Source organism: Tamandua tetradactyla, chromosome 18 (assembly GCF_023851605.1).
Source record: "Tamandua tetradactyla isolate mTamTet1 chromosome 18, mTamTet1.pri, whole genome shotgun sequence".
NCBI classification, from domain to species: domain Eukaryota; kingdom Metazoa; phylum Chordata; class Mammalia; order Pilosa; family Myrmecophagidae; genus Tamandua; species Tamandua tetradactyla.
The window spans coordinates 78,147,034-78,283,574 of NC_135344.1; the positions used below are offsets into that span (position 1 = coordinate 78,147,034).

Here is a 136,541-nt window from a genome sequence, read left to right on the forward strand (position 1 = left end):
TATGGTTTATAATTTTGGAATTTTTGTGGCTAGTGTCTATTTTTTTGCCAACTTTCAAAATGTGGAAATACACATCCGAATTCCCATTTGTTGATACGGATTGAAAAGTTTCTATTACATCACGTATGTGATACACATGCTCAATGTGATATGGTGCTCTGGGTGTATTCCCTTTGCTGGGAGTCCTCTTCTGATATCCCTCCTGCTGCTCTGGCAACTCTACCTTTGACATTTCAGGATTCAAGGTTGGAGTCCTTGTGGTGGACCTCATTTCCTCTTACTCTACAGCCTCACCCAGTGATCTCACCCACTTCTGTAGTTACCATCAACAGAAGTGATGCACATGTACTTTCCCAGACCTATCTTTCATCTCTCCACTTTATACCTTCTCTTAGATGTCTTGAAAGCAGCTCAAATCCAACATGGCGAACTCATGAACATTTTCACAAAACTAGTTTCCTTAGTGTACTCTGCCTCAATGAAAGGTACCACCATCCATGCAGATAGGGAGGCAGAAAGCTGGGAATCACTGCTGGCCCCTGCGTCTCCCTCACTCTGTTCCCTTACTTCAGCTCCCTGAGTTGAATTATATATCCCAATGTATACATCTTGCTGATTTTGATTCCCATTTCTGTGGGTGTGAGCCCATTGTCAATGAGATCTCTTGAAGATGTTATTTTAGTTAAGGTGAGGCCCAACTGAATGAATTTGGGCCTTAATCCTAATGACTACAGTCCTTTATAAGCAGTGGAAATTCAGACAGAATTCAACTCAGGCAGCTCCCATATCCAATTCATCAACCAATCCTATCAATTGCCCCTTAATTTTGCAAATATTTCTTTCACTGTCAACCTAATCTTCCTAAACCCACTTCTGCTCCAACTACATGGCTTGTCTTAGGTTCTTTGTCCATGGCAGAGTCCCTCATAGTGAGGACATTTCCAAATGCAAGTCTGTCTGCATGCAGTGCTCTTCCTTGCTCTGTTTATGGAGCTATACTGCCTCCCCTCCAGCTCCACTGCTACCTTCTCAGGAGGGCCTTCCCCCCTTCTCCGACTGTTACTGTCCTCCTGAGTGTAAGATCTCATTGGTACAATGGCTCCATGCATTAGTGTAACTTTCCAGAAACCTACAACCTCCAGATGGGTCGCTGGTCCAGGCAAGTCCTGAAACCTAGCCCAGCCTCTCCAGAACATCAGATAGTTCCATCTCCCTACCCCATATTAGTGACAGACCCTTCCAAAATGAAAAAGTTAGAATGGCCATAGCCCAAACACCCCTAAAAGAGAGGGACAGAAAGAGCAAAGGTGATGTTGGAGTTACACAGAGCAGATAGGATTTAACAAATGAATATGATGGCTGAATCGTTAAATTGATATCTCTTTTAGTCTCCAGTATCTTAGAGCAGCTAGAATTAAAAGCCTAAGATTGTGGCATTGTAACCCATGTCCAACTCTGAAATGTGTTCTACAACTATTTGTGGTGCTGTGCTTTGAAATTTATGTTTTTGTGTATATGTTATTTTTCACAAAAAAGAAAGAAAAAAGTTGATTTTGGTGATAAAATATTTAAGCCTTCTAGTCTTCTATATTCTGGAGCAGCTGGAAGGAAACATCTGACAGGATCATATGGTAGCTCATGACAAACTGTGGGGATCTGTCCTGTAACTACTTGTTGAAGAGTGCTTTGAAAACTAGTGCTTTCTTATATCTTTACTTTGTATATATGTTATACTATACAGGAAAAAAGTTAAAAAAATAAAAATAAATAAATAGAATGAGAAACACACACACAAAAAGTCTCATTGGTAGCATTACAACAATGGCAATTTTATGTTTAATTCTATTATCATTTGAAATTGTGTATTTCCCTTACTAGACATTAAACTCCATCAAGGCAGAGATATATCTATTTTTTCTACTTTCTATTGTTTCTGCAATCTCTATACCTAGCAGAATGTAGCAGCCAAATAAATGTATATTGAATTAATAAATAAATAAAATGTGATAAATAAGAATACAAAAATGAGAATATGAGTTTTGGAGCTTTTAACATTTTTCTTTAATCACAGTATTTAACCCTGATAATACTGTATTATATGCTTGGGGGATGCATAATACCATTACTTTTCATAGCTGGATGGATTATGATATCCACGTTTTATACTAAATTTGAAACTTGATGACAATGAACTAAAAGCCTTCTCTTATGAAAATAAAAACAATTTAATTCATTTTTAATGAATAATCTTTGTCTGGGTTTCTCAGTTTTCTGAACACAGTGGATTGCGATTGCTTTAATTAATAGTTATTAGTTAATGATTAATAATTGCTTCCATTAATTATTAATTGCTTAATTAGTAATTGAGTAAAGTGAGGAGGTACAGTAAGTTCCAAGAGCATGCAGTGGTCTCATCTCTTGTATGTTTTTGTGGCTTATGTGTCTGCACCTCCACACAGACAAATCGTGTTCCTGTTTCTACTACTACCCATAGCATCTGGATAATGGAAAGAAACAGCTCAATGTTTTAACTTCAGCTCGAGCAAATGTGATTCTTATTCTCATCTAGAAGGGCTTGCCTTAAGTATAATCTGAATTGCTGTTAAGTAAAAGCCTTGGAACAAATATCATCTTCAATGTCCATAACTTCCTAGGATTTTTTAAATTACCCTGGTTCAGCAGTTACTCTGATTAGCCATGTTATATGCTTTTTCTTGCCAATGAGCTAAAATAAATTTATTTTGAATATATGTCAATTCAGTGAAGCCAGAGAATAGGAACATAAGTGAGCTCTTATAGATAAGCTCTAAATAAAATATTGAAATGGGGGAAACACCCATCTAAAGAGAAATAAGGAATCCTTTTACTCTGGGTGGAAGGGAATAGCAAATATCTCTTCCCCAGCACTCCACGGGGCTGGTCCTTTACTCCAGGGCCCTAGATGGATCACTGAAGATTCAAAGACCAGGAGGAACTGGGCATTACAAAGGCAAGTTATGTATTTACAGTGAGGATTAGCTGAGACGACTAAAAATTGGGCAGGGCCTGGCACATAAAGGACACTACGTGTGTATGGCTTTGTTTTGTGAGAGAGGCTGAAGGCACAACTAGAATACCTGCTAACATGGGGAAGGAAGCCCATATGTCCATATGTCCATCTACCCCTCTCCAGTCCAGCATTTCCCCTGTGCCCCATGTTTGTGTGAAGTTAAATTCCTGTGATGAGTCCCTTAATTCAGATCACACTCACACTGGTTCTGCTCCCATGAAACAGCCTGACAGTGACAGACTCTGTGTTACAGAAAGGATGTGAAAATCATGACGATAAAACTAGTGTTTAAAAAATCAAATCAACAAGGCAATTGTATGAAATGCACATTGTTACGTGCCTGACTTCCTCTGATTCACAGGGAGGTCGCCAGCCCTGCCTGTCCTACCCTCCCTCCCTTCATTTGGTAGCCTCTTCCCTCTGGTCTGCAGCAGGTGTCTCCCCCGTTCGACGTTTTCAGGCTGCCCGAGCAGAGTTAGGCTCTCCCTTCTCTTTTAATACTCATCTTGTTGGCATGAGTATATTTTTATCTGCTTTGCTGCAGAAGTAGACCGAAGCAACTGTATTCATTTTTATATCTGCAGAGTCTCAGGCACTGCTGGCACATATAAATGTTGGGAACTATTTGCTGGCTGACGCGCGCTCTGGGTGATTATCACCTGAGTGGATTCCCCAGTCCCTGCTCTACTCTCCCAGATTATTCACTGGGGGTGGTTAACAGTAGCTTCAGTCAAAACGAAGCCTGAGTGCAATGTGTGGCTTACTACATTTGCCCTAGTTTTGGTCCAACTCACATTTATTTCAAAAATAAAAAAAATTTAAGCCTCACAAAGACTTGGAAATCAGTAGTTGTTTAATATTGTCTAACCTTTGTTGTTCTGACCCTTTTTCATTTAAAGAGTTTACTAAATGACTTTGCAAACAAATCGGGTTTATATTGTTAAAGAACATTAACATCAGACATGTTCATTATCTGTTGAGTGGTTTATAGACATACAGAATTGATTAAGTAATAAATACGGAAACTCTTTGCCACTGAGAAGGGAGCCAAGAAGTCATGCAGTGTCAGGTCACTTAATATCTATTGGGGAAAGAGAATGAAAAACAGAATCTACTCCCAACCCATAAAATTTCTCCACAAAGATAGAAGAAAAATAAAAACGATTTTATTATTGAGTAAGCATTAAATCAGAATGTCATGCATCACAGGCAATCTGCTATAGGGACTGCAAAGAGAAAGAAAATTCATTCTTTTTATAAGTGGACATGACCCATTACATGCATGTTCCCAAGATCTTTCTACTGTCTGTGGGTAAGTTCATCTCTTCCCAGGAAATTGAGAGGTAGGGGCAATATCTTCCTTGATTATCAAATAAATAGCTTCCTTCCTTGAGGAAACATTGTTGAATGGTGAAGTTGCAAGAGGCTTATTTAACTTTTTATTTTAATGACATGCATTTCAAAATGACAGAGAAAGAATTACAATTAATTTCAAGTTTCCTAAAGTAAATACTAAAAGAAATGTGAGGAAGGAGGCTGTCTCTTCGTTATCTAAACGGGGAGAATTAAGCCTCTTTTTCTTTGCATTTGTATTTGTCTTTACATGCCACCATGCAATTTAGTTGGGAAAATTGGAAAGGAAATGTTGCATTTTGTGTTTACTGATAACTTTAGGTTCATGTACACGAGAAGATGAAAATTCACTAGAATCCTTAATAAATAATAGACAGTATTTCTTTTGATGGTATAACCTGTGAAAGTCATTAAAAACTTAACTTACAATATACTTTTTGGATTTTTCATGGTGGGTCTTTTTTCCAGTTGCTGAAAAAGACCTTAAGGAAATTGCTAGGGGCTCCAAGCTGTTCTTGTAATGGCCAAGTGTTTATTTGAACAGTCACCAAACAATGCAGCTATGCCTCCAACAGAGATGAAACTATAGTTAACTAACTGTTCTAATGCAAGTTTATCAGGAAGGCTCTCAATAATTTTTCTTTCCTTTTTGTATTCCCCAGAAAGAGAACTTCAGTGTTCCTCTAACTGGATTGAAGATACTAAAATGGTAACAGATTAGTGGAGTCAGTGCTTTTGTTGATATAGTATCTTTCCTGAAAAACACAATGTTAAGCTGTTGCTCAGTCTCACACAGCCTAGATTAGAATTGTGTCAATGGTGAAAGCCAGATGGGTGCTGCTGGCCATCCCTGCTCTGTATTACAGATAGTAAGACAAAGGGTTCATTCTGGAAATAGGAAGCACAACCTCCCAGTCTAATGAGAGCTTTTATTCCCTGCTTCTGTAACAAAAGATGTGTTGGCTGCCTTGCCTCCTATTTCTGCAGCATCTGCACTGCAGAGTTGTCTGATTTCCTTCTCTGTTGGGTCCCATTTCAGCCACTGGTCCAAGGTTCCACTGCAGTGGAGGGCTGGCTCCCGAATTGTGCTGCTTTCCACTTGATGGGAAAGAGAATTTACTAAATTAGTAATACTGCTCATTTAGTCTTCTGATGCGACAAGGTAGAAGGCAAGTGTGTTTATTCCAAAAAGAAGACATAACCAGGCCAAAAAGGAAAAATACAAAAAACAAACAAACAAACAAAAAAAAATCCTGGAAAAGTTTCTTTCCCCTTGTGCTGGTTTGAAATTGTTAGAAAAGCCCTGTTTTTGTAAGCCTGATTCAATATTGTAGGGTGGGACCATTTGATCAGATTGTTCCATGGAGCTATAATCCACTCAATTTGGGGTGTGGCTTTTTGATCAGATGGAGATGTGATTCTGCCCATTTAAAGCGGGTCTTGATTGGTTTACTGGAGTTCTTTAAAAGGGGAAATGTTTTGGAGAAACCTCAGATGTAGACACTTGGAGAACAGTTGCTTCAGAGCTGACAGAGATGCTTGGAGTGCCGACAGAGAGAGCAGATGCTTAGATGGGGATGTTTGGAGCCCAGCGGATATTACCATGTGCCTTCCCAAGAGATGCTAAAAAAGCCAGAACACAAAGTTGTGTCCTGAAGGAGCTAAGTGAACGTCCACAGATGCTTAGAGAGGAAACCACTGGCATCAGAAGCTGGAAGCAATGGAACTGGGAACAAGGACCAGTAGACACCAACCACATGCCTTCCCATGTGACAGATATTGGCCTTTCTTCGGAGTTAAGGCATCTTTCCCTGGATGCCTTAGTTTGGACATTTCTATGGCCTTAGAACTGTAAACCTGGAGCCTAATAAATTTCTTTTTTAAAAGTCATTCCATTTCTGCTATATGGAATTCTGGCAGTTTTAACAAATCAAAACATCTCGTAGATCAAAGGATGTTACATTTTCTAGACTTTCTTAGTGGTAATAACATAAAATTCTGACTCTGATATCCCACCAAGGTTTTCAGAAGGACAATTCTCAGAATGTAGACTGCCACCAATTTTAGTGCCCTGTTGCTCTCTACAAACTTTTCTCTAAACTCATAAATAGCTATTGACATGGCTACCTTAGTTTTGACATTGCATTGTTTTTTTTGTTCATAGCAAACCCCAGAAGCATCTGTCTCTTTCTCTATTATTTTAAAATGCTGTTAAATAAAGTCAGTTGCCAAGATATCTTATTTCATTTGACAAGAGGGGTTTGAAAGAAATAAAAATTACTTGAGCAGAGTAAAGTGCACAGACTAAACTCATCCTACCCATCCACATATCCACCTATTCTACTCTCTGTAGCGTACAGTATACTAGTCAGGTTCCAGGAAAAACATTTTCTACTTAAGTTGCAGAAGCACTGCAGGGCAAGTAGCTTATGTTGATGCCTGAATGAGCAATTTGCTGAGATTAAAGTCTTCTTTTCTTAGAAAATCTTTGCTGGTTAAGATATTAAGGAAAGTATTCCAAGTATTGTTTGGAATAACAGTGATACAGTTTATCTAAAAGCAGACTTGTAAAAAGACTTTTTCTCTCTTATCAGTGCAGGTCAGTGCATGGGATAGGAAACAAATAACAGTTTTCTCAACCCATTATTTTAGGTCTTTCCCCTTAGATACAAATGGAAATTTCTATTAATTCCTCATGGGGCCATGTATGAAATTACAATGGCCATGGGAATATTCCATGAGAAAACCTTCCTGTGGAAATCACAGTCTTCTTGTTGCTGAGTCTAAAAGCAATTGGAAGGATGAATCATTTTACAGCCTTCTTAGGAAATGTCATTTCAGTATATATATGTGTGTTTGTGCATTATTTTTTACTGTGGCTATTATATATATATTCCCATTTTAGCCATTTTTAAGCGTACAATTCAGTGGTATCAATTGTATTCATGTCATTGTGCTCCCATCACACCATCCATTACAAAACTGTTTCATCATCCCAAAACTCTGTACACAGTAGTCAATAACCCCTCATTCCCCCTCAGTCAAGTCCCTAGTAACCTCTAATCTGATTTCTCTCTCTAGGATTTGTTAGATATTTAGATATTTAATATATTTTTAATTATATTATATATTTAATATATATTTAATATAAGCGAATCGTACACTATTTGTCCTTTTGTGTGTGCATTATTTCTGTCAAATTGATGTTTTCAAGGTGCATCCTTTTTGAAGCAAGTTTCAGGACTTCATCACTTTTAAGGCTGAATATTTCTTTGTCTGAATTTACCACTTTTTGGCTACTGTGAATGCTACCACAAACATTAGTATACAAATATTTGTTTGAGCCCTTGTTTTCAATCTGTTTGCCAGGTCATGTGGTAATTGTATGTTTAAATTTTTGAGGAACCACCATTTTGCTTTCCACAGTGGTTTTATTATTTTACATTCCCACCAGCTAGTGCACAAGGATTCCAATTTCTCCACATCCTCCCCAGTAACTTGTCATTTTAATTTTTTGAAAATAACAGCATCATACTAGGTGTGACATGATTTTTCCTTGTGGTTTTGATTTATAGTAAAGAATGGTGTTTCTTACACAAGCAAATTAATTTCTCCTTAAGTTAACTGGTTAACTGAATTTTGTCCTTATATTTTAGCCAATTTAGTTTAATTCTTTCTAATATATATTTCACATTACTTCATAAAGACTCTAGATTGTCATGATGAACAATTATCAGTGTACTCTGCACTAACTTTTATCAGTTCTCCTTTATCTGTGTTCCCCTCTCTTTTGTACTTAGTTCTACTCTGATTATCCTTGGCCTTGAATCTTCTTTTGGTTTAAGGATACACTAAATATGGGCTATCTCAGTAAATGAGGAGGATATAATATGGCTGGAGTTACTAGACGGCTGTTTGCGGTGTTCTTTGTTTGCTCATTTGCTTGTATTACGTTTGATTTCTAGGATACTAATTTGGTAGAAATTCATCCCGTGGTTAAGAATAGGGTTCTTCTGTTATTGGAAGATTCCCTTCATGTACTGTGCTGATAGTTCACAGCTTTCAATCATTTGGAAAAGGACTCTGTGTTTGATAGAATTTTAGTGCCAAAGATGCTGCACGGAGCATTCCTTTGCTAGGATGCAGTGGCCTCTGTGGAACGTTGTTGGCAGAGCGGCTGCCCACTCTCGTGTCCCATTGCCATTTGGCTTGGCAGTTCTCCCTTTAAAGGTGGGCGGAGCCTATCTTCCCGCCATTTATTTCTGCACCAATCTTGGGACTTGCTTTGACTGTCAGAATACAGTGAAGGTGAAGGGGCAGCTATAAGTCTAGCTTCAGGAGGCTTTGGGGACTTTTTCTTCCTCTCTTGTTACCCTGCTCGGCTACTCAAAAGCAAACACGACCAGTCAGTAGATGATGATGCGTATGTGACCCAGCTCCCCGTCACTCCAGCTGACAACCAGACAAACCCCTGACGCAGAGACCCTTGGTGACCTAGGATGATCATTTTTGCATAAGGGAGTCTAGTTGAGGCCAGAATAACTGACCCATGAAGCCCAGCCTAAAGAGCCTACTCAGAATCAGAAATAAATGGTCGTTGCTTTAATCTGCTTGTTTGAGGTGATTTGATGTACAAAAATAATGAACTGATTTAGAAATAGGGTGCTACGATAACAAAAAGCAAAAACATGTGCCATTGGATTTAGGATCAAACTGCAGACTTAATATGGCAAATCATAAGGAAATTACTAGCAAAACTGAAAGACAGTGTGGAAATAGGTATTGAAAGCTGAAAAATGGCAGTACACATTATGAAGTAGTGAATACTAGCAAACTGTTGCGTAAAGTAATTTGGAAGATAAAAGATGTATCTATTACATCTTTGCAGTTTTCTAAGGAGATCTCCAGGTCTCCAGAATGTGAAAATGTCTGAAGGCTGCTTTTAGACACTTTAAGACATGGCGAGGAAAGAGATGAAATAAAGAAAACACTGGCAAGTTTGCCTAGAAAATTTGACCAACTGTTTGCAATATTTCCTTGGCTATTTTCTTTCAGTTTTAATGCCACATTGGCAAAATCATCTCTTCTTGCTTTGAAATAATTTACCACAGATGCATCAAGCTACACTGTATTTTCTCATGCCATTGATGTTGCCTGCCATATGATCTCTTTGACCAACAGATTGAGAGATGTTATACAAGCAAAGGCTGACGTGTGCTCATATGGTTGGGTTCCTCCTGCTTCAGCCATTTCTATGAGAAAAGGTCCTTCTTTTCTCATAGCTGTCGCCCTTTCAGCCTGAGCCCCAAAATGAGTATCTGTGGAGCAGTCTGGAATCCAGCGTACATGGAGCAGCCAAGCCCAAGCAAACACTCAAATGGAAGCAGAACCATCCATTGAGCCCAGCCTAGAACAAGGGCCCCTAGCTGACCTGTAGAAGCACAATTAAAAATAATCATTATTTTAAGCCACTATGTTTTGGCATGGCTTTTTCAGCATTATTGTGGAAATAGCTAATTGCTACACCTAATTCAACATTCAACTTAGTCTTTATTTTCTCTAGGAAGCCTTTTCTGAGATGTGGCTGGGTCAAAGTTCTCTCCTCTGCCCTCCCAAAGAACCTATGGATACCTTCAGCTCTGCACTTAATATATTTTTGTGAATTTGTCGCTTTAAAAACCTGCACTTTCCACCAAACTGTAACCTCCTCAAAAATAAGAGAAGACTGTGACTTTGTTTCTAGATCCTAGCAAAGTATTTTACCTAAAGTAAAAGCTAAATAGATGTTTCTTTAGTTCATTCAAGTCAATATGTGTTGCATGAATAAATGAATAACAATGTTATCACCCCAATAAATATTCATATTTCCATTATCACAGCACCTATCCTAAACAATAAACCACTCATAGAAATTATAGAGAAGCATACATCTAGTTAAGTGCACTACAGATATTTTTAAGGGCTTTAAGACCTTAGTCCTGAAGAGTGTTTTAGATGATAAATCTATATTCATCTCCATATGTCTAGCTTAAATATGATCATATATTTCCAAACATAAATTTTACTTGTTAATGTGCTATTCTTTAACAGACGTTATTGGTGTTTATTGCATTGTTTATTATAACTGCACTGTTTTTCAATAGGGATATTTTAGTTTGACTCCCATCATCATCTTGTCCATTTGCAGAGATAGTGGCCCACAGTTAAATGATACTTTCTGAAGATAATTATAATCCTGATGATTTCATAGTTTGCTTAATGTACTCTATCATACCAGCCACTAATGTATAATTATTTTCAAACAAACCAAAGCTGGGACATTACTAAATGCTTGGTTTAAACTTCCATTTAGCCCACAAATGTAATGGTAATTGTTTGGTTGTTGTTCAGGTTACTTGAATGAAATAGTACATTTTAGCTCAAGAGAATTATTAAAGGAAATTACTAAATCCTGGGCAATATTGTCTACAGTTTTTTATTTGTCTTCATATATAAGGGCCAGTCCACCAGGCATATACATAATTTTTTTTTTTTTTTACTTTTTATTTGAAATGATTTCAAACTTACAGGACAGTTGCAGAAGAAATATAAAATACAAACAGAGAATGCTTAATATACCCTTTGCTCACAGATGACCAGATCAATCAACTTTTAAAATTTTGCTGCATTTGCCATGTCATTCTATCTGTTTGTCTCTGTTTATTTCTCTATTTTCTAAACATTTCAGAGTATGTTAGCTCCTTGAACTCTTTCTTCCTGAATGTACATTTCCTAAGAACAAGGATATTTTCTTATGTAACCACCTTAAGGAAAGTTATCAAGTTCAAGAAATTTAGTATTGATATAAAGCTTACAGTATGTATTCCATTTTTTTCTTATGCCCTAATAATGTCCTTTTTGGCCTTTTGTCCTCCAATCTTCGATCCAGTCTAGGATCATGCATTGTATTTAATTGTCATTGTCTCTATAGTCACTCTTTTTCTTCTTGTGGAGAGATATATAACATGAACTTTCCCATTTCATCCACTCCCAAATGTACAATTCAGTGGGATTAACCACACTCTCAATGCGGTGCTACATCCGTCATTTGAACTTCCCCATCACCCCAAACACAAACCCTGCACCCATTAGGCACTAACTCCTCATTCTTCCACCTCTACCCCACCCTTGGTAACCTGTACTCTGTTTTCTGTCTCTACATGCGTTTGCACATTCTAGTTATTTCCTATATCTGGACTCATACACTGTTTTCCCCTCTGTGTCTGAATTAATTCACTCAAAATGATGTCAAGATTCATTCATATGGTGGTGTGGATCATAACTTTTCTCCTTTTAAAAATGAATAATATCCCATTGTCTGGATATACCACATTAGGTTAATCCATTCACCAGGTGATGGACACCTGGGTTGCTTTCTCCTTTTGGCTATTATGAATAACCTGCTATGAACATTGGTTTACAAATATCTGAGTCTGATTTCAAATTTTTTGGGTATATACCTTCACAAGATATGCTGCCAGGTCATATAATAGTTCTGGGCTTAACTTTTTGAGGAATTACTGCACTGTTTTCCACAGTCCTCGTACATTTGGCATTCCTGCCACCAATGCACTAAGGTTCCTAGCACTTGTCATTTTCTATTTTTTTTCAATAGTAGCCATTCTAGTGGTGTAAGATGGTTTTGTGGTTTTGATTTTCATTTTCCTAATGGTTAATGATGCTCACCATCTTTTCACATGCTCATTGACCTATATGATTATATTTTAATTTATGCACATTTAACATGTTCCCCACCTTTCTGTCATTTCAGAAGCACTTTAGTATATCAGGAATTTTAAAAACAGTGGCATCAAAATGCTTGTCATCTCAAGACTAATCTGATGAATGACTTAAAAGTAGCTAGATTGGGAAGGACTGTTAACCTTTAGTTCCAGTTCAGTCTTTTCAATTGCAAATGTGGTTTTTCTTTATTAAGCAGCATCTAAAGGAACATAATTGGTTTCTTTCTGAATCAAGCCTAACCTTTTTCTGGAGAGACTTTAAAAACTTTTTTTTCTGATGTTTATAGTGTGTAGTCTTTGCTTTTCACATTATTTTAGACATCAAAACAAAGAGTAACAGTTTTCTTCCATCCACACAACGAATATGTCACTACGTCTTGGTGACTTTTTCCTTCAGAACATTTCTCCGGTTTGTCCTGTCATATTTATCCCTGATACAACTGTCACAGTTCAAATTTATCAACTCACACTGCAGTAATTTCTCATCTGATTTTCTGTGACAAATTTTTAATTTATATTCTTTCCTTGAGTCTTCTTCCCTTTAAATTCACCTACTCGAAAGCCCAGCATTCCCACCTGGGCCCCCCTCCTCCACTCTTCCTCTTTTCTGTAAGCTCAGCTCAGTTATCAAATCCCCCAGGGAGCACCCCTGGCACCCCAGACTGCAGTCATTTTTCTGAGTTATCATAAGACCCTTTGTTATCAATATTATCATAGTCACCAAAATATATCATAATGCTCTCCACCTCCACACTGTGAACTCCTTGTAAACAGGGTCTGTCAACCCAATTCTATGTCCCAACATCACTTCTGTATCTCCACTGTAATTCCTGCATATGATAATTCTTCAAGAACAGCAAGTCTTTCCTTACTGAGCAAATGGTTAAGTGAATTAATGAAATTTGGAATGAAAACACTGGAGAGTCTGTGGATCTCAGAAACATGAAAATAAAATAAAACGACAATGTTCTTGAATTCTGCCTAGGATTTCTTTCTAATGGTATTAAGATCATGTCATCTGATTTCTTATCTGCTTTCTCCTAGTGCTGCTATCGCAAAAGTGAGATATATGAATGTGCACAATTATTGGGGATGGTGCTTGAGTGTGATTTGAACACATATTTTTAATTTTTTTTTAAAACTTCTGTAAGGGTGAGTTAGCAGTTGCTTTCTTTTAAAAGGCATTTCAAGATTATACAAGTACAAAATAAATGCTTTATAGTGACCTAAAATTAAACTGTTTTTTTTTTTAAATCAAATATTTATGCTTTAAACCATGCATGTGAATTCCTACAAACATAACATGGGTTATCTTGAGATTTAGTAAATACTGCTGTGTCAATATGCAGTCTGTATGTATGATACACAGGGAAAAATTTGAATGACCCTAGTTGCTCCAAGAAAACATGGCCATGAAACCCTGGCTGAATACTTTTTCTTTTGTTTTTTACATTTACTCCATAGTTAGTTAACTAGGCAAGTCCTACGCTTCAAATTTGGCCTTTTTGAAGTATCACTACTTTATATTTTGTGCTAAATTGAACAACAAAAGGTTTTCTCATTTGATGTGATGCTTCTTTTTGTTTTTGCATGAGCAGCCACTGGAAAACAAACCCCCGTCTTTGGCATAACAGGCAAGAACTCTGCCTACTGAGCCCCTGTGGCCAGCCCTGATATTATGTTTTATCTACCATTTCTGTACTTAAGGCTCATCCAAACACTCAAAATGCCTTCCCATATTGATTCTATTTTTTTTCCATGGAGATTTATTAAAAACATTTATCGAATCATGTTACACCCATACTAAAATACTTTCAAGAAAGAGGCAGAGTTTAAGATTTCCACAGACAAGCAGAAGCTGAGTGAGTTGATTAGCAAGAACACTGCCCACAAGAAATAAAAAAAAGGAGTCCTGCAAGCTGAAAGGAAAGGCAGGAGAGAGAGGCTTGGAGAGGCGTGCAGAAATGAAGACTATATGTAAAGGTAACTAAATGGCTAAACAGATACACATGAATATGAGATATGACAAAGAAGGACATTATATATTAATAAAAGGGGCAATCCAGGGTGCACGAGTGGTTCAGTGGTAGAATGCTCACCTTTCATGTTGGAGACACGGGTTCAATTCCCTGCCCTGCCTCCCCCCCAAAAAGGGATAATCCACCAAGGAGAAATAATTATAAATACATGAGTGCCTAAGCATGGTGCCCCAAAACACATCACACAAACGCTAACAAAACTGAAGGAAGAAGCAGGTGTATGTCCAGTAATAATTGGAGACTTCAGTATACCATTCTCATACAGACGTAGGATCAATAAGGAAATAGAACACTTGAATAATCTGATAGAAGAACTAGACCCAACAGGCACATACAGAACAACGTAACTGAAAACAGCAGGACACCCATTCTTCTCAAGTGCTCATGGACTATTCTTCAGGATAGACCACATTTCATCACAAAATAGGTCTCAATAAATTTAAAAAGACTGAAATTATCCTAGTTTAATTCTCTAATCCCAGTTCTCCGATCTTCATAGAATGATGCTAGAAATCCAACACAAGAAAATGCAGAAATGTTTGGAGGTGAAACACACTTTTAATCCATGGGTCAGAGAAGAAGTTGCAAGACAAAGCAGTAAATAACTTGAGATGAATGAAAATGAGAACACAATATATCAAAACTTATGGGATGCAGCAAAGGTAGGAATGAGAGTGAAATTTATAGTCCTAATCACCTGTATTAAAATGGAATAAAGAGCTATAATTAAAGACCTAACTACACACCTGGAGGAACTAGAAAAAAGAACAGCAAACTAATCACAGAGAAAGCAGAATGAAAGAAACAACAAAGATTAATGAAGAAATAAGTTATATTGAGAACGAAAAACAAGTAAGAGTATAATAACCAAAGTTGGTTCTTTTAGAATATCAACAAAATTGACAAGCTTTTAGCTAGATTAATAAAGAAGACAAGAGAGAAGGCACAAAGAAACAAAATCAGAAATTAGAAGGGAAAAATTACTAATGACCCCACAGAAATTAAAAAAATGATTATAAGAGGATGCTATGAGCAACTGAATGTCAACAAACTAAACAATTTAGACGAAATGGACAATTTTCTAGAAATACACGATCTACACTGACCCCAGGAGAAATAGAAAACCTCAGTTAAGCAATCACATCAAAACATCAAAAAAGCTCACAACAATGAAAAGCCCAGGACCTGATAGCACTGCGGGTGAATACTACCAATCATTCCAGGAGGAATTAATGCCAGTCCTACTCAAACTCCTACAAAACCGAAAAGGAGGGAAAACCATTGAACTGATTCTATGAAGCCAAAAACACCTTAATACCAAACCCAGATAAAGAAACAAGAGGGGTGCAAGGGTAATTCAGTGGTAGAATTCTCGCCTGCCATGCGGAAGGTAGGGGTTGCTTATGGGCCCATGCACTTCCTGAAAAACAAACAAACAAGCAAAGAAAGAAAAAAATAAACAAACAAAAATTCAACAAAATGGTGCTGCAATAACAGGATATTCACATGGAAAAAGAATGAAATGTGACCCCCACCATACAGCATACAAAAAAAAGAAGAAGAAGGAAAAGAAACCTCAAGAAAGGAAAATTATTGTTCAATCTCTCCAATGATTATAAATGCAAAAGGCCTCAACGAAGTACTTGGAGATTGAACTAAACAACACATTAAAAGAATTGAACAACATGATCAAGTGGTTTTTATCTCAGGGATGCAAGAGTGGCTCAGCACCAGAAAATCAGTCACTGTGGTGGACCACATCCACAAATCAAAAGAGAAGAAACACATGGTCATTTTGATTGACGCAGAAGAAGCATGTCAAAATCCAACATTCTTTCTTGATAAAAACACTTTGAAAAATAAGAATAGAAGGGAACTTCCTCAAAATGATAAAGCCATACATGGAAAACCTGCATATAGCATCATATTCAATGATGAAAGACTGAACGCTTTCCCTCTAGGATCTGGAAGAAGACAAAGATGCCCACTCTCACCACTGTTATTCGGCAGTGTTCTAGGAGTTCTAGCTGGAGCAATTAGGAAAGAAAAAGTAATAAAATATATCTAGTGGGGAAAAAAAGGAAAACTTTCACTATTTGGGGTGACATAAGCCCAAGAAAGTCTTGAAATATCTACAGTACAGCTACTAGAGTTAATAAATGAATTCAGCAAAGTGGTGTGATATAAGACCAACACAGAAAAATCAGTAATGTTTCTATATGCTAGTAATGATCAATTTGAGGAGGAAATCTGGAAAAAATTCGATTGACGATAAAACTGAAAAGAATAAAATCCCTAGGAATAAAATTAACCAAAGGTGTAAAGGACCTATATTTGGAAAACTAAAAAGTGCTGTTAAAATAAAAGAAATAAAAAAGACCTAAATAAATGGAAAGATATTTAGTGTTCATGGTTTGGAAAACTAAACAGTGTTAAGAAGTCAATTCTATCCAAATTGATTTACAGATTCAAAGTAATCCGAATTAAATGGGATTTTGGCCCTGAATAGACAAAAACATTTGGAAAATGAAAAAGAAGTTGGAGAACTATCACTCCCTGACTTTAAAGCATATTACAAAACTAACATGGTAAAAGGAGCATGGTATTGGCATAAAGGTAGACATACAGATGATGGGGTTGAATTGAGAGATCAGAAATAGGCCATTCCATCTATGATCATTTGAACAACTGGAACAAAGCAGTTTCTTCAACAAAGAGTGCTGGGAGAACTGGATATCCATATCCAAAAGAATGAGAGAGGACCCTATCTCACACCCTATAGAAAAATTAACTCAACATGAATCAAAGGCCTAAATATAAAAGCCAGAACCATAAAACTCCTAGAAGAAAATGTAGGGAAGCTTCTTTAAAATCTGTTAGTGAGAAACGATTTCTTAGATCTTACACTCAAAGCAAGAGCAATGAAAGAAAAAAAATAGATAACTGGGATCTCCTTAAAACTTAATACTTTTGTGCTTCAAAGAAATCTGTTAATAGGGTGAAAAGGCAACTTACTCAATAGAAGGAAGCATTTGGAAACTACATCTCTGATAAGTGTTTTACATCCAGGATATATAAAAATATTCTGCAACTCAACTACAAAAAGAGAAACACCCAATTTAAAAATGGGCAAAGGACTTAAATAGACATTTCCCCAAAAAGGATATAGAAATGGTTAAAAAATCCTGACAGGATATTTTTTACATCACTAGCTATTAGGGAAATGCAAATCAAAACGACAATGATATGACATTTTTCACCTACAAGAAAAGCACTATTGAAAAAAATGAACAAAATAAATGTTGGAGTGGATGTGGAGAAATAGGGACACTTATTCACTGTTGGCAGGAATATAGAATGGTACAGTAGCTCTGGAAGACAGTTTGGCAGTTCTACAGAAAGCTCAATATAGAAATGTCATAAGATGAGACAATTCCACTATTCCACTATTAAGTAGAGTAGTGAAAGAACTGAAGGCAGGGATCTGAACAGATATTTGCACACCAGTGTTTATAAAAGCATTATTCACAATTGTCAAAATATGGAAACAACTCAGGCATTCATCAGCCAATGAATGGATAAAATACATGGTAAATACATAGGATGGAATATTATTCAGTTGTAGAAAGAAATGAAGTCTTGACACTTGACAACGTGGATGAACTTTCAGGATGTTATCTTGAGTGAAAGAAGTCAAACACAAAAGGACAAATATTGTATGGCCTCATTAATATGATATAACTAGCATCCTCAAGGTATTAATACCTATATCGTAGGTTAACAAAAGATAGAACAAATTCAGAAAATGGGGAACTGATGCTTAATTTGTGCAGAATTTGTAATGAGGTTGATTGTAAATGTTTTGAACTGATTAGAGGTGATTATTGCACATTATTGTAATTAACAGCAATGACATTTGAGTGTAATTGTGGTTGAAAGGGGGAAGCTTTATGATCTTGTATGTCCCCAGAAGGAAAGCCAGAGGATGAAACATAAGGTTGAATAACAGTGAGCTCTCCTGTGGGTGAAAATCTTCTAGAATTGATTGTGGGTATGAGAGCACAACTCTGTGAATATAGTATAAGACATTAATTGTACACCTTAGATGGATTGTATGGTATGTGACTTTATCTCAGTAAAACTGCCTTTTAAAAAAAACTCCCAATGATATAGGATCATTACAATGGAAAACCTTGGGTGGTTTTTGTTGACTGATTCAATCTATTTGCATATAATTGGTGTGTTGAGGTCTTTTATTTCTTTTAGAGTCAGAGATTTGCATGCAGATGTTTATAGCAGCATTATATTCACAATTGTCAAAAGATAAAAGCAACCAAAGTGTCCATAAACTTATGAATGGACAAACAAAATTTGATATATACAGACAATGGAATATTATTGTTGTAAAAAGGAATGAAGGTCTGATGCATGCCACAACATGGATAAACCTTGAAGACATCACGTTGAGTGAAATAATCCAGACAAAAAGGAACAAATATTGTAGGCTCTCACTTATATGAAATAAGTAGAATATGAATATTCATGAAGTCAGAAAATGGAAAATGGGCTCAGGGACTGGGTGTCAGTGGGGAAGAAAGAATTAGCGGTTACTTGGTAAGGTGTTTCTGTTTGGGTTGACGGTGAGGGATGGGCTATCACTAATGGGGCAATTATAATAATGCTATTTATGAACTAAAACAATGTAAATGTTATTCACAGAAACAGCTGGGCATGTTATAGGGGATATAAAGGAGCTTTGCAATTTATGCATGATTTTCTGCAAACCTACAACTACTATTGTAAAAAAAATGAACCTTATTTTTTTCTAAATAAGATACGCAAATGACGAACAAGCACATGAAAAGATGTTCAAAATCATTGGGAATTAGGGAAAAACAAATCAAAACCACCATGAGATACCTCTTCACAACCACTAAGATGGCAATTACAGAGAGAACAGACTACAAGTGTCAGTGAGGATCACAGAAACTCCCACCCTTATATATTGTTTGTGGCATCGTAAATGGTGCAGCTTCTGTAGAAATTTGGTCATTCCTCAGAAAGTTGAAAATTGAAATTTCCACATGATCCAGCAATCCCACTTCTTAGAAGATAGAATTTTCACATGATCCAGCAATCCCCCTTCTTGATATATTCAAAGAATTCAGAGCAGGAATTCAAAGAGATATTTTTATACTAATGTTCATAGCAGCTTTATTCACATTAACAAAAAGGTGAAAGCAACCCAACTATTCTTCAGCAGATGAGTGGACAAACTAAATGTGCTTTCTACACATAATTGACTATTATTCAGCCCATAATAGGAATGAAGATTCAATACTTGTCATGACATAGATGATTACTGAAGACATCATGTTGAATGAAATGTCATACACAAGACGACAAACATTTTATGATCTCACTAATATGAAGTACTAGAATGAGGAAATCCATGGAGACATTGAGTAGCTTATAGGTTACCAGAGAATGATATGTGAGAGGAAGGATAAGTTATTGCTTAAGGGGTACAGAGTTTCTGTTTGAGGGGATAAAAATGCCTTGAAATGGATGTTGGTGATGGGAAGACAATATTGAGACTGTACTCAATATCATTGAATCACACACTTGAAAATGCGTAAAATGGGAAATTTTGAGTCATTCATATATTACCATAATGAAACTTAAAAAGGCAAAAAATATCACTAATAATATTGTAGGTGATGGTATAAACCTATAGTCAGAAATATCTGTTAGGTGCCATATTAATCAGAATGGGTTAATTTCATTAACAAACAATCCAAATCTCACAGCATTTCCATAGATAAACAAAAATATTTTTACAGCTCATATCCAATATGGGGAACTTCTAGCTTCCAGTAATCATGGAACAGCTTACACTGGTTTAAATCTCCAACAGTAATTATTATACTCTCTATAAAAATATATGGAAAAAAAAACACTGTTTGAAGACAGAAGAAAGTGACCAAAATCAGGCAGAAGCTGGAGCATAAAAGGAATGAAGATTCATTTACCTGAGTCATATTCAAGCCATTTTTCTATTCTTTCTTTTTGTTTTTTTTGACATGAGCAGGCACTGGGAATTGAACCTGGGTCTCCAGCATGGCAGGCAGGAACTCTGCCTGCTGAGCCACCATGGCCCACACTCTATCCTTTCTTTTAAGGGCACTCCCCATTATGTGAGACTACAGGGTCTAGTACTCAAGTGAAAATTAACAGTGTTAGTGAGCTAAGTAGTCAGAGATCAGAGTTTGGAGCTCTCTGGACAGCTGAAAATTGAGGGGAATATCTCCGAAAGGAGAGAGCCAGTGATAGTGGAGTTTCAAAATCTGCATGCAAAGTCCCCTCAAGTGCTTGGTTATCTCCTAAACTGTCCATGGTCAAGAAATAATACAAGTAATCTAGTTGAAAGCAATATGTGAAAGACAGAATGAGTTGTGTAAAGACTTCAACAATAGTCCAATACCGGTGAAACTCACAAAGTAGATGATCATGGTAGAAGCATGGCCTTTTCCCTGAAAATAAGAAAGGGTAAATCTTATCACAGGATCAAGGTCTGTATTCTAGTATCAAACAAAATCAAGGTAGACCTACACTAATAAAACCTGAAACCATGCCTTGATATCATGAAGATAAGCTTCCAGTAATTTAACAGTATTCTAGAACAAAACACAACACTTTTCTCTGAAGAATATATAATTCAAAGTCTCAACAACAAAATAATCAAAATGTCCAATACACATCAAAAATTACTAGATACGTAAAGAAGCAAAAATGTAACCCATAGTCAAGAGAAAGAAAAATAACAATCAATAGAACATCTTCAAAGGTGAACTAGAAGTTGGAATTGGCATACCTTAAAATAAGATGAATATTAAAGGATATGCAAGAACAGATAAATATAATGAGAGAAGAGATGGAAAGTTTCAGGAATGAAATGGAAATTTTTAAAGAGAATTATTAGAATTTCTGGAAAGAAGCAAAGGAAATAATAGGGCAGAAAAAAATTAGGAAAAAATATTTGTTTTGAAGCTATGTATGCCAGAAAAACATATTCTTATACCTAATCCATTCATGTGGATGTGAACCCATGTATGCAGAACTTTTTGATGAGGTTACTTCAGTTAAAGTATAGCCCAGTTCAACCAAGATGGCTCTTAATCCTATGACTGGAGTCTTGTATAAACAGAATGAAATCCAGAGAGAGATGAAAAAGCTTTAGTGTCTTGATTCTTGAAGATGATTGCCTAACTGTATAGCTTTCACTGTGTGACTGTGATTGTAGAAACCTTGTGGCCAACACTCCCTTTATTCAGAATATGGACATAAGAGTAAAAAAGACAGGGACAAGAAATAAATATTAATAGGGAGATAAAGAGATGTGTGATGTTTTAGGTGTTCTTTTTTATTTTTATTTTTTATTTTGGAGTAATGAATGCTCAAATATTGATTGTGGTGATGATACTGTGAACCATTGATTGTACATATTTGATAATTACATGGCATGTGGATGTATCTCAGTAAAATTGCATTTTAAAAGCCATGGTGGGTGCAACCAGAAGCTGAGAATCAATGGAACCCAGAAGGACACAGAAAGGCCAGGAGAGGATGTCACGCAAGTTGCCATGTGAGAGAGAAGCCAAGGACCAAGGATCACTGGGTCCCATAGAATGCCAGTCTTTGGGAAGAAAGCCTTACCTTAATGAGCCTTGATTTATACTTCATTTGGAATCTCTTAGATTCAAAACCATGAACCATTAAATTCCGATTGTTTAAGACAACCCATCGCATGATATTTGCTTGAGCAGCCAAAAGAAACTAAAACACCAGTGTTTTCAAATCAGAGCATTATACCAATCAAGAGATCAAAGAAACTCAGCTTTAGTTCAGAGTAGGTATAAAGAAAACCACACATAGGCATATAGTTAGGTTGCTAAAAAACAAAAAACAAAGCAAAAGATTTTAAAAGTTGGATAAAGAAGAAAAGCATATTGCATATAGGGAAACACATAAAGGAAACAATTTGGTGGAAATAAGGAGGTCAGAAGAAAATGGACTGGCATCTTTGAAATGATAAAAGGAAATAAATAAATCTGTCAACAAATATCCAGTAAAAGTGTTCTTCAAAAATGAAGATGAAATAAAGAAATGTTCAGTTAAAGTAAAGCTGAAAAAAAAATTGTTCCTCCAGCAGATCAGCACTGCAGGTGGGTAAAGACACCACTCAGGCTTGAAAGAAGCTACACCAAGTGGTCACCTGATAACCAGGCAGGCGTGAAAAGCGCTGGGAAAGGCAAATGTGTGGGCAAATATAATAGACAAGTCTTACTTTCTGAAAGATTTTTAAATACATATTGAGTATTTAAAACACAAACAAAAAGCAACGTGTTTTATATATTTTAATATATGAAGAAAAATATACATGTACAACATTATATCAAAGGATGGCAGAAGAATAAGTTGAATTATACCATTGTAATCTTCTTAGATGGTCTGTGAAGAGGTGTAATATTAAATCAATTTATACAAAGAAAAAGTAGTTGTGCTGGTTTGAAAGGATGTATGTACCCTAGAAAAGCCATGCTTTAATCCTAATCCCATTTTGTAAAGGCAGCCGCTTCTTCTAATCCCTCCTCAGCATTGTATGTTTGAAATTGTAATCAGATCATCTCCCTGGAGATGTGATTTAATCAAGAGTGGTTGTTGAACTGGATTAGCTGGAGGCGTGTCTACACGCATTTGAGTGGGTCTTGATTAGTTTCTGGAATCCTATAAAAGAGGAAACATTTTGGAGAAAGAGAGATTCAGAGAGAGCAGAGCAGAATGACATAGCCATGAGAAGAAGGGTCCACCAGCCAGCGGCCTTTGGTGATGAAGAAGGAAAATGCCTCCCAGGGAGCTTCATGAAACAGGAAGCCAGGAGAAGAAGCTAGCAGATGATGCCGTGTTCGCCATGTGCCCTTCCACTTGAGAGAGAAACCCTGAACTTCATCAGCCCTCTTGAACCCTGGATGCCTTAGATTGGACATTGCTACAGACTTGCTTTAACTGGGACATTTTCTCAGCCTTAGAACTGTAAACTAGCAACTTATTAAATTCCTCTTTTTAAAAGCTATTCTGTTTCCGATATATTGCATTCTGGCAGCTAGCAAACTAGAATAGTAGTGATGCATATTAACCCTAAAACAAAACTTTAAAATATACTGCCAAGAAGTATAGCAAAAAGCCAACAGAAAAGATAGAAAGGAATACTTAAAAGAAAAATATTTGATAAACGCAATATAAGGCAGGAAAGGAGGAAGACGGTGTTTGCAAGTACACTGGGCAAATAAAAATTAACAAGATAGTAGAATTAAATCCAACTCCATTGATAATTAAATTAATACACATCCCCAATAAATAGGAGATATTGTCATATTGTATTTAAAAATTAGATCCATCAATGATGCATTAAAAAGGCAAAATTAAATATACAAGAATGGATAGTATGAAAATAAATGATGGAAATACATTTATACAAACATGAAATATAAACATCTGTTGTGGCTATATTACTATCAGACAAACTAGATTTCAAGATATGTGTATTGCAAAGACATAAATAAGGTATTTCATAAAGTAAAGGTCTAATTCATGAAAAAATGTAACAACTTTAAAGTGCTCTCATCTAATAATGGAATTTCAAAATAAATGAAGTCAAACTTTACAGGATTAAAGAGAGATAGACAGAAATCCACAATATAGATGGCAGCTTAAAAATCCTTCAGTTGTTCACTACGTATATATGTGATTTCAACATTATCAACTGAATTAACCTAACCGACAACTTTAGAAAACTAAACTCAGCGACTGAAGAATGTTCTCTAGTGAACATGGAGTGTCACTAACATGGTGGGCCATAAAACAAGTTCCAGTAACTTTCAAAAGGTTGAAATCATACTGACTATGTTCCCTGATCACAAATAAATTAAACTAATAAATAGCAATAATCTAGAAAATTCCAAATATTTGAAATTAAGTCATGTTTCTAAACCCCCGGGAGAATAAGTATGTCATAAGGGAAAGTAAATTTGTATAGTAATGGGAATAGAACAAATAAAAATTGTGAATTTCACTTTAACAAAAAGAAAGATTAAAATCAATGATCTATGTTTCTACCTTAAGAAACTAGAAAAATAGAAAATCAAATTAAAGTCAAAGTAAGTAAACAAAGGAAATAATATAAACCAGAGCAGAAATCAATGAATTAAAACAACAGTCAAATAATAGGGAAATCAAGAAAGCCACAAGTGGTTCTTTGAAAGAGTGTAATAACATTTTAAATCTTTAACAAAACTGACCAATAAGGGTGGGCCACGGTGGTTCAGCAGGTAAGAGTGCTTGTCTGCCATGCCGGAGGACCCAGGTTCATTTCCCAGTGCCTGCCCATGTTAAAAAAAAAAAAAAAAAAAAAAAGACTGACCAATAAAACAAAAGAGAAAAAACAAATATCAGGAAGGGAAACCTCACTTTGGATTTTATAAGTTAAATTAAATGGGCAAATTAATTAAAATATGATAATATAATAAAATACAATAGTGCAAAAGAGACACAAAGTAAATTAAACTCTGAATAGCCCTATGTCTATTAAATTAATTAAATTCTTAATTAATAACCTTGTTATGCAAAATGCCCTGGCAACAGAAGGTCTCACAAACAAATTCTATCAAGGATGCTATGAAGAAATAATATCAATCTTACATAAACTCTTTCCTATAGAGTCAAGTATTTTTGCAATCATTAAAGAGGAATGAAATGATCCTGTAAAATTATCTGAAAGGACTTATTAAAACTAGGCTACCGTTGCTAGTTCCATATGAAATAAAATTAAATACCTTGGGAATGATTTCCAAGTGTTCTTTTATCACCATTAATACATATATTGGAGGAACTATCTCTGTTTGCTCTCACAGCCTTTTAAAAATTATATACAAAACCAAGAGAACTCCAACATGACTCCATGCCACCCAGATACCCAGATCCATCAATTTTTAACATTTTACCAAAAGCAGACATTTTTATGTGTGATTCTCAGTCTCTGCAGGAAATGTCAAAAGAGGGCTGTCAAACTTTCAAGTAATTTTAGCTTAGTCTATGGAGTATATTGTTTTAAACTGATTTCTTAAAAGGATGCAAAGGTTCTGGAGTTTTTGTTAAAATAGAAAGAACTTATTTTCTAAAACTGAATCCATTTCAGTGCCCTTATTTTCAAATAAAGAAACAGTTTTGAGATTTCTGATTGCAAAAGAGAAAAGGCGCCATCTAGTGATCTAAACACACGTTAATATTGGGAATGAGGAAATGGTCACCGCTTTCAAACTTGAATAAAAATGTACAGCAAAAATCAGAAATAAAATATTTTGTAATAGTTTTACCTAAATCTGAATAGATATAAGGTTTAATGAAAGTCATTAATGGCAATGAAATCTCCTAACTTTATCTGGTTCTTATGGTTCTTACAGTTTTGTCTCTTTTTCTCTCTTTTTAATTCAGTTATATGCTTTATGTGCCTAATTAGGTATTAACTTCTTGGGAACAGGATCCTTTTCCATTTATTTTTAAACTTTTTTTTATTGTAAAACATAACATATGTCTTAAGCAAAGAGAGAAAAAAAGCAATAATTTTCAAAGCACACTTCAGCAAGTAGTTACAGAATAGATCCCAGAGTTTGTCATGGGCCACCATACCATCTCAGAGCTTTCCTTCTGGCCGCTCCAAAATACTGTAAGCTAGGAGGGATATTAATGCAGTGATTTAGCAGCCATTCTCATTTGTTAAACCCTGTTTTCTCTGTTATACCTCCTCCTCCTTTCGTCCTTCTCCTAGGGATCTTTGGACAATGCCCGTTCTGACCTTCTCATGTTGAGTGAAAGAACCCTAAAGGATGCAGGGATGTGACTAATTGATCATCTTGGGGAGGCTGGTCCCTCTGGGTTTCAGGATTTCTTGGACCTAGGAACTCTCCTGGGATTAAAGGTTCCAGGAGAGCAAACAGTCCATGAGACATTTACAGAGTCTCAGTTCAAGCCCTCAGTGTTCTCAATAGTCAACAGGAGTGATGTTGGCTGGCGTTTAGCAAACCACTTTTTCATGTAATTAATTAATTAAATTTTTTGGGAGGGGGTACATGGTCTGGGAATTGACTTGGGTCTCTTGCCTGAAAGGTGAGCATTCTATCACTGAACCACTTTTTCTTTTATTTTTATATCCTCAAACTACCTTAGTAAGACAGTGGGGTGCACAGATTTTTTTTTTTTTTTTTTTGCATGCAGGCTCTGGGGATCGAACTCGAGTCTCCCACACAGTAGGCGAGAACTCTGCCAGTGAGCCACGAGTGCACCGCCCCACATGAATTTTTGAATTAATAAACAATTCAATACACAAAGTCACACAATTAGCAAGCAGAAGAGAAGAGATAGGAGGCCATGGCTACTGAGTTCTTCTGACTGCCCTTTATGTTAGAGATTGGCACACAGGGACCCAAGGTAAAAACTGAAAAAATCCTGTAATTTTACTCCACTATACTGTTTCTTTTAATATTTTTATGATTCTAAAGGTTGTCTAAGATGTTATTTTTAATCTATAAAAAGTTTCCCTAGCACCTTCAAATGATCCAGACATTCCTTCCTATACTTTACATTTCACATATAATTTAGTGTTTGTGTACCTGTCTGCATTGTGCCCTCCTAAAGCAAGAGGATCCCTTTATTAGAATGGCAAAAGGACAGCTTCTTGGCCTGTCTGTCGTGTGGGCCAGACTCTGTGCTAGGCTCTTTATAGAAGGTATTATTTGATCCTATGACAACTTGAAGAGATTGATAGCATTGCCATATTAGAAGTGAGGAGACTAAACTCAGAAAAGAACAGAGATTATTAAGTGGCTAAACTTGAAACTAAGCTTTGTTCACTCTACTGGTCATAATTTTACCACATTCCATGCTTCCTCCCTCTTATGAGAATCTTCCTGCACCTAGCTCAGTTTCCTACACACAGCAGGTATTCACAAAAGCGTATTGGTTGATTCAATGCATAAAGAAAAACAATGAGCCATGAACACACAAATACAGAAGAGGGAGAGGGTTTTAAGAGTGAGTACTTAAACCAGGCTGTCAACAAAAATAAGACTACTTGGCTTTGCAATCCAATTAATAGAGATAAAGGGACAAGTAATAGGAGTTCAGCCAAAGTCTATAAACTAAATAGCAAACAACACAAAACAAAACAAAAAAAAAACTAATTGCATATTGGAAACAGAAGTGTTATTACATAGAAATGAGAAACTCTGATTTCATTTATAGGTAAGTTAGGTTTCATCTAATTTATGCACCAGACTGTGAAAATAAGGGGGTGGGGAAGGGAATTAAATAAAAACAACACAGCAATAGCTTCTTTACTTCCAGTATATCTTTGATTAGATCATGTCCTCTGGTGGATGAGTTTAAGAAGCAGCCTGCCAATCACACTGTTCAGATGCAGTATGTGCTAACTCCTGAAAAATATCACTTCTGGAGCTACGCCAAATCAATGCTGCATTCTCACATTTCCAGGTTTCCATCCCCTCTGTGGCCTACTATGTAGCTTGCTGTCCTGATATGCTTTAAAGCTAATGGTTTAACATGAAGATATCAAAATTAAGAGCAAGTGTCTATGGTATTGGTGAAAGAAAAAAAAAATTCTACAGAAGCTGCTAAATGTCCATGAAATTTCCATACAAATTCTTAATCTGGGTTTCAGAGATTATTATGGAGAGTATTATGAGAGTATTATGAAGTTCCTGAAGTCACGTGTGTTTGTGTCTGTGTATATGTATGTATGTATATATACATATGTATGTATTTAAGCTGGGGTATGATTGCTACTTTAATTAAGTTCTTAGAAGGATTTGTGAACTAAACAGACATACACATGTACAATATGCATTGCTGCTAGAGACAAAAAAAGACCAGGGATAAAAACTAATAACTATATTCATGACAGAATAATTTACTCTCAATTTGCACTTGTTAATGATAATAAAAATGCCATCTTCATGGCAACGTGGTTTCATCTATATTATCTTTCTTTATGTGGGTTATGTTTGAAGTAAAACAAAGTAGTAAAATACATACCCACCCACACACAGCTCATCCATGTTTGTTTGGGATATTTTATGTTTTAATTAATATATAAAAACTTGATTTTTAATTTAGTTTTCATTTAAATTCCAGTCCGACTTCACTGGGCATTGAGTAATTTAAAAATATGCAAAAGTTAGGCGTTTTGGATTAGAAAGCTTGCATCTTATCATTCACATAAGGATAATTACAAATGTGTAGTAAGAAAAATGATGAAACAGAGGTATTTCATTTCATTGTGCCATTATAAACTGTATGCAGTTGTTCCTATGATTTGAAATGTGTAAATATTGGGAATTTCACTCCCAAAAACCTTTTGGAGTGACTGAGATTTATTCCTTCAAATTAAGCATCATATTTCCAGAAATTCTCAATTAAATAAAAATTACAGAGGAATGTATTCTTGCCAAACCCTTTCTTTAATGATCTCACTATAGGTAGGAATTCAATAGCTTTTTTTAGCATGGGCAGCCATCAGGAATTGAACCCTGGTCTCTGGCATGGCAGGCAAGAACTCTGCCTGCTGAGCCACCATGGCCTGCCCTCAGTAGCCTTTTATTCTATAAACTGTTCCTGTCCTTATAATCAGATACAATTACCTGTTTACCTTCATTGAATCCCAGTGACTTTCTACAGAAAAGTCTTTGTCCTTACTCAGTGTTAACAAATAATATATTCCTCTATTTCTCAATTCCCTCACCAGAGTCAGCCTATCTCATTAATCAAATTAGTGTCTAGTCTTTTCTTTAGGATACTAAATTACATGTAGCTCATATTGCAGCAAGATAGATTAGGACAACTGCAAGTTCCTAGTTTCCTATCCAGCTTTAGAGGAGTAAATGGACAGCTGCAAATCCCTAATTTCCTATCTAACTCCTAAGAAATTAATGCTGACAACAAACTCTTTAAAGCAGGAATTTCTCCTAAAGACCCAAAAACTCCCTAAACCCATAAAGTTTATAAAATCTTGGGCCTGAAATGAATCTTAGTTAATAACAAAATGCCTGGGGTTATAAGCATTGTTAAACATCTGCCCAAAAGCAAATATGTGCTTAAATATATGACAGAGGGCCATGTAAGCTCCTGGTTAACGCAACCATGTGAGCACCTCATTAATACAAACCATCTAAGCCCCCGGTGCTCACAGTTCACTATGGAAAACTGCTACCAACAAAACCTTCCTATAAAACAAGTTAACCCCCTGCCATTTGGCACAAGTCTCCCTTGAGCATGTATGTCCACATTAATTTCTTTCATGTGTCTCTCTTTAATAAACTTGACTATTTATTCCTACTGGCCACTCTTACCTCTGAATTTTTCTGTTTTGAGAGCCCCAAACCTGGAACAGGGGTTAGCTGGCTCTATTGTTGGCAGAGCTCTGGTTATATCTTTTGGAAATCCAGCCAGGAGCTTGCAGAAGCTTATAGGAGCCTGCAGGAGATTGCAGGAGCTTCCAGAAGGAGCATCTTCTACATGGTCTAGCAGCCAGTCCTGTAGGCAAACTCTCATTAGATTAGCCATTGAATTGGTCAATCCAATCACTACTCCCTGAATCTAAAAAAAAGGAGCAGAGTTTTGGCTCAGAGCCACCAGGGTGAGAAATCTAGCTCACCAGCCCCTGGATCCAGCTCAGAGACAGTGGGGTGAGAAGTCTGGCCCACTAGCCTTCTGAGTCCAGCTCAGGTGTCAAAGGGTACAATGAGGCTACTGTCTTCTGAGTCTCAGGTTTTGTCCCCCACAGGGATGCCCAGAGGTGAGAAGGATACACGGGATGCTCGGCCTCAGTGAGTGGGTATCCCTCTCTCTCCTTTCAAAATATAGGCAGTGCATCCAGCAGCATCTAAAGAGGGTGAGATAAGAGCCTCAGCTGCTGCCTGTGTTTAAGTGATGCCTGGTCATAGACTTAGTAAGGTCAAAACCCCTACTCACAGCCTTCTGTCTGCCCCCAAGGTGGCTGGAGCAGCACAGGTGCAGAACCAGGAATTGAGCCCCAGCTCTTTGTGCCAGCTGTGGGCTGCTGTCGCTTTTGTTAAAAACTCCAAATTCCATCACTTAATTTAAAAGTTATTGGGAGAAGCCAAAAAAAATCCCCACTGGTCCCCCTGCTTGGCTCTTCCCACCCCTCCCCTGCTTGGCAACCATCACCCCCACCCCTTTTGCTCCCGCTCCTCTATTCCTTTGCCTTCCCTCACCCCAGCTTTCCTCCCTTACTCCTCACTCTGAGGCTCCTCCTCTTCTCTCCTGCATCCTTCTCCTTCCTGTTTTCTTTAGCTCTCTTCATCTCTCCAGTAGTGCCATTTACACCCCTCCTCTGCTGCGGGGGAGTTCTCTGAGAACTCTTTATTTACCTGGGACCACAGCTTGCAGACCCACCCCCAACCAGTTTCACCACATCCTCTCTGATGCATTCAGCAATTCCTCTCCCTGGGGAAGTGATCTGCAGGATGCATATATCTGCGGTTTTCTGCTTACTTTCCTTTCATTGTCCCCCAAGCCAGTCTGCCAAGTTTCACAAAAAGGGACCATATGGCTATTTGTTTAATAAAACGTATGAAAAATGTATTATCAGGCCTGCAAATTACTCTGAATCAAGCACTGATTTTTACTTCCTACACCTCATACAATTTCATTTTTATGATAAATTTCTGAGGTCGATTTTAGATTCTTTCCACAGAACAATAAAAAAGGCTAGAAATGTAAAGACTATTTATTACTATCATACAGTTTGAGTGGCATGACTAGGAAGGGATTTCAAATCCTAAGCACTTTCAGTTACACATCAAGGTGATGGGCCTGAGATGTGTCAAGGTATATCTTCCGGTACCTACAGCACTGCATCGACAATGTAAATAAAGTGGAGTTCCAGCATAAATGCTTTTGAGCACACTATTAGAGTGGGAATGGAGCAGGTCAGCTGTGAGAGCAAACACTAATCACAAGGCGTTCATCATGCAGTTTGAGGTTGGTTATTTATTGTTCAGTAAATATTCCCTTTCTCCCTTGACACCTAAGTTTTCCACCTCCTCCTTGTCATTTTCAGGATAAATTTCAAACTACTTACCATGACACTCAAGTCTTCATGATCTGACCCCAAGCTCCATCTCACATATGAGCCAGCATATCATTCTCCACTATTTGAAAAATTGATATATTAAAGGTGTCTAAAGGCCTGCAACATCATTATTTCTTCCCATTGATTCACACAAGAGATACATACTCTCCCAACACTCTCTTATTACCCACGACCACATAACTTGCTTTGACCAGTGGGACAATGGTTGGCATGATGTAATCAGACCGTTGAAATGTTTGCTGAGAGGGGCTTGGCCTTATGCATTTCTGTCTTCAGATATGACAAAAACATGCCTTGAGTAGCAGCTGTTCGAAAGAGAATGAGAAAAATGTGTAGCAGACCTGTAGCCAAACTGCAACATAGAACGAAGGCACGTAGATTGAGCCCAGCCTAGAATAGATTTTGAGAGCATGAAACCAGATTCTGTTGAGTCTTTCTAGATGAACCAGCTTCGTAAGTGAGAATTAGGTGCTCATTGTTTTAAGTCAGTAAGATTTAGAGGTGTTCACTATGCAACATTATTGTGGCAGAGCTGACTAATTATAACCATGTGGGAATGTAGGCCAATATAGCCAGATTCTCTAAATTTTTAAGAGAAGCTGATAATCTTGATTTTTATAGAAATAAAATTGACTCAAGAAAATATAGAAACCTTGAATGGTCAAATAATCAGTGCAAAGATTGAATTAGTAATCAATATCATCCAAAAAGAAAAATTTTAGACCCAGATAATTCATCCTAGAGCTCTACCAAATATAAAAGACAATGACTTCAGAGAGCAAGAAATAAGGATATATTTGAATTAATTTCATGAGGTAAAATTTAATACTAAAACAAATAAAAAGATTAGGAGTAAAGAAAATCACAAACTAGTCTCACTTATGAACATAGATATAAAATTGCTAACTAAAATATTTACATATGAACTTGGCAATATATATAGGATGGGACCCCATAACTAAGTTGAGGTTATCTTACAAACATATTTTGTTTGGCACTAGAATAGCATTCACTAGTGCAATGCACCTCCTTAACAAATTAAAGGATTAAAATTCGGTGATTATCTCAACAGTTTTGTCAAACTAAGACTGGAAGATAACTTCCTTAGTTTGATAAAAATATTTCTAAAAAGAACAACAAAATAAATAAAACAAATAAATCTTGTGTGATGATGAAATATTGAAAGTTTTCTCTTTGAAATAATGCCTGATATTATCATTTCCATTATCCATTGTACTAGAGGTCTGAGACAGTGCAATAAAGCAAACCTTCTCAAAAAAGTATACAAATTGCTGGAAATAGTATGATAATTGCCACTCTGAAATTTGGAGAGGCAATAGCCTCCAGAAAAATACAGCTGAGAAATGCATAACTTGGAGAAGAAGTTATTAGAATACTCAAATATTGATTTCAATACATTGTAGCTGTTGAGTGTGGATTACCATACCAATGGACCCAAGATCTTCTCCATGAAAAAGCCTCTTCTCCCAGGGAGTGGACTTTGTCAGAGTCTTAACCCAGTTAGAGGAAGGGAACTCCTCCCACTTGAGCCTCTTTCAAGCTTCCTGTCTTAACTAAGGGGTAAAATCACAGACAACAGGGGTCAAGGTTTCAATGAACTAGACTGAGACTACTGAAGGCAGTAAAGGAAGCAGGGAACAGAGGAGAAAAAAGCTATACCACTGGAGAAACACTTCTGAAGTTCATCATCTAGATACTCAGTCTCACTAAAAGACTGAAACTTACTCAGATTATAAAACACTCCCTCTCCCCTACACTTTGAGGCCACATTCACAGGGCTTTAGCATAAAACAGTGGGTATAGCTGAAAGAGCTGCAGCACACAGACTCTCTAAGGAGGAGTTTTTAGGGAAGTTCAAAATGATGTGGGAAACAAAATGACGGCACCAGTGGAGTCTGAAGCCTCTGGCACCCATTGCAACAAACACCATTTTACATAACCCAACTCCTGGCTAGATAAACACAAACTCTCACAGTAACTGCCTACTTACCTCAGTTCTTATTTCTGACTTTCTACAAAAATGTTGTTATGATAAAAGGGAAGAAAACACATACAGAAACATAGACCAGACAAGACCAAAATAACTATGATTAATATGTTAAGGGTGCTAATGGAAAAGTAGACAGCATGCAAGAGCCGATAGGTAATGAAATTAGAGAGATGGGGACTCTAATAAATAATGATAACATGCAAGGAATAAAACACACAGTAAGATAAATGAAACAGCTTCTCAGGCACACATCAGTAGATTAATACAGCCAAGGAAATTATCAATGAGCTTGAAGATAGGTCAATTAAAAACTTTCCAAAATGAAATTCAAAGAGAAATGTTTTTTTTGCATGGGTAGGCTCTGGGAATCAAATCTGGGTCACTAGCATGGCAAGTAAGAACTCTGCCACTGAGCCACCATTGTACCACCCAAAGAGAAAAAAATCTTTAAGAATATCAGAACATCTAAGAATATGGGATAGTATCAAGGTGACGTGTAAATGGAATACTAAAAAGAGAATAAATATAAGAAATATTTGAATTAATAATAGTTGGGAGCTTTCCAAAATTAATATGAAATGCCAAACTATAAATTCAGAAGCTCAGAATACCAACAGAAAGAAATGCCACAAAACTGCACATGGGCATATCATTTTAAAACTGCAGAAAATAAAAGAGAAAGAGAAAATCTTGCAAAGAAAAATGGAGGGTGAAATCATCTTATCATAGAAAAACAATTATTGTAATTATACTAAACTCCATGTCAGAAATGATGCAAAGAAGAAGAGTGCAGAATATTTTAAATGTCAGAAAAAGCAACAACATCAAAATAAATTTTTTGTCCATTAAAATATCTTTCAAATTAAAGGAAAATAAAAGCTATTTCAGATAGAACTGAGGTAATTCATCTTCAGCAGATATACACTGAAGCTGAAGTGAATGAGTATAGTAGTACTCCATGTCAGCTCTCGAAGTGTTCCCCAGGCTGGCACAGGCCCAAGACCAGCGATGCTGGGCACAGAGCCAGACATGGATTTTATTAGGACTTACTAACTGCCATTTCCACTGGCAGCCATCTGGAAAGTGGAAATAGTGTTCTGCAAAGGTGAGAGTGCAAGAGGCAGCTTCTAAGGGTTTAGGACAAAGATATTCCATTGGGTATGAAAACAGAGCTTTAGCAGGGTCTCATGGTACAGGGGTTTGGAGATTTATTATAAATAGTGATCAGGGGAGAGGAGTTTCTATGCTTTACAAGATAAGTGTTTTAAGATACCATCTGTATATATTTTTTCTCCCTGAGGAAGTCTGTTGACCTCTAACTTCTGTCCTGGTCATGTAGGTTGCTATGTGCCGCAACTTGCTGTCTATATGGAGGGGAAGGCCAGGCCCTGAATCCCCGCAACCCAGCCCCATATAGCAGAATACATTGACCATAGATGGACATTGCACCCATATTCCACAGCAATAGTATAAAAAAAGAAGACAACAGAACAATAGGAGTCCCACACACAGAGATAACAACCCTATGAAGAGATGCTGCCATGACCACAAAAGAAAATTAAACCACTTAGACAAGGGGTCTACTGGTACTTGATAATTGATCAATATTATGTATGTGCTCTTGCATATCATTTGAAACTTGTGAAACATTGCATGAATGATCAGGAATATATATGCAGCACTGCACATTAATTAAGTCCACCTTGTGCTGTAGTGAGGATATCTAAGGTGATTCTATTTTGTAAAACTACTTCTCTAAGCTGTGTGCTTTCTTCATCTAGCAAGGATATAGCTAATTTGGAACCATTAAGTACTTGGAAAGTGTGATTGGCTAAAGCTGCCACATATTTTTCAATAAACATTGCAACTCCACTTGGAGTAAAATGGCTAAAGAATACAGCCAGTGAGTGCATTTTATTCTATATCTAACTCTAACCACTTCCCAATCACTAGGAGTATAAGGTGAAGAGCCATATAAGATAGTGGGGACATAGGGTTGTACCCCAGTTATAGGGTAAATAGAGCCAACAGTACTGCCCACAGGTTCAAAGCTGTTGCTTAGGGAAGGATATGCCATGTTGGTTGGAGATATCTTGCCAGTGGAAAAGACTATTGTTTTGTTGCTTAATAGTAAGATTATACAATTTTGGAGGGTAACTACCCACATCATGAATTCCATTGTTTTTCCATACACACAGGGGCAATATGGGCCACTGTTAGAGTTTCTGCCATCAGCCCCCTTAAATTATCATCTATAGCATACTGTAATACAGTTTGGGGCTTGTTCGCTTGTTCTTGTACAAGGGAGAACATGTAAGCCCTGTTATCATGCAGGACGGTAGTTGGATATGTCTTAAATGAGAGGATTCCCAGATTTTCTGATGTGCTGAATTCTGCCAGGCCAGTAGGCAGTTCATTGCAGGGGTCACAGTCCAAAGGAGGCCAATAGCACCCAAAGATGGAAAGTCTATCCAAACCAAACATTGGGTTCAATTGTGGGAATGAGTTACCACTGAAGCCTACTGTAGAAAGGGGTTTGCTAGCGCATTATGGAAAAAAGATATTTACAGGGAAAAATAAGAGGTAATTCCTGTTAATCAAATAATACACAGGTTGCAGTTCATGTTAGAGTTCCATTTACCTGATAATAAGGTACCAAGAAGAGGAACACTATGGGAAGCTTTAAAAACCAGATATTCTACCCCTGCTTATCCTGAGAGCCCTCTACTATTATATCAATTGCTAATCTGAGCATAAGAAGATGACTTTATGGAAGTCATCCATAAGGTTCCCATGGGAATAAGAGGCCCCCGATTGGTGATGAACATTTAAACAGATATTTTGGCATAAATTGAGGTCTGATTACAATATCTGGGGGGACTCCTAATTCTCAAGGACTTAGGATTCCTAACCAATGTGGCTACAAAGGCTGGCACCAAGCCAATTGATCTCATTTTTCCCATTGTGTATAGTCTGAGGCACAAGGAACAACAAATTATTATCATTGCCCCTTTTTGGCTGCAAAGCAATGGGCCCCTTTGACTTTTAGCCTTTGGGCCTGCATTGGCCCATCACTTCAATGGAGGCAGGGGCAGCAACCCATGGTATTGCATTCAAGTGAGTTAAGGCCTGATAGAGCCTCTTTGTCCACTTCTGCAAGGACCTGTTATAATCTTCTATCTGTTCCTTTAACAAATCATTCATTCTTTCAATAAGACCCACAACTGTGGAGATGGAATAGCCACATGAGTCCTGATCTATATGCCAGGATTGGGTTATTGTCCAACGAAAGGGGACCCTGGCCACTGTCTCTCTGTGTAGATACCCATACGTTGGATGGTGGCCTACTGGTTCACCTGCCCCACCAGGAAAGCAAACAAAAGTTGTGAGGCCATGTCCATAGCAGTAAAAGCATACCTAGCCCCTCCAAGAGTGAAGGGGACTGATGTAATCCACTTGCCACTGGGTCACCAGGATTTGTGGCTGGCTGATATGCTCCATTTGGTGTGGTAGCCTACATTGCCGATGCAAGGAACATGAAGGGCACTCTCTAGTTATGGCCACTAGCCACTGACTTGTGATTGGCAAATGGAACTGCTGGGCCAGATGTCACAGAGTTTGATACTCTTGGTATTCACTTTTCCAATGAAGCCATTCTGCCACTTCCCTGTTTTCTGCTGTGTTGCTTTGAACCCATGCAAGTGCATCTGCTTCCACATTCCTGCCTAATGTGTTAGAAGTGCGGGCAGGGACACGGCAGACCTTTCATCATTGGCAGGTGTCCCAGATGCCTTTCCACAATTGTCCCCAGAGGGGATGACTTATGACGGCCCATTGTTCCTGCTACCAGGTTGCCATCCAGGTCATAGGCTTTTGTAAACAGCCCAGCATGTCTCCTCGTTTGTGCCCTATTACCATCCATACTGCTTTTAACTCAGCCTATTGACTGCTTTACTAGTGCCAATCTGCCATCATATAGCGTCAGCACTGGGCTGTACTGCCACAGCTGTCTATGTGTGATGCTGCCTGCTAGCAGATCCATCAGTTTACCAAGCAAAATAGGGAGTGGTACTGATGCCTTCTATGGTGGGCATTTCAAAAACTATTTCAGGTGCAGTGTCTTTAGTTATTGAATCTTCTATATAGGACACTGGCCCAAGAATCTTAGGCATTTCTGCACTCAGAGGGTTGGTATTGAAAATGCCACACTGTAGCAGGTAGGCTTTCCATTTCACCTGTGTGCTCAGTTGGGCACTGCCAGAGTGTGGCTTAGAAACCATGCTGGTTATCCACCCCTGCTCTCTCATGGGAGGGAGAAGTCACAAGGAGGCCTGCAAATGGAGTCCTGCACATGTTGCCTGTGCCATTTTCCATTATGAGGTGGCTACGTATCTTACTACTTTGCTATAACAAATCTTAGCCAGGAGTGAGTCCCATATGTTGAGTCCCATAAGTCCTTTTAGAGGAACTCCAAATGGAGCTGGTTTGGGGAGCACCCAACAAAGGGTCCTGTATGAGATAATGAAAAGAAACCTTGATGTGTGGTTATTATCGTTGATGTCACGCCACAAGACTGTGATGGTTATAGGAAATCTTTTCCATCCCCAGGACCCATAGTTTCCTTGTGGTACTATATGAAGACAGAACTATATGACTTTCCTAATATTCAGACACACTAATATGACTACTAGAACCAGTCCATACAAAGGCTTTCCATGGTTCCCTTTTCCCTCTATATTTCACTGTCGCTTCCAAATCAAATGTACATACTAAGATTATGAATAACAATCACTGGAGTACGTATCAGGAGAAAAAGAAAGAGAAACTTCACACCTGGCCTTTATTCCCCTTTCTGGAAACTTCACCTTCATCTAACTTAGCCTAATCATCTTTCTCTGGGTACTTGGCCATGTGTGAGTAAAACTGGAAAAGTCTATAACTATATCTGAGGTAACACAGATACAAACATACACTCTTAGACCAAACATCAACTATTTTTCACGTGCAATGTGCATTATTTCCAGAAGAGTGGGTTTGGAGAGCGGTAACTCTGGACTTGAATTGTAGTTCTTCATTTATTAACTGTACACTTGTGGCAATTATTTTTTCTGGTTCTTTCCTCCGTTCTATTTTAAAAATAGACAAATAATTTTTCCTTATAATTTTCCTATAAGGATAATGATAAATAGGTAGTTAGATAGGTAAATATAGATGTATCTATAGATAGATAGATGGATGGTATAGTATGTAAAGTACTGAGGATCATTTTGGATTCACAGCAGATGCGCAAATATTGATATCAATTAATAAAAAAGTATTCTGTTCCTTCTCTACTTTGTAAACCCAAACATTATATCACAACTCGTCCAAAATGTTGCCTTTCAGCTAACTTATTTATTACATACCACTTCTCTGTATAAGTTCGTATTAGCATTTGTATCTTCAATCTCTCCACCCACTCATGAGCCCTGGAGGACAGTGACTCTATTTATTCCAGACTGTGTTGGAGATTGTAGGCAGGGCATTTAGAAAAGGGGGAAGAAGGCATCTTAATTGAAAAGGAAGAAGTAAAACTATTTTTCATTGCAGATGTATGATCTTTTGTATAGAAAATTCAAAAAATTCCTCTTCTCACCACACACACACGCGCGCGCACACACACACACACTTGTCCTTGATGCGGGTGGATCATCTTTATTCTTCCTAGTAACCTCAGTAATGATGCTAGTACCTGCCCCAACCAGTGGTGAGCTAAATAGTTCATTAGAATTAGTACAGTATTCATTTTAGTTAAGGGTCTCATTTATTTAAGATTGAAGTGCTGTATTCAGCATTAAACACAGACACCCATAGACACTGACACATACACAACTATGAACAGAGCCTTCAGATCTGGGTTTAAGATCTAAAATCTTCATTACATCAAGTATTCCTTAATTTTTCCCTCTGTTATTGTATTTCTGGGATGCTTGACTTAAAGGGCATTTATATATTCCAGAATTATTTTTTCAGCTGGAACATGTGATTTATAGTTCTCAGCAGTTTTGTCATAAAGTGTCTAAGTGTTTGCTCATTGTCTTTGCCCTAGAATAAAAGCTTGGTGGAGAATAAGAGTATTAGGACACATTTTCCTCAGAAAGTTTTAAACCTGGATGTGTTGACTTCTGGGCTTTAATGTTGATGGTTGGATTTCTGATTACCTCTGGTAGAAGATTTGCTTCTTTTTTTTTTGCCAGTTGCCTGAAAAGTTCTTTCTTAAATATTAAAGTTCAATAACGAGACGACTTCTGACTCAATGTAATCATTTATTGACAATTTTCCTTATCTACACTGCATCACTTGATCTGAAAGTTAGGCTGTGCTTCTCTTTCAGGAAAATTTCCCACATCATTTTCTCAGTATTTTCTTGATTCATTTTCTGCTTATATAAAATTCATTTTCCTCATGTTGGATAATGTCTCTCTACCTCTAGTGGTGTATCTTCCTTTACTTTGAGTGTATACCTTTCCTGTGATTAGGTGGCTACCTGCCACCATTCGTTTTCAAGTGAACACCTGTTGGGTTCTTGTTCTAAGGTTCATCCAAGGCTCAGTGACTTCCCTCTCTGTCTTCTTGCACAGACTCAGATAATCTAAACTTTGGTGAATAGTGGCACTTTGTTCTATTTCTTTCATTTTGGAAATTGGTCATAATGTCTCACCATTTATTTTTGGTGGGAAATAATGCCTATGTTTTTGACTCTTTTATCTAATTCCCTTCTGTTTTACTTGGGGATTTTAAAACTCTGGCAGTATTGCTGCCAATTTTCAGAATTCATCTTGCATGTTTGCAAGATGATTGTTTTTGTTAAACAATTTTTAACGGAAAAGTTATTTATCATTAACTTTGTTGAAGAGCTCACAATATCTTGTCTTTGGTTTCCATTGTTGCAGCTGCTTTGCTTTCCTGTTCTTTGGTCCCACTATGGTGTGATTAAAATAGATCGTTTAATTCATTGTGTATCTTAAAACTGAATATTGTACTTAAACACTTTTAAAATACTTATTTTGCATACCAATTTTTGTATGTTCAGTATTACATGTTATACCCATCTTCTGCTGCTTTTTGTGGATTCATTTGTCTCTTGCTCAGGGAATACTATTTCCTTATCTATTGTTAAATATAACTATGAGCTATATAATTTAACTTTGTCATTTTAGCAATCTTCTGAAGCCTGCCCTTAGGTGCATTGAATTGGCTTCTTCTAGGTGATGGGGCACTGCAATTTGGATCCCTTTTAATGATATTTCTTACAATGAGATTCTCACCTTGAGAACATGTCATAAATCAAATGTCTGAATTTCATGACTGGTGGGTGACAGATAAAAATTACTAAGGAAGACTATTGATATTAATTATCAAGTTCCCACAGGTTACAACAAAACTGACTGTTTTGTTTTGGTTTACCTGGGCAGACCGCAGATTTTCCAAGTCCCTTTCTGCAACTGAAGGTAAGTCTTTGCTGATATATGTGGCTAAGCGTGGGGTGCAATCAGGTTTAGCCCCCTATTTATCAGGTTGAAAGGCCACTTCTCAGTGGGCGGATATCCAGTGAAATTCTGGGGTTATGGGCTGGGTACACTTCCAGGACAACCCTGGTTTTCATGTGGCCTTTTCATTCTAGTTTCAGTTGTAAGTTTGATGTTGTGATTTTCCTTTTGGTGATGCTTTTGTTGTGTTGATGGTTGTTATTCACTGAGGACTTGCTTTACTTTCCTGAGAGCTCTGCAATGCTTTTTAAATGGGGCTCACTCTAAATAATGGAGCATTGGGATGTTTTCCAGAATGAAAGCATTTGTCAGAGTATCTGGTCTTCTTAAAATGCATTGAAATCATAAGAAGAATTCTTTTTTTAAAATTAGATTTTGTCTTATTTGAACATACAAATTTTCAGATAAAATTCTCATCAAATACTTGTGGGGGCTACTTGTTATTTTTACATTAACTTTTGTATTATTTTTTTCAGCGTATGGTGTTTAAAAGTCAAGTATTTCTAAAAAAAATGATGAATATAAAACAATAACACCCAGTAGTTTTATATCTTCGTTTACTTCATAAGTTCAGCTTCCCAGAGGCAATTTCTTCAAACTTTTAGCTTTTATAGTCATTGACTTCCATATTTTAACATACTATTTGCAATATTTCATTATTTTTTTAAACTTTTCAAAAAGCTTTTAAAAAGTTTCAAAAATAATACAAAAACAATAGATAGAACTCCAGTATATCTTCCACCCAGAAACCCAAGGTTAAGAACATTTAACATTCTTCCCTTTCTCTCTCTCTCTCTCTTTCTTTTATCTAACTATCTGTCTGTCTATCTAGCTAGCTATCTATTTACCTAATCTATCTATCTACCTACCTACCTACCTATCTACTTATAAATTCTCCAAACATTTCAAAGTGGGTTGCATACATCATCCTTTACCACTTTATGCTTGCTTGTGTGTTTCCTAAACAGGGATGTTTGCCAATGTAATTTGGGTTACTGACCAGTTGATTTTGTCCTAATTAGAAAGGAAATTATCAGGGTGGGCCAAATCTCACGAGCCTTTTAAAATAGGAGAATTGACTCTAACAGTAGCAGAAGAGGAAGCCAGAGTCAGGGAAGGGGTGAGACAGACTCAAAAGTCCTTTGCTGTTTGGACTTGGAGGAGCAGGTGTGTTAAGGAGTGTGGGAAACACATGGGAGCACTGAGTGGGCCTGTGCTGACAGCTGGCAAGGAAATGGGGATGAAACCTAGTAGTACAGAGATGGGTTCTGCAAATAATCTGAATGAGTTTAGAAATAGCTGCTAAGAGCCCAGCTAAGAGCCCAGCTGAGCTAACACCTTGATTTTTGACATGTGAGACACTAAACTTAAAGCCTGATCAAGCCTCACCAGATTTTTGACTTACAGAATTATGAGCTAATGGAAAATGAATACGGAGTGATTTTTCTTTCCCAATAGAATCTGAATGAAGTATAAGGATTGAGGAAAGGCAGTACCTTGCTGAAATGAAATGTTTACCTTGAGATATTGAATTGATAGGGAATAAATAATCTTGAAAATACTAATGGATGAATTAAGTGTTAAAAATTAATAAAAGTAGACTATTTAGTTGCCTAGTTTGTGGGCTGGTTAGAAATAATTTCATTAATAGCACCTTAAAGAAGAATATTGTTTAAATGCTTATGCTTTTTATTTTATGAGTCAAAAGTTCATCCTAATAAGTTTACTGAATGAAAGAGGAGATAGGGAGATGAAGGAAAATCCAAAGGCCTTAGAATAGTTGATACATTGACCAGGAATGACTAATTGGTAACAGAGACATGTCTGCAACAGTAAGTGTCATGTAATGGAGACTGCAAACTCTCACCTGAATTCAGGAAAATAGTGTCATGGTCCAAATACCACACATGGTTTGTCATAATGACTACAGTTATAGAAATTGGAAAAGTAAGTTCTCACACATCACATACCTGAAGAATTATCCTAATGTAGGAGGGCACAAGCTTGAGTTCTAGACTGGGACTCTCATATTTTTCAGGGAAAACTGAATAACAAGGTGGGATGAGTTTAAGGAAAGGATTTCCTCAATAATTCACTACAAACAGAAACACAGAATGAGAGCTTTAACGAGAAAGAAACCTCATTTAAGAAGAGTAATCGCATGGTGGCGACTGAACATAGAGCATCCCACAAGACACATACTCACACATTGAGCCTGGCACACAGCAAGTAACAAGAAGCACAAACAGTCCACCATTCTGGGAGGAGTGAGTGCACGGAGAGTGAGCCCCTTGTGTGGTGCAAGCTTCCAGAAACAGCTGAGCACCGAGGGTAGGTAACTTATATCATGAACATCCCCACTGACACACTCACAGGAACTGTGGCAATGAAAATCCCAAATCCAGATTCAACTGCCGGCCAGATTAATTCAATCCCCATATGAACTGCCTGTAAAGAGGCTTACCCATTTCCAATAAATTGGGACTGTGCTTTGGAGGATGCAAGACCTAAATGCATCCTTCATCCCCTCCAAGGAAAACAATAAAAATGGGCTCTTGCTTGAAGCCACTAATTTTTGTGATAATTTGTTATTCATCAAATAACAAAAACACCAAAACAATGGTAGAAAAAAGCCAAAATCAATAGCCCAACATTCTCCATCTCCAACTTCTCAACTGGGATTTTCGTTAATATAACCAGACACTTTGGCTCAATTTCTAATTGCTAATTGGGACTTTTAGAGTGGACAACAAGTCAATTTTCAGTCATTCCTTTAAATCATATCCAATGTGAGCCACATTTGGTAGCAGTTTCTCAAGGTCTTGATAGGTTACTAACATTTTTACATGGTATTTATGAAATCCTTTGTATGTCTTCTCTTTCAATTTTTTTGAGTGGATGATTCAAGTTTTTGATATTGTTTTGTTTTGTTTAAAAATGAGAAGACAAGTAGACAGTGTGTGGAAGGGAGGTTTTTTTATTGGCTAGCCAGAAGAATGTCATTCCTCAGTTCATCCTTATAGTTAGACTTTGGATTACTAGGAATTCACATAATAATATCATGCTAAATGTAGGCAAACAGTTAAACATAAATGCCTCTAATTACTCCTCTGAACACTATAGATACTTTGATTTTGCGCTCCTGAATCTTTCTTCTTGCTTATTGCAAGTGCTTTATAATATTATACACACATTTTCCCTGAGTTTTCTTCCTACTTGGCACTGGGATAATTCATGATCTGAAAAATCCCTTGTTCAAAGCTTTTATTTGGTAAATGTTTCTCAATGTATGTGTGTGTGTGTGTTTGAAGGCAAAACTAGTTTGTGGTATTTGTGATAACAACTCAGGTAAACTAAGACAAACATTCTTCATTTTCCAGGGATGGTATGGAAAATATCATATAGTGCTTAGATTATACAGCAGGAATTTATTTGGTCATAGTTTTGGGCATTAGAAATCCAAATTTATGGCTTCGGATGAGCCATGTTTTCTCCAAGTCTGTCCTGTTCCATTGATAGCTTTCTGTCAATTCTCTGCCACATAAAACTCTCTCTTTCTCTCTGGATTTTCATACTCCTGGTTTCCTCTCATTTCATCTGACCCAGCCTCCAAATGTCCTCTGTGTGTAAGGCACTCGCCGTACTGGATCAAAGCCCACCCTCACTGAGTTTGGTCAAACCTCAACTGATAACATTTTCAAGGGTGCTGTTAACAAGTGGGCTCACGGCCACATGACCAGGGGTTAAGGCTTGACTATGTCATATAATTTTTTTTTCTGCATTTTAATTCCCCTATTTCTTCTTTCAGCATTTTTTTCATATCTGTTTTCATAGTGGTATGTATCCCTTGGGATTACAATTAACATCTTAACTTTGAACAATCTAGTTCAGATAAATGCCATCATTTTCAGTACAAAAACTTTGCTTCAATATTGCTTATTTATCCTTATTTTGTGCTATTATTGCCATACAAATTGCATCATTATGATTTATAATAATTATAGCACAGGTCTATAATTATTTCTTTATGCGGTTGTTCCAATCAAATTGGAAAAGTGTTACAAGTAAAATACGTTTACACCGTTTTTATATTTACCTATGTAGTAAACTGTACTGGTACCTCTTATTTCTTTGTGATTATTTTACTTATTCTCTAGTTTTTTTTTTTTAATTTCTACCTGAAAGATTCCCTTTAGTATTTTTTTAATTATAGAAGTTGTGGGTTGCAGAACAATAATGCATAAAATACGGGATTTCCATCGACCATTTTGTTGTTAACATATTGTATTGGTGTGAGGCACTGGTTAAAATTTATGGTAGTACATTTTTTGTAATTGTACTATTAAATATAGCCCATGGTTTAACTTAGGGTTCACTGCTTGTGTGATGCAGTTCCATAGGTTTCTTTTGTAAATTTTTATTCTATTACCATATAAGGGCAAATCTATTAGCAACATAATCTCTCCACTTTTTTCTTTTATTTTTCTTTTTAATCTGGGAATGCTTAACCTCTTCATGTTGGATGAATAGTTTTGCTGGTGTACTATTCTTGGTTGACAGACTTTATTCTGCACTGTGAGCAGTCACAATAGTTTCTAGTGAGAAATCTGCTGTCAATCATAGTGAGTATGTCACAAGTCATTTTTTCTTGTGTGGCTTTCAACAGTCCATCTCTGTCTTTGTCTTTCAACAGTTTGGATTTTATGTGACTAGATGGATTCTTTAAATTTATCCTAATAGATTTGGTTGAGCTTCTTGTATATATAATTGTTTTTTCATCAAATTTGGGAAATATTTGGCCATTAATATTTCACATATTTTCTCCCTCTTACTCTCTCTCTTCCCTTTCTATTTTTACTATTATGACTATATTGGCATGTTTGATGATGTCCATCTGGTCTTTGAAACTCTGCCCACTTCTTCTTTGCCTCATATTGGGTCATCTCAAACGACCCATATTCAAGTTTCCCAATTCTTTGTTCTGTGTGATCAAGTTAGTGAATTCTGAAAAAAATTATTTATTGTACTTTCAAGCCTAGAATTTTTACTTGGTTCAGATTTTATAGTTTCTTTTTATTGGTATTTTCTACTTTATGAGACATTTGGGTCTTTTCCTGGGTAATCCAACATTGGGGCTTTCCTGATTCTTTGTTGTCTTGTAATTTCTGTTGAAAACTGGATATTTTAAAGAATGTAATTTGACAACTATCAAAATCAGAACCCAATGCCTTCGAGTTTGTTAATGTTGCTGTTTGTTGTTGTTACTATTGTTGTTGTTTGTTTTGTGACTCTCCAGCACTGTTGCTGAATATTTGTATTCTTTTTCATATTTGGCCCTGAAGCCTCTGCTCAGTTAGCTTATTAGTCAGGTAAAGACTAGACAGAGATTCCTTAAATGGTTTGAACAAACGAGTCTCACAACATTTGCCAAAGGTCTGTATGGGTAAATTGGGACATGTCCTTAAAGCTGCCGCAATTTACAACTCTGGCTGAACCTTTATTACTGCTTTTTTAGGTTTCCAAGGTCAACACATCTCTGAATATGTGCCTGCTAGTTCCCAGGAATATGCCAGAGATTTTCAAAGCTCCCTGTGGTCATCTCATACCTTAGATTTTCATTCTAAGTTTTTAGATTATTCTTTGATTCAACTGGTATCAAAACCTCAAGCAATTGTGATGTTAAACAATTGCTGTTGACTTCTTTTCACTATCTTTCTGGGTGCAGGGCATTTATTATCACTGATGAACCCTCCCTTGTGTGAAATAACAACAAGTCCTGTGAACTGAACTTTTTCAGACAACTAACAGGGATGCTCGGGCATGTGAAAACTATTTGCCTCTCCTGTGGCTGTTGTGCTGCTATTTTTCACTGCTGTTTCGATTGTTAGACTACTTACTGGTTTTCAAGGCTGCCAGGGAACTCGGTACAAGAAACTAGGCATAAGGCGAGGTAAAATACCACAAAGTTAGCTCTTCTGAGATTCAGATATTTTTCTGTATAAATGCTCCATATTATAAAGGCTTGGGTTAATTTCCTGAGTTGTGAAGTACTCATTTTGACATTTTCCCCCCTGCTTTGTCATTGCTTTTATGGGGAGTGGATTTCTGGAGGTTCTTACATTGCTATCTCTGAAGTACTTACAATAAATGTTTTTTGAATTAGTTAATTATGGCAATTCATTCTAATGAACTAGTCATTCTAAATGCATTTGTATTTCTTTCTTTGAGTGTTGGATATCAGGAATGTGAATTGACAAATGATAATTAAATATGCCACTAGTATATATTATCTTCTGTAAATTTCTGAAGAAACCTCCTTAGCTCCCCACTTATGTTGTTTATTTCAATTTGTTTGAAATTTCTACAGATATTTATTTTCCAAATAAGTTATAATAACACAGATAACTTTTTGCACAAAATATTATATTAAACTAATGAAAATATTTTTTTAAAAAAAGACTTATTTTGTCATCCCAAATATCTAACTGCACATGACATGTTTCATAAAAATGTCAAAATTCTAAATTTCTCAACTTTTTCATCTCTAATTGTGCATAGCTTAGAATAACAAAGTGAAGGGGACTGTAAGCAAACTTAAAACTTTCTCATCCTTGCTTTACTTTTATTCTCTGTAGGTTTCAGATTTCTAGTCTCATGAATTATAGAGATTATTTTCTTCTTAAAGTGCAGATATTTCCATTATGGAAGCAGAAGTAAAGCAACATTACTTTTTCTTCCCTTTTTATATGTAGGGAACTCACTGCATGGCTAGAGTTGATCTATATCATAAATGCTTCAAACTCATTGAAATAATTCACTTTTTTCCCTAGCATGGTCATTCTGTTTCATTCAGTTTTAGGAGATTTAGTTCTCAGCACACTCTGAGTGGGAGGCGGACCAAGCATCTTTTTATTTTAATGCAGTTGCTTAAACTTACCCAGAGGGTGTGTGGAGGCATGCTGTCTAGGCAGGACACCAAATTTGCTCTGCTGTTGCCACAGCCGCTGCCATAAACCAGAACAGTCAGCAGACAGCTCTTGGTAAAACAGAGACTCATGCTACCCATACACTTGGCTCTAAGGCTGGTACCCATTTGTTTCAATAGTGACATTTGAGAGGACCCCTAATGCCTGTTGTCTGCCATTCAAGGTCCTTAGTCTATGAATCTCTCTTTATTCTTCTGTGATTTATGTATTTTATGTCCACTCCTAGAGAGTTCAGTTTTGGGATCTTTGATTAACTTTTCATTTTACATTTCTTTTGCACATAGTATCTCATTTATTTTATTTCACAAATATTCTGCCATCTGGGAGGTGTTCTTATGCCTGTTATACTGATCACAATGTCTCAGTGTTAGGAGATCCAGTGCCATTTCTGAGGCCACAGAGCTCATTAATTCACTGTTGAAAGATGAGTCTTGTAATTCAAAGTTTAGTGTGTGTGTGTGTGTGTGTGTGTGTGTATGCACCGTGTGTGTGTTTCCTGGTGCAGCAGAGATTTCTGACCCTTCTGTGCTCACAGCACTCCTTGAACACTGGAATGTTAGCCCACATACTTGAAGGGATTTAGAAAAGGACTCAGAACAATAATAAATAAGTCAGTGCAATTGCTAGGCAATAACAACCACTGTAAAACAGTGTTTCACATTGTCTTTAAAAACATTTGCACTTACCACGAACCCTGTGGCCTTTTAAAACCATATTACATTTCAGTGGAACTGTTAATGACACTTATAGATTCACAAGGCATGTGAACTGCCTGCTGTAAGAAAAAGCATGGTTTTTGGAACAGGCTTATTTGTCTCAGCAAACCTACATCTCTTACTAGAAGCACATTATACCCTGTTCAGCTCTGTGCCTGACAGTTGTTTAATGTGTGTGTTTCCTGTTCCATAACACATGCACACACTTACATATTTTCTTCCTACCCAATATTTTGGGCATGGATATAAATTTGGTGGCTAATCTTTGATAGGACTGGGGGACCCCAGATACCGGAAAGACCAGTGGAAAGCCTCTGTGGCTTGGTTCAGTTACATTCCTCTTAGAAACCAATCTGCTTGCAAGACATTAGAATACAGGCTACCAGGGGATGGGCTGAAGGTTGGGAATGGGAGGTTAAGGCTCAAAAATAAGACCTCTTATACAGAATAATGGAAATGTTTTTGTGATGGATGGTGGTGATGATACCATATATTGTGACCATAATTAATTGCTCTGAAATATGTATTTGAATGTGATTAAAAAGGGAAAATGCTCGATTGTATATATGATAACAGAATAAAAATAATTAAAAACCATGGAATTTCATTACACAACCAGTGAACCCTAAATTAAATAATTGATTATAATTAATAATACAGCTATTAAAATGTTATCATCAATTGTAACAAATATTCCACAGCAATGCAAAGTGCTTATAATAGGGTAGTGTGTGGGAATGCTGCATTTTAGGAATGATTGTTCTGTAGACCTACAGCTGCTCTAATAAAGAAAAGTAAGGCAGGGAAGGCAAATTTTGTGTTTCATATATGTTACCCCACAGATATGTTTTTTAAGCAATCTGAAAATTGAGATAGCTATTTCTCTTTAACTGGATAAATATTGGCAATCTATTTAATGTGATAGCCATAGATTTAGGTTAGTCTGATAAGAAATTTGTAATTTATCTAGCTGCTTCTTCTTTAGCCTTGGAAATACTCCTTCTGGAACCTTTGCAGCGCAACCATTTGAGATATTTCTGCTTTATTTTAACAGGTTAAGACCATTTCTTTATATTTCTTCCCAAGCTACCTCCATTGTCAACATTTCATAGGTTCCATCCTATAACTTTTTTCATGATGTGCTGGTTTGAAAGGATGTGTGTCCCCTAGAAAAGCCATGTTTTAATCCTAATCCCATTTTGTAAAGGTGGCCATTTCTTCTAATTCCTATTCAGCATTGTATGTTTGAAACTGTAATTAGATCCTCTCCCCGGAGATGCGATATAATCAAGAGTGGTTGTTAAACTGGATTAGGTGACGATATGTCTCCACCCATTTGGGTGAGTCTTGATTAGTTTCTGAAGTTCTATAAAAGAGGAAACATTTTGGAGACAAGAGATTTGAAGAGAACAGAGAATGCTGCAGCACCATGAAGCAGAGAGTCCATGAGCCAGCGACCTTTGGAGATGAAGAAGGAAAACACCTCCCAGGGAGCTTCATGAAACTGAAAGCCAGGAGAGAAAACTAGCAGATGACAGTGTATAATGTCATGTGGCAGATGACATATAGCAGATGACATGTGCCCTTCCAGCTGAGAGAGAAGCCCTGACTGTGTTTGCCATGTGCCTTTTCACTTAAGAGAGAAACCCTGAACTTCATCAGCCTTCCTGAACCAAGGTATCTTTCGCTGGATGGATGCCTTTGATTGAACATTTCTATAGACTTGTTTTAATTGGGACATTTTCTCGGCCTTAGAACTGTAAACTAGCAACTTACTAAATTCCCCTTTTTAAAAGCTGTTCTGTTTCTGGTATATTGCATTCCAGCAACTAGCAAACTAGAACACATGATTGTTAGATGTGCTGCCTGATGTTGAATAAAAGGAAAGCCACAATTAGAATGACACTGAAAATACAGAATAATAATAATAGTGAGTTTTAATGGACATGTTATGTACCAAGAACTGTTCTGAGTGAATTTAAATATATTAGGTAATTTAAATTCTCACTCCAATTTTGAGGTAGATGTCCTTTTAGTATACATTTTCTATATGGAAAAACTAATATGCAGAGGGATTTTGCAATTGATCAAAGTCAAACAGCTAAAAATAAGTGAAACCAAAGTTTGAGTCCAGGCATTAAGGATCCAGAATCTCAGTATGTAGGCTGTATAAAAAAAGAGAATGGGGATGAGAAAAAATGAAATTCAAGAAAGATGAAAAGGAGTTTTATTTCCAAACTATACAATGGTGATTTTATTTTTCTGTAATTTCTACTAGAACTAAATCCATTCTACTTTCTTTATGAGGGGCTCACCAGAAAACAAACAAAAAAACCATAATTTGGGGATCTGAGTTAGTAGACTTTCTGACAGGGAAAAATGAAGAAATATGCCTGTGATATCTCAAATATTTCTTCAGGATTAAAAGTTAAAAATACAAACATTAAAACATCCTGTTCCTCTTTCTCATGCATAACATAAGGGTTTTGAGTTATTTTGTCACGGGTGAATCGTAACACCTTTCTGGATGATAACGTACCTACTTAATTTGTAGCTGGAGGCTAGGTACTGAGTGTGAAATTCAGAAATGATGGACCTACTACCCATTACTAAGTTAAAGGGGCCATAACTGATGCCACATATGCCCTTGTATAAATCTGCCATTTATTCTAGGAGGCCCTGGAGATGAAACTCATCACTGACATGGACCAGAGCCCATGAACTACATAGATGAGCCATTACTGAAAGAGTTTCATTCTGTAATTTAACAATGAATGGCTTTCATTCTTGCCAAGCTTCCAGGGCTCAAGTGAGCTGTTGAATCTCAGCCAGCAACCTGGGAGGTAGCACTAGCTATAATCTTAACAGTTGTTCAAAGTTCATGTGTAATTAATTGTTTTGAAAACAGAAGTCCAACTCAAAAAGGTATTCAGAAATGCAGAATGTATATGGATTTCTCTTGCATAAGGTGAAGGATAATATTGACAATTATTCAGTGAATTTACAATGGTAGATAGACCAAATCTATCATTGGAACCACAAACATCTTCTTTGGGGCGTGAGCAGTCTTGAGAGGCTGTCTATATTGATTAAATAAAGCAAAATATTTCAACTGCTTGTACCTCCTCACTGTGAGTTATGATGACAGAGTTAAAATATAAGTAATCCTTGTTTCAGTAGACTGCAAAGGCTCTGCTTAATACTGTTATAATTTATGACCTGAATCCATACTTTAAAGTAGTGCCTTCTTTTATTACTAGGATGATAACTGAATTATGTTTAGGAAACCTTTAATTCATATAATGATTATAATTTTTCCATCGAGACTCTTCTTTCCCTAGCTTATATATTGAGTTGCTTTTAAAATGTTACAGTATTTTCATGAAAAAATGGTGACTCTTTTTACAGGAGCCATTTATCATAGTTGAATTTTTCAGCTGTTCCATAGTTTGCCCCCTCAAGTGCCAAAAGAAATGAGAACATGTTTTTATTTTAGACTCTTTATTACCAGCTTCTTCACTGCTTGGACAAATCAGACTTTATTTTAAGTCCTTGTGTCAGTAAGCATGGTCTCTGTGGGTCTAGAATATTTAACCTGAAAGATCAGTTAACATGAGCTCATACATTAAGCAAAAGCAATTCTTCTAAGAATTGTTACAAGCTCTGAGTGGACATTTGTCCTAGTTTGCTAGCTGCCAGAATGCTACACACCAGAGATGGATTGGCTTTTAACAAAAGGGGATTTATTTCACTGGTTCTTCAGAGGAAAGGTGGTTAACTTCAACTGAGGTTCTTTCTTACATGGGAAGGTACAGTATGGTCTCTGCTGCCTTCTATCCAGGCCTCTGGGTTCCAACAACTTTCCCTGGGGTGATTTCTTTCTGCATCTCCAAAGGACTGGGCTGAGCGGTGAGTGCTGAGATGAGGTATGCTGAGCTGCTTGGGCTGTGCTACATTGAGCTCTCTCATTTAAGCACCAGCCAATTAAGTCAAACGTCATTCATTGTAGCAGTCACGCCTCCTAGCTGACTGCAGATGTAATCAGCAACAGATGAGGTTCACGTACCATTAGCTCATGTCTGCAGCAATAGATCTAGGCACCTTCACCTGGCCAAGTGGACAACTGAATCTAACTACCACAATGCTCTTTTTTGAAAAGGCTAATGATTTTGAAATAATTTGGTAAACAACTTTTTAAATATGTATATAGAGTTATCTCTAAATGGGAAAAAGATTTAGACTCCAATTCCCCATACCAAATGGATTAGACTGATATACTCCAAGGGAAAAAAAGCGTCTGCATAAAGCTCTTTTTGTGGGTATTTGATTACCACATTTTCACCATTTTACAAGTAAGTAAAATAAGAGGAATGATTTGAATAGAATAGTGCACAGTCAAAAAATGTATACTTATTAAGGTAATGTTGCTGCACAGACTACACTAAACAGAAATATTAAAAAGAAAGTCGAATTTGAAGTTGTTGTGAAACTAAGCTTATAGCTAAATGCTGTGTGTTCTTCATGTAGACAACATCTTAAAGGGAACATGACCAAATGAATACAATTTGAATGGCAGCTAGTTATATATCCCATAATACACACACATACATGTGTATATGCTATTTGTCATCCTATCTTCTCCAATATTATGTATATTGATAAAATTTGGTGACTTTCCTTATGTAGAGTTTCATTTTTATTATATCCTGTTTTATAAAGGAAATACCTTCAAATTACAGGAAACTTTAAATTGTTTTCTCTCTCTCATATTATAATTTCTTGAAAAGTGTGTTTCATAAATAACTTCATTGGAGAAAAGCAAGATCTTGTTGATATTATTAATTTGATGAGAAAATATATAGATAAAATACGTATGTCTAGAGACCTAAAAATATAGGTACAAATATAAATATATAGATAACTATAGATACAGATGGGAATAAGTTCAATGCAATTACTTTCCAAATAATTCTTAACTGTTTCAGTTGCACCATTTTGTTTCCCACCGAATTTTAATAGGAAAGCACTGTTATGTTTAAATAATTTAGAGGAAATTCTTCTTGTTTAAATTTCAACTTGTATGCTATATTTCACAAGTTACTTTTAATGAACTTGAAGATTTGGGAAAAATATGTTTTATCCCCACTAGTTATAAAGTCTTGTAACTAATTTTGGTGCAAAGCTAACAATTTAAACAGAAAAAGAAACTATTATCCTTAGAAAAGTCAGAATTTTCTTCAAGTGCTCACCCAAGACTAATTCTGCAATGTACATTTATGAAAGATTATTAAAAACTTTCCTAGGCAGGGGCAGGACACAGTGGCATAGCTTTGATATAAAGCTTTCAGCTCTGCCAAACCTTAAATTTAAGTTCATTATACTAAGCACACTGTATTAAATTCAGATCAACTCATTACTGAGCACAACCTAACCACTGATGAGCGCTCTTTGAAAGGCCCATCATTATAATATAAATGCAATTTTATTACTAGATAGTAACAGCTTGATTTAAAATATTAAATGGTTGAGGATCACTGAGAAGCCATATTGAAAGTATCTTCCAGTTGATTATGAAAGTAAAGTCTGCAGTAAAGGGAAATATTAATGAAAATGAATGTTTTCTCGCCTCAATGTCTTTCATGTATGTCCTCTCCTTTCCATATCCACTTATAAATCCCTATTTCAAGATGTAATCTTCAATCTTGGAGTACTGAAATAACTTTTTTATACCAGGTTTTTCTGCTGCCATACCTGGTCTTCCTTCAAGTGAATTCTGAAAAACACAACAAAAACCTCCTCAAAGCCCATTGTTTAAATATGTCCATTCTTGATCAAAACCTTTTAATAGGTTTCTAATGAAAAGAAAATAATATTCTACCTCACCTTATGTTCAATGTCCCCCCTTAATCCACACACAATTTTCCTAGTTTTAATTTCAGAGCATTCTGATAAAAAAATAATGTCATATAAGTATGATGTATTATTTTCTTTTGATGTTATTGCCCCATCTATCCATTGCCTATACATCTCCCTATGCTTCAAATATTTTTCTTCCTATTACCAAATGTTGAGGTCTTAACCATCACTGGGCTTGTATTTGACTATAACAACTCACCCTCTTTTCCTCCCTAGAATCAATCATTTCTCCTATTTTTCCCTACAATAGTTTTCATCTCTGTTATCACAGTTGTTACTCATAGTTTTCTTATCATTTAGAAAATTTGTACACGTGCTTTACGTACTAGATTTTAAATTCCAAAAGACAGAGCCCTTGTGCTATCCATTTTGTATTGTTCCAAACACCTTGAAGCATGCGTGACAATGGAAGGTCTTCAAAATCTACTTATTGACTAAGTTAGAGAACTATTATTTCACTTTGGGCCACCTTAGTGCCCTTAAAGCCCTTTGTCTCTCAACCACTGTTGTGTAGTGCGAAATTATAGCCAGAGTAATAGTCCAGGCCTGAATTCAAATTTCAGTTCTATTTCTAATCTGCAGGATTTAGGATAAATTTTTAATTTCTTGAGCCTCCACTTGTTCATTTTTAGAATGGAATATGAGTACTGTAGTTGTGAGGATTCAGTGAGATGATATATGTAAAGTACAACATTTAACCCAATTAAAATCTAATTACCTTCTCTCTTCTCTCCCCTTTCCCCTACTCACTTTATCAGATAAAGGTGCCAACATTTCTCTTGAAGTGATTTGTTGTTTTGTAGCTCATCAACATCATTGTGAGCTATGGTGCACTGCTAACAGCTTCTGGATAGAACCAGTAATTGTCTCATGAAGCAAACACAATAGTGCATTAATTATTTCAGTGAATGCCTTTCTAAGTATGTTCAGTACAGTACTGGGTGTGATGGTTTAAAGCCATATGTCTTCCAGAAAAACATGTTCTTAAATCGAATCCATTCCTGTGGGTGTGAATCCATTGTAACTAAGACCTCTTGATGAGGTTACTTCAGCTAAGGCATGTTTCACCTCAACCAGGATCAGTCTTAATCTTATTTGCTGAAGTCCTTTATAAATAGAATGAGAAAGAGAAAGCCACAGGAAGCAAAAAGCTGAAATGGAATTCAGAAGAGAAGGGAGAGACCAGGAGACATAGCCACATGCCGTGCCAATGTGGCAGAGGAACCAGGATCACTGGCAGTTAACTGGTCTTCCGGAAAAAAGTATCACCTTGACGATGCACTGATTTGCACATTTTCCAGGCCAAAAACTGTAAGCACATATAGTAATATTACTTATGGACCCACTAGTGGACTGCCCTCACTTCTGTCTTTTCCCTTACATTTGAGTTCAGCTTCATTAGAAAACTGCTCACCCATCTGCAGTTTCCAGGTATCTCTAGGTCCCTGTATTCTGTATTATAAGCCTCTGATTTACTTTTACCATGGTCATAAAAGTGGAATCATACAACATCTGTCCTTTTGCGTCTGACTATTTTCACTCAGCATTATGTCCTCAAGGCTTATCCATTTTGTCATGTGCTTCAGGACATCATTTTGTTTTAATGTTGCGTAATATTTCATCGTATGTATATACCACATTTTGTTAATCCCATCTGTTGCTGGGCACTTGGATTGTTTCCATCTCTTGGTGAGTGTGAATAATGCTGCATGAACATTGGTGTGTGTATGTCTATTTGTGTCGTTGCTTTCAGCTCTTCTGTTTATATACCAAGTGGTGATATTACTGGGTCATAAGGCAACTCAATATGTAGTTTCCTAAGGAAGGAACTGCCAAATGACTTCCATAGTGGCTGCACCATTATACATTCTCACAAGCAGTACACAAATCTCCCAATTTCTCCACATCCTTCCAACATTTGTAGTTTCCAGTGTTTAATACCAGCCATTCTTATAGGTGTGAGGTGGTATCTCATTGTAGTCTTGATCTGCATTTCCTTTATACCCAATGAAAATAAGCATCTCTTCATGTGCTTTTGAGCCATCTGTATTCGGTCCTCAGAAAAATATCTATTCATATCTTTAGCCCATTACTTAATTGGGTTGTTTGTTCTTTTGTTGTTGAGTTGTATGATTTCTTTATGTATACAGGATATCCAGCCTTTGTTTGATGTGTGATTTACAAATATTTTCTCCCATTGAATTGGCTGCCTCTTCACCCTTTTGACAAAGTTTTTTGAGGCAGAAAAGCATTCAATTTTGACGAGCTCCCATTTATCTATTTTTTCTTTTGTTGCTTGTGCATTGGGTGTAAAGTTCAGGAAGCTACCTCCTATTATTAAGTCTTGATGATGTTTCCCTACATTTTATTCTAGAAGCCTTTGTGGTACTAGTTCTTATGTTTAGGTGTTTGAAACACTTTGAGTTAATTTTTGTATAGGGTGTAAGAAAAGGGTCCTCTTTCACTCTTTTGACTATTGATATCCAGTTCCCCCATGCTCATTTGTTGAAAAGAATCCCAGTTCACTGGATTTGAGGGCCTTGTCAAAATTAGTTGAACATAGATTTGGTGGTCTATTTCTGCACTCTCAATTCAATTCCATTGGTCAATACTTCTATCTTTGCTCCATTACCTTGCTATTTTGACCACTGTGGCTTCATAATAAGTTTTAAAATCCAAAAGTGTTAGTCTTCCCACTTCATTCTTCTTTTTTGGAGGTATTTAGCTATTCAAGGTCTCTTTCCCTCCCAGATAAATTTGGCAGCTTTTCCAGTCTTCGAAGTAGGCTGTTGGAATTTTGATTAGTGCTGTATTGATTCTGTAGATCAGTTTGGATAGAATTGGCATCTTAACTATATTAACCTTCCTATCCATGAGCAGGGAATGTCTTTCCACCTATTTAGATCTCCTTTGATTTCTTTTAGCAGTGTTATGTAGTTTTCTGTGTACACATCCTTTATGTCCCTAGTTAAGTTCATTCCTAGGTTCTTGATTCTTTTAGTTGCTATTTTGAATGGAATTTTTTCCTTAACTGGCTCCTCAGCTGCAAATAATGAAAGTTTTATTTCTTCTTTTCTAATTAGGATACCTTTTATTTCTTTTTCCTGCATGATTACTCTAGAACTTCTAGTACAATGTTAAATAATAGTGCTGACAGAGGGCATTCTTGTCTCATTCCCAATTTTAGGGGGAAAAGTTTCAGTCCCTCTCCATTGAGCACAATGTTGGCTATCAATTTGTCATATGCGCCCTTTATCATATTGAGGTAGTCACCTTTGATTCTTATCTTTTGAAGTCCTTTTATCAGAAAAGGATGTTGAATTTTGTCAAATGCTTTTTCAGCATCAATCAAGATGATCGTGATTTTTCCTTTTCAATTCATTAAAGTGCTGTATATCATTAATTGATTTTCTTGTGTTGAACCATCCTTGCATTCCTGGTATAAACCCCACTTGGTCATGGTGTATAATTCTTTTAATGTGTTGTTAGATTTTATTTGCTCATTCTTTCTTGAGAATTTTTGCATCTATGTTCATTAGGGAGATTGGCCTGTAGTTTTCCTTTCCAATAGCATCTTTAACTGGTCTTGGTATTCAAGTGAATTAGCTTCATAAAATTAGTTAGCTTGAGTTTCTTTTTCCTCACATTTTTGAAAAAGTTTGAGCAAGATTAGTGTTCATTCTTTTTGGAAGAATTGATAAAAATTCCCCTGTGAAGCCATATGGCCCTGGGCTTTTCTTTGTAGGAAGATTTTTGATGACTGATTGGACCTCTTTACTTGTGATTGGTTTGTTGGGATCTTTTATTTCTTCCTGAACCAGTGTAGCCTGTTTGTGTGTTTCCAGGAATTTGTCCTTTTCATCTAAGTTGTCTAGTTTGTTGGTATATAGTTATTCATAGTATCCTCTTAGATATTCTTTATTTCTTCAGAGTCTGTGGTAATGACCCCCCTCTCATTACTGATTTGGTTTATTTGCATCCTCTCTCTTTTTTTCTTTGTCAGTATTGCTAGTGGTCCATCAATTCTGTTGATTTTCTCAAAGAACCAACTTTAGGTTTTATTGATTATTTCTATTGTTCTTTTGTTCACCCATTCACTTAACTCTGCTTAAATCTTTGTTATTTCATTTCTTCTGTTTGCTTTGGGGTTAGTTTGCTGTTCTTTCTCAATTTCCTCCAGGTGAGCAGTTAAGTCCTTGATTTTTGCTCTTTCTTCTTTTTAAATATAAGCATTTTGGCCAATAAATTTTCCTCTCAGCATAGCCTTTGCCACATCCCATAAGTTCTGATATGTTGTATTCTTGTTTTCATTCATCACCAGATAGCTACCGATTTTTCTAGCGTTTTCTTCTTTGACCCACTTGTTGTTTAAGAGTGTGTTATTTAATCTCCATATATTTGTGAAAGTTCTCATTCTTTGGTGATTATTGAGATACAGCTTCATCTCATTCTGTTCAGAGAAAGTGCTTTGAATAATTTCATTGTTTTAAATTTATAAAGACTATATGATCTATCTTGGAGAATGTCCCTGAGCACTAGAGAAGAATGTATATCCTCACGTTTTGGGCTGTAATGACCCATATATGTCTGTTAGGTCTGATTCATTTTCCACGTTGTTTAACTACTTTATTTCCTTGCTGATCCTCTGTATGATTGTTCTATCTATAGAGGAGAGTGGTGTCTTCTACCATTATTGTTGAAACATCTATCACTGTCTTCAGTTTTGCCATTGTTTTTATCATCTAATTTGGAACTCCTTGATTGGGAGCATAAATATTTATGATTGTTATTTCTTCTTGATGAATTGCCCCTTTCAATAATAGTGCTCTTCTTTGTCTCTTATAATGTTTCTACATTTAAAGTCCATTTTGTATGATATTGGCATAACTATACCTGCTTTCTTTTGGTTACAGCTTGCATGGAACAACTTTACCATACTTTCACTTTTGTTCTATTTGTATCCTGGTGTCTAAGATGAGTCTCTTATAAGCAGCATAAAGCTGGATTATATTTCTTAATCCATTCTGCCAATCTGTATCTTTTAACTGGGAAGTTCAGTCTGTTAACATTCAAAGTTATTACTGTCAAGGTGTTTCTTGAATCCACCATCTTATCCTTTGAATTTTATTTATCAGATCTATATATTCTTTCCCCTCTTTCTCTTTTTACCCTTTAACTTACTCTTACTGGTACTGTTCAGTTCTGTGCCCTTTTCCAGACCTCCCTCTCCTGTCTTTTGTTTGTTTGTTTGTTTTCAGCTGGCAGAACTCCCTTTAGTATTTCTTGTAGGGCTGGCCTCTTGTTGATAAATTCTTTCAGCATTTGTTTGTCTGTGAAAATTTTAATCTCTCTCTGTTTTAAAGAATAATTTGGCTGGGTACAGAATTCTTCATGGAAGTCTTTCTCTTTCAGAATCTTAAATATATCATACCACTGCCATCTCACCTCCATTGTACCAGTTGAGTAGTCTGAACTCAGTCTTATGTGGTTTCCCTTGTATGTATTAGATTGTTTTTTCTCTTGCTGTTTTCAGGATTTTCTGCTTCTCCTCAACATTTGATAGACTGATTATTATGTATCTTGGGGAAGGCCTATTTGGATTTATTTTGTTTGGAGTTTGTTGAGATTCTTTGATTTGCATATTTATGTCCTTTATGAGGGTTGGGAAGTTTTCCCCATTATATCCTCAACTAATCTTCCTAGATGTTTACTCTTCTCTTTCCAGTACACAAATGATTCTTTTATCTGTGTGCTTTGTTTTGTCCATCATTTCCCTGAGATCCAATTCAAATTTTTACCATCCTTTTTTTTATTAATTAAAGAAAAAAAGAAATTAACACAACATTTAGAAATCATTCCATTCTACATATGCAATCAGTAATTCTTAACATCATCACATAGATGCATGATCATCATTTCTTAGTACATTTGCATCAATTTAGGAAAAGAACTAGCAAAACAACAGAAAAAGATATAGAATGTTAATATAGAGAAAAAATAAAAATAATAATAATGGTAAAAAAAGACACAAACAAACAAACAAACAAACAAACAAAAACCTATAGCTCAGATGCAGCTTCATTCAGTGTTTTAACATGATTACTTTACAATTAGGTATTATTGTGCTGTCCATTTTTGAGTTTTTGTATCTAGTCCTGTTGCACAGTCTGTATCCCTTCAGCTCCAATTACCCATTATCTTACCCTGTTTCTAAGTCCTGTTGGTCTCTGTTACCAATGACATATTCCAAGTTTATTCTCGAATGTCGGTTCACATCAGTGGGACCATACAGTATTTGTCCTTTAGTTTTTGGCTAGACTCACTCAGCATAATGTTCTCTAGGTCCATCCATGTTATTACATGGTTCATAAGTTTATTCTGTCTTAAAGCTGCATAATATTCCATTGTATGTATATACCACGGTTTGTTTAGCCACTCGTCTGTTGATGGACATTTTGGCTGTTTCCATCTCTTTGCAATTGTAAATAACGCTGCTATAAACATTGGTGTGCAAATGTCCGTTTGTGTCTTTGCCCTTAAGTCCTTTGAGTAGATACCTAGCAATGGTATTGCTGGGTCGTATGGCAATTCTATATTCAGTTTTTTGAGGAACCACCAAACTGCCTTCCACAGTGGTTGCACCATTTGACATTCCCACCAACAGTGGATAAGTGTGCCTCTTTCTCTGCATCCTCTCCAGCACTTGTCATTTTCTGTTTTGTTGATAATGGCCATTCTGGTGGGTGTGAGATGATATCTCATTGTGGTTTTGATCTGCATTTCTCTAATGGCCAGGGACAATGAGCATCTCTTCATGTGCCTTTTGGCCATTTGTATTTCTTCTTCTGAGAGGTGTCTGTTTAAGTCTTTTTCCCATTTTATAATTGGGTTGGCTGTCTTTTTGTTGTTGAGTTGAACAATCTCTTTATAAATTCTGGATACTAGACCTTTATCTGATATGTCGTTTCCAAATATTGTCTCCCATTATGTAGGCTGTCTTTCTACTTTCTTGATGAAATTCTTTGATGCACAAAAGTGTTTAATTTTAAGGAGCTCCCATTTATTTATTTATTTCTTCAGTGCGCTTGCTTTAGGTTTAAGGTCCATAAAACCGCCTCCAATTGTAAGTTTCATAAGATATCTCCCTACATTTTCCTCTAACTGTTTTATGGTCTTAGACCTAATGTTTAGATCTTTGATCCATTTTGAGTTAACTTTTGTATAGGGTGTGAGATACGGGTCTTCTTTCATTCTTTTGCATATGGATATCCAGTTCTCTAGGTACCATTTATTGAAGAGACTGTTCTGTCCCAGGTGAGTTAGCTTGACTGCCTTATCAAAGATCAAATGTCCATAGATGAGAGGGTCTATATCTGAGCACTCTATTCGATTCCATTGGTTGATATATCTATCTTTATGCCAATACCATGCTGTTTTGACCACTGTGGCTTCATAATATGCCTTAAAGTCTGGCAGCGTGAGACCTCCAGCTTCATTTTTTTTCCTCAAGATACTTTTAGCAATTCGGAGCACCCTGCCTTTCCAGATAAATTTGCTTATTGGTTTTTCTATTTCTGAAAAATAAGTTGTTGGGATTTTGATTGGTATTGCATTGAATCTGTAAATCAATTTAGGTAGGATTGACATCTTAACTATATTTAGTCTTCCAATCCATGAACACGGTATGCCCTTCCATCTATTTAGGTCTTCTGTGATTTCTTTTAACAGTTTTTTGTAGTTTTCTTTGTATAAGTTTTTTTACCATCCTTTTTACCATTTGCTCTTTTGTGCATTTGAAATCAGTTGTCCTATCCTCTAGTCTATTTATTCTTTCTTCTGCCTCTTCAAATCTGCTGTTGTGTGTCTCTAGTATAATTTTGATTCGGTCTACAGCCCCTTTAATCTCTGTAATACCTGCTATTTTTCTATTTATTCTTTCAAATTCATCTTTATGCTCTTCTAATGCCCTCTTGATCTTCTTTATGTCATTAGCCATCCCATTGATTTTATTTAGTAGCATTATATGAACATTTTTAATTAGTTGTTCTAAAGTCTGTGTCTCTTCTGCTGTTTTAATTTGGTCATTAGGTTGGGCTACATCTGTCTCCATCTTGATATGTTTAGTGATTTTCTGTTGCCTTTGAGGCATGTAAACATAGGGTTACTTTGGAAGTTGATTTCCTTCAGTAGTCTAAAGCTTTGTACTTGTGGGATCGATTTGGAACAGGATGTGGGGTGGGGCATAATAGTTGGGATGGGTTCAGCACAGGTATAGGCACAGCTTGGGAATTCTATGGTGTGCCTGTGAGCATGGGGTGCAGGGCTTGGGGTTGTGGAGGTGTAATGTTGGGGACAGGGTTCAGCTCAGGCAGGGGACAGCGTTCAGCTCAGGCAGGCCTTAGATCATAGCAGCAGGGTCCAGCATGAGGGACGTAGAGGTAGGGCATGGTGGGAGGTGGGGGAACGCTGTGAGGATGCATGAGGGCTGGTGTGCAGGCAGGGTGTGGGTGGGCACGTGGCACATGGGGATCATATGTATCAGGGTGTAGAGTAAGTGGCCCAGAGGGCAGGGCACAGTGGGGACAGGGCAGGAGTGTGTCCTTGCAGATGGGGAGTAGTCCAGGGGGCCTGGGATGCAGATGTGCGAATGTGCAGGTGTGGGGTATGGGTCGTGGGGATTGCAGGATGTGGGTCAAGGGTGGGTGATAACAGATGGGCAGGTCCTTGGCACAGATTGCATGTGTGGGTGCACTGGAGGTATGCATGCATTTATGGGGCAGGGCTATGTCATACAGAGGTGCACATGAGCACTTGCCAGGTATGGAAGCAGGGCACTTGTGCCAGGGGTTGGGGTAAGGCTGCATGTGTGTGGGGCAGGTGATTGGGGCCCAGTGGTGGGAATGATATGGCTATGTGGATGCATGGGTGTAGGGGATGGGACTCTGGTGTGGGCAGAGCTCAGGGGCAGTGGACTGGGGTTCTGGCTTCATGGTCTAGGGGCAAGTATAGCCAGGATGTGCAGTTCTGTGATTTCCCAGAGCTGGGAGGTATGATGGGGGTGCACACATGTGTGTGCACTGACCTGGTAGGGCTATAAACTAATGTACACATTTGCAGAGTTCAGGGTGTGTGAGGGTGTGTGTGACGGTATGGGCTGGTTGTGGGTGTAGCCTGGGTATGTGGGTAAGTGCTTGCAGCCTCGATGCATCAGTGACCACCTAAAGGGGGCATGGAGGAGGTGGTGGGCGTCAAAGGGCTGGGCATGGGTAGGTGGGTGTCAGGAGGGGCAGGGTGAGACTATGTGCTTGTGCGGGAAGTTGGGTTGGACTGGAGCAGGTGTGTACACACTCGGGGTGGGGGGGTGGGATGAGGGTATGGGGGAGGGGGTCATAGCACGGGTACATGGACCACAGTGGGCGTGGTATATGATGGGGTTCAGGTATATGAGGTGTGGGGTGAGTTGTGGATTGTGGGGTGGGGCAGCAGGCCTGATGGTAGCACTTTCAAGAAATGCAGCTCAGCTTACTTCCTTGTCCCTGTCTCCCTGTCGATGTACTCCTGAAAGCTCCCAGCTTCCATTTGGAAAGGGGCACATTAGGCTGTTTGCACTAGCTGGATGGTCTTCGGTTCTCTGCATCTCAGTTCTTCAGCTTTTGCAACCAGGGCCTCCCTATGTGGTGCAGAAGACAGTCTGATGTAACTTACACCCTGGACTCACAATCTTAGTCACCTTCCAGTCCCTTTTCTAGCTGTTCCTTTGAGCAAGGGTGAACTCAACCTATCCTGTTCCACCATATTCCTGAAACTCGAGTTACCATGATTCTCTCTTTGAAGTAACTTTTCTTTCAATCTGTCCCTTTTCTATGTATTTTGGTTCAGACTGGCAGTGGTTTCATATATGCATATCTCAAAAAAGTTTTTGTTGACTTGGCATGCAGCATGTGGGAGTCAAAGCTTTCAGACAAAAGGATTTTCCACAGATGCTTTCTGGATAGCTCCATCTCCAATCCTGGCTTTTACTGAAATGGTTGACCAGTCCCATGTTTGGTTAAATCCTCATGTGGGGTAATATTTTCTGTGGTCTCATTTTCCAAAAACTCAGAATGTTCCAAACTGTCAGCTTCTGGTTTCTTTGTACCCAAAAGTTCAGTTCTCTGCTAATGTCTTTCCTGTCACAGTTTACTGTGAGCTATAAGGAGAAACCAGGTTGCATTTTTCACATTTAATTTGGAAATTTTCTCAGCTAGATACCCAAACTTGTTGTCTTCAAATTCTACCTTCCATCCAACACCAGAAAACAATTTTGCCAAATTCCCTACCATTTCAAAACAAGACTTGCCTTTGTTCCAGTCTGCAGTAACACATTTATCATTTCTGTCTAGGGCCTTATTGGAAGAACCTTTAGCATCCATATTTCTACCAACAGTCTCTTCAAAGTAATCCAGGCCTTTACTATTCACTGCCTCACAAATCTTCCAGAATCTTCCCCTTATCATGTTAAAAAGTGTTCCAACATGTTTCGTATTTGTAAGCCACAGCACTGCAGTCTCAGTACCAAAATCTGTTTCAGTTTGTTAATCCTACTGGAATGCAATATTCCAGAAATATGTTGACTTTTATAAAGGGGATTTGTTAAGTTATGTTACAGTTTTAAGTCCATGAAAATGTCCAAATTAAGGCCTCAAGAAGAGGAAACCTTCATTCAAGAAGGGCTGATTATGCCCAGGGTTTCTCTGTCACATGGGAAGGCACATGGTGGTGTCTGCTGTCCTTTCTGAGCTTCTGGTTTCAAATGGCTCTCTCAGTACCTCCAAATCTCTGTATCTGAGATTTCTCAAAAATGTTCCCCTCTTAAAGGACTTCAATAAGGTAATTAAGACCCACCTTGAATGAGCAGGGTCACGTCTCTATGGAAACAACCTGATCAAAAGATCCCACCCACAATATACCTGCACCCACAAGACTGGATTAGGAGAACATGGCTTTTCTGGGGTACATAACCATTTCAAATCAGCACAGTAACAGTTTAAGAGAACTATGTGAACTGCCAGACCAGCATTTATTTATTTAATATTGTTAAGATCCATCATGTGACTAACTATAGTGAGCAAACTCTGACCATTAAATTTGAGAGCATAGGTTATTAAGATAGAAAGAGGGAAGAGATTGGGTAACAGATGCTTAAGAAGTACAGAATGTTTAATAAGGTTGATTGTAAGGGTGGAAGTGGATAACACAATACTGTGTGATGGTAACACAATATTGTAAGTATAACTTAAAAAGGTGAGTGTGAGTATGGCTAAAAATTAGGGTCAGGTATGTCACCAAAAGTACAGCGAAAGAATAAAAACTGGGACTGAATACCTTAGTGAAACTTAGAGTGGACAATGATGGTAGGTAATCGTACAAATATAAGAAAGTTCTACTTGAACTAGAACAAATGTACGTCACTATTATAAGGTGTAATGGGATGACATATGAAAGAAAAAACAATACAAACTAAGGTCTATAGTTAACAGGGATATTGTACATATTTACAAAGAACATTGTTATATTCTTTCATTAATTGTAACAAAGGCCCTATACCAAAGCTAAATGTCAATCATAGGGGGACATAAGGGAGGAGTTTGGGGATTTGTTGTGGAAGAAATGGGAATGTTCTCATATAGACTGTGATGGTGAATATATGACTATATGGTTATACCAGGAGCCATTGATTATATACTTAAGGTGGATTGTATGGTGTGTGAATAAAACTTAAAAAAAAATCCCAGAAAACTAAAAGTGCTGTAAAAAAAGAGATAATTCTTTGAATTTCAAAGAATCAAGAGATAATTTTTGCATTTCAAAGAATCAAAGAGTCAAGATTTTTGTGGGTAAGATCAATAAAGGCTTGAAATGATTCCTTCCACCAAAAAAGGTCAGTTATGTGACATCTGCAATAAAAATATTAGAGCATGTAACTTATTTTTAATTTAATATTAACAGTGTTTAACTATTGTATGGCTTTCTGAGCTATTCATTTTACAGTATTGGCTTAAAGCTTCTAAGGTCTTTTGAGTCCTGGGGGTAATTTTATGGTGCTTTCTTAAGATATAGACAATTGGAAAACATTAATTGTTATACCTGAGAAGAGTGAGGGTACTTGTTATGAAACATATCAATATCTAATGGGTTTAAAATATTGAATTATTGATGTGGATTTTCATTTTTGCATTTTATAGCAGATTTTCTTTGCTTTGTTTATTTGGGATTATCCATCCATTGTAGTGTGGGGGAATGTCACATCACTTTTTAATGAGTAAATGGCCAAAGTTGACTGTTCTAAAAGCTAATATTGATCTCAGAGGAACAGAGGTAGAAAGCAGAGATGGAAAGCAGAGGTTGTGGACAGTCTATTTGAACTATGTGGAGAAGTTGATGGGAGACGGTGTCATCAGAGGAGGACTGGCTGTTGACCTTGTAGGAATAATTCAGAGAATCCTTGAGCCAAAGGGAGGTACAACCAGTTTTAAGAGGGTTCTATGACACCAGTTGGTCAAAAATGTGGCTGTCAACTGGGGAGAATTATGGGGTCCTGACCAAAGCTTAAAATACCAGATTGCAGAGTGAGTATACACTGTGAACTTCAGAGGTGAAAGCTGAGTGAATCAGAGACATCATCCAGAAATAAGAAGAGTTAGAGGACACAGCGCCTAAGCCTGATGTCATGCAGACTTAAAAGCCATAGCCTCTAAAATACGTACTCCATATCAGGACAGGGAGAGACAGTAGAGAGGATTTGGATGCAGAAGAATGTTATGCAGGTGAGAATAAACCCTTCTTCAAGAGACTGTATTGCAAGTTCTAAGCTTTAATAGCAAGGGAAAATCTAGTTTGTTTTTCCCATCAGAAATTACATTTTTTTCTTCATGGATGATATTTACTGTGAATTATTTGTGACCCAACATACATGAGTAAAACGTGACTATTTTGTTAAAGCCAAGTTCCACTAGGTATTAGACGCTGATTTTTTGTTGTGATTTTTAATATTAACCCTTTTATTTTTAGTGTTCTCATGAAAGTATATTTTACACTCTTGTTCATTACTCTTGCAACATAGTGACATAACTAAATACTGCCTGAAACAAAACAATGGGTCCCTCAACAGAAAAATGAAATAGAAAATAAAATTGCTGACAATTGACCAATGATCAATACAAATAAATGAAAAATATATCCAAATATAGACTATTCATTAGTAAATAAAATACTTAAGTAAAAATTCATTACAAAATAGTACTATGTGATACTGTAAGGATAAGTAATAAAATTCAGTGTCATATTAAAGGATGTGGTATAAACCAGTTCAGCATTTCTAGAGAACAATTTGGGAATATATTTCAAAAGCGTTTTAAAATGTCATTCACTTCCATCCAATAGTTGCACTTCAAATTTATTCCAAGAAAATAATAGGTACTTATTTTAAAAATGCTCATCATAGGTTTACTTATTCTTTAAACAAAATAAATATCTGATAGTAGGAGAGAGGTATATTAATAATTCATATACATTATGCAAAACAGTGCAACCATTCAAATTGTAAGATGATAAAAATAAAAAGTTAATGTAAAGTGACCTATTAAAGTAGGCCATAAAAATTATGTGCTGCATGAAATTTTGTGCACTTTTAACATTTTACATATTGTACCACAATACAGAAAATGTGGAAAGGTGAAAATGCTTCAAATGTGTGAGTTCCCTGTGTTAGCTAGGAAGCGATAAAAGTACTTATTCAAGGTAGAAATCTGGTATGTTAAGGACACATGTGTTTCCTGCAATAATTACTAGAGAATAATGAATAAAGGCATAATTAACAAACTTATAAGGAAGAGAGAAAGTCATGCAGTTAAATTTGCTCCAAATTCACATGATATACCTGTGACCCAAAATTGAACTGGATAATGTGGCATTCCAGGAATTCCATAGTCTTACACCATGGTATACAAGTCCTTGCGTGTATTATATGCTTTGGGGGACAGCCATTTCAATTTCCCTGCTATTTTAAGTATTTCTTTCCTATTTCCAACTTTCATATGCCCTAACTCTCTTAAAATTCTCAAATATTTGTATCACCAAGGTGACTTTAATATATTTGGCTTGTCTCCATGATCACCCTACTAAATTATTTCAGATTTTACCTTTCATTATCTATTAATCTGTTCTCATTGTGTGGGAAATATTAATATGAGTCAAAAATAAGAAAATAAACTTGAGAGTGGGGCTTAAACTGATAGGCTATAAATAATTGCAATATGAGGTTAACACCAAGAGAAGGCAACAATGTAAGTGGTGTAAAATGTCCAAAAAAGTTCAGTATGTTCTTTGGGATGCACATTCTGTTTTTCTGAAAGTGAATGCCTAGAGTAACAGTTGGTTAATATTAACATTACCTATTAATATTTTTTAAATGTAATTTGCTTGGATTTTTTGATAGGAGGATATGGTTCGGTTAACACTGATTTTCCAATAGAATTATCATCTGCTCGGTTTGCTCATCACTGGATTACAACTGAGGTAATGTCTTCTAGCCAAAGACAGTCTCTCTGGCTAGTCATCATGTCTTCTTCTAGAATAAGCTTCCTCTCCTCAAGCATCTAGTTCCTCTACATTACTGTTGCATATATGGATTAGTTTGGTGAATTGGCTGCACAGTCCAATGGTTCTGATTTTAACTAAAAATCAGAATGGATATATAATGCTACATCCATTAGCCTAGGATATAACACTTGAATACTTGTTCATAGTTCCACATAATGGAACTAAGATTGGGCAAGATATGGTCCATAACCTGGCCCAACCTAGGACCCTGGCAGATATATATACATCTGGTGCCTGTATCCTTCAAACACATTTACATCTGCCACCATGAAGACTCTGGCCAGGCACTACCATAGTGCTAGGTTTTGGTTTATAATTTTTTTAATGAATGAATATATAAAAGAAGGGAAATGGTCCTTATGAACATGAGTTCTGTATGTATGACTGTGACCTTTTTGCCTAACTTCCAAGTCACCATCCTGGTCTGTCTCCTCCATGGGAGCACAATACCCTTAAATGACATGAAGCATGTCCCCTGGAGTTATGCAGTTCTGCAGCCCTGTGTAGCTCAGTAGTGGAAAAGATAGGATAGGACTTTCTGAAAAGAAAACACATGAGTGAAGATAGAGACATAAACTGCCCTGTTTACTGCAATAGAATGAATAGTATTGTGCAGCTGGAATATTCCACAAGGCATGGAACTAGTTAGAAAGATGATTTAACTTCATTTATATGGCATACAAATGCTATGATAATAAGTTTGAACTCTGTCCTTTGGTGGGTTGGTAGTTATCAAAGATATTAAAACATGGAAATTAAGCAATTCTATGCATTTAAATAAAAAAACAGAATGACATATGAACGATGAAAAGCAATGGATAGTAGGAGCTCAAGTAGGAGATGCTTTAAAATGTTTAAGTGAAATATGACTAAGATTTTAATTAGAACAGTGTAAGTGGAAATAGAGAAGGAATTAACTCAAGACCCGTTTTGCCTCTGAATAGAAATCTGGTGTTGGATTTTAGGTCAAGGATAAGGGGGTTCTTCATGGGGGTGGGGATGAAGCAATTATAATGCAGTTTTTCACTGTTTCTTCACAAAGTTCTTTGAAAGGACTATAATGAATTTTTCTTTTTGTATGCTGAATTTGAAGATGTAGATATAGAGAAGACAGCTGGAAATCAATACCTAGAAAGAAAGAGTATGGTTTAAGATACGTATTTTGGAGTCAACCATATGAATCATTCATCAAGAAACATAACCTAATAAAACCAAATAAAGGTTTCAACAGAGGCTATACCTTGACTTTATGAATTTTACATTTCCTACACATAATTTAATTTAAATATAAATTTATTTTGAAACTTAACCTAGTTTCTTCTTGCAGTTATATGCTGGACCAGCAAAGTTGCTTATAAAGGGAAGTATTAGAATGGTCAATACTACATTTCCTGCAGTGCTGAGGAAACAGAGAAGATGCTTGAACTAGGACCACTTCCCAATTCCTAAGTGTGTGCTGATGTGGGGAGAGGTGAACCTATTTTATGCGCTACTACTTTGCCTTCTCTTTGAAGTTATTGCTGTAAGCTGATCAGTCCTTCCCAAGCAAAGACAAGATTTTCTCAAGCAACATTGTGATAGTGGTGGAGTTGAATTAGTTTCTGAGCCAGTTCCTAGGTAAATGTAGGCATCTCACCTAGGAAGAAGCCATAGGACTGGATAAAATTACCCAGATGAAGGTAAGTTCCAGGCTTTAGTCAGTTATCATCTCTCACTTTTAAATCTTTTTTCCTGCCAATTTTTTTTAATATTTTGAAGTGTCATAGACATAAAAGATTGTGAAATACTGACTTATAAATGTGATGTTAGCATATTCATTATAACACATTTCATATATACAAAAAAATAGTATCATACATAGAAGAGAAGAGGGGGAGGAAATAAATTTTAAGAGAATTTCTTTTGGGCTAGGAATATGTTATCTCATTGGATTTTGACAGAAATCTGTAAAATATATATTAGTGTCTTTATTCTATCAAAGAAAGGAGGTCACTCAAGTTAATGGAGTTCTGGAATTGCAATTCAGTTTCTATCTCATTAGAAATTCAAGCACTTTCTGATATCACTTGATACTTTGCTGCCCATAAGCCCTTGGATGGATAATGATGACATAAATGGTTAGTTTGGGAATGTGTGGATCTGTAAGTTTACATATCTGTATCTTAAAATCATGATTTATAAGATTAAATTGATTATGAATATAATTCATTTATTCAATTATACTTTTAGAATAAAACTATAATATGTTTTATGATATCCCAAGCTATTATATAAGCATTATACATTCTGCATTCAAATTCACTTGATGAGTTTTAATTGAATTTTATGTGTTACATGCTACAAGTTCAGAAAAAAATAGCTTTTAAAATGGGAATTGGCATCAGAAATAAATATTGTCAGTTATGGGTCTAGTTTGAAAATCTTGAAAATGTTTTACTTAATAAGGTTGTCTAAGTTATCTTATTTTCATAGTTTTTTCTCCAAGTGATGAGATATTTAAACATAATGTAGTGACTGTAGAAGTAATCTGGGATTGTCACTTTTCATTGGTTTGGGCACCCTGCTCATTCCACTCTATCTATATCTCTTGATACAACTTTTTTATGAGACTTTCCTTAGAGTTAGTATTTGTAATAAACAGATGTCTTTCATAGTGTTACTTTTTTGGAAATTTGGGATTTTTTTGAAAGTTTTTTATGAATAAATTCTGCCAAATCTATGGGAGTTGAAAAATCTCTGCTTTCCCCTAAAATTAGATATCTCCATATAGCAAAGAAATGGTTTGAAGAATTCATGACTTGCTATGATGTGATAGATCATATCTATAGTCACCTATGGATAACAACTACATAAATGCTTACTAAACCTGTGAAGATTAATACCATTATTTGTAACTTAATAGTTGTCCTTGGGGAAACCACCACACTCTTTAGGAAAAGAATAGGCAGCTCTGAGGACCATCTGTTCATTTTTACAATTTTGCTATGTTAATATGCTGACATATAAAGGGGAAAACTTGTAATTTTGGATCTATTCACCAGAAAAAATAGACTTTCTTTTTCATTTCTGTGGGTTGCAGTTATCATTTCAATAAAATTCTATCCTTCAACCACTTCATGCCTTTATCTCTTTGATATTTTAATCATTCATTTGCCATTAGAATAAAAATTATGCATACTACATCTTGTTCTTATTCTTGCTTGGTGAATCCTGAAATCTGAGCCACTCCAAATTATCCATCTTTACAATCAGTACATGATGAATACTGAGCTATGTATGCTAAAGAAAACTCCCACTAGTAAAGAGAGAGATAAGTTCTTGACTGATAAATTCTCAAACTGCACCATGCCCTCCCTCATGATTATTTTGCATTTCTTATATTCAGTCAACCCCTCTCTAGTTATCTATCAAACAATATGTTTCACATCTTACCAATATCTCTGAAATTCTACCCATGAAATTCAACCTTCTCCTCAGGATCAGTGAAGGTCATGTCATTTCTCTTGGATAAGTGCCAAGAGGTGAAAGTGGTGGGCCTTTGACTACATGTTATTTCTAACTTTATTTTTCAAAATGCCATAACATTTTCCGGAGAGATTTTATCATTTCAGAATTTTAAAAAGTTCCAGGTGTCTACATCCTCACCGACATTTGATATTATCAGACTTTTAAACTTTAGTCACTCTAGTTGATGTAAGGCAATATCTCACTTTGATTTTTATTTCCATTTTCTTAGTGGTTAATGCCATTTACCATCTTTATTTGTGATTACTGGTCATTTTTATCTTATTTTGTTACATTGACTAAAGTGTTTTGCACATTTTTATTGGATTAATTGCTCATTTACTGTTAAATCAAGCTGTAGAAATTTCTGTATATATATAAAATAAAATAGATCTCTCTATAGATCGATGATAGAGAGATAGATACACCCACTATAATAGATCTTACTGTTTAGTAAGATGTAAAGTGTTGGTTTTTCATGGAAGCTTTTTATCAGGTTCATGACATTCACTTCTATTTATAGTTTGCTGACATTTTATTGTCTTGTTGTTTTCTTTTCTTTGTGTATAATCCTGAAGATTCTTTTGAAATAATTGCATAATTTTCTCTTTTTTTCAGTTAATGTGGTAGAATGCAATGATGAGTAATTTACAAGTATATTGCTTAATTTAAAAAATGTATAGGTATTTTCTAGATTGTTTTTATTGTCTAATTTAATAAACTTTGCATGATTTAATGCTTTTAAAAGTTATTGAAATTTGTTTCATGGTTCAGAATAGGTCTAACTTGATGCATGTTCCACATTTGCTCGAAAAGAATGTGTGTTGTCCTGTTGTTGGCATAGTTCTATAGTAGCAATTTAAGAATTAAGTCTAGTTGAGAGTTGACAAATCTGTACTTTAATGATATTTTGTCTAATCTAATAGATATTTTATCTAATCTTTTTTTCAGACACTGAGAGATAAGTATCAAAATCTATTGATTCTTACCAATTAATTCCTTTAGATATAGACATGTTTGCTTCAAGTAATTTGAATTAAGTGCAACATATTTAAATTTTTTTATTTGTTTAAGTGTTTTGATGGAATTGCACTTATATCATCATGAAATATTCCTTCTTTGACTATGGTAATATTCCTTTTCTTGAATTCCCCTTGTCCAATATTAATGTATCCATGCACTTTTGTATGTTTAATGTTTGCATGTCTTTATAAAATTATAATACATAAGTCTGTGGTCAACACGTATTTGGGCCTTGTTTTGCAAGCAATCTGACAAGCTCTCTCTTTTAATTAGACTGTTTAGTCCCTTTACGTGTAAAATAATTGTTTATATGATTGGGCTTAAGTCTTCCCACTTTTGTTTTGTTTTCTCTTTGCCCCAGTTGCTCTGGATTCTTTATTACTTATCTTTGTTTGGATTATTCAACTATTTATTAATATGGTATTTTATTTTGTCTATTGATATTTTGGACTATAACTCTTCATATTATTTGTTCAGTAGTTTCTCTAGGACTAAAATAGGTATCCTAAACTTATTACAGCTTTCTTGACTTAACAATATACTGCTTCACGTGTAACATAAGAAACTTATAGCAGTGTACTTATATTTACCTCTTCCAATTGACTTCTAAAGAATTTCAAAAGAGAAAAATGAATTTCTATATTCACTTGCATTTCCAATACACTTCATTTCTTCTTGTAGACCCACATTTCTGACTGATACAATCTTCCCTCTTCTTAAAGATATTCCCTTAGATGTTTTTATTAGGTAACAATTTATTTCAGCTTTTAAAAAATACATAAAAATTCATTTATATCACCTTCTTTCTTTTCCTTTTCCTTTTTCTCTTCCCCAACACCAAGCACACACTGACCTCTTAACCTTCACCAAAGCCCGACACCACCCAGCCCCCACCTGGCTCTGCTCTGAACCTTAATTTGAACTCCAGATTGACCCCAGGTGCCTGACTAAGCTATCCCCTACACCTGGTCGACTGAAGCCCAGCAGAGACCTTCTCACCAAAGAATTTGGCTTTGAAGGTGAGTACAGGAAAGAGTGAAGATGGCTCCCCTCAGCCCATCTCACTGTCAGGGGACCCCAATCTCGGGGCTAAAGGTATTCCCCACCTCCTCTCCCCCAGTGGCTCCTGGCTTCAGAATTGGCATCTGTCCAGGAAAGCCCCCCTCCCAGTGGGTGTCTGTGAAAGAAAGCCTAGCTGGACAGATGGATGGGATGGACAGAGAGGCAGGGAGTAGTACCTGAAAGGTTGGCAGACTTGGGAGCGCTACACATAATGCTGGCCTCCAGGATGGGCTTTAGGACAGGCATGACCACCACCCAGCCCCACCCAGAAGGTCCAGGGTCAGGAAACTGGGAGCAAGCGTGGTTCTGGGGCAGTGGCTGGTGAGGGGCTGGCAGGCAGGCCTGGAGCTCTGAAATGCATGGGCCCAGCTACCATAGGGCACGAGGCACTTTGGGGCATCTGGGTATTCCCTCATTGCAGGCAATTCCTGGCCCCAGGATCCACCTCCTTCCTGCCCAGGGCTTCCTCGCCAGTTTAGAGCCTAGCATTCAAGTGACATACTCCATCATCAGCTCAGGGCCCACCTGCAGACTCCCCTCAAACATCTGGACCAGTTTTGCTATTTCCTTTATTATGTGGATGATAACTTCTTTAGTGCTTTTTCTTGGATTTATATTATTTTTTACTTAAATGAAGGTATCTAAGAATGAACTTCAACTCTTACTTGCCTTAAATTAAAAAGGGGCCAAAAGGATGGCAATAAAACAGAGACATTCTATTCTTTTTTAAAAAATTTTGAATTGCTTTTAAAAAAATCTTTATAAATACTCCCCTTCCCCCATCGCCTCATCTCCCCCACCTCTTATCTACTTCCTATCTCTGTGAATTTGTTATTCCTATTCAGCTAAGTGACATCATACAGTATACACCCACACGTGCCTTGCTTACTTCACTGAGGGTCTTCCACGTTGTAGCAGGTCTCATGACTTCATTCTTTCTTATGACGGGATAATAGTCCATTATGTGTATGTAACAGATTTTGATTATCCATTCACTTGTTGTTGGACACTTTGGTCACATCCACTTTTATATATTGTGAATAATACTGTGTAAACTTTGGTGTACAAGTATCTGTTTGAGTCCCTGTTTTCATTTTTTGGGGGGTGTATATATATAAAAATAGAATTACTGGGTCATGTGGTAATTCTATATTTGACTTTTTAAGGGGCCACCATATTGTTTTCCACAGTGGCTGCACCATTTTACATTTCACCAACAAGGTATTTGAGTTCCACTTTCTCTACATCCTCTCCAACACTTGTTATTTTCTGGTTTTTTTTTTTAATACTAGTCTTCCTTGTGGGTGTGAACTCTCATTTTCACCAGTATTTCTGAAAGATATTTGTTGTTGTTGTTGTATTCTAGGTTTGGAGATTTATTTTTCTCCCCTCTGCAGCTTGGAAATGTCACTCTTTGTTGTTTCTGTGTTTCATTTTAAGTAACCACCTTTGACTTGTCTTCATGTTTATCTTTTCTTTTCATTCATCAAATTGAAATATTTTTCTTATGCTTCCTCATGTCCACTATGTTTTTATTCTTCTTTAATTTATGTTGCATGTTTGTCATAATTATTTTAAAGTCCTAGTTTTTTTTTTTTTTTTTTTTTTAAAGGAAAGACAGAGAGAAGGAAGGAAGGATAGAAGGAAGGAAGGAAGGAAGAAAGGGAAACATTTTTAAACATTTTCTTGTTTTATTGTATTCTGTTTCTCCGTTTTTGTTACATGGGCTGGGGCCGGGAATCGAACCGAGGTCCTCCGGCATAGCAGGCAAGCACTTTGCCCGCTGAGCCACCGCGGCCCGCCCCTAAAGTCCTAGTTTTTTAAATCCAAAATCTGGATCATCTATGCAACTGAGTCCATTAACTTATTGTTTCTCTTGATTAAAAGTCAAATGTTCTTGCTTCTTCAAATGTCTTTCATGTGTCTGGTAGTTTTTAATCAAATACTGGACATTGTGAATTCCACTGTATTTCTCTAAAGAGTGTAGATCTTTGTTCCAATGCATCGTAAATTAACAGAAAGTCATGTGGACTTCAGGCTGACTTTAGGATTGTGAAAGGAATGATTGAAAAAAATGACTTTGGGACATCTTATAATGTAGAGAAAGTAAAGAAGTGTTAAAACACATACATATAAACTAATTTCCAATTCTCTGACATAAATACAACCTCTTACCTAAAAAATAATAAATTTGTTTTTCATTTGATTTCATGCACATTCAGTCCTTGGTCAAACTACATTCTTTTCAAGTACACCAATTATTTTGGCTCATGTTCCAAAGACAGAAGTAATCAGTGTTTGTGTGTGTATGTAGCTATCCATAGTCATAGCATGATTTTTAGAGGGACGACCTAAATAATATGTGGAAGAAGATATACCTGAAATAGCAACTGCCAAATGAAAGTTTAAACAGTTACTGGATGATTACAATGCATCTTCTAGCAATCATTTATTTAGAAAACTCAAATTAAGGCCTGGAATTAGGGGGTCCTCTTAAATTTTGCATCACATCTGAGCTTTCATATCAGATTATAATTGGCCCTGAATTTTACCTATGCGGTAGGTCTAGAACAAGAGATGTGTGATGTGGGTGAAGTTATTCTAACCCTTAGCCATTTGAGATAGCTCAGACACTGTAGAAATGCAAAAGTCCATCCCCACTGTGTCCTTATTGAATTTCTGATGAAATATATATTTCAGCATGATAAAATGGTTTTGTTTTGTAACACTGAGCTTGGTAAAAGGAACAACATATCTTTTCACTCTTCTCTATCCTGCTTCCTCCAGTAATTTTTCTGAACTCATATTCAGTGCATTGGGAACCTAGAGAGCTGCACGCCCTTTGTCTCTGCCTTCAGGCATATAACACCCACAATGCTATTCTAAAGTGAATTTTTTTGTACTATTTTGTCTAGAAAAAATGCATATGATGATGCTTCTAGCTTTTTAGAACATACGATGTGGTCATAAAATATCTTCCCCTGATTTTCCTCCAAGATGCTAATATCAGGTTTTCCTTAAGATTCAAATCCAGCACCCCATTCTCTTGAGTGTATTCTGTATTCATTCTTCTCACTCTTCAAACCCACTACTGATCTACTCCCCTTATTCTTTACAGAGAACCTAGGGTATTATTTAAAAATAAATTTCATGCATCATGAGAGATCAGCCTCTACTGTGAGCACCAATTTCATCACCTCCTTCAGCCTTACCTCAAATATTATGAAGCATCTGATGTGCTTTATAATATTTGAGGTGAGGTTATACCTTTTACTCAATTTCTTCCTACCTTATTGAGGACATAACTCCTTCTCTCACTACCTTGCTATTCTGCAGAGTGAATGGCTCCAACTCTACTTCCTCATGCATAGCCTATGCATGCTCAAATCATCACCATCCTAGAAACCATTTCCCTAACCTCGCATCTTTCTGTAGCAACCAGACCATACTCCCACTTTTTCTCATGTACTTTTTTTACAGAAATTCTTCAGAACATGAACCATAATAACTTTCTCACCTCCTGTTAACTGTTCAGCACATTCTAATGGTCTTCAAATTCATCCCTCAAACTTTTCTCCAGGGAAAAGATCTGTTCACCAGAATAATTTTGTAAACTATAAACCTTGTCCTGTTATTTGTGTACTTGATATCTTACTGTGTAATTCAAGCCTACTCAAGGATCTAAAATACTTTTCATGATGTGACTACTCAAATCTATCTTCACATTTCTGCCACATTTCCTGCCATTTTTTTTTGGTTGTTTGTTGATAGCACTTCATAATTCTGATAGAACTTATTCTACAATATCTCCTGCTTCCCTGACTTTCTGTAATTGAAAGATCTGCCTCAAAATTATTTTCCATGGTGAAGTTTCTTCTCAATCTTTAGGGGACATCTTCTTTATGGGAGATTCCTCTCATTATGTATGGTATTAGGCAGTCTTCTATAACCCTGATGCCCTGCTTGACATTCTGATAATGCCACTGGCATTTTATTGTCCCATCTGTATGACATTGTATTGCATAACTTTTTTTAGCCATTTCCTTCTTCAGGTTACTTCAAATCAAAGCTTGTCTTTGATTCACCTCTGTCAAGGTTTGGTAAACTTTTTCCACAAAAGGTCAGATAGTAAATACTTTAGGCTTTGAGGAACACATAGTCTCTGCCACAGCTACAAAGTCTGCCATGTTGGCACAAAATAACCAAAGACAATCCATAAATGAATGAGTGTGGTTGTGTCTAATAAGACTTTGTTTATGGATGCTGAAATTAGATTTCTTAAAATGTATACCTGTCTTGAAATATTATGTTTCTTTTGATTTTTAACCATTTAAAATATGAAAATCAAGGCTAACTTTCACACCATATAAAAACAAGTAATAAACAGGATTTGACCATTTTACTGCTTTTCTATGTAGTTCTAGCATTTAATGCAAATCTCAGTGGCTTGTAGGAACTTACAAATACCCATTGAATGAAGGAAAGAATAAAATACGTTTGTCTAAGGTTAAAAAATATATTAGTGAATGAGTTGTAAATAAATAAATTAGCTTCTTGGACTCTTAATCCTTCCCTTTTAATACTCTCAGAGTTGTAAAAAAATTTGTAGAATCCTTCCCTCAAAAGTATTAGAGTGAATAAAGGGCAAAAAACACATGATTATCTCAATAGATTCAAAATATCTGAATAATAAATGTTTCATAATAAACAGACTCAACAAGCTAGGAGTAGAAGGGAATCACCTCAATTGGATAAATTTTAGCTACAAAAGACCCACAGCTGACAGATGTAGATCAAAATTAAGATTAAAACAAGATGAGGGTGAGAGCTCTCACTGTGCCTATTCTTCCATGAACTTGAGGTTCTAGATGGGCAATGGAGCCAGGAAAAGAAGTGAAAGGTATGCAGCTTGTGAGAGAAGTGGCTGCATTTTCCCTCACCTCTCCTTCCTCCTGGATCCTAGGTACACTGGTAGCACCTCACACATCTCCAGGGGCCCCTTACCTATCATTGGGACCCTGCATTAAATTTCACTCCTTCTATGTTGGTTTCAAAGCTTTTGATATCTTCTTTGCTGTCAGTTGCTCTATCTGGCACTTTAGAAGCTTCAACCAAATAGCATAGATATGGATAAATTCACCCAACTGATGACTTTTGTGATTTATGCTTCATGGAGCTGAGTAGGGCTCCAACAATTCCCCAGACCTCTGTACTCCTAGACAAGTTATGGAGCACACCAGAGGTTAATGCACTGAGGATGAATCTGTGGAGATTTGTTGAAAGATAAAAAGGCAGCAAGCCAACCACATTGGGACAATAGTGTACTGACAAGATCTTACTCATTGTCATCACATGGGGACAGAAGGAATGCAAGAAATCTTCCCTTGTCCAGAAGAGTGATGCTACTGCTAACACGTGTTTTCCTTGAGCTTAAAACAAAGCCCATGAAAACTCCATAGATAGGCAACAAAGTGCTTCAGAACATTGGCCACATGGACTAAGTCTTCAAGCTGTGTGTGTGTGTGTGTGTGTGTGTGTGTGTGCAAGAGAGAGAGAGAGAATGAGAATATCAGTGCTTATCAGGGTATCTGAATTCCTTTTCATTGACTGATCATTTTCCCCTTCCTCATTTTCTTTCTTCCATTCGGTGTTCACAAAACCTGGTTTTACATTTCTGCTTTATTTTTCCTAAGGTAGTCTGTGCTGTCACACAGGAAATGTTTTCATTGCTGATGGTTACCTGAACTTTCTGGTCAGCAATAAGATCATCAACCCAGCCAGTGTGAAGGCTTGGCATGGAGAGGTGCCTTCCTTCCTCAAGGTAGCACTCAGTCTCAGTGGGGAGAATTCATTGTCTAGTTAAAGTCAAACTACACACATGGCAGTCACATATGCAGCACTGATCTTATTCCTACACTCATACCACCCAGCCCAGGATAGAAAAGCCATACTCCCTTAGGAAACAGCCATGCCATCCAGATGGCACTCAAAACTTGTTCCTGTTCTTGATCCCCATCTGCATGGGGGTGGACCAGGAGATGTGTCCCCATCCAGAGGTCTAATGTTATGTACCAATATTGGAAGTAAGTTCCCAGTAAGGATCTGGAAAGTAAACCAAATACTGATGAATAGGTTAAGATACCTTTTTTTTTTTTTTTTTAATTTATTTATTTATTTATTTTATTTTTTTTTATTTTTATTTTTTATTAACGGAAAAAAAAAAGAAATTAACACGACATTTAGAAATCATACCATTCTACATATGCACTCAGTAATTCTTAACATCATCACATAGATGCATGATCATTGTTTCTTAGTACATTTGCATCGGTTTAGAGGAACTAGCAACACAACAGAAAAAGATATAAAATGTTAATATAAAGAAAAGAAATAAAAGTAGTAGTAATAGTAAAAAACAACAACAACAAACAAACCAACAAGCAAACAAAAACAAAAAAAACCCTATAGCTCAGATGCAGCTTCATTCAGTATTTTAACATGATTACTTTACAATTAGGTATTATTGTGCTGTCCATTTTTGAGTTTTTGTATCTAGTCCTGTTGCACAGTCTGTATCCCTTCAGCTTCAATTACCCATTGTCTTACCCTGTTTCTAACTCCTGCTGAACTCTGTTACCAATGACATATTTCAAGTTTATTCTCGAATGTCTGTTCACATCAGTGGGACCATACAGTATTTGTCCTTTAGTTTTTGGCTGGATTCACTCAGCATAATATTCTCTAGGTCCATCCATGTTATTACATGGTTCATAAGTTTATCTTGTCTTAAAGCTGCATAATATTCCATCGTATGTATATACCACAGTTTGTTTAGCCACTCTTCTGTTGATGGAGATTTTGGCTGTTTCCATCTCTTTGCAATTGCAAACAACGCTGCTATAAACATTGGTGTGCAAATGTCCGTTTGTGTCTTTGCCCTTAAGTCCTTTGAGTAGATACCTAGCAATGGTATTGCTGGGTCGTATGGCAATTCTATATTCAGCTTTTTGAGGAACCGCCAAACTGTCTTCCACAGTGGTTGCACCCTTTGACATTCCCACCAACAGTGGATAAGTGTGCCTCTTTCTCCGCATCCTCTCCAGCACTTGTCATTTTCTGTTTTGTTGATAATGGCCATTCTGGTGGGCGTGAGATGATATCTCATTGTGGTTTTGATTTGCATTTCTCTAATGGCCAGGGACATTGAGCATCTCTTCATGTGCCTCTTGGCCATCCGTATTTCTTCTTCTGGTAGGTGTCTGTTTAAGTCTTTTTCCCATTTTGTAATTGGGTTGGCTGTCTTTTTGTTGTTGAGTTGAATAATCTCTTTATAAATTCTGGATACTAGACCTTTATCTGATATGTCGTTTCCAAATATTGTCTCCCATTGTGTAGGCTGTCTTTCTACTTTCTTGATGAAGTTCTCTGATGCACAAAAGTGTTTAATTTTGAGGAGCTCCCATTTATTTATTTCCTTCTTCAGTGTTCTTGCTTTAGGTTTAAGGTCCATAAAACCACCTCCAGTTGTAAGATCCATAAGATATCTCCCAACATTTTCCTCTATCTGTTTTATGGTCTTAGACCTAATGTTTAGATCTTTGATCCATTTTGAGTTAACTTTTGTATAGGGTGTGAGAGATGGGTCTTTTTTCATTCTTTTGCATATGGATATCCAGTTCTCTAGGCACCATTTATTGAAGAGACTGCTCAGTCCCAGGTGAGTTGGCTTGACTGCCTTATCAAAGATCAAATGTCCATAGATGAGAGGGTCTATATCTGAGCACTCTATTCGATTCCATTGGTCGATATATCTATCTTTATGCCAATACCATGCTGTTTTGACCACTGTGGCTTCATAGTATGCCTTAAAGTCAGGCAGCGCGAGACCTCCAGCTTCGTTTTTTTTCCTCAAGATGTTTTTAGCAATTCGGGGCACCCTGCCCTTCCAGATAAATTTGCTTATTGGTTTTTCTATTTCTGAAAAATAAGTTGTTGGGAAGATACCTTTTTTACAGTTACAATATCACGTGCTCCTTCCCCTCTGTTTGGCTAATACCTTTTTCTGCTATCCCTTCTTCTTGGACTCCTCTTATAGGAAGGGGAAGAAGAGTGGGGAATACTTCTTTACTCAACCCTCCCCCCACAACATGCACACCTCAAACCCAGGTTTATGGAGTAGAACAGTCAGCTAACTAAAGCAACTATACCTATTCATATACCTGTGTCATTCACATCAAGCTGTCTGGCTGTCTCAGAAGATGGAAGAAAGAAAGCAGATCAGGAACATAAATAACAAAGGTCATTGAACAAAAGTCATGTTTCTTTTGAGTCAGGTGGTTGAAGAGTAACCCCAGTAGCCTATATACCAAAGACATGGAAATTTCCTGTTCCCTAAGTCTGGAGATGGAAAAAGGAGCCTTCAGGACCTCTATGGAATTCCACTGAGGCCCTGCTGTGAGGTGGGTAGCAGTGCAGTTCTAGCTTCCTGCAGGATGGGAAAGGATTCCTGGGGCAGCTAGCAACTATTCCTCCTTAATAGAGACATTTAAATCCATGACTATGAATGCATGGTCCCATCACCCAAAATTCTTCTTCAAAATTTTGTGAAACATGAAGCTACTTGTATCTTAAGAATTATAAATTGAGGGCAATTCTCAGGTGATATTAATGAAAATGTGAAGAATGGGTATTGATTTATTTTTCTTTCTTTCATTGTTTGATGTTTGGTGTATTAGTTTGAGGAATAAAAAATTATCATGAAAGACAGTAACTTGAAAAAAGAATGTATTTTATTCCCCTGGAGGAAAGGACCTTCCACTCAGAATTGGCACCCCCACAGCAGAGCTTTGAAAAATTAAATGATCTGCATGAGGGTGAGGCTCTTGAACCAGCTTGCTGGGGGAGCCACAGGTGAATGACATACACATTGTACATTTTCAGAAAAGCACACTTGTCTTATTGTGGGTGGTCTTTGGTCTTTCTTGAAGCCCATGTCTCTACTGGGTCTACCCTGTGATGCTGAGTAAATGTCCCACATGGTGAAGACACAAACCAGGGAGCCCAGGGCACAGCAGTTCATTACCTTTGGATGGAGGCACATCCAAGGGACTAGGCCCCCTTGTGATGGTGTGAGAGGCCTTTCTGCCTCTGGCTAGTTTCTTTGTGTCCAAACAGTCTGAGGGCTCACAAAATTCCCTCTTCTTCTTAGGTTATGGGTACTGTCTTCATAGCCTGCAGGGATGGTGGAACAAAGGGTGTCAGGAAAATCTCTGGCTGGAGCAGAGGTCCTCTTCCCTAGGTCTGAGGAGTCCTCAGCCCTTCTTCTGGTGGACATGTTCTAAGGTGGAATTAGGAGTAACTTCTGTAGGAGCCAAGGGTTAATAGAAAACCTGTGGAATTTATTGAGAGTGACTGGCTTCAGAGTGGCCTTGGCAGTAAAGTGTGGAGACTGCTATCTGCTTACTTGGAGGACAGTCTGAGAGGGACAGAATGTTTGTTTTTTCTTAAGCCCCAAAGTCTTTTTAGCTATCTCTTGTATGTAGGGAGTAATATACTGAAAAGCAGGCTTGGTCAGCAAAAGAGCTGTGAGAAAGGATATAAAATAAAGCAGCTGAAGCTCTTCGGGGCTGCAGTCGTCCTGTCTGTCTTGTGTGTCTGTGTGTATTCATTTCGCAGGGTTGCTGAAAGATTGAAACAAGTGGCACCCGAATAGGGACCTTTCATCACTGCACAGGGATCTGGCCCAGTTCGCTGGAACATTCAACACTACGGAACCGAAAGGGTAAGGCACCTCCTCGAATTTGCGAGGGAATTTTGCGCCTCCTTGAATTGAGAGGGACTTTCGGATATATGTTTTGTGTGTCATAATGGGCAACTCACTGTCAGTGGAACGGGAATATTTATATTTACTCAAGGGATTGTTACACTCCACAGGAGTGGAGGTTTCTGATGCTTTGCTTTCAAAACTTTTTAAGCATATCTCTCAGAAATGTTATTGGTTTTGCTGTCAGCATAAAGTTCAGCTTAATCTTACGGACTGGAAAGAAGTAGTTAAGACTTTGTGTGAACATCATCAGAGAGGGGACACTATGGAACTTAAGTTATGGACATTGTGTAGTGTGATTAATCAGTCTTTTCAGTTACTGGAACCTGCAACTCCTTCTAAACTGGAGGGTTCCAATGCTCCTTCTTGTAGTGGCAATGACAATTGTGAGGAAGTGCCTTTAGATTCTCATGGAGTCTCTGTATCTGTAGCATGTCAGGTTGACTCTTTTTTTCTTGAAGATTCTGATTCTGATGATGAGGATCCTATTCCTCTAGTAGCTGATCGATTTTCTAAAGGTTTAAAACTAGCTGAGGAGGATGATGCTTTTCCCCTTCTCCCCCTCCTGTGACTCCTTGCTATCTCACACTCCATGCTTTCCCAGCCACAGTACAGGCATCAGCACCAGCACCTTCCCCTGTTTTAAGACGTCAGACTTTTATTTTCAATAATCCAGGACCAGGACCTCCACATTATTCTGAAACGGCTGCTGCTTTTCCAGATCCCCATTTTGTTTTCCCTATTATCCACCAGCCTCTTGCTGGAGGGGGTCAACAAGTTAACTATACTCCTATTCAATACTCTACATTATGGGAATTCAAAAAGGCCCTAACAGAATATGGGCCTCAATCTTCTTTTGTTCTTGGTTTGCTGGATGCCTTTTCCAATACTAATTTAATGATTCCTATGCATTGGGAACATTTGGGTAAAGCAGTTTTAGGTTCTTCACAATATATACAATGGAAGAGTTGGTGGTTGGATGAGGCTAAAATGCAGGCTTCTTTAAATGCTGCTCAGAATCCTCCGGGTCCTACTCTTGATCAATTAACTGGACAAGGTCTATTTGCTACTATGAAGAATCAGGCTGGGTTGGACAATCAGGTTTTAGATCAAGTGAAAGCAGTTGTTTTAAAAGCATGGAAGAAAATTGTAAATACTGGAGAGACTACCTTATCCTTTGTAAAAATTATACAAGAACCCAATGAGCCTTTTGCTGACTTTCTTGCTCGATTGCACTTGGCTATAGATCGTACTATTGGCTCCACAGAAGCTGCCAATATTTTATCACAACACCTTGCTTATGAGAATGCCAATCCTTCTTGTAAAAAAATTTTAGGTCCTTTAAAGGCATAGAATGCTGGCATTGATGAATGTCAGGGCTTGTAGTGGTGTAGGTAGCCCTGAACATCATGCAGATGTTTTTGCTGCAAAATTGGCAGAATCTCTTTCCAAGCAACTGATTTGTCATAAATGCAGTCAGCCAGGCCATTTTCAAAAAGATTGTGTAAAATACAGAGGGGCTAATGAATGAGGGTTACGTCTTCGTCCTCCCCTAGGCCCTTGTCCTAAGTGTAGAAAAGTTTATCACTGGGCAAAAGAATGTAAAAACAAAGGTGCCTTTTCTAAACCACCACAAATGGCTTTTCAACCATTTTCCCAGAACCAGGAAAACTACCCACAGGGCCCAAAACCTTGGGGCCCCCATCCAAATACAAGGTTATAATTTTCGGTCAGCGATGGGATGCAACATCTCCTTATGCACCCCAATCCGTAAATCTTATTCCAGTTTCTCAGCTGTATGCCGCTACTAAGGACAGTGCTGCAGCTGACCTTTCTGCTTCTCGTACTGTTTATTTGGAACCTAACCAGGGTATTGTACACATTCCTACAGGAGTTTGCAGTCCTTTACCTTCCAGTTCAGTAGGACTTTTATTTGGCCAAAGTAGTTCTACCTTGCAAGGCCTTATTGTATTTCCTGGCATTATTGATCCAGATTTTACTGGAGAAATTCAAATCATGTGTCAGGCACAGTCTCCATTAACTGTACAAACTGGACAACAGATTGCTCAATTACTATTAATTCCATATTTCCCTTTCAAATCTCGAGATGTGGAACAAACAGGAGGATTTGGTAGTACTGGGTCTCAGGTTTTCTGGGAAACAATGATAAAAGATGAACGACCTGCTTTTACCATTATCATACAAGGTATAGCCTTTGAAGGCTTGGCAGATACTGGTGCTGATGTTTCCATAATCGCTCAAAAACATTGGCCTCCTTCTCGGCCTTGTCATGCTGTTTCTATCAAACTTACTGGTGTTGGTTCTCTTGGTAACATTTTTAAAAGTAATGACTGTTTATCTTGCCGAGGGCCAGACGGTCAATTAGCTGAGTTGTCCTTCTATGTTGCTGACATCCCTATTAATATTTGGGGAAGAAATTTGCTATAACAATTTGGAGCTTTCTTAACTATTCCACATTTATCCAATTCTGTTAAAAATATGATGCTGAATATGAATTTTAATCCCTTGGCCTCGGAAAACTAGCAGCCACTGTTTCATCTCCTCAAGCGTTACCCCTTACTTGGCTTACTACAGAACCTAAATGGGTGGAACAGTGGCCATTGCCTTTACCAAAGCTTGAGGCTTTACGTATTCTTGTTCAAGAACAATTAAAATTGCAGCATATTGAACCTTCCACATCTCCTTGGAATTCTCCTGTGTTTGTTATCCATAAAAAATCTGGAGCATGGAGATTTTTAACTGACTTGAGAGAGGTTAATAAATGTATCCAACCTATGGGACCTCTTCAACCTGGGTTACCAATGATACCTGAACATTATAGTATCATGGTTATTGACTTAAAAGATGCTTTTTTTTAGTGTTCCTTTACAACCTCAGGATAGAGAAAAATTTGCCTTTTCCGTCCCATCTCTCAATAATGCTCAGCCAGTGCAGAGATTCCAATGGAAGGTACTCCCTCAAGGTATGATTAATAGTCCTACCTTTTGTCAGGAATATGTGCACAGAGCACTATCTTCTATAAGACAGGAGAATCCTGACATTCTTTTATTACATTATATGGATGACATTTTATTGGCTGCTCCCACTATGGAACTTAGAGATTCGTATTTTTTGAAGCTGAAAGACACACTGTCTCAATGTAACCTTATTATATCAGAGGAAAAATTACAAAAAGATCTACCTTTTTCTTATTTGGGATTTCAATTACAATCTGGAATTATCTCTCCCCCAAAAATTCAACTTTGAACTGATCAGTTAGTCACTTTAAATGATTTTCAAAAGCTTCTGGGGGACATTAATTGGATTCGGCCTATTCTTGGGATTCCTACTCACAAACTGCAACATTTATTTGCTATCTTAGAAGGTGATAAAAACTTAGCAAGCCCTCAGAAATTAACTCCTGAGGCATTACAGGAATTGCAATTTGTTGAACAGCGCATTTCAGAAGCTCAATTACACCAACTTAATCCATATATGCCCATTAAATTATATATGTTCCATACACCTCATACACCTTCTGCCTGTATAGGACAATATGATAGGATATTGGAATGGATCTTCTTATCTAATAAGTTCTCTGAACTTTTAACTACTTATTTAGATAAAATTGCCTTCTTGATCTACAAAGGCCGACGTCGACTCTAACATTTAATTGGTAAAGATTTTGCACTGATCATTACTAAATTATCCCATCTTCAAATTTCTCAAGCCATAGAGATAAATGAAAATTGGCAAATTGCTCTGTCAAGTTTTTCTGGTCAATTTGACAGTCATTATCCTTCTTCAAAATTATTTTCCTTTTTATAGGAAATAATAGGATCATCCTATTATTATTTCTAATATTATCAGTTCTTCTCCTGTTGTTGGTCCCACAGTTTTTACAGACGCCAATAAACAATGTGCTGGGTATTGGTCTGACAATAAATTTAAAGTGTGCCCTTCCCTGGGAAAATCTGTCCAACAAGCAGAATTGTGGGCTATTTTCATGGCATTATCTGATTTCCCTGATTCTCCATTAAATATTGTTTCAGATTCCTCTTATGCAGTGCTTAGTGTTACCTTGTTACCACAAGTCTCGCTTCCAGTTATTCTCTCCACCCCTTTATTAAAATTATTTGCAGCAGTACAATTGGTATTACTTTCCCGTGCATATCCTGTTTTCATTACTCATGTCCACTCGCACAGTGGATTGCCAGGTCCTGTACATGAGGGCAATGCAGCTATTGATTCTGTTCTTATCGGTTCAGTTCAAGCTGCACAGCAAGAACATACTTTACAGCATGCCAATGCCCTAGGCCTACAACAACGCTTTAAGCTTACGAAACACCAAGCTCGGTCTGTTGTCCGTGCTTGCGATATCTGTGCCCAGTATAATCTTCCTACTCTTTCTCCCGGGGTTAACCCTCGAGGCTTACAAACTAATCAAATCTGGCAAATGGATGTCACGTATTATACCCCATTTGGGAAATTCAAATTTATTCATCATACTATTGATACATTTAGTCATTTTCATAGGGCTTCTGCACTGACGAATGAAAAAAGTGACTCTGTAATTTCTCATCTCTTAAGCTGTTTTGTTGTAATGGGATTGCCTTCTATTATTAAAACTTATAATGGGCCTGCATATTCATCCTCCAAATTTAAGACCTTCTGTACTCAACATAATATCATTCATGTCACTGGTATTCCTTAGAACAGTCAAGGCCAAGGCATCATTGAACAGGCCAATCGTACTCTTAAACTCTATTTGTCTAAACTGAAAAGGGGGAATAGAATGGAAAGGCCTCAGGATTTGTTACATAGGACGTTATTTACGTTAAAGTTTTTAAATTACTGGTCACAATCTAAGAGTACCACTGCAGAACAACATTTTGCCTCAAAACCTCAGGTTGTAAAATTGGAAAAGAAAATTTGGGTGAAGAATCATGATGGTAATTGGGAAAAAGGATTGTTGCTACAATTGGGGAGAGGTTATGCTTATGTCTCAGTAGGTTCACAAAACCTTTGGATACCGACTCAATTGATCAAATGGTAGTCATGAGTGGAAAGGAAGATCCTCTCCATCTGTTGACGCAAGGAGCCTCTCCTTCCACATGGGGTCAGCTGAAGAAACTCACTCAAGAAGGAGAAAAATTTGTGGTGTCATCTGGACAAGTTCTTAACCCTTCTACTTTATTCCTGGCCATACTTGCTGTTGTATTCTGCCAGTGGGCCTATATTCCTAACCCTCCACTACTACAAGCTGTTCCTTGGGGAGATACTGATATCTCAGTTTGCACTAATGACACTAATGTATTTCCTTTACCTTCTTGTAATCATTTGGATATTCATCCCACTTGCTAAATACTAGTTCCGTCTTTAACTATAGTGCTTATGCACCTACCGTTCCAATTTGTTTTGGAAATGAAACTTTCTGTCTTAACTATTCTCATACTGCTTTTGCTATGCACTTAAATCACTCTCATCTTGCATCCCATGCTATTCTTATGTCTAAGAATATTCTTATGTCTAACATGGGTCGCCTTTCATGTTAAAGCTGAACATATTTCTGATAATGAAACTGATTACGATACTTCTTTGCCTCCCTGTGTACTCCCAAGTATTGATTGATCTCCTGATCGTCACCTACAATTAGTATGGCAAAAATGTTGAGGACATCATCATTCTATATTATTAAAATATGGCAATTTAACTGTTCTTGATTGGAGCCCTCATGGACATTTTTTTTTTTTTTTTTTTTTAAAGGAAAGACAGAGAGAAGGAAGGAAGGATAGAAGGAAGGAAGGAAGGAAGAAAGGGAAACATTTTTAAACATTTTCTTGTTTTATTGTATTCTGTTTCTCCGTTTTTGTTACATGGGCTGGGGCCGGGAATCGAACCGAGGTCCTCCGGCATAGCAGGCAAGCACTTTGCCCGCTGAGCCACCGCGGCCCGCCCCCTCATGGACATTTTGAAACTAAATTTGGCCATATTCCTCTTAAATGGCATCGTCAGGGAAACAATTTAAGTGCAGAAGCTAATGAAACTATAAATTGGAACGAAGGAGGACTGTCTCCATCCCTTCCTCGGCCTTTACATAACTTGTATTATCAGAGTCCCATTTGGAAATTAGTTGCTTCTAAAGAATGCATTTTGAATTGGGTAGGAAATATGTTTTTTGATCATACCAATCCTCAAAATCCCATTTCTATAGTGCTCCACAAAAACACCACTTATTATATTCAGTCTTGTGTCAGATATCCTTATTTACTTCTGGTTGGAAATTGGAATTTGAATGGAACCCTGCATAGGGTCTTCTGTAATGATTGTACCTTATTACAATGTGTGAATTGTACTTGGTGGACCTCACAATGTAATTTTACTGAGAAATGTAAAGGCATGGTCGTGAAGTTGAGACCTGAACTATGGATAACTGTTAATTTGTCTCGACCATGGAGTGAATCTGCAGGACTAACTTTCATTTATAAGGCTGTAGAAATGTTATTGCATCATTCCAAATGATTTCTTGGAACTCTCATTACTGTTCTGCTTGGACTTGCTGCTGTGTCCACTACTGCTGCTGTATCCGGAATTGCACTGCAAAATGGAATACAAACTGCTACTTTTATAAAAGACTGGCATAGAGACTCTCAAGTGTTATGCAGCAGCAACAAGAAATAGACAATCAACTTTCTAATGTTATAGAAGAATTGCAATATGCTGTGAAATGGTTAGGTGATCAATTACAACTTGTAACTACTCAATTAAGATTGAAATGTGATTGGAATACTACTCAATTTTGTATTACACCTTTTAAATATAATCAGAGTACTTGGAGTTGGGAAGAGGTGAAACAAATATTTCTAGGTCATGTAAATATGTCTAATCAAGTGCATCTATTAGAAAGAAAAATTTCTGATACTTTTTCTAAAGAGTTACCTGATCTTATAAATGCTAATATCATACAAGGTATCTCTAGAGGACTGCAATCCTTGAATCCATTAGGGTCAATGAAAACTATTGTATCTACATTGCTTGGAAATTCTATTATGATCATATTGCTTTTTTTATGTTTGTTATAGTCCTCCGCTGCTGGCAGTGAAGGAAACAGCAACAAAAATTAACTGCTTTGATGACTACTGCTCTCTTTCATATACGAGCTCAAAAAGAATAAAAAACAAAGGAGGATAATATATGGCCTGTTTCCAAAGCCAGTTTCCAAATTGCTGTTTTTTGAGGATCTAAGTTGCTGTTACATGCAACTGAAATTGCTATCACATGACCTTGGTAAGAAACAGTTGAGATGTGCACTCTAGCTGGGAGGACTGGCTATCCTCCCAGAAGGAGGTGTACTTTTAATAAACATATCTAGGTCCCAGGAAGCTCCTCTTGGTCCCTAGCCAGTTCCCAGAGGACCCAACTGGGCCCAGTCATGTAAGCGGATTAGAATTTGTTAAATGTCTTATGTATATAAGAAACCAAACTTGTAATTGTGAAAATTGTTTTCTATTCACTTGTCTCCAAGCATTTATGTTGCAGGAAAATGAGATTATTTTAGCAGCAAGGAAAAGAAGAGGTATGCTGTTGGTGCAGATGTCAGGATCTTAAAAATCCTCTCCAAAAACAAAAGCTCTCAAACGTATTGTTTGAAAAGGCTTTGACCTCCTCCCCTAAATAAACTATAGCTCTTGACTGGTAGCCAATGATGGGTAAGACCCTTCCTTCAAAGCTTAAGGGCAACCTAAGACAGGCACAGTCACTGAGCAAAGCCATGCTAACAGTATGATTCTTGCAAAACTCTTGGCTCCCCTCCAGAATCAAAGTCAGAGAGCTTGACGGGTAGCCAGTGATGGGTAAGACCCTTCCTTCAGAGCTTAAGGGCAACCTAAGACAGGCACAGTCACCTCGACTTATAAAATAAAAAAGGGGGAAATGTAGGAGCCAAAGGTTAATAGAAAACCTGCAGAATTTATTGGGAGTGACTGGCTTCAGAGTGGCCTTGGTAGTAAACTGTGGAGACTGCTATCTGCTTACTTGGAGGACAGTCTGAGAGGGACAGAATGTTTGTTTTTTCTTAAGCCCCAAGATCTCTTTAGCTATCTCTTGTATGTAGGGAGTAATATACTGAAAAGCAGGCTTGGTCAGCAAAAGAGCTGTGAGAAAGGATATAAAATAAAGCAGCTGAAGCTCTTTGGGGCTGCAGTCGTCCTGTCTGTCTTGTGTGTCTGTGTATATTCATTTTGCAGGGGTGCGGAAAGATTGCAACACCTTCTTCTTTCAAAAGTATAGGCAATATGGTCTTATTATGGTGCTTCCTTACAAGGAGAAGCTTAAGGAGCTCCTGCTTCCAGAGGCTGCTTCTCCTGTCCTCCTTAGGCTCCCACTGGCTGAGCAGCTGCCAGGTCCCCACAGGTCCCCCCTGTGGGCATGGCAATGAAAGGCCCCTGAAGCCACCTAGCTGACTTCAGGCATACTTCAACTGGACAGGCCTGGAGCTGGGCCTCTAAGTTCACATGGACTCTTTGGTAACCCCCAGTAAGGGGCTTTACTGGCTGACAAGATGGCAGCCCAGAGGGTGCATGTTAGTCACCCTCCCTGTGGGGTGTGGTGCCACTGGCTGTGCAGGGGTGGGAGGTGGTAGAGGGCAATGGTCCTGTGCACCCCTGCAGGTATCATATTCATCCCCGATGGGCAGGGTGGTTTTGGCCTGGCTGATGGTGGGGGGAGGGGTCCCAGGATAGGAGGGAACACTGATGGAAGGGAGGAAAGGACCAGTGGTTGGAGTGGAGGAATGCCTCTAGAGTGTTCTGAGGGCAGAGAAATGGGCAGAGGGAATGGCAAAGACAAGGACAGGGAGAGGGTGGGCAGGGTCAGGGCCAACAAAGGCTCAGGTGGTAATGAGCACTCGAGGGTTGAAGATGAGAAAGAGGGAAACAGAGGGAGTCAGAGAGGAATGAGTCTGGTGCCACCTGCGGTAGAGATGGAACAGCTGGTGGCAGGTGGAATTGGAAGGACAAGAAAATGGGAAAAGAGGTGCAGGGCAAAGGGAAGCCAGGAGGCATGGGTGAGGAGGCCCTCAGGGTTTGTTGGGAAAATGGAAATGGGAAAGTGGGAGCCAATGTGGGAGGGGTGACCATGGAGTCAGGGATAAGGTCAGGGGTGAAGGTGAGAAGAGTGGTAGGGAGGGGGAAGGAGGAAAGGAGAGAAAGGGAGGGAATGAGGGTGGACAAGTAATAACCAAGATGATATCCAGTAGGGAACAATGGGCTTCCCCAGGCACCACCTGGCAACATATAGTGACATGCAGCCATATTCCAGGGGCCTCCAACAGAGGGGCAGCTGGTTCAGTCACTGGAGGAAATAGTGAACTGGCAGAGACATGGAGAGAGCCCACAGCTCCTGGTATTAATAGCTGAGGGTGTAAAGGTAACCTGGAGCCCAGAAACTGAGCTGCCAAAGGGGTTGCAGATAGAATAGTGTCCTCCATGAAGTACCCCTGCAGCAGATGGTCATCCTGGGTAAGTGGAAAGACCCAGGGATGACAGGTGTCTCTGTGGTCTCTGGCCAGTCCAGGATGCTTGCACAGTGGGCTGCAGGAGACAGGAAATAAAAGATTCAGAAGAGGAAGGAGGGGGACCATAAGCCCCAGCAAGCCTGGCCAGGGTTGGGGCTTCTGGCCCACCAAGTCTCAACACATTTCTTGCATCCCTGTCTTTCTAGTAGACATTGTGCCTGCACCCATGGCTTTCTCATACATTCTTTTCCTGTGTAATCCCCCCTCTTATCTACCCTAGACAGCTCTGGGACTCTTGGATAGCACAAGTCAGAAGGGTGAGCAGGAAAGAAGAAGAGATAAATCACATTTTCCAAGGAGGACTCAGGTCCTGTGTCCCTGTAGATCCTCCCTGGCAAGTTCTCCAATCTTGGAAATCAGGAGACTGGGTTTCATGTGATGGAGGATTCAAAACACCTTCCATGGAGCTGCATGTCACAGGCCTTCAAGGAGACTCTTGGAGGAATAGATTCTAAGAGCCCCAAGTTTGAGTTCACAATGGCAAATGGTCAATGGAAACCATGGAGGGTCTCACATGTTTAATGTTTTATCATTTATCCAGTGATCTCATATTAATTATATCATGTGATCCCACAAATATTTGAATTAAACTGAAAGTGTCCATAGCAAGCACTATAGTTCCTGCCTCTTAATCCAAACTATATTTGCGTCACTGCATTTCATGTATGCCCCATATCCATCACCTTAGTTCTTTCCTTCTAAGCAATGGTGGAGCAGGTTGTGAACATGTCCCAAAGTTGGGTGTCTTTCCTGTGACTCTGCTCTCTGGGGCCTTTGCTTTCTGAGAGGGACTCACTCCAACACCTGACATCCTCAGACAGTGCAGTTGGGTGGGCTGTCAGGGATTGTGAGACATGGTGCAACACTTGGAGCAGGCGTTCTGGAAAAGCAGAGCCTTACCTGTCGATCCACCCTCTCTCTCTGTTCTTGTCTCTGCTCTGATGCTGAAAAACCAAGAAATAAGGAATATAATTTCAATCTCTCCTTTCAAGGAAACCTTCATAACCTCCTTATCTCTGAATAATGTATCCTTTGTATATTGCCTGTTAATCATTTTTAAGTGAGTTAATTCCTATCTATTATCATTTCATCTTTAAATAACACAAATATTTATTTTCTCAGTGAGATCATTAATTTTCTCAGGAGCCCTTTTTGTTTTTTGGTCAGGAGTCCTCTTTTGAACAGGGCACAGAATCTCAATTCTCCAGGAGCATATGTGCTCTGTACAACATGCTGCTCCTGACCTCAGAGCTTGCTCAAGAACATCTTTTCAGAGCCTTCCAGAGGCCCAGTACTGCTCTCCATCTCAGATGAACACATAGAACAGGCTTGGCCAAGAGATACCTGAGGTGGGATCAGGACAGTGAACAAGTATTGAGTGGCTCACTCTGGATAGCCTGAATTCCCTAATATCACATCCATAGCCACAAAGAAATATGTTTGGGAATTTATTCTCCAACCTTCTGCCACACTCACCTGGAAGGTTTTAAAGCTTGGATTGAATCAATAGCCCCACTCCAATATCTCTCCACCTGACCTGTTCCTGACGTGAATAGTATCTTCACTGAGAGATTTATACTAAGCTGTCTCTCTGGGCCAACATAATGGATTTAGGAAAGTGGGATGTGGGACAGGGGAAAACTGTGGATCTCTGCTGTGGACTGGTCTCAGGGTCCCTTACGTTGTTGGAGTCTGAATGTTGCTCAACTCCCTGGAACATTACCTTCCTCTGCCTGTAGTGGAGCCACAGGGTAAAAAGTCCCACTACAGATAAGTGGAGGAAGAGAGATCCCAGTTCCCACATGGCTCAACCACAGGCTACTGGGGCTGCTTGAAGTTTAGAGAAAATTTTTCATCGACCACAACGAAGAGTTGCCTCTGGCAGTTAGGTACCAAGAAAGCACCCTGAAGCCAAGGACTCCAGTTTGACATCACAGAGCTTAGAAGAGCCACAAAGGTGCACTGGGTGGGGGAGGGGATACCCAGAGGAAGGTGCCCCCACTGCCCATCCTCCTGCCACCTCATTTCTCCTTTGCCCCCACTGACACTCCCTCCTCCCAGACTTTACATCTCCACATTTGTCTTTGGCTTCCTATTTTCCAAATCTACCCTTTATAGGTATAATTTTAGTGTAATTTTCCATTTTACTTAGTACAGAAATATCTAGTAGCCTCTATACTCTTTCAACAATTCCACACTCCTCAAATATGTGGATTTCTCCCAAGAATTTTGGGTAAAACTTTTTATTTATACCTGGAAGCTCCATTTCTCGCAACTCTACTGCCCCTGGATAATTTTTTTTTTTGAAACATCTCAATTTATATCAGAGTTTCTCTCCACGTCTACTGTTGGAATTTTGGGTGTGATGTTTGTTTTTTGGTAGCATTTTTTGTTAGATATTTCCTTTAGGGTGAGAATTTACTAGAATGGACAGATCCTTTCTCTCTCTGCTTTCTCCTGTATCAATTCATTCACCATCATCTCTTTTATCCAGAGAGGTTAAACTTCAAGCTATATCCTTCTATGTATTTCCCTTAACATCAGGAGGTTTCTCTGTTTTATTTATTTATTTTTTTTAAGTTTCCTCACAAACTCTGTGGTGTTTGTTTATCACTTGAGTTTTTGAAGATTTGATTGAGATACATTCACTTAGCATACATTCCAACCAACGTATACAATCATCATCTTCAGTATCATCACTTAGCTGTGCAATCACCATCACATTCAGTTTAGACCATTTTCATTGCACCAAAAAGAAAATTATCAGATAGACACAAAAAAGCACACCCAAAATATCCCATATTCCTTATCCCCCTATTAATAACCCCTAGTATTGGTTTGGTACACAAGTTAATGTTGATGAAAGAATTTTAAGGGTTTTACTGTTAATTATAGTTCATGGCTTGCAATAAATATTTTCTCCCCATATACCACTCTATTATTACCTCTACAGACAACTATGGGAAAGATTAATTGATTCATGCAAGGACTTTTTAAAATTTGTAGTGTTAATTGGTGACATACATGACTCTAAACAACCACCTTCAGTGAAATGCATCTACAATACATAGTAGCAATCCCAACTGACTGGGGTCTCTAACCCCTAGTACCTTACAAGTGGTTTCAAGAAGAGTCCAGTTCTCATATAAATTCTTCGGTTTTCACAGCAATTTTTTTAGGTGCTCAGTAAGTATTTGTGAAATAAAAAATAATGAAATGCAAAGATACTTTATTTGGGAAGCATTTATGGGTTCTTATTTGGAGCAGGAGATGAGGTGCTATGAGAAACAGCAGACATGGTCCCTGCCTATGGGAAACTTTAAAATATGTTGAGATGTCCATGGAGAGCAGCAAGCTGGGAGCCACATAATTGATCCTGCCTTTGGCCTGCCATGTCATGAGCTTCAGTTTCTTTGGCTCTTAAATGGGAATAATACTCACACAGTGTTCATCTTTGTGGCTCACTGAGGGATGGAGGGAAGAATGAAGGTGAAAGGTTTTCTAAACAAACCATGAACATAAGATAAGGTCACAAGACAGAAACGACTTGAAATTAAAAAAAAACAAGCAAACAAGTTTTCTCCTGACCTCCTTAGCCTGTATTTTTTTTTGCAACTCCCCCCTCCGCCATAGGGATCAATTTTTAATCAGAGGTGGCTCATTTTAAGAGATTGAGATGTTTCTTTCTTCACATAGTCTCCAAGCTCTTGCAGAGATGGTGCGAGCCATTGATGGCTTCCTTTGGAACAATTTGAGAAGGAGTGTGCTACAAGAGTCTTCTCTCCTTACTTTGTGACTAGCTCTGTTGGCCTTTTGGTCCTTCAGAGCCATTTCAGAGGCTGGTGGACTCTCCCTTGTCTCTGAGTGACATTGGAAAAACCACCCTCAACTTGCTGGTGTGTTTGCCATGAACAAAGTCTCTGTTTCTTTCCTTCTTTTTTTTTCAGTTTCCTTTTAAGAGAAGTTATTCTCCATCAGGAACAAAAAATAATTGCTAAGGCTTCAGATGGTCTGCACAAATCATACAGAAACAGACAACAATTTTCTCAGAAATAAATGTCAGGTAGTTTTTTGGCTTATAAAATAACAACACTCACCTCCAACATTTAATAGTGCTCCTTAGTTTATGGGGAGCTTTTATATCCATTTTTCTTGAATTCTCAAAATCACCCTTGAAAGTAACTTCTACTGTTATCTTTGTTTTACAGAGGAGGAAAGTGGGACTGCTAAGAAGATTCATAGCTAAAAAGACATTAGGATCACCCTTTAAATGGGCAAGAGAAACTCTGAGGATGCTTGCGGAACCTGTCTCACTCACACATCAACAGCTAGGTCATTTCAAGGATGAGTCTCACCTGTTTTTGTAAGTGAGTCTTGCAGTTGTCACTCGAAGGGTTCCTGAGATCACCTGTCCTATGGTGAGCAAGGATCCCCTTACGGTTGGTGGGAAGGGTTTATTCCAGGGTGAGATCACCTGTCCCATGGTGAGCAAGGCTCCCCTCACGGCGGTTGGGAAGGGCTGTATTTCAGGGTTTTCACTCATGCAGGTGCTGCTCTCAGTCAGCTGAATGAGAACCTCAGCCAAGATCCTGGCTTTCATCATGAGTCTTGCAACTCCTGTAAAATATAGAGGGATTTTTTCCTTTGTTGGTTTCTGTCCCTGTTCACAATAACACTCCCTTGACATAACCTCTGGGTTTGTGCCATTTTCATCAAGAAGGCCCATGCCTTGGCAATTCAGATCCCCCCATTATCTAATTTTACTTCTTTTAGTTTGCATTCTCATCAGTTCCTTTTTTGCACGTCTGGGATTCTCTTCCTGTGGAATTTGAGCAGGTTCTGGATTCCCAGTTGTTAGGAAATCAGTATTCAGGGCAGGAACATTTGAATTCTTTGCAAGAGACACTGATGGAAAATAACATTTACTTTATGCCACTTAAACATAAAGGGGATATTTCTAGGATCCAGAGAGCATTTACTTTTCAGCTAGTTGGGTTTTTTTTTTTTTACTAAAACAATCATTATATTTTTTACTTCATATTCAAGAAACTATATTTATTTGGAATCTGAGCAAATAGCTCAGTCTTTATTGTTAGTAAATACTCATTGTCCAATTCCCTCAAATTATAATGGAAACAAAGCATTTTCCATTTTAATTATTGACAGTTTCCTTCTTCTTTGATAAACACGTGGAAAAATATTTTTCCACTCACCTTTGGCCCCTACCATTCAACACACCAAATGTGATCAGAGGGGAGTCTAATTCACAATCAGTCTCTCCTGAACCAACCTGGAGTCTGCTGCTCTGTGGGCAGAATCATAAAATCTGGTGATTTCTGTCATGAAACAAAGCTGGCAGAGAAACGGCAACGAAAAAATCATTTTCAAAGACTGCTAAGTGTGAGAACTTGGCCAGGTTTCAAAGCTGCTTTTTTCATATTTTTACTTACTATCAAACGGGCAAAGTTGTTAGAGTCGCAACTATATAAGAAGAGTGAGTAGAAGGGAGCAAACATAGCTACTCATTCCTCCTCTTTCCTCATAGAGAAAGCCACAACTTTGATGGTCAGTGCAGCCCTCCTGTGTAGGCAACTTGACAGGTCAAAGATGCTGAGATGTGGGCTTACTGCCTTTACTAACAGTAGACTGGAAGAGATTCTGTATCAGCCCTCAGGTCTAAACACTGTCACAAAAGGCAATTTCTTACAGCATCATGGGGATATTTCTGCATCTTATTCCATGCTCCTGGTTAACGGGGTGCCAGCTGGTTATCACCTGCCAAATGAATAAACTGAGATACTATCCTAACAAATTTTATGTAAGGGATTCTGGGATCTATTTTCCTCAAGAGCTTTGTCAAAGGAAGGTGTGATTTCACTACATGGTATGGAGGAGAGAGCATAGGAAAAATGTCAGAAGATTGTTCTTGTCCTTGCTAAGGATGCCACTTTGGAGGAGCTAATTAGCTTGTCAAAGCCTTGTTTATTTTATTTTGTTTGTTTGTTTTTGTAATTTTGTTTTTCTATAATGAGAATAACCATAAGGATTATGCTTTACTCCCCATGAGATTGCTGGAAAGGATGCATATCATCACTAGCACAAGTTAAGTACCTGTTAATTCCAAAATGTGTATTGATGCTAGCTTTGGTATTATTGCCTCTGTAGACAAAAAAAATAGCCATTCCAGATATAAGTATCATTTCTTCCTCTATGAGATTAGCAAAGAAATTTAATGTGATTCTCAGATTTAGCAGATGTTGACAGTGGCCTTCGTAATATCTATTCTTCCCTTCTCATCTTTACTTATATAATCTTCAGTTTGATTAGGGTAGCAATGAGTAGTTAAAAATATCTGCTTCCTCCAGTTGTCTTCTCAGGGCTGCTTATAGACACTGATTCTGGGCTAAGGAACATAAGAAAAGCCAAACAAGCAGGACTTTAGGGAAATCCATTGATCTGATGTATATATATATATATATATATATATACATATATATATATATTTTTTTTTGCATGGAGGCACCGTGAATTGAACCTGGGTCTCTGGCATGGCAGGTGAGTACTCTGTCACTGAGCAATCATCACACCACCCTATCTGATCATTTTTAAAAGTCATTTGTCTCTAGCTATTTGATCTCCCTCCTTCTTTATTTCTGTAACTTAGATGCAAAGTCATGAATGAAACAACCATTTTTGGAAAATGACAATATAAGAAATGGATTAAAGATTGAGAATTGGAAAGTGAGATGGTGTCTGGATTGCTGAAAGCATCGTTCAGACAGCCAAATCTAGATTTCCTGATTGTGAGACAAACTGTTGTAGTGCTAAGACAATGCAGTTGGGTTACTAATGCCTGCAGCAGATTGCTCTCTCAACTGGCATGATGACGGCCCTGCTCCCAGTCCAAGTGCAACTAAAATGGGGAATATACACAGTAGAAATCCTTTTCTCTGAGAGTAGACTTGTCACCAGAATCTGCCTTTTCTTCTTCACTCTTAATCTTTACTTAGCTCTTTCTGTACTGTGTCCAGATTTTAGTTATTTCAGCAGAGGTATTGGTGTAGTATAATAATCAGCAGTTGTCAGGAAAAGTATTTCCTAACAGAGTTTAAAATTTTATTTATCATCTATCTTCCTACCTACCATCTATCCATCCATCTCTCAACTATCTGTCCTGTCTATCTATAGCTAACTTTTTATCTGTCACCTGTCTACAGAGTTCTACTATTATGCTGTTTTGAAAACACATGTTCCAAACAATTGATATGTTAGGGATTGATCTAAAAGGAATGCAGATCTCACATTATTTTATGTGCCATCTCATGAGCAAGAAATAGTAGGTGAACCTATAAAACTGCACCCAGCTGCAGTGAGTCGGTGAATGTGTGTGCATACACACATGCCCCTCAAAATTGTATTAGCAAGGACTTCTGGAGAAGATGGCGGCTTAGTAAGACGCGCGGGTCTTAGTTCCTCCTCCAGAAAAGCAACTAAAGAAACAGAAACAATACGAAACAGCTCCCGGAGTCACGACAGAGACCAAAAAGACAGCGTACCCCATTCTGGAACAGCTGAATGGGCAGGGAGAATCTGCTGCGGTGAGATACCCGAGGGGCGCGCGTTTTCCCGGCCGGGGCGGCTGGCGACTGGGGCCCCTCCACGCACGTGGCTCCCCGGTCTGACTGGGAACGTTGGATAGCAGGGCCCTCCCATCACGCTTGGCGTTTCAGGCCAGCTGGGCAATTAGGACCGGCACTCTCCCAAGCCGCGGCGGCCGGCGACCCCCGCCTCCACGCGCAGTTTCCCGGGCCGACTGCCGTGCAGACAGATGAGCGCCACGAGCGCCACTACTGGGCAGGAAAAGAAAAACAGAGCCCAGAGATTTCACAGAAAAAGCTTTCAACCAGCTGGGTCCCACACCCAGGGAAATCTGATCAAATGCCCAGACACCAGCAGAAAATAATGGATGACGCTCGGAAAATTGAAGATATGGCCCAGTCAAAGGAACAAACCAATAGTTCAAATGAGATACAGGAGCTGAGACAACTAATGCTGAATATACGAACAGAAATGGAAAAACTCTTCAAAAACAAAATCAATAAATTGAGGGAGGACATGAAGAAGACATGGGCTGAACAAAAAGAAGAAATAGAAAATCTGAAAAAACAAATCACAGAACTTATGTGAGTGAAGGACAAAGAAGAAAAAATGGAAAAAACAATGGATACATACAATGGTAGATCTAAAGAGACAGAAGCTACAATTAGTGAACTGAAGGATGGAACATCTGAATTCCAAAAAGAAACAGAAACTATAGGGAAAAGAATGGAAAAACTTGAGCAGGGGATCAGGGAACTGAATGACAATATGAAGCGCACAAATATACGTGTTGTGGGTGTCCCAGAAGGAGAAGAGAAGGGAAAAGGAGGAGAAAAACTAATGGAAGAAATTATCACTGAAAATTTCCCAACTCTTATGAAAGGCCTAAATTTGCAGATCCAAGAAGTGCAGTGCACCCCAAAGAGAATAGACCCAAATAGGCGTTCTCCAAGACACTTACTAGTTAGAATGTCAGAGGTCAAAGAGAAAGAGAGGATCTTGAAAGCAGCAAGAGAAAAACAATCTGTCACATACAAGGGAAACCCAATAAGACTATGTGTAGATTTCTCAGCAGAACCCATGGAAGCTAGAAAACAGTGGGATGATATATTTAAATTACTAAAAGAGAAAAACTGCCAACCAAGACTCCTATATCCAGCAAAATTGTCCTTCAAAAATGAAGGAGAAATTAAAACATTTATAGACAAAAAGTCACTGAGAGAATTTGTGACCAAGAGACCAGTTGTGCAAGAAATACTAAAGGGAGCACTAGAGTCAGATACGAAAAGACAGAAGAGAGAGGTATGGAGTAAAGTGTAGAAAGAAGGAAAATCAGATATGATATATATAATACAAAAGGCAAAATGGTAGAGGAAAATATTATCCAAACAGTAATAATACTAAAAGTTAATGGACTGAATTTCCCAATCAAAAGACATAGAATGGCAGAATGGATTACGACCCAGCAATACCACTGCTAGGTATCTACTCAAGGGACTTAAGGGCAAAGACACAGACGGACATTTGCACACCAGTGTTTATAGCAGCATTATCTACAATTGCAAAGAGATGGAAACAGCCAAAATGTTCATCAACAGACGAGTGGCTAAACAAACTGTGGCGTATACCTACGATGGAATATTATGCAGCTTTAAGACAGACTAAACTTATGAAGCATGTAATAACAAGGATGGACCTAGAGAACATTATGCTGAGTGAGTCTAGCCCAAAACTAAAGGACAAATACTGTAAGGCCCACTGATGTGAACCGACATTCGAGAATCAGCTTGGAATATATCATTGGTAACAGAGACCAGCAGGAGTTAGAAACAGGGTAAGATAATGGGTAATTGGAGCTGAAGGGATACAGACTGTGCAACAGGACTAGATACAAAAACTCAAAAATGGACAGCACAATAATACCTAAGTGTAATGTAACTAGGTTGGAACACTGAATGAAGCTGCACCTGAAATATGGTTTTTTGTTTGTTTGTTTGTGTGTTTGTATCTTTTTTTCTTGTTTTTTTTCTTTTTCCTTTATATATATATATATTATTAGTATTATTATTTTAATTCTCTTCTCTATATTAACATTCTATATCTTTTTCTGCTGTTTTGCTAGTTCTTTTCCTAAATCGATGCAAATGTACTAAGAATTGATGATCATACATCTATGTGATGATACTAAGAATTACTGAGTGCATTTGTAGAATGGAATGATTTCTAAATGTTGTGTTAATTTCTTTTCTTTTTTTGATTAATAAAAAAATTTAAAAAAAAATTGTATTAGCTACTTCACTTAATTCGTGTATCTTATGAGTCACACACTTTCACATTTGGTGTTGCAACTTTCTGTATGATTTCAGAGAACTTTCCTTCCACCACTTCATAATAACACTGCAGCCATTCTAAGCCCACTTCCCCAAGCAAACTATGTTTTATCAAGATAAAATCCATATTTACTGTAGCCTCTGTGCATTTTTTAACCATTTGCATGTAAAATTTTGCTATTGTTTTTCTTAGATTCCTATCTTTTTTTATTTGTTTTGTGTTTTTGTTTTTTGTATGCTATATAGCAGGGTGACATTTCATTCTTTTTCCATATGAGTATCCCATTATTGCAGCACCATTTGTTGAATTTTGTTTGTTTGTTTGTTTGGTTTTCTTATTTGTTTTGCTTTTTGTTTGTACATTGATTTGAAAGGAGGTATGGACCCTAGAAAAGTCATGTTTTAATCAAAATCCCATTTTGTAATGGTGAAATAATTCCTATTCAATACTGTATGTTTGAATCTGTAATTAGATAATCTCCCTGGAGATGTGATTTAATCAAGAGTGGTTGTGAAGCTGGATTAGGTGACAACATGTCTCCACCCATTTGGGGGGGTCTCAATAATTTTCTGGAGTCCTATAAAAGAGGAAACATTTTTGAGAAAGAAAGAGACTTGGAGAGAGCAGAGAATGCTGCATCATCATGAAGCAGAGAGTCCATGAGCCAACATGGAGATGAAGAAGGAAAATGCCTTTCAGGGAGCTTCATGAAACCAGAAGCCAGGAGAGAAGAAGCTAGCAGATGATGCCATGTTCACCACATACCCTTTCAGCTGAGAGAGAAGTCCTATGTTTGCCATGTGCCTTCTCACTTGAGAGAGAAACCTTGAGTTTCATCAGCCTTCTTGAACCAAGGTATCTTTCTCTGGATGTCTTTGATTTGACATTTCAATAGACTTGTTTTAATTGGACCTTTTCTCAGCCTTAGAACTGTAAACTAGCAACTTATTAAATTCCCCTTTTTAAAAGCTATTCCATTTCTGGCAGCTAGCAAACTCAAACAGTTTGTTTTTTGGGAAGTATGTGGAAAGGGGAATCCAGATCTCCTACTTTGCAGGTGAGAATTCTACCATTGAACTACCCATGCACCCCCTTTTATTTGTTTTTAATGTGCCACTGATGAATCTTCAATGTTGTGCCCCTTTACTCCATTTTCTCCATTTAGTCTTATCATTTTATTGCATGATTTTGCATATTATAGTGATTTTAAGGAGCACATATCTTGCATATATGTATATATTGAAATAGACAATAAAAGTACCAATGTGGAAGTGCATTTTAAGGATGGCATACAATTGGGATATCTGTTGTACACATCATTTTGCAATTAAGTTGAAAGCACAATGGCAAGTTTACATTTTTTAATAAGGCTATATTGACTCAAATTTGTATATATATATATATACATTACCTTTCTTTACAGAGCTGATGTTTTATATGGTAAATGATGAAAGCATTATTGTTTTGGTAAATCAGTATGTAAATGAAGATGATGCTACTGGCCATTGTTTAGACTTGAAAACTTTACCTCTTGTCAGGTAAAAATCTCCATGGATAAATCTACATCCTTTTAATTGGTCCTATTATTTTAAAGAGACCAGCCTCCTAAAAGACAAAATTATAAAATTGAAAATTTTGTTTCCAAAATCTCATATTTTAGGTCCCTAGAATTGTGTTTTCCTGTGAACATGCCAAATTATGCTACCTTGGAAATCTCCTTACATTATAAGCTATTATTTCTCAATTATCTCTCTGCAGACTAGCATGATGAATTTAAGTTTCTCATGCTATTCTTCCCCCCATTTTCTCTCTCCTCAATTAAACTAGTTTGTAGCATACTATTGTTCCTTTTTCCTTGCCCTCCTGATTCTCTCTTTCTCACTCCTAAGATATGTGGAAGGGAATACAGGACCCCTGTTTTCAAAATCACTTAACTTGAACATATCTCATAGTTAAATACATTCATTTTATTAACATTGCAAATTTCATACAGTAGAAGTTAATTATAGATAGCATTAATAGAAACATTTGCATTATATATTACAGTATGCAAGGCGCTTGAGCATGCTATTTCTTGAGCCTTACATCAAGATAAGGAAGTATCTAGGTCAGGTATTATGATTCCACCAATTTTTTTATTTTTTTAATTTAAAATTTTTTTTTAAACATAGCAACATGCAAACATGAACGTTCTTACCATATGATCTTTCCATTATTGGTATATAATCAATAACTCACAATATCATCACATAGTTGAATATATTCATCATATGATCATTTCTTAGGACAGTTGCATCAATTCAGAAAAAAACATAAAAAGAAAAAAGAAAAAAGAAAAAAAATTAATACATACCATACCCCTTACCCATCTCTTTCATTGATCACTAGCATTTCAATCTATTAAATTTATTTTAACATTTGTTCCCCCTATTATATCTTTAATTTCAATCCATATGTTTTACTAATCTGTCCACAAGGTAGATAAAAGGAGTATCAGACACAAGGTATCCACAATCACACAGTCACATTGTGAAAGCTTTATCACTATACAATCATCTTCAAGAAACGTGGCTACTGGAACACAGCTCTACATTTTCAGGCACTTCCTTTCAGCCTCTCCATTATACCTTAATTAGAAAGGTGATACCTATATAATGCATAAGAATAACCTCCAGGATAAACTCTTGACTCTGTTTGAAATCTCTCAGCCAATGACAGTTTATTTTGTCTCATTTAACTCTTCTCCCTTTTGGTCTAGGAGTTTTTTCTCAATCCCTTGATACTGAATCCCAGCTCATTCTAGTATTTCTGTCCAACATTGCCAGGAAACTTCACACCCCTGGGAGTCACATCCTATGTCGAGAGGGGGAGGACAGTGAGTTTGCTTGTCATGTTGGCTGAGCAAGAGAGGCCACATCTGAGCAATAAAAGAGGTTCTCTGGGGGTGACTCTTAGCCTAATTTTAAGTAGGCCTAAGCCTATCCTTTGCGGGGAAAAGCTTTATATGAACACACTCCAAGATTGAGAGCTCAGCCTATTGCTTTGGTTGTCCTCACTGCTTGTGAAAATATCATGAATTCTCCACATGGGGAAGTTGAATTTTCCCCCTTTCTTGCCATTCCCCCAAGGGGACTTTGCAAATACTTTTTAATCACTGTTCAAATCACTCTGGGATTTATCAGGGCATCACTCTGGAAAAACTTACAAAATCTCATGCCCTACTCAAGGTTCAATGTACTTATGGTGTTCAATTAAACTGTCCACATAAATTATATTAAGAAATGAACTAGTCAAAACATAAATTTTGTACCAAATAAACATTTTTTGCTTTAGTCTCATAGATAAGTTAAAGTTTTAAAATATGAATCACCATCTATTTTTAACAACCTGCAGTATTGACGTTCCTTTGTTATTCCTCAGGTAAAAACATTTTTAAATTTGTACATTTAGTCACTAGCATTAGGCACTCAGGCATCCCTAGATTATACCATCTTAGTCTTTATCATCTATCTTTCCTTCTGATTTCATTTATGCCCCCAGCTCTTCTCACTCTATCATCCTCACATTCATCTTCATTCAATGTACTAACATTATTGTGCTACAATTAGGTAATATTGTGCTATCCATTTCTGAATTTTTACAATCTGTCCCGTTGCACAATCTGTATCCCTTCAGCTCCAGTTACCCAATATCTATCCTATTTCTATCTCCTGATGGTCTCTGTTCTTAACTAAAATTCTCCAAATTCATTCACTAATGTCAGTACATATCAGTGAGACCATACAGTATGTGTCCTTTTGTTTCTGGCTAATCTCACTTAGCATAATGTCCGTAAGATCCATCCATATTGTTACATACTTCATAACTTTATTCTATCTTACAGCTGCATAATATTCCATTGTATGTATATACCACAGCTTATTTAGCCACTCCTCTGTTGATGGGCATTTTGACTGTTTCCATTTCTTGGCAACTGTAAATAATGTGCTATAAACATTGATGTGCAAATGTCCATTTGTGTCCTTGCCCTCATGCCCTCTGGGTAGATACCTAACAGTGGTATTGCCAGATCATATGGCAATTCTATACTTAGCTTCCTGAGGAACTACCAAATTGCCTTCCACAGTGGTTGTAACTTTTGACATTCCCACCAACAGAGGATAAGTGTGCCTTTTTCTGCACATCCTCTCCAGCACTTGTCATTTTCTGTTTTATTGATAATGGCCATTCTGGTGGGTTGAGATGATATCTCACTGTGGTTTTGATTTGTATTTCCCTAATTGCCAGGGAAGTTGAGCATCTTTTCGTATGCCTTTTAGCCATTTGTATTTCCTCTTCTGAGAAATGTCTGTTCATGTCTTTTGCCCATTTTGTGATTGAGTTGTCTTTTTGTTGTTGAGTAGAACAATCTCTTTATGTATTCAGGATACTAGACCCTTATCTGATATATCGTTTCCAAATATTGTCTCCAATTGTATAGGCTGTCTTTTTACTTTCTTGACAAAGTTCTCTGATGCACAAGTGTTTAATTTTGAGATGTTCCCATTTATTTATTAATTTATTCAATGCTTATGCTTTGAGTGTAAGATCTAAGAAACCACCTATTATAAGATTTATAAGATATTTCCCTACATTTTCTCCTACGAGTTTTATGGTCTCAGATCTAATGTTTAGGTCTCTGATCCATTTTGAGTTAATTTTTGTGTAGGGTGTGAGATATGGATCCTCTTTCAATCTTTTGCATGTGGATATCCAGTTCTCTAGGCACCATTTATTGAAGAGACTATTCCATCCCAGGTGAGTTGGCTTGACTGCCTTATCAAAGATCAATTGTCCATAGATGAGAGGGCCCATATCTGAACACTCTATTCAGTTCCATTGGTCAGTATATCTATCTTTATGCCAGTACCATGCTGTTTTGACCACTGTAGCTTCATAATATGCCTTAAAGTCAGGTAGTGTGAGAACTCCAACTTCATTCTTCTTTCTCAGGATATTTTTAGCTATTCAGGGCACCCTGCCTTTCCAGATAAATTTGGTTACTGGTTTTTATATTTCTACAAAGTAAGTTTTTGGGATTTTAATTGGTATTGCATTGAATCTATAAATCAATTTAGGTAGAATTGACATCTTAACTATATCTAGTCTTCCAATCCATGAACATAGTATGCCCTTCCATTTATTTAGGTCTTCTGTGATTTCTTTTATCAATTTCTTACAGTTTTCTTTGTATAGGTCTTTTGTATCCTTAGTTAAATCTATTCCTAAATATTTTATTCTTTTGTCTGCAATAGTAAATGGAATTTTTTCTTGATTTCTCCCTCAGATTATTCATTATTAGTGTATAGAAGCACTACAGATTTTTGAGTGCTGATCTTGTAACCTGCTGCTTTGCTGTAATCATTTATTAGCACTTGAGGAAAAGGTGTATCCTGCTGTTGTGGGGTGTAATGTTCTGTTAAGCTTATCTCATTTATTGTATTATTCAAATTCTCTGTTTCTTTATTGATCCTCTATGTAGATGTTCTCTTCATTGATGATAGTGGGGAATTAAAGTCTCCAACTATTATGATAGATGTGCCTATTTCACTTTTCAATGTTTGCCACATGTATTTTGGAGCACTCTGGCTTGGCACATAAATATTTATGATTGTTATGTCTTCTTGATGAATTGTTCCTTTTATTAATGCATAGTGTCCTTCTTTGTCTCTTTTAATTGTTTTACATTTGAAGTCTAATTTTTTTGGATATTAGTATACTAGTCCTGTTCTTTTCTGATTGTTGTTGCATGAAATATCTTTCCCAACCTTTCACTTTCAACTTATGTTTATCCTTGGGTCTAAGATGCATCTCCTGTAGACACCTGTGGACATAGATGGGTCCTGTTTTTTAATCCATTCTGCCAGTCTATGTCTTTTGATTGGGGAGTTTAATCCATTAGCATTTAGTGTTATTACTGTAAGGGCAGTACTTTCTTCCACCATTTTGCCTTTTGGATTTTATATGTCATATCTAATTTTTCTTCTTTTTTACTTTTACTGATGGTCTTCATTTCTACGCTCTTCTTCACACTTCTCTCTCCTGCCTTTTCCTATTTGTCTCTAGTGCTCCCTTTAGTATTTCTTGCAGAGCCAGTCTCTTGGTCACATATTCTCTCAGTGATTTTTTGTCTGCAAATGTTTTAATTTTCCCCTCTTTTTTTGAAGGATAATTTTGCTGGATATAGAATTCTTGGTTGGCAGCTTTTCTCTTTTAGTAACTTAAATATATCAAACCACTCTCTTAAAAATATGAATGCTTCACAAATTTGCATGTCATCCTTGTTCAGGGCTATGCAAAGTTTCTCTATATCATTCCAATTTTAGTATATGTGCTGCCAAAATGAGCACTGATTGCACCCATTTAATGAATGAGGAAATGGAATTTCAAAGAAACCTACAGGCTCCATAAAGATTATTAAGGGAGTAAATGTTAAAACTAGGGTTTTAAAAGTAACATCTGTGACATATGCCCAACAGAGTTACTTCTGAGACTTCTAAATAATGGTCCTTAATATTATCCTCATGTAAGGGTTTACAATAAAAAGATTATTGAGTTTTGGAACACTATTTTAATTATCAAAGCTGTGTGGAAAAGGAATAAGAAATTAAAAGCCAAACCTGCTGATACCATCTAGAAAAAGAAGACTGTAGGAGACAGATCTTTCTGTGAACCTTCTGCATATTCTTCTTTGAGCTCTGTCCTTTGCTAGTTACACAACTTGAATAAGTTTTAAATGCTAGAAGTTTTGTACAGTAAGAAGGTGCCCTACTCTAGGTTGGGCTTGCAAGAATAACTTTGAGTAGTTGGAGAAATGATGTGGTGGTTTGTCTAGATAGCTTTTGTAGGCAATAAACTTTGAGATAAATATAATAGGGTAACCTTGAAGCTAGAAGAGTTGAGAAGACAAGAGAAGAGAAGATGAGAGTAGAATGGCTTTGGAAGTGATAAAGACAGTATCCTTGGGACAGACTCTGGCTCCTTTCATAGAGGCTGCCATAGCCTGGTGCAGGTATGAGAAGGGGTGCAATACAGAGATCAGGAGAGTCATTCTAATGGATTTCCCTCCATATGACACGTGACAACAGGGCAAAGGACACTTTCCCCATTTTCTATGCTAACAATACCAGAAAAGTTTTATGAAAATACATTTTCCCATCAAACTTGTGCACTAAACTTGTTTTCTTATATTGGAAACAATTCATGAAGAACTTTAATAATTGCTAATTTCTACTACTAGTACTATGTCATTGGTGCCATTATCACTAGCACAACTAAGACTAAGAAAACAAAAAATTATATTATAAACTTCAAGACAAAAATTTTATTTCAGAAATATCTTCAATGAGATACATAATCTTACAAGCATTTTATATTTGCAAAAGTTATTTTCTAAGTCTCTGATTTTTACGCTTTATTCATAGAATTTAAAGAGTGTTTTGATGCAGACTTCATTATTTTGATCTTCAGTATTCACATTCATTCATTCACATTAGAAATCTTTCAACTTATGGTTCTTATAGTTTATTCTAAAATGAATATCTATATGAGCAACTCTTCAGGTTGAATTATTTTCACATGTTAAATTCTTAGGGGAAGCATAACTAGGTCAATAGGGTTGAATATTTGTATAGCTTTTAATATTTCCCAATAACTTTTCTAAAAGGTTGTTTACCATTTCAGTGCCACCAGTAGTTTAGAGTTGTTTGTTTCCTCAAAATATCTCCAAAATTATTGTTAGATTTTTCAATATTTCTTGATGGCATTATTCCATGTGACTTTTAATAATATTAGACTGTACTGAAAAACTTTTGAGGTAAATTCATCAATATTTTTAAATGGTTGGCTGAGTTGTGCAATTAGATGCTCATTATTACCTTTATTCTATTGTTCATCTTTTCTATTCGTCTACAGTATGCATGTATTTTAGATGTATAATCAAAGAATAATATAACACTATAAAGTTGTTCCTTTTTATTTTTACTAATATTACATTATTTGTCCTATTTACTAATTTAAATACTATTGATGCCAACAAACTGCATATTACCATATAATGAAATAAAAGTAATTTTCTAGAACCACAGAAAAAAAGTAAAGAGAATAATCTGGAAAGTATCTTCTAGCAATACATATTTCTAATTTCTAGGGAATAATTCTTTAGTTCAGGTATCTGAGGTAGATACATCTTTCAGTTTTATTTTTACAGAGAATTCCTTTTGTCAGCAGATGTGCTTGTTTATTGCCAAGCTTGCAATACAAAGCAGCTTATCTTCTTGTAGAAATAAGCATATATGGTTTACCACACCTAATAGAAAAAGTTGCTTTCTAATTTTATTCTTAGAAGAGCAAGTTGAAGTAAATAATATTTTAAATTCAATAAAACCAGAGAAATAATCACAGTATGTTCTTGTTTTCTAAGCAGTATACATAATACGCAATCAAAGCTTTAAATATATTATTTGAGGGCGGGCCACAGTGGCTCAGCAGGTAAGAGTGCTTGCCTGCCATGCCTGAGGACCTGGGTTCGATTCCCGGTGCCTGCCCATGTAAAAAAAAAATATATATATATATATATTATTTGAAATCTCCACCCTCCTTTGTGTAATTTCAGCCCAAAATACTTTTAGTGAAAATTCATGTTCTTAATCACTTATCTTTTTAATGTACCTACTGATTTTTTCAGAATCACTACAAGAAAAATTACAGGAGAATCTGGTCTCAGTCACTGATTTATTAGGTGACTTTCGCTAATTCACTTTCTATGCAATTTATATGTGAAGGAGAATGATAAAATAGCAATCACTACACGTTATACTGCACTTAGCTCATATGGTCTATGAGACCAGAGAATTTTAAGAGCAAGAACCACGTTTTAATTATATAACCCACCACTTAGTAGAGGCCCTGTCATCTTATATGCTCCAGGAATGATTATTGAATCTTTGAAAGAATGAAGAATGGAAGACAAATCCCTGTATGCAATATATTTCACTGGAATTTCTCCTCTGTGGGATTAGGACCCATCCTTCTATGGAAATCTGTAAACCGATTTGTACTTTTGAAAGACTTATGGAGTCTTTAGATTCAATCACAAAACTATTCCCTCTTCCTAAGGTTTTTACAAATGTTATGATGCTAGAGCATTATCTATATGACGGAAGTTTCCTTAATTTTCTCACTTATCGTCATGTTAGTATTTTTTTTAAATCATTATAACCCTGAAGTGAGAGAGAGAGGTGGCTTATACTGCACAACCATGGACAAAGGCAAACAGAATTGGTGTTTTGCCAGGTGACAGTGAAAACCAAAACCATGTGTTCTAAGGTCAGCTTTTTCTTTTCTTCAATGATATTTTTATTGAGATGCAATCATCCAAAGTGTACAATCACTGTACACAGTATCATCATGAAGCTGTACATTCATCATTACAATTGAGTTTTGAGCATTTTCAATACTACAAAAACAATAAAAATAAATGTAAAAAAGAACACCCAAAATATCTGAGACCCCCTCCCCTTCCCCCAATGTTTATTTATTTATTTTTTTGGCCTTTTTTTCTTATTCATCTGTCCATAGAGTACATAAAAGGAGTGTCAATCAAGAGGTTTTCACACCCATGTTCACATCTTGAAAGCTCTATAGTTATTCAATCATCTTCCAGAATCAAAGCCACTGGAGGTTATTCTCATGCAGTATATAGACACCCCTTTTCTATATTAGAGTAGCTAAGGCCAGCTGTTGATAGCAATTCCCAGCACCTCCAAGGGCCCAGCTGCTGGGCACCCTTACAGTGAGGCTGGGAAAACAGGGTCTTTCTGCAGGACAGAAAGGAGACAATATCAAAAGTGAAAAATGTATATCTGAGAGAAACTCAAGGAAGACCTCTAAATTACATCATACAGGAAATGGAAAATTATCAACATTTTAAGGAATGTGACAATAATTCATAAGGGGCATTTAAGCCCTAATGAAAGCTGGTCAGACATAGCTGGAACCTGTTCCATTTGGGCTGAGGATCTACTGGCAGCTGTACATGTCTGCTATGAGGTGTAGGCTGAGGAGGGGTGCCTGCCTCTGCCAACAAGGAACATCTCACTGGACACCAGTGAAATTTCTCAGTATAATTGTATTAATAGATGTACAGATAATTATCATAAACATTGGCAAATTAATCATGCAAAATTTAAAGTCTAGTGGTGGGGGGAGTGTTCATGTCCACCAAAATCAGATGAGGTTTGATTGTATGATGTATCATACAATCATACTCAGTATGATGTATCAGCTGACTATAAAAATGGATCCTTTATCATAATCATTATTTATTTCTGATTTCAGGAACCACTGTTATTGCCCCTCAACTTCACTGTGGTTAAGAACAAACTAGATTCTCTTGAATTATTTGTCACCACAAGATTTTTTCTCGCTGTTAATCAATATATACAGGTGAATAAATATCTGCAATAGATACAGTACTATAAATTTAGTTTTTCTTTACTTTTGCTTTCTTAGTTGTTGTTTTAAGGTTTAATATGACTTTCAGGACTGATGTGAGTTTTCAGTCTAAAGATATAGAAACAGGAGAGGAAATGTGAGGTAATGGCAGACAAAACTAACTTTTAAGTTTCACACATATTAGGCAAATGAATGCTACCCTATAAACCAACAATAGTAATATACTGTATTTTTTAAGACTATTAATATATTGTCCAATTTATTTTACATCAAACCATGTAAAGTACTTCAGGGCACATAATTGGGTCTTGTTTTTAGACGCATATTTATGGATTGAAAGAAGTACAAGTCTACCAAGAAAAAGTTGATCAATTCTGAAATTTGGATTAGATTTTAGATTTTCTGACTTTCAAGTCCATTTTTTAGAAAAATAAATTTTTCTAAAGCATGATAAAAATCTCAAAATATTTTCCTATCTCTTTTGCAACATTATTTTGGGATAGCCTCTGCGTTATAGCACACATATTTTGTTTCTTTCATTCACTATTATAACCTCCAACCATACAACATTGTAGAACACAGTGGAGCCTTAAGTGACAGTGACTGAATAAATGAATGAATTTCACATCTTAGGCTGTTGATTTTTAAATTAATGTTGGTGTCCATCAATAGCAATTTCAAGAGATGTTTTGTAGGATATATTTGACTTTATGGTAAGCTTTTATCTTTTCATAAACAATACCTCTGAATGATTTAGTTATTAGAGAGTTATTAGAGTATCCAAGCAAAAGAAATTTTGTTTTTGCTTTGTTTCTATTAAGAAAATAGTAAGAACTTTTTAAAAATAAGATAGAATAAGAAATGAAAGTGGAGAATAGCAAACTTTATTTGGATCACTAATGAATTTCTTGTAAGCTCCTTGTCTACTAGAGGAATGGAAAGTCTTTTTTTTTAATTAAAAAAATTGTTTAGAAAGAAGTCATTGAAAACGCACTTTTTAAAGTTATAAAGAAGCCCTAAAACAGAGTTATTCAAATATTTAGCTGAATTTAGCTAACTACATTTTCTAGGACTTAATGCTAAATGTCTTAGAATTTTAGATTATATTAAATCTTTATGAAATATAATAGTATCGATGTGTTGAAATGTCTTTTAGAGAAACAATACAATATCATCAGAGATTTCTGTCCCCAGTTATATTTCCTTCAGAAATGTATATATGCCCATTTTTTCACCCTTTCACCTATTTGGATGCTATGAAGTGTTAATCAAATTAATAGAGAGCAAGTGGCATCCCATTTGTTTAAGTAAAGTTTCATTGATTTATAGTGATCCTAAGCATCTTTTCTTGTGTTTAGTGGATTATCTCATTTCTTCTTATTCTACAATAACTGATTCTAGTTTTGCTTTTATTTGGGAAGTGGGGGTTGCTGCTGCTTGTGGCTTATAAAGACCCAACATTTGGCATTACTTTCACTGATGTTTAGTCATTTTCATGTTTATTTTTACAATAATTATACATATATACACCAAGAAATACAGATAAAAATATGGATATAATCACACCTGCATGATATTAATGCCTCACTCTACACCATTCTATTTAATTCTACTGATCACTGGTTCCTTTATTGTGAGTTTATAATGTATATTAACATATTTTGAGGCAGATCCACTTCATCCACTTCTTTCTTTTCCACTTTTTTGGGGGTGCGTGGTCCAGGAATTGAACCCGGGTCTCCTGCATGGAAGGTGAGCATCCTACCGCTGAACCACACGTGCACCCTCATCCACTTATTTTTATCATGTTTTTCAAGGTTCTTTTCATACATTTGAATTTCCAGGTGAAGAAAGAATGGTTTTAAACATTTTCAAGTAAGTCCCTCTTTGATATTAATCCATGCAAATGGTTAATTTTTACAGATTCAGCTATAAGTGGTTTTATTTTTAAATTACTTGTTCTAGCTCTTTGTTCATGGCATATAGAAATACAATTAAATTTTTATATAGATATTATATATAGTGACTTTTCTCTTCAAAACTTTATCTGTGGATTCTATGGGATTTCCTGTGGAAGCATTTTTGAAGAATGAGAGTTCTGTTTTTCCAATCCACTCCTCATGCCATTATTTTCCTTTTCCTTTTCTTATTAGATTAACAAAGACCTCCAGTAAAATTTTGAATAAAAATAGTGACTGCAGACATCTTTGTCTTCTTCCTTATTTTTAATGATTTTATTTTTATTTCACCTTAAGTTGTGTTTTTAGATAACCTGTGCCATTATAAGGAAGGATCCTTTTTTATTGTCAATTAAGAGTTTTTATTTTGAATAACAATTGCTCATTTATAATGCTTGAAAAATCAATTAAGACAATAATACACCATTGTTCTTTCTGTCTGTTAATATGATGAACTGCCAACTATTCTTTTGAAAAATCCAAATTGGTCAAAAGTACAAATCATTTTAGGCACTCCTGCATATCCTATGTTAATATTTTACATGAAATTTTTGTATCTTCAATAACTGATTTGCAATCTATTATCACTATTATTTTTTTTATCAAAATCTATTAGGCCTAAAAATGGTTTGGGAATATCTCTTTTTTCTCTTTTTCATAATAAAAATAAATCTTTGTTTTCTGTTTGAAAGTTTGGTTAAAATGTAATGTGAAGCCATTTTGATTTGTTTCTCTGTGGGGATGTTTTAACTGCTAATTCAATATTTTTTATTGTGTCTAAATACTATGCTTTTTGTTCTGTGTAGAAGCATTTAGGATAATTCTTTTATTTCTGTGAATATTTTATTATTGTTCAACTTTACCAATTACTGAACAAAGCTTTCCCGAGATCCTTATATTTTGTTATACTTTGATGCTGTTGAGGTATTACTTACTGAGGTCTTTCCTCTCAATCTTTTTATATTATTTTGATTAGTCTTGCTAGTGGTTTCTCAATGTTGTTTATGTGTCCAAATAAAAAAATTTGAATTTGTGCCAAATCATTTGCCTTTTTAAAAATTCCACTTAAGAAATTCAGAGGTAAATATTTTTTAGTACATATTGAATGGAATCAATGCTTTACAGAAATTATTTTACAAAATTTTGCTGGCATAAATTTCTGTTCTGATTATTTTTCATTCCTGTCATTTAAAATTTTTTATGTATCCTGTTCCTCCTTTTCAGAAGTTCCTAATTTGAATGTTTTGCTCATTAATCTTTATCAGTTTTAATTATCATTAATTTTTTTGAAATGTAGGACAGAGAAGTTATGTATCCTTTCTGTTTCTTACTCCTTATCCTCCCCCCAAATTATTTTCCTGTCAGAGATGACTTATTGGAATCCTACCAATAAAATTCAGCAAAAACAGATTAGCCATAAAATGAGTTTTGAGAATTATCATTTCTTAACTTTTACTTATATTATTTGAAAGTACAATTGGTGACTATAGAAAATTGATTTCAACGTTGTGGTGAAAAACTCATGGTGATTTTTCAAGGAGTAAATATAGCTAATGGAGGTGAAATTGACATAAAAAGTTTCCAACAGGCTCTACTTTGGCTTAAATACCAAGGGCATCTATTCTGAAATTCAGTTAGCCTGGGGTTTTTGATCTCCAAGAAACTTTTTCAATACCACTGAACTTTTGATGAAGAGAAGAAGAAGAATTGTACTTCCAAAATTCATCAAACATATAGCATTTTAATTCCAATATATAATATTTTTAATACATTGAGCAATATCATAAAATTCTCTCCTAAAATTTTGGAGTGTAAATGATTTTTTATAAACAAAAGTACATAAAAATTGGTTTTATTATTGTTAATTAATGTAAGGTTCACAAGACATTTCACCTACTTGTATGGAGAGGAAGGGGTTTTTGCAATTAAATTAATCATGAAATGCTTATCAAACCAGCATTGATTTTTTATTTCCTCTCTCATGTTTCTTTAAATACAATAAAAGACAGCATACTATAATAAAACAAGTTGCTCAAACATTGTTGTGGTTGATTAAAACAATACATCTGTTGTGTTGCTGAATTAGGCAAAACTGCCAAACCTGAATGAAATCATCATCATCATGACAGTAGCTCTCTGATATACCTGTAGAACATATTTTCCAGCTGAACATTCCATTTGATGAGGATTTGAATAAAAAATTTTAAGATGATATATTTTATCTCAGAACAAAGCAGAAATTCATGTACAAAATTTAAAGGCAAGTTATCCCAAAGGATTACAAAAATTATATCACTGAAATTTCAGGCCCCTTAGTTTACATATTTTGTTTGTGAGAAAACTTGAGGCTGACATATTTCTAGACAGATGGTGCTGAAAGTAGTTTTTCAACAACTTTGGGCCATGATAAGTCTTACTCTTAAAGTAGAGAGCTTTAAATTATCTAACAGTGAATTTTGGTATTATTTGAAAAATATGAATATGCATTGCATATCTAGTAGGCTTTACCTAAATAATGCCAAGATTTACAGAAATGGAATTATCAAATTAATGGAATCAGAGTCATCAAGCAAGGGGCATATATTGAAAATATAATTTTTGAAGAAATTTGTTTATAAATAATCTTTTCAAAACATACCTTCTGATATGGGTTCTGTGTTTTATATTATGCTGATTTCCATGCTGAATCCACTCATTTATAGTCTAAGGAAATAAGAAGAGAAAGATGCTCTCTTTAAAGTCATGCAGAAGAGAGAGGGCTCGAGGCAACTGAAATTTCAATGAATCTGAACACTCAAGGTTATCTGTTCATTCTCTCTTATTGGGCATTTTCTTGGCTACTCTCTACCTACAGTAGCATCCTTCAATTAGTTTGAATTTCTTTTGAATCATCCTCTGCTTGATCACACATGATCTGTGTCAGATTCAAGAATGTGTTTTTATAAATCTCCATAATTTGTAGATGTGAAATATGTGTCAAATGTGATTTAAATAAGTATAGTTTTAGACCAACTAACGTGCGTCAGAAAATATGTGGTGCTATCTTCAAATTGTATGATAAATATCCCCATGAAGGTTCCATTGTCAGAGAATTTTATTAAGGAATGCATTTTCAGATGGCATTAAATTTATTCTGTAAAAATGAAATATTGCACAGTTGTAAAGGGTACTGCTTTTGACTGGTTTAGATTCTAGATCTGAACTCAGTAAATCACTGGAAATTTAAATATATTTTCCTTAACTATACAAGAAAAATAATACTTTTAAATTGACTAAGTATAAAGATTATATTTGATGATTAACAGAAAATATTTGATGCTATACTAACACATTTTGGCTACTATCTTCAGAATAAATATATTCTTGCAAATTTTTGAATGCATAATAACTCTTGTTATGAAAATGTTCAAGGTATTTTACATATATTATTGGTTAATCATACTCTTAATCAGCTACAAAGGCAAATCAGCACTTCAATATTAATTCTAAAAGCAAAGTAAAATCTTGTGAAAAACTAAGTTATAGAAAAATGGATATAGAAAAATTTGGAAAATATTTTAAATTATTAAAGAAATTAGAAATATCCTAACCATTTTTCACAGATTTGTTCATGGTCTTCTAAACTAATCTTACATATGAATACATATATATTACATAAATAAACACATTTTTGTCATTCTCCTTTTCTCTTTTTTTAATGCAATTTTATTGAGATATATCTTCACATACCATATAGTCATCTAAAGTATACAATCAATGGTTCACAGTATCATCATACAGTTGTGCATTCATCATCACAATTAATTTTCGAACATTTTCATTACTCAAAAATATAAAAAAGAATAAAAATAAATATAAAAGTAGAAAAGAACATTTCAAACATTCTGTATACCCAATTCCCCCTATTATTCAGTTATTCTTGTTTTTTTCTATCTCTTGCTCACCTTTCCATGCACTGGGAAAAGGAGTGTCTGTCACAAGGTCTTCATAATCACACAGTCTTGCAGTTTTTGGTTTCCACTCATCGCTGTAAATGTTGGTAATTCTCTGTAATTTAAATTTAGGTTATGTATATTTTCTTGATATATGAGTGAAATAAAGACCCTCATTTAGCAATGCTGTAAAACATGAAGTTTTATAAAATCAGGAGGTGCTGGCTTGAAGTTATGGACCCAAGAAAGGCCATGTTCTTTTAATTCATGTGGGGGTAGACCTACTGTGTGGGGGGCATTTGGGTTAGATTATATCTATTGAGCAGAGACCCTGCCCATTCAATTTGGCTCTTAGTCCTTTACTTGTGTCTTTTGTGAGAGAATAAAAGACAAACATTGAGAGAGCTTAGAGAGAAAAGCCCAGAGAGGCTGAGGACCCACAGATTCTCAGAAAGCCACTGATACCAGGAGCTGAAAGCAACAAATCTCAGGGGAGAAGGACCAGCAGTCCTAGCCATGTACCTCCCCATGTGACAGAGGAACATCGGATGCCAGCAGCCCTTCTTCAGAGAAGGTATCTTTCTCTAGATTCCTTATTTGGACATTTTTAAGGCTGTAGACATGCAAATTTGTAAGTTCAAAAAAATCTCCATTTAAAAAACCAATCCATTTCTGCTATATTGCATTCCAGCTGCTTTAGCACCCTGAAACAATGAGGTTAACTCTACATCCACTAATATCTTTTAAATGTCTACATGCTAACAATTTGATTTGAAAACCCTACCATTCCGTAATGTGTTAAGAAGCTTCAATAGTTCATGTTTCTTTGTTTAATTTGGTAGGATTTAAGAAAATCGTTTCCTTTCTCCTGATTTCTATAAATTTGTTATGTTTTTTAAAATAAATAAATATTTCAGTCAGATGTTTGGCTTATTCCTTTTAAAATTTATAGTAGATTAACACTAAGTATTGATAATGAATCCAAATTTTGTGATATCCCATAAATTTAATCAGGTAGGATGCTAAAATTTCCTATAAAAATTCCTCAACATGACCTATAGTTGCAGTTTTAAGTTTTTGTTCTATTCAATGTGTATTTAAGAAAATATGTTTTCTTCATTTTCCAAGTATTTGATTATTTTTATTTAAACCTAAGCAATGTTTTTAGATATATTATTTTGCATTTAAGTGATATGCATTCTTCTAAATTATATTGATTTTCTTTCTAGAATTATTTTTTATCATTTTCTGAAATTATTTTTGAAAGGTTAAGATAAAGTTTAACCTCTGTTTTAGAAGTAAAATGTTAACAACTTTTCACTAGTTTGTCACCATTCAATAATTTATTAAAATATTATTCATATATAAAATTCATCTACATTCTGAACAAAAATGAAAATTTAATTTTTCCTATATACTGTCCATATAAATTACTATATTATGACTTACCCTTGCTCAAAAATCAAAGCTGTCTAGAATCTATATTTGTTGCAATTTCTCTTTTGCTTGCAATTAGTGATGTCTTTAATAGGTATTTCTTTTGTATTATTATACATTTTGATTAATCTCTTATGTTGTATACGCATTGTGCTTTTCTGTTTATTAATGCATTATCTGTTTTTGTGTAAAAATCTGAAGCCAAATGGGAAAATTTTAACTTTGTTTGATCTGAATGATGATTAAACATATTTTTGTATACACTGTAATGAGTTATAATTTAAAAATTATTCAGAATTTCAAAAAAGTTGATGAAACCTCCCCTACCTTTTTAAAAAAAAATTTTTTAGTTAGCACATTTCCAAAATATTTCCAAGCTTTCAAATAAGAACCTTGTATGTTTTAAATTTTAAGGTCCCATCCTCTACACCCATCAAACCCATGGTAAACACAGTACGAATTCTTAATCTAAGAGTTTTCTTATATTAAATATTTTAAATCATTGAGATTGTACAATATTTGTCCTTTTGTGTTTGGCTTATTTCAGTCAACATGATGTTTTAAAGGTTCCTCTAATTTGTCACATGTATCAGGACTTCATTCCTTTTTTATGGCTGAATAGTATTTCATCATGGTATTCCATAACACCACATTTTACTTATCTATTCATCTTGATTCATCTAAATATGGGTTGCTTCCATCTTTTGGCAATTGTGAATAATTCTGCTATGAACATTAGTGTGCAAATATGTATTTTTGTCCCTACTTTCAGTTCTTTTGATTATTTACCTAATAGTGGGCTAGCTGGGTCTTATGGTACTTCTATAATTAGCTTTCTGAGGAAGCAACAAAGTGTCTTCTACAGAAGGTGCACCATTTTACATCACCACCAGCAACCAATGGGTGTTTCCATTTTTCTTCATGCTCTCCAACACTTGTTCTTTACAATGCTCTTAATAGTAGCCATTCCTTTGGGTAAGAAATGCTATATCATTAGGGTTTTTGATTTGCATTTCCCAGATAGTAAATTATGCTTAGTATCTTTTCATGGACTTTCTGGCAATTTGTGTATTTTCATTGGAGAGATGTCTATTCAAGTCTTTTGTCATTTTAAAAATTTGGTTGTCTTTTGTTGTTAATTTCAAGGATTTCTTTATATACTCTGTGTATTAAACCTTTATTAGTTATGTAGTTTCCAAATATTTTTTCACCTTGTATAGGCTGTCATTTTACTTTCATGACAAAATCTTTGAGATAAAAAAAATTGTTAACATTGATGAGGTCTGATTTATCTATATTTTCATTTGTTGCTTGTGCTTAAGGTATGAAGTCTAAGAAACCATTCCCTAATACAAGGTCCTGACATTGTTTCCTTGTAGGAATTTCATACTTCTGATTTTTATGCTCTCTGATATATTTTGAGTTGATTTTTGTATAAGGTGTGAGATAGGAGTCCTACTTTTTTCTTTTTTGCAAATGGAGAGCCAGTTTCCAAGCATCATTTGTTGAGGAGACTGTTCTTTCCTAATTGAGTGGTCTTTTCTTTCTTGTCAAAAACCAGTTGGCCATGAGTGTGAAGGTTGATTTCTGAGTTCTTGATTTGATTTCAATGGTCTTTATGTCTATCTTGTGCCAATTACATGCTGTTTTGATTATGTGGCTTTGTGATAAATTTTAAGATAAGGAACCATGACTCCTCCAACTTCATTCTTCTTATGCAAATACAGCTTTAACTATGTAGGGACCCTTACCTGTCCATATAAAATTGACAGATTAGATTTTCTATTTCTGCAAAGAAGGTTCTTGGAAGGTTTATTGAAATTGTATTGAATCTATAAATTGATTTGTGTAGGATTAACTTCTTAATGATATTTAGTCTTGCAATCCATGAACTTGACCGTCTTTCCATTTACTTAAGTCTCCTTCAAATTCTTTTATTTTCATTTCATTTTATCTTTTTCCCAATTGCTGTGGCAAGAACCTCCAGTAAAATGTTGAGTGACAGTCATGACAGTGGGCATCATTATTATGTTCCTGGACTTAGAGGGAAAGCTTTCTGTCTTTCACCATTAAGTACGATGTTAGCTGTGGGCTTTTCATATATGCCCTTTATCATGTTGAGGAAATTGCCTTCTATTCTTAGTTTTTAAAATATATTTACTACAAATGGTGTTGCATTTTTTCAAATGCCATTTCTGCATTAATTGAGATAATTTTTCCCTTTCATTTTGTTAATGTGTTTATTACATTAATTGATTGTCTTACGTTGAAAAGCCTTGCACTCTAGGGATAAATCCAATTTAATCATGGTGTGTAACTGTTTTAATATCCTACTTGATTTGTTTTGCATATTTGTATTTATATTCATAGGAAATATTAGTCTTTAGTTTTCTTTTCTTGTGGCATCTTTATCCAGCTATGGTATGAGAGTGATGTTGGCCTCATAGAATTTGTTATGGAGTCCTCCCTCCTCTTCAATATTTTGGAATAGTTTGAGCATAATTGGAGTTGTTCTTTCTTGGACTACTTGATAGATTCCTCTGTGAATTTATCTGGCCCTGGGCTTTCTTTTTTGGAAGGTTTCTGATTACTGAGTCAATCTCTTTTCTAGTAATTGGATGTCAAGGTCATCTAATTCTTCTTGAGTCAATGTAGGTATTTGCACTGCTTTGAAGCTTTTATGTACCCCCAAAATGCCATGTTCTTACAGTGCAATCATGTGGTGGCAGACTTGTTGTTGATTGAGACATTTTGATTAGATTGTTTTCATGGAGCTATGACCCACTGAATTGTGGATGGGATGTTCTGATTAGATTGTTTCTGTGGAGATGTGACCTTGCCCATACAAGTTGGGTCTTAATCTACTTACTGGAGTCCTTTAAGAGGGAGAATTTTGGGTGGGCCATGGTGGCTCAGCAGGCAGAGTACTTGCCTGCCATGCTGGAGACCCAGGTTAGATTCCCAGTGCCTGCCCATATAAAAAGAAAAAATAGAAGAGGGAGAATTTTGAAGAAAGCTCAGACACAGACATTTGGAAATACAGAAAGAAAATATGCCCCAGGGAAAAAGCCAGAAGGACCCATTAGAGCTGAGGGAACAGTTTGAAACCAGAAGCTGGGAAAGAAGGGTAGCAGATGTCCTGTGCCTTCCCATAAGACATAGAAACTTCACATATAATCGGCCTATCATGAGTAAAAGTATCCTCTTGTTGATGCCTATATTTGGACATGTTCATTGCCTCGAACTGTAAATTTGTAACCTAATAAATCCCCTTTGTAAAAGCCAATCCATCTTGTATTCAGGCAGATTAGCAAACTGAGACAGTGGGCTTTTTTTCTAAGAATATGTCCATTTCATGTAGGTTATCTAATTTATTGATATACAGTTGCTCATCCTTTTTTATTTCAGTAGTAATGAACTCCATCTCACTTTCATGTTTTGATATTTGTAGCCTCTTTCTTTTTTCTCTGGGGCTCTGCTGTTAGGTGCATATTTATTAATAACTGTTCCATCTTCTTGATGAACAATCCCCTTTATCAGTATATAATGACCATCTATGTCATGTGTGACTTTTTCATTTAAAGTCTATTTTATACGATAGCGGGATAGCCATCTGTGTGGATGCTCAGAGAGAAAGCCATTGGATATGAAGCAGAAAGCTATAGAACCCAGGAGTGACGGACCAGCAGATGCCAGCCATGTGCCTAGCCATGTGACAGAGGGTTCTCAGATGCTGGCAGACTTTATTAAGGGTCCAGGTATCATACTCTTGATGCCTTAATTGGGACATTTTCATGGTGCATGACTGTAAATTTGTGAACTAATAAATCCTTATTGTAAAAGCTTACTTGTGGTATATTGCATTCTGCCAGGTTTTGAACCAAAACACCACCTAAGCTGCATGGTATGTTTTATTTTGTTTTAACATCCTTTCACCCACAACTTACTTGATTCTTCAGATTTCAACTGTGTCTCTTTGAGACAGCATATAATTGGGTAATGCATTTCTATACACTCTGCCAATATTTGCTTTTTGGCTAGACAGTTTAATTCATTTATATTTAAACTCACTACAGATATTTCAGGATTTCTTCTGCCACTTTGCTATTAACCTTTGTTAGTCTTTGTGGTAGTTTGAAGCTGTATTATACCCCAGAAAAGGCCATGTTCTGTTTTTGTAAACAGTGGTTGCACCATTTGACATTCCCACCAACAGTGGATAAGTGTGCCTCTTTCTCCACATCCTCTCCAGCACTTCTCATTTTCTGTTTTGTTGATAATGGCCATTCTGGTGGGTGTGAGATGATATCTCATTGTGGTTTTGATTTGCATTTCTCTAATGGCCAGGGACGTTGAGCATCTCTTCATGTGCCTTTTGGCCATTTGTATTTCCTCTTCTGAGAGATGTCTGTTCAAGTCTTTTTCCCATTTTGTAATTGGGTTGGCTATCTTTGTGTTGTTGAGTTGAACAATCTCTTTAAAATTCTGGATACTAGACCTTTATCTGGTATGTCGTTTCCAAATGTCTCCCATTGTGTAGGCTGTCTTTCTACTTTCTTGATGAAGTTCTTTGATGCACAAAAGTGTTTAATTTTGAGGAGCTCCCATTTCTTTCTTTCTTTCTTCAGTGCTCTTGCTTTAGGTTTAAGGTCCATAAAACCGCCTCCAATTGTAAGTTTCATAAGATATGTCCCTACATTTTCCTCTACCTGTTTTATGGTCTTAGACCTAATGTTTAGATCTTTGATCCATTTTGAGTTAACTTTTGTATAGGGTGTGAGATACGGGTGCTCTTTCATTCTTTTGCATATGGATATCCAGTTCTCTAGGCACCATTTATTGAAGAGACTGTTCTGTTCCAGGTGAGTTAGCTTGACTGCCTTATCAAAGATCAAATGTCCATAGATGAGAAGGTCTATATCTGAGCACTCTATTCGATTCCATTGGTTGATATATCGATCTTTATGTCAGTACCATGCTGTTTTGACCACTGTGGCTTCATAATATGCCTGAAAGTCCGGCAGCATGAGACCTCCAGCTTCATATTTTTTCCTCAAGATACTTTTAGCGATTCGGGGCACCCTGCACTTCCAGATAAATTTGCTTATTGGTTTTCTATTTCTGAAAAATAAGTTGTTGGGATTTTGATTGGTATTGCATTGAATCTGTAAATCAATTTAGGTAGGATTGACATCTTAACTATATTTAGTCTTCCAATCCATGAACACGGTATGTCCTTTCATCTATTTAGGTCTTCTGTGATTTCTTTTAACAGTTTCTTGTAGTTTTCTTTGTATAGATATTTTGTCTCTTTAGTTAAATCTATTCCTAAGTATTTTATTCTTTTAGTTGCAATTATAAATGGAATTCATTTCTTGATTTCCCCCTCAGCTTGTTCATTGCTAGTGTATAGAATCACTACTGATTTTTGAATGTTGATCTTGTAACCTGCTACTTTGCTGTACTCATTTATTAGCTCTAGTAGTTTTGCTGTTGATTTTTCAGGGTTTTCGATGTATAGTATCATATCATCTGCAAACAGTGATAGTTTTACTTCTTCCTTTCCAATTTTGATGCCTTGTATTTCTTTTTCTTGTCTAATTGCTCTGGCTAGAACCTCCAGCCATGATGTTGAATAACAGTGGTGATAATGGACATCCTTGTCTTGTTCCTGATCTTAGGGGGAAAGTTTTCAATTTTTTCCCATTGAGGATGTTATTAGCTGTGGGTTTTTCATATATTCCCTCTATCATTTTAAGGAGGTTCCCTTGTGTTCCTATCCTTTGAAGTGTTTTCAACAGGAAAGGATGTTGAACCTTGTCAAATGCCTTCTGTGCATCAATTGAGATGATCATGTGATTTTTCTGCTTTGATTTGTTGATATGGTGTATTACATTAATTGATTTTCCTATGTTGAACCATCCTTGCATACCTGGGATGAATCCTATTTGGTCATGATGTATCATTTTTTTAATGTGTTGCTGGATTCGATTTGCTAGAATTTTGTTGAGGATTTTTGCATCTATATTCATTAGAGAGATTGGTCAGTAGTTTTCTTTTTTTGTAATATCTATGCCTGGTTTTGGTATGAGGGTGATGCTGGCTCCATAGAATGAATTAGGTAGCTTTCCCTCCACTTCAACTTTTTTGAAGAGTTTGAGCAGGGTTGGTACTAATTCTTTCTGGAATGTTTGGTAGAATTCACATGTGAAGCTGTCTGGTCCTGGACTTTTCTTTTTGGGAAGCTTTTGAATGACTGATTCAATTTCTTTACTTGTGAATGGTTTGTTGAGGTCACCTATTTCTTCTTGAGTCAAAGTTGGTTGTTCATGCCTTTTTAGGGACTTGTCCATTTCATCTACATTGTTGTATTTATTAGCATAGAGTTGTTCATAGTATCCTATTATTACCTCCTTTATTTCTGTGAGGTCAGTGGTTATATCTCCTCTTTCATTTCTGATCTTATTTATTTGCGTCCTCTCTCTTCTTCTTTTTGTCAATCTTGCTAAGGGCCCATCAATCCTATTGATTTTCTCGTAGAACCAACTTCTGGTCTTATTGATTTTCTCTATTGTTTTCATGTTCTCAATTTCATTTATTTCTGCTCTATTCTTTGTTATTTTTTTCCTTTTGCTTGCTTTGGGGTTAGTTTGCTGTTCTTTCTCCAGTTCTTCCAAGTGGACAGTTAACTCCTGAATTTTTGCCCTTTCTTCTTTTTTGATGTAGGCATTTAGGGCAATAAATTTTCCTCTTAGCACTGCCTTTGCTGCATCCCATAAGTTTTGATATGTTCTGTTTTCATTTTCATTCACCTCAAGATATTTACTGATTTCTCTTGTAATTTCTTCCTTGACACACTGGTTGTTTAAGAGTGTGTTGTTGAGCCTCCATGTATTTGTGAATTTTCTGGCACTCCGCCTATTACTGATTTCCAACTTCATTCCTTTATGATCTGAGAAAGAGTTGTGTATGATTGCAATCTTTTTAAATTTGTTGAAACTTGCTTTGTGACCCAGCATATGGTCTGTCTTTGAGAAGGATCCATGAGCACTTGAGAAAAAGGTGTATCCTGCTGTTGTGGGGTGTAATGTCCTATAAATTTCTGTTAAGTCTAGCTCATTTATTGTAATATTCAAATTCTCTGTTTCTTTATTGATCCTCTGTCTAGATGTTCTGTCCATTGATGAGAGTGGGGAATTGAAGTCTCCAACTATTATGGTAGATGTGTCTATTTCCCTTTTCAGTATTTGCAGTGAAACTACTGCAAGAGTAAGAGTAGAGTGACTACTCTTCCTAGCCCTTTACTTCTCTCTTCTCATTCTGGGACACCAATCAGTCTTATATTTGTACGCTTTGTTTGATCTATCATTTCCCTGAGTTCCAGTTCAATTTTTCCATCTTTTTTGCCATTTGCTGTTTTGAGTCTTGGAAATCAATTATCCTGTCCTCTATATCACTTGTTCTTTCTTCTGTCTCTTCAAATATAGTGTTGTGTGCCTCCAGTATGCTTTTTATTTGGTCAACAGAGTCTTTAATATCTGTGATATCTGCAGTTTTTCTATTTATTCTTTCAAGTTCCTCTTTATGCTCTTCTCTGTCTTCTTGATCTCCTTTAGGTCACTTACTATCCCTCTTATATTGTCAAGTAGAGTCATATGAATATCTTTCCTTAGTGGCTCCAATGTTTCTGTCTCTTCTAGTGTTTTAATTTGTTCACTTGGCAGGTGATATCTGTCTGCATTCTGATATACTCATTGATCTTTGCTGTCTTCCTGGCATGTAACTATCTTGATGGACTTATTTGGGGAGTTGATTTCTTTCAGTAGTCTAAGGCCTTGTGATGGCAGGATGGTTGTACAGCAGGGAGCAGAGCACACCATGGGACACTCAGTGTGGAGATTTGTTTCAGGGCAGGTATGGATGCAGTTTGAGGATGTTATGCTGGTGTTTGTGAATGTGGGTGCCTTACAGCCAGGGAGGATGTAGCTGTGCAAGTGTACCACTCTGGGGTCATAAAGCTGGTGAGCACTGGTTTAAGACATGGGGCCCCTTGTGCACAGGCTGTGGCATCAGTTTAGCTTTACTCCTGTGTGGATTAGGAGCAGATGTGACCTGGCTGCACAGGTCAGCACTTTCTCAGAGCTGGGAAGAGAGGCTGAGGGCTGTGCACATGTGCAGTTCTAGTACTGCTATAAATTGTGGGTTCCAGAGCTGAATGATGTGATTGGGAGCCCATGTGCATGTGCGGGCCTGAGAGTGCCATAAACAAATACAGAGATCAGACAAGGTGTGGTTAGGCCGTCAGAATCTATGGGCACTGGTCGTGTGTAGCCTAGGTATGGAGGTTGGTGCCAACAAACTTTATTCACTGGCGACAAACTGCAGGGAACAGGAGTAATGGGCAGTGCTCAGGAGGTGTGCAGGAGAGGTTGGTTGGGCTGCACTTGGGGTTGGGGTGAAGGGAAGTTATGTGCATTGGGGACTGGTGGGGTGGGGGCATCTAGAGTGCAGGAAATGGGAGCAGGTGGCAGGGTTTGGGTGCATGGGTTGTAGGTTGTGTCACCGTTCATTGGGCCATGGGAGTGCACCCAAGGAATGCAGCCTGGCTTACTCCCTGTTCCCGTGTTCCCATCCATGCAATCCAGTGGGTTCCATGCCTTTGCATCAGCCTCCAGCTTTCTGCCTCTCAGTTCCTCAGCTTTTGAAGACAGGGCTGCTCCAGATGGTGCAGAAGCTCTCCCAGGCCAGCTGCACTCCTGAATCACCACCACAGTTGCCCTCCTGTCCCTTCTCTAACTCTTCCATGGAGCAAGACTCATCTCGAGCTGCTCTAGTCAGCAGTCTTCCTGGAAGCCCAGCATTGAAACATTTGGTTTACTTTTTTCATTGTGAGACATATTCACATGGCTCCTAGGTCAAATGTTCTAAACCAGGTCTGTTGAGAGATACAGGGCTTCCTTGAAACTCTCCGATATTTTATAGTTGATTTTAACTGCCAGCTGTTGTATTAGTTTATTATACATTTTATCAATAAGGTTTACTTGAAGTTGTTTTTAGTGTAGAATAAGAAATAAGAATTCTGCATGTCCCTTACCCCTTCATTCATTCAGAACAGTTTCTAATGGCAGAGAATAAAGTTTCACACAGAACCATAGGTTTTCACCAGGTGGACTGGTAAAAGAATTTGGAGACCAAGAGTGATTATGAGAATTTGCAGCAGTCACCGATATCTGGTGAGAAGGTACTGTAATGACTTCTGTAAGCTCTTGATATTTTAACTGTCTCTTTCCTGTTTGCCTTTAAGAATTAGAGGCGAGTTGTCAAATTTATGATCACCCAAAATTTATAAATTTTTAAATTATTTTAATTGTTAAATATAAAATGTATAAGCAAAGAAAGAAAAAAGCAATATTTTCAAAGCAGTCTTTAACAAGCAGTTATCAGCCAGATCCCAGAGTTTGTCAGGGCTACCATATGATCTCAAATATTACTGAGGGAACTGCTGTCACTGAGCTGGAATCCTTAAACACAATTGCAGATGATGGGATCCTGAGTTGGCAGAAGCCAGATGGCAGCACTTAATCACTAAAGACATGGTGGATGTGTGCGTTCCAATAGACAGCAGATTCAAAGCACGAATCAGAACAATCTGATCCACAAAAATTTGTGACGTTGGCTAGTAAATCATAGGGAACCTAGGAACACAATAGATGGGGAGTCTACTAAATTCTTGTTCGAGGTGCATAAACAAAAGATTTCTAGATCAAGTGAACAGAAGTCTAACATGAATTACCAAAACATAGAATCACTGCCCCTTAATCAATATTAAGACTTAAGACAATTTATAGAACCAGAACCCCCTGAATGAAGGGGAGGCCAGCTCTCTTTGGGGAGAAACCTGTTACACTGTCAGAAATTGATGCTCTTAATCTTCCTCCAAGCTTTCTCCAAGGAGACTGATGGCCTTTTACCAGGGCAACATTGCCCTGGGGAAAAGGAAATGATCAGATATTTCAGGGATTATTAGACACTGTTTCAGGAGAGAAATTAATTTCAGGGGACACATAACATCACTCTGGTCCACCAATCAGAGTTGGGGCTTAGGGAGACCAGGTGTTCAATGGAGTTTTAGCTCAGGTCTGCCTCACAGTGGGTCCAGAGGACCCCCAGACCCATTCTGTAGTTCTTTCCCCAGTTCCAGAATGCATAATTGGAATAAAAACACAGAGGAACTGGCCGAAACCCAACGTTGCTCTCTGACTTGTGCAGTGAGTGCTGTAATAGTGGAAAAGGTGAAGTGGAAGCCACTAGAACTGCCCTACCTAGGAAAATAGTAAATCAGAAATAATACCAGACTTCTGAAGGGATTGCAGAGATTACTGCCACTCTTAAGGACTTGAAGGATGCAGGGCCAGTGATTCCCACTATATCCCCATTCAACTCTCCTATTTGGCCTGTGCCGAAAACATATGGGTCTTGGAGGATGACAGTGGTTCATCGTAAGCTCAACCAGGTGGTAATTCCAATCACAGCTGCTGTTTCAGATTGGATATCATTGCTTGAAGAAAGCAATATATCCCCTGGTACCTGGCATGCAGTTATTGATCTGGCAAATGCTTTTTTTCTCAATAGTTGTCAGTAACATCCACCAGATATTTGAATTTATTCTGTTTGGAGTTTGTTGGGCTTCTTTGACATATATTCATGTCCTTTTGAGCATTGGGAAGTTTTCCCCCATTATATCCTTGACCATTCTTCCTAACCCTCTACTTCTCTCTTCTCATTCTGGGACACCAATCAGTCTTATATTTGTATGCTTTGTTTGGTCTATCATTTCCCTGAGTTCAAGTTCAATTTTTTTCCATGTTTTTTGGCATTTGCTGTTTTGAGTTTTGAAATCAATTATCCTATCCTCTATATGACTTCTTCTTTCTTCTGTCTCTTCAGATGTAGTGTTGTGTGCCTCCAGTATGTTTTTTATTTGGTCAACAGAGTCTTTAATATCTGTGATATCTGCTGTTTTTCTATTTATGCTTTCAAGTTCCTTTTTATGGTCTTCTCTGTCTTCTTGATCTCCTTTAGGTCATTTGCTATCTCTCTTAAGTAGAATCATATGAATATCTTTGCTTATTTGTTCCAATGTCTGTGTCTCTTCTGGTGTTCTAATTTGTTCATTAGGCAGGTGATATCTGTCTGCATTGTGATATGATCAGGGATCTTCTGCTGTCTTCCTGATATGTAACTATCTTGATTGACTTATTTGGGGAGTTGATTTCTTTCAGTAGTCTAAGGAATTGTGTTTGCAGGATGGTTGTACAGCAGGGAGCATGATACAACATGGTGTGTCTGTGTGGAGATTTGTTTCAGGGCACGTATGGATGCAGTTTGGGGATCTTATGCTGATGATTATGAATGTGTGCACCTTGCAGCCAGGGAGAATGTAGCTCTGTAAGTGTATCGGTCCTGGGGTCATAAACCTGGTGAGCGCTGGTTTCAGGCATAGGGCCTCTTGTGCACTGGCATAGAGCTGTGGCAGTAGGTTAGCTTTAGTTCTGTGTGGATTAGAAGCAGCTGTGACCTTGCTGTACAGGTCAGCACTTTCTCAGAGCAGGGAAGTGAGGCTGTGGCCTGTGCACATGTGCAGTTCTAGGACTGCTATAAAGTGTGGGTACCATAGCTCAATGATGGGATTGGGGGCCCATGTGCATGTGCGGGCCTGGGAGTGCCATAAAAAATGCACAGAGATCAGGCAGGGTGTGGTGAAGATGTCAGAAACTATGGTCTGGGGTCGGGTGTAACTTAGGTTTGGAAGTTGGTGCCAGCAAACTTTATGCACTGGCAACAAACTGCAGGGAACAGGGAGTAATGGGCAGTGCTCAGGAGGCATGCAGGAGAGGTGGGTTGGACTGCACTTGTGGTGGGTGTGAGTGGAAGTTATTTGCAATGGGGGCTGGTGGGGTAAGGACATCAGGAGTGCAGGAAATGGGAGCAGATCATAGGGTTTGGGTGTATCAGGTGTTGGGTGAATCGCTGGTCATGGGGCTGTGCATGTGAGGGAGGCACACCCAAAGAATGCAGCCTGGGTTACTCCCTGGTCCCGTGTTCCCATCCATGCACTCCCCTACGCTCCATGTCTTCGCATCAACCTCCAGGTTTCTGCCTCTCAGTTCCTCGGCCTCTGCAGCCAGGGCTGCCCCATATGGTGCAGAAGCTCTCCCAAGTCAGCTGCACTCCTAAATCACCACCTCAGTCACCCTCCTGTCCCTTCTCTAACTCGTCCATGGAACAGGGCTCATCTTGAGCTCCTCTAGTCAGCCATCTTCCTGGAAGCCCAACATTGAAAGGTTAGGTTTACTTTTTTCTTTGTGTCTACTATTCACATGGCTCCAAGGTCAAATGTTCCTAACTAGGTCTGTTCAGAGATACAGGGTTTCCTTGAAACTCTCAGAGATTTTATACTTAAGTTTAACTGCCATTTGTTGTATTAGTTTATTATAGATTTTTATCAAAAAAGATTACTTGAAGATGTTTTTAGTTTAGAATAAGAATTAAGAACTCGGCCTGTCATTGCCTCTTCATCCACTCAGAATAGTTTCTAATGGCAGAGAATAAACTTTCACACAAAACCATGGAATTTCAATTCTTCCAGAGAAGATGGTGGCTTAGTAAGGCACATGGGTCTTAGTTCCTCCTCCAGAACAACTACTAAAGAACTAGAAACAGTACAGAACAGCTCCCAGAGCCAGGACAGAAACCAGACACACAGCATACCCCATTCTGGACCGGCTGGACTGGCTAAGAGACTCCACAGCAGTGAGGTCTCCAAGAGGCGCACACTTCCCCGGGCCATGGAGGCTGGTGGCTGGAGCCCCTCCCTCCCTCCTTCCTGGGTCGGCAGAGAACTTTGGATTGGTGGTTCCCCAAGCCATGGTGGCTGGTGACCCTGCCTCATGCGTGGCTTCCTGGGCCAGCTGGGAGCCTTGGAGCAGTGGTTCCCCAACTCACGGTGGCCGGTGACCGGAGCCCCTTCCACACACTTGGCTTCTGGGCCGGCTGGGAACCTCAGAATGGCAGTTCCCCATGCTGCGGCATCCCTCCCACAAGCAGCTTCCCGGGCCAGCTGGGAGCCATGGAACAGCGGTTCCCCAAGCCGCAGTGGCCGGTGACCGCAGCCCCTTCCACACATGTGGCTTCCCAGGCCGACTGGGAGCCTTGGAACAGTGGTTCTCCAAGCCATGGCGGCTGGTGACCCTCCCCCACAGGCAACTTTCTGGAGGGAAAGAAAGAGTCTCCAACAGTAGTAGAGACTGAGCCCAACATAACACCAACAGTGGCATTAATGAACAACGTCTGACTACTAAAAATAGGCCCTCAGCTCAGGCAAAACTGATCAAGGCAGAATTTGCCAATAGGGCTAACTGGAAAAAGGAAAGGGGGCGAGAGAGAGCCTTCTGTGGCTGTTTCTACAGAGGCTTAGTTGCCTCTGGGCTCAGCGCTGGGATTACACAGGTTGCAACTGCCCCAACCACAGAAACAGGCTGCTTTCAGGGCTCTCTACCACCTGAAACTTCCCTGCAGGAGGGGTGAAACACAACTCAGGTGGAATCCCTCTCTCAAGGAATTCAGATCCCAGGACTTCACAATTTGAAGCCATTAAAACCAACCTACATCCTGTACTCTATCTCCACCACACACCCAGCAGTGAGAGTCTTCCAAAGTTAAAGGAGCCACAACATCTTTTGCTGGTGGGACCCACAGACAGACAAGCACCACATACTGAGCAGGATAAGAAAAACAGTGCCCAGAGACTTCACAGGAAAGTCTTTCAACCTGTTGGGTCCCACACTCGGGGAAATCTGATTAAATGCCCAGATGCCAGCAAAAAATAACAAATCACACCAGGAAAATTGAAGATATGGCCCAGTCAAAAGAACAAACCAATAGCTCAAATGAGATACAGGAGCTGAGACAACTAATTCTGAATATACGAACAGAAGTGGAAAACCTCTTCAAAAACCAAATCAATAAATTGAGGGAGGACATGAAGAAGGCATGGGATCAACAAAAAGAAGAAATGGAAAGTCTGAAAAAACAAATCACACAACTTATGGGATTGAAAGACACAGTAGAAGAGATGAAAAAAGCAATGGAAACCTACAATGGTAGATTTAAAGAGACAGAGGCTAGAATTAGTGAACTGGAGGATGGAACATCTGAAATCCAAAAAGAAACAGAAACTATAGGGGAAAGAATGGAAAAATTTGAGTAGGGGCTCAGGGAATTGAATGATAATATGAAGCGCACAAATATACGTTTTGTGGGTGTCCCAGAAAGAGAAGAGAAAGGAAAAGGAGGAGAAAAACTAATGGAAGAAATTATCAGTGAAAATTTCCCAACTCTTATGAAAGACCTAAAATTACAGATCCAAGAAGTGCTGCGCACCCCAAAGACAATAGACCCAAATAGGCATTCTCCAAGACACTTACTAGTTAGAATGTCAGAGGTCAAAGAGAAAGAGGATCTTGAAAGCAGCAAGAGA

At 37.1% G+C, this 136,541-nt stretch overlaps 1 protein-coding gene and 1 non-coding gene across 15 annotated transcripts; both read right to left on the minus strand.

The window, feature by feature from the left end:
- Nucleotides 1-67,924: 67,924 nt before the first annotated feature.
- Nucleotides 67,925-121,423, minus strand: LOC143662379 (uncharacterized). 14 transcript variants are annotated; one of them, XR_013165320.1, is made up of 7 exons: nt 120,578-121,423; nt 119,272-119,336; nt 105,710-106,461; nt 95,975-98,868; nt 95,152-95,195; nt 82,859-84,085; nt 76,666-80,996 (listed from the first exon to the last, which is right to left on the minus strand). XR_013165320.1 is itself a non-coding variant. In XM_077136083.1 (6 exons), exons 4-6 carry the CDS (start codon nt 98,852-98,854, stop codon nt 94,083-94,085), a joined length of 477 nt encoding a protein of 158 aa, XP_076992198.1. In that variant the 5' UTR covers nt 98,855-98,868; nt 105,710-106,461; nt 119,272-119,336; nt 120,578-121,423; the 3' UTR covers nt 90,422-94,082. The 14 variants fall into 14 exon arrangements, 5 of the variants coding, with proteins under 5 accessions (XP_076992196.1, XP_076992198.1, XP_076992199.1 ...); XR_013165323.1 differs by lacking the exons at nt 76,666-80,996; nt 82,859-84,085 and adding an exon at nt 67,925-70,393; XR_013165322.1 differs by lacking the exons at nt 76,666-80,996; nt 82,859-84,085 and adding an exon at nt 90,422-94,267.
- On the minus strand, nt 110,465-110,570 carry LOC143662819 (U6 spliceosomal RNA). Its single transcript, XR_013165593.1, has one exon. It is a non-coding gene; the product is annotated as a U6 spliceosomal RNA (small nuclear RNA).
- Nucleotides 121,424-136,541: the final 15,118 nt, after the last annotated feature.

Bases quoted from the DNA above. Each gene is read 5' to 3' on its own strand.
- LOC143662379 (XM_077136080.1), bottom strand. From the start codon at position 98,977: ATGGGCCTTCTTGATGAAAATGGCACAAACCCAGAGGTTATGTCAAGG. The intron at 95,196-98,606 runs GTGAGACTCATC...TTGGTTTTTCAG, and splicing joins AGACTCACTTACAAAAACAG to CATCAGAGCAGAGACAAGAA. The intron at 94,268-95,151 runs GTAAGGCTCTGC...TGTCTCCTGCAG, and splicing joins GAGAGAGGGTGGATCGACAG to CCCACTGTGCAAGCATCCTG.